A 122500-nucleotide genomic window follows, 5' to 3' on the forward strand; every position below is an offset into this window, starting at 1 on the left:
CCCTATATCTTGATCAGGTAAACGGAGTTATACGTAGTCAAAATCAGTGCGTTAAGAACAGCCTAACAATCGGTATGGAACTCGACAGACAGCATTTGACCCAATGATATGTTGTATTGGCAAACAAGATTGTTATAACGACCAAAGAATTTGTGAGAGCCTTACTTTAAACGAGACTGTTAAAACACCTGCACCATCAACTTGTTTGTCAGTAGCCTGTCTCTATTTAAAAACTGATCATACGCAGAACAAGCTCTTGTTTATAAAATCAGTTGAGATATATAAATACAATATGCCATTGATAATGGAATAATGCTACATAAATATGGGAAGTTGACGATAGGAAGCTGAAATCATCCCCTTTGTCATAAAATTGAGTTGTTAGTTTGCCATTGATATTTATTTTCAACGAAATATCAAAGTATAAAGCAGAAGTGGACGACCCTGTGGTGTCTTTTATTTCGAGTTTATAGGGATATATCGAATCAAAGTATGAATGAAAATGATTGTGAATAGATAAAATGTCCACTGATGTATATTTCAAGACATTTGAACTACACCAGAATAGCGACATGTCTCTGTTCCCATGGGTCTACAAACTAATACAATGTGTTAACTTTCTATTTTTCCTCCATTCCTTGAATCCATTGATTCCCCATCACTCATGGGTACCGTACATTAGACAGAAATCAATTTCTACTTGGTAATTATAATGAATGGATTATTCCGGATATTTCAAGTTTTCAATTCGAATACCTGTATAGGTATGTTCAGTCATGCGGTTCAATAGAACCGGTTTTAATCGAGTAACGATGTAAAATCAGTTTAGGACGACACGTAGAGCAGACAACACGTTTAAATTTTATACTAATACTAATTTGTATTTACATTTATGTAATTATAGTACGTTGTATTGTTACAACATTAAAGCTGCTGCGTGTCGTTGCTAGTCAATTTAGTGTGTTATGTTGTTTTTATTACTGATCTTGTATTAGAAATGAATGGGTTTTAAAGGAGAATACAGATATCATTGCAATTTAACTGAATTGATGCGCGCATCCAATAGAACAAGTATTGCTCTCATCAATTGAATTTTAAAGTGCGCACATCAAATCAATTATATTGTTCTCTTCAATTGCGCGCAATAATTGACTTCATGATATTTTCAAATGATTAAAGATATCCTCAATTAAGTCATATATATGATCGAGTTTATATGTTAACCTATCTATCTATTCAAGTCCGATATTCCCTTTTAAAAAATGTTTGTGTTTGGTGTAATGTCCTTGTTACTTGATAAATAAAGTACCATCTATCTATCTATCTAAACCGCATAGTACACGCACTAGACGTTTTAATTATTATCTATAATAATAAAAAATCGTCTTCCTACAAACAAAATGAATATTATGTTTACAGGAAGACATTTTTTTATTATATATATTTAAAACGTCGAGTGCCTGTGCTGCATAGCTGTAGTTATCATATACATGTACTTTGCTCAAAATCTTTGGAGACCATCAATATCCGCAGACAATAATCTGTCATAAAACAATAAACTAACTAGCAGGGTTAGGTACATCCACAGCAAATGTAGGCCTACAACAACAGAAGGACAGTACATGCTGGACAATGATATTGAGACAAGTAAAATTGACTGCATGGGGCCAGAATTTGTATATATCATTGATTATAACTTTGAATCTATAGCTGAAGAGATTTACGTCTCTGATGCATTTGCTTTTCTTTTCGGAGGATGGAGGTTAATTGTTCACGGCTAAAATAACGGGGGGAAATTTGGGAAGATAATTCGAATGAGAGAGTTCCGGGTTGCTAGGCCACTGACTGACCAGCATAGTTTGTTTTTCACTTTTCTACTTACTTACTTAGGCCATCAACAAGTCAACAGTCCTTCAACGAACACGTGACGATTCTGGGCTGCTTTTGTTGCGTCGTGCCAGGTCATGTCCTGCAGCTGCGCCTACATTTCTGCCAGGCGCGTAGCCAGGCGTACGTTTGTATGCACAAACGTCCACATCATTTTTGCAACAACAAAGAGAGAGAGAGAGGGGGGGGGGGGGGTGATTGATTGATTGTATCTTGCTTAAGCTCGAGAATATTTCACTCATATGGAGACATCACCACGACCGGTGAAGGGCTTCAAATTTAGGCTTAGTATGCTCGGCGCTTATGGCCATTGAGCAGTGAGGGTTCTTTAGCGTGCCACACCTACTTTGACACGGGTCATCCGTTTTTAAGGTAATCTCCGAGAAACCGTGACATTCACACCTAATGCCGAGCGGTTGGCGATGGAACTGTCACTACCTGTTTTAACGACTTAGGTCTGTCGCGGCCGAGATTTGAACCCCGGCCTTCCGCATGCGGGGCGAACGCTCTAACCTCTCGACCACCGCGGTAGAAATATCAAAACGTGGTGAAGGGCAATATTTATGACAATTATATTTGTTCTAAAATTCTTGAGATTTGGCAAGTGTTTGTCCGCATTTCGTACAAAAACAGAGCAGACTCTCGAATATGGCTGCGTAACAAATTTTATCAAGTGTACGAAAAATGGGTTCAGGAGGGTCGAATGTGTGGAACGCCAAATTAACATAAACTCAAATAATTGAAGATATCATCAATTCTTTTGATGCGCGCAACAATTTAATTAAAGATCGCTTCAAGTAATTAATGTTATCTTCAATTCTGAATTATTGCGGGCATTAATTGAATTGATGATAGCATTAATTCGTCAGCTGAATTAATGCGCTTTCAGGGCCGTAAATTACATGGAGGCGGAGGAGGCAGCTGCCTCCTCCAACTTTTGAGCCAAAAAAAATTAAAATTTAAAGTTCCTTAGAATTTATGTTGTTTCCAATAACTAAGAACATGATACCTCCCTTAAAAAGCATTCCAAATCTTTCTTTTAGAATGAGTTAGTCAAGTAACATCTTAGAAGGCCCTAGAATCAAGGATTTTGCACGAAACGTGTTCAGTGTGCACAAAATGTGTTCAGCGTCTGGGGGCCTGGGCGGCCCCCAAACCCCCGCCTAATTTCCTGCCTCCTCCAAATTGAAGGTTAATTTACGGCCCTGCGCTTTAATTCAATTAATGATCTCTTCAAATGAATTAATGATATCGACAATTGAATTGATGCACGCTACAATTCAATTGAAGAGAGCAATAACTGATATAATGCGCGCATTAAATCAATGGATGAGAGCAATAATTGAATTGATGCGCGCATTAATTCATTTGATGAGAGCAATAATTGATTTAATGCGCGCATTAATTCAATTAATGCTCTCTTCAATTGAATTAATGATATCTTTAATTCCATTGAAGAGAGCAATCATTCTTTTAGAGAGAGCAACTATATAATTAAAGATATCTTCAATTCCACATATCCACAATTGAATTAATGATCTCATTAATTCCTTTTACAAAAGCATTGTAAATAATTAAGGATATCTTTAATTGAATTAAAGAGATCATCAAATTATTTATACCGAGCTCTAACTTAATTATTGCGAGCAATATTTCTACGGAATTGATGCTCTCATCAATTGAATTAAAGATAGCAATAATTGAATTAATGCGCGCATCAAATTTATTATTGCTCTCATTAATTCAATTGATGCGCGCATCAATTGAATTGAAGAGAGCAATAATTGAATTAATGCGCGCATTCATTTAAAGAGAACAATAATTGAATTGATGATATCTTCAAATAATTGAAGATATCTTCAATTATTTTTGTTTATGTTAATTTGGCACTCCATACAAATATACACATAGAAATCATCTACAATTTACCAGCTTCCGGGGTTTCTCCCCCTGGGCCCCATTGGGGGTTTGAAGCGGCCCCCAAAGCCCCTGCCTACTCGGGCGTCCACGTCAAAAGTACCCTGGCTACACCCCTGTCTGCCTCCGTGTCACGCCTCCAAGTGTTTCTTGGACTTTTCAGTTTGACATTAGGCTTAATTTTATCATTTCAATATATTAAAAAAAACACCCCCAAAACATAAGGATATAGCGCATTAAATCCGGAAATATGAGATTTGAACTGAATCGTTTGTTCTTTTATGAACTGTTTCGTGTTTCCGGTCGATTCATAACGTGAAAACTCGTAGTGCTGTGTTACTCAACTGCTTTTGAAATTGTTCTACTTAAAGTTTTGGGGATTAAAAATGCCTTTGCGGTTAAGTTTCGCAAAAGAAAAACTCAGATATTACAAAGATCTCCCTAAGAGCATATTGATACAACAGAATGCTGAAATTAGAGTACCCGAAAGGCCAGTGAAAGCAATTTTTGCAGGAACGGTCATGAAAAGAAGTGTTGGGGCACCAGAAACATTAAAAGTCAGAGTTTTAAAGATGAAGCTTGATAAATATATTACAAAGGTAAGCAATGAAGGGAGTGAAAAACGAAGACATGAGTTTGTGTGTTATCACAGAAAAAGAAAATGAGAGAGAAGTGCACGCAGTCCGAATTTGCTTCAATATTGCAATCACAAGTTGTAGAGCTCTACGTTGTAAAGTTTACATAATTAGGTATTGTATGGTCTAATAATCAGGAGTACATATATTATAAGGAATAAATTTACAGGTGAAATATCTTTAATTACACCTGACATTAAAATTTCGGTGATTCTATGTACCGACCTTAGCAGTGTAAATTACAATATTAGGAGTGATTTTCTGTTGGCCTCTTCATTTATTCAGTCACCAAATAATGTATGTTAATGTTTGATTTAATGCATTTTATTTGTTTTATATTTTAGTATTATTATAAAAGGATGGACTATTGGGTGTTAGAAAAGGATTTGAATGCCAAGATAGGAGACCTAGTTCTTATTCGTCTAATGGATGAACCTTACACACCACGTGTAAAGTTTGAAATTTACAAGCACTTGCATCAGCTGGGTGAAATGATTTGTCCAGTAACTGGACGTGGAGTGAGAGGACTTGAATATGTTGATCCAACTAGAACTGACCACATTGGTAATTTCCCAGAGAAGTGGCAAAATAATGTAATGCACAATACCATGGTACAACAGATGAGATTGACGGAGCTTGGGCAAGAGTTAGATGAAGACACAGACCAAATAGAGGATTTTGATGGAGAAACAGAAGTTTAGTAATATGTTAATTAAATATATATAAACACAAAATAGTTGCTTTATTTTTTAAGCACACATTTGGAAAGGAAACAATGTTTTATGTACAAAAACTACACATATGTATTTTAAAGAAATAAAATGACATAATCTGGTCATAAACTACTCTTTGCTTAAGGAGTGATTAAAAAAACTCAGATAATTGAAGAAATCTTTTAATTATTTGAAGAAATCATCAATTCACTTGATGCATGCAACAATTCAAAGATATTATTGTGTGCATTAATTGAATTGTTGATAGCATTAATTATTTTGCTGAATTGATGAGCGCTTTAATTGAATTATTGCTCTCTTCAAATAAATTGATGATATCAACAATTTAATTGAAGAGAGCAACAATTCAATGTGCACATCTCAATGTGTGAATCAATTCATTTGATGCATGCAATAATTGAATAATTGCTTTAGTTATTGAATTGTAGCATACTTCAATTCAAAAAAAGTTTGCAATAATTGAATTATTGCTCTCTTCAATCAAATTATTGCATTCTTCAATTGAATTGCAATAGTTGCTTACTAAGAGAGAGCACCTTGGGAAGTAGAAATATCACAATAGAATTAATGATTGTTGCTTTTTTTTTTATTGTTCAAGAGAATTGATGCGCATATTAATTCCTTATACAAAGGCGTTGTAGGAGATCTTCAATATCATTTATACTGAGCTCCAAATTAAATTTTGCAAGTTATTTTACCACAATTGATGTGCACATCAAATCGGTTATTGCTCTCATCGAATGAATCAATATGCACATATCAATTACTGCTCTCGCATCGGATCGATTACTGCACACATCAGTTCAATTGATTAACTGAATGCATTAATTAATACAATTACTGTATTGTGAGAAATAATTGAATTGATGATATCTTCGAATAGTTAAAGATATCTTCAATTATTCGAGTAAATATCAATTTGGTGCTCCATATTTGCTAAGCATGAACTTCATGATTTGCCAATATAAAGTCAGTCTGGGTTTGAAAAAAATTATTACAGTAATGGCCTGGACATAATATCCCATTTTTCCCACTTGAATTTCTTTTGCAATGTTATGAACCAGAGATATGTGGGATGGGTTGGCAGAAAAGCAGACATTGTAATTCCTATAAACCACCAAATTTGTTTGAAGATCTATAAATTTGTATGTTAGATGTTCAGAAGAGTTTCAAAGATGTTAATTCAGTATTAGTATATGAACCATATAGCCCCTCTTTGGCTTGAATCCCACCTAGGAATAACTATTGATGGAGTAATTCATACTAACTGTGCCCTCCCAATCTGACTACCTAATAATTTACAAGCAAGGTGCAATTTTATATTGAATTTTATTTTGTAATCAAAACATTTAAACAATAAATAATTCAACAAATTAAATGTGTCATAAACATTCATATTAAGACTTAAGGCATATAAAACTATGTTAAGCCTGAATAATACATGTATATAACATGCTATGGGATACATGATCACATGACAAAGAATAATTCAGTATTCACCCAGACTCTGACAAAGACATTTGGTTTTTATTAGAATCTGACATAGATATTTGACAAAAAAGAAGTTTTAATTCTGACAGTTAATAAACAGATATCTGCAGCTAAAAATAATAGTTGAGAGCAGGTATAAACTTGGTATACAATTCTGCAATCCAAAAATATTTATGGTATCAATGTGTTGGTAATAACAAACTTTTAATGATTCAATGTTCATTATTCTCTATATAAACTGACTCACTAATGATCATCAATTTAATATACCTGATATCTATACAGTAACAGTTCAATTACAAACTATAAATATATAGAATAAACGTCTAGTTTGTATTGGGGGGATATGGAAATATTAGGTAATTTCTACATAACGGTAATCAGTTTTGCTGATTATAAAAATTAACCTACGATCCCTTTAACTTCATATCCCCGTAATAAACACAATCTAGATATTTACTCCTTAAATAGCACACACATGTAACACAGTTTTCAGACATTTTCAGTTTTTCTGCTAAACTTGCTATCCTGCATGTTATGAAGTGTTTCATCAGCTCCCACTATCTGTGCCTATACACACAGCCAGAATTTAAATACCAGGTACAGATACTCATAGTCGAGGTCAGGATACATACGAAATAAGACAACAACAGCTTTAGAAAACTCACCAATAAGATACTGATCAATCTTGAGGTGAAAATGTATCTATATTACCAGTTTCATTCACTAATGGTCAAAGCACTTATTCCTACCGATGTCCCAGCACTCCTAATTTGTATGCACTTTGTGTAGCAAAGAATTCGTCCCAAACAATAAAATCCTTAACATGCTGCTGATATATACCGAACTGGAGGGAGACGTGATCAATGTCGGAGGGCTTGTAACCTGCAATGTAAAGAGAATTTTCAGATTTTCATTTATCGAGAAATGATTCAAATTTACCACATCAACATTAGATCATGTAAATTTATGAGAATTATCATGGAGAGGGATAGTTCTACCGGTTAAAAAGATTGTTGTAAACTTTTTGACGCATGTATGGTTTTGTTTTGTAATATCGCATTTAAATCCTTTTCCACGCTTTACTTTGTATGTCAGGAAAAACTTCATGTAAATGTAAACTTTTCTGGCCCAGTGATTCTTGAGAAGACGATTTTTAAAGATTTCCCCCTATATATTTGTATGTAAAACTTTGATCCTCTACTGTGGTCCCATCCTACCCCCCGGGGGTCATGATTTTTTCCCAGCCCAGTGGTTCTTGAGATGAGAAGAAGATTTTACCTAAATATTTGCATGTAAAACTTTGATCCCCTATTGTGGCCCCATCCTACCCCGGGGCCATGATTTAAACAAACTTGAATCTGCACTGTGTTTCATGTAAATTTGTACTTTCCTAGCCCAGTGGTTCTTGAGAAGAAGATTTTTAAAGATTTTCCCTATTTATTCCCATGTGAAACTTTGAACCCCTATTGTGGCCCCAACCTACCCCCAGGGCCCATGATTTGAACAAACTTGAAACTGTACTATGTCAGGAAGCTTTCATGTAAATCCCAGCTCTTCTTGAGAAGAAGATTTTTAAATGACCCCCACCCTATTTTTGCATTTTTGTGATTATCTCCCCTTTGAAGGGGGCATGGCCCTTCATTTGAACAAACTTGAAAGCCTTTTACCCAAGGATGCCTTCAGCCAAGTTTGGTTCGAATTGGCCAAGTAGTTCTGGAGAAGAATTCGAAAATGTGAAAAGTTTACAGATGGATGGACAGACAGACAGACAACAGGGGATCAGAAAAGCTCACTTGAGTTTTCAGCTCAGGTGAGCTAAAAAGTGCACAGATTTGAAAGTCTCGCTACTTTTAAAGTTAACCATGCTGTGATTGGCTGAATCACTCCCATTATTAATTGATTTGAACAATATCTTATTAGGTGTCAAACATAAATGGATTGAACAGCAGACATTGCTTCATCGTCGGAAACCACGTTCAGTCGCTCTACGATTACCTAGGTAAACCGTGGGTTTCCGATGATGACATTGCTTATGCAAGTCCTCTCCATAATCTAATAATAGTCTCATGATTATGCATTTTATTGGGTCATCAGAATGTGATATAATTAAATGTTAAAGTAGCAGGTGGATCTACCATCTAATTCTGACTGAATTGATATTACATGAAGAATGTCTCTGAAAAAATCGTAAGTATACCTCCTGGAAAGATCATCCTCTTTCTTCTTTTCTCCATCCTCTCGTATAGAGGCTGTGGTGGGGTTAAGTTCCTTGAGTTGATCGGTGATGTCAAGGTCATTTTCTGACGCTATCTGTTGCATCAGAGACTCGACCTCACTCTGAGGGGTGGACAGTGTGGTGGCGGAACTCATGGAATTCTCCAATGTCTGAGGTTAAAATGACGAGTTTTAGAACATGTAACACAATTTGTATACCCAATAATTGTATTGTTGTTTTATTAGAAAGTGACCAAATTACCCCATTATCTAATTTCTCGTGGCTGACTTATTTCAAATATGCAAAACTGTAAACCAGTAATAATACTTACTGATGTCCTCACATCCATGTCTTCAAACTGCTTCTCGAACTTCCCCATTATTTGTTCAACCTGTTAGAAGACAATTACATTGTTACCAGATCAAATAAACATGACTGAAAAATGTCAAATCAGTTTTTAATTATACAAGATCACTGCAAAGCTCTGCTCAAACATTAAAATTACTATTATTACTAAATGTGATTGTACATGTATGTACGACATCTAACAACTGCAAACCTTTTCTAAATCCATAGATGACATAGCTTTGTCTAATGCTTTTGTTACTCCTTCCATTTGCTTTGCAATCTGAAAATATTCAAATGAAACAGTATATAAAACTCTACAGATTGAAACATTTCAGAATTATGAACTTTTCCCCTTGTTGAATCTTGGGTTTGAGTGACATTCATCAGAAATGAATCCCACAAAGATGTGTGATTGAAACACAAATGCCCCCGATAATGGCCAAATGTCACAAGGACAAATATCTTGGTACCAGTAGAAAGATCTTGTCACAAGAGATGCTCATGTACAATATGAAAGCTCTATTATTTACCATTTAGAAGTTATGACCAATGTAAAAAAAAAATTTAAGTACCCACGGAAAGGTCTTGTCACAAGGAATACTCGTGTGAAAAATCAAAGCTCTTGCACTTACTGTTCAAAAGTTATTAGCAAGGTTAAAGTTTCAGACAGAATGACAGACAGGTCAAAACCAATATGCCCCCCATCTTCGATCTCGCATTTTATCCAAGGGTTATTATTATCTTTACATATATAATCCACTGTCTAGTAAAAGTATTCATTTAGGATTTAATATTCATATGTACAATATATCCATTCACTTTCACACAAAACATTACACTAATTTATGAACAGTATAAAATCCCTAGCAATTTTACGGCTTGTGTCCAAATATCACGAGCAGATATTTCTTGCCATATACATGTATAAACTTATGAACATGATAAAGATTAAGCCAAAGCTGTGAAGTTTCTTTGTAGTCTCAAATCTGCTACTCAGGCTACACCATGAAAGAAGACTTTGTTTTCAAAATTCATAACTGAAACATGCTTTTTACATGAGGTTTTAGATCAAAACTTCTGTTCGGTGCAGACAGTTAAATACACGTGTACGAAAAAGAACAGTGATCATTTCTAAAGTTTCTAATTTTCAGGGGAATAAGCATCTTCGCAAGCCAAGTGTCCGATTCGCTTACTCTCATCTAGATGAGAGTAAGGGAATCAGACACTTGGCTTGCGAAGATGGGGAATAAGTTATTAACATTAATTCACCTTTTACTGTTTGTGAAGGATTTTAAATTGACTGGTATGTCCATTTGGGCATCGGCAATTGATGCATTCACTCCTCATATATCGTGCAGTGCTTGGGTTGTGTAATGTATAGTACATACAATCCAAACGTTTTGTGATATTAGGGGCAGACACATGTATCAAGTGCCCATGTAACTACCCATATCATGAACACATCAAACATTAGACCCTCATGTAAACAAAGCTTTTTTTTCAGGCTCTTAGCTGTTACAACCCATTTCATATTTAAGGACAATTTTGTAATACATCTACGTGTATAATTTTGTACTTGTAGCTTTGTACATGCTTAATTGATAACCACTAAATCTCTGTCCATCAAGCACACATCTTCTGAAAAGGATTATAAAATGACATTATGATACATACTCCTTTCATTGCTACTGCTGTCTGGACTCGTGCTGATACTCCATCCACTCTAGCTGCAAATCGCAAATAGTTCAGACCTTCATTCTTTTTCCTAATGGCATTTTCTGCATAGATCCTTGCTCCTTCAATGTTTTTTTGAGCAATAGCCTAAAGAGATATGACATGATATATATAATTATATATATATATACATGTACATTTTTGTAAAGCTTCTGAAGATGTAATGAAAACGCTTTCTGTGTTTTCTTTTCATATTTTTAAAATATTGTTATCCGATTACTGAGACTCTATTTAAATTTTGGATATACATATATATATATATATATATATCTGTTAAAACTTGCGCTGAAATAAATGTAATAACTTAAACAAATAAACTGTAAAAATAAAACTTTGATATTCAGATACTGATTGTAAAATGTCTGATATGTATGTACCCCATTGATTGATTTAAATAATTGAAAATCTCGTTTTCACAATATTCAGTTTAGAAAAAATGTGGTAAAAAGACATGCTTCAAAAACAGTAGAAAATCACAAATTTGTTTAGCAGTAAACTGTCAACAGAACAATGAATGAATACAAAAGAAAATACGTAGAGTGTTGAATCTGATACATCTGTCTCTATGGCCAAGACTAGCCCTACATTTTTCAATGCATCAATGACAATTTCCTAGAGGATAACTTCAAAATTAATTTCTATTCTGTTTGCTTACATTGCATTTCACTATATATATCACAAACCCATAGCAGGTGGCTTAAGGCAGCCTCAAAACCCCTTGCCTTAATTTTTTGGGTGCACATTAATTATCCCCTAGCTATGTCCCTGTTACTCAATACAAGTAATCAGCAACTGTCAGTAGAGGGTGATATAAATATTGCACCACTGACTGTGTTAATCCCTAATTGCTTAAATTCTATAACTTAAAATTTCCCAAAATTTAAACAAGTGAAAAAAATGCCAGGGTTTTATCCAGCATTCAGATGTTACTACCCATTTTATATTTAAGGGGAATTTTTGAGAATGCAGTCATGAGCTTCCCGGGAATGGTAGTGGGGGACATCCATGGAATATATATTGATTGATTACTCATTTTATCTATATTGCAAGTCTGACATTATAGAAAATGACTTAGAATATATTAATATGATTTTGTTGAAAATTCTCATACAATTTTTGTAAAGTTTCTACAAATGAAGGAGATTTTTCATCTGTGGAAGGGGAAATATCCATTTGTTGCCAAAGGGGAAAGGTACCTTTTACTGGTAGTAAAAACCACCTAGATAAATCCCTGAATGCATACAAAGATTATGACCTAGCTGACTAAATACCTTTCTCACTTTGGCCTCTTCTTTTCTCTGTTCTTTTTCAGATTTCTTAGCTAGCCTTTCAAGTTGTTTCGTTGTGAACTAAAAAAAAAAAGAAGCCATATATATTTCATGTGAAAAAATCTCAACTGCAATAATTAACTGCATAAAAGAACATATGAATAATATAAGATAAAAACTTAGGTAAAGCAGAATACAGTATTTTATCACATAATTATGCAAGATAATTATCAAACTTTTTTTTTAATAAACTGGATCTACTTACTCTTAACTGAAAAAGTGTATCTGAAAAAAGAAAACAGTGAGAATTATCGCCTCCATCAATGTATTGCAACTATAGCAGTTTTTAAATCCATTCTTAAAATTTCTAACAATTTGCACTTAATTCTAAATCCCTGCACCCTGAAGAATTTGTTCACAAAGGGAATATTCATATAAATTTGCATAATTTTATACAAAAAGCTGAGGAATGCCCACTTATCAATTTTTAAATATATATTTCATTCTCAAAGAAGCCAATGACAAAAACGAAAGTAATAGTTTTAACTGATTCCTCATTTCAACAACTGGCAAATCACATCTTTGATATTACACTGAATGTAAGTTCATTAAATACAGGGAGGAGAACTAGTACAGTACAGCACCAATCTAAAATATTCCAAAGGGGAAAGTCCCTGTAAACACTGGTGAAACATTAACAACATTGATTTTCAAGTAGAAAATGTCCTGTATATATTTGAAGACCTTTAGCATGACTCATTGACCGTATACATCATAATTAAAAAGGACCCTCTATTTGTCTGGAATAATTACTGTGATCTGTACAAAGTTACTACATACACAAATAAAATCGTTCTAGTTTAAAGAATGGCCCTATAATTGTTTTCATTTTCAATTTAAATAGGACATATGGTCCAAGGTTCCAAATGGAGTCATTTGAGCAACATGTCGAATCTAATATAACGTTTTAAAATGTTTATTTTAAGCCTTTGTTTCGAAAGCACAGGCAATTCGGAATGTCAACATGATAAATAATCGCAAAAAACAATAGGACGTGGAAATTTCAGCATAAGATGTTTCCAAACGAAGCCTTACCATCCATGTTGATAGGTGCTACCTTAAAACTTCACTCTACTGTATATTTCAAAATATTTTGGTCAGGAAGTTATGAGCAATCAAAACCGGAAGTGACGCTTTTTTATAAGCAGTAAATTGTTTCCCCTTCTTTCATTGGCCTTGATTTGACGTTTTGTTTACACTAGATACTATTTATAGATCGACACATGTCGGAACAAAGGGCTCTAGCGCCGGACGGGATAATAAAAATTATGGCATATTTGAGATAATTTAATCCACAAGCCGCTGGTGTTGTCAGTGTTTGACGACATGGCTATATATTCAACGTGATCGAACAGTGTGTATTTTACTATTTATCGACTCTGGATTAGCCCACGTCTACAATAATTTAGATCAATGTAACTGTAAGTACCCATATTATATACACAAGTTGGCTCAGATTGTGTCAGAACCCTGTGTTCCAAATTAATGAAAAAGTAAAAGCGAGTGTTTTTTTTTTCTTTTTCTTTTCTTCTTCTTCCCGTGATAAAACAATTCTGTTAGTAATGCAGATTGCAGGTGGGGGTGAAAATAAGATTGCCGGGCGCGACGGTTTAAACAATGAAATGCGAAATCAAGTCATTGGTATGCTTCTACAAGCAGGCGTTAATTAACGGGAGTTAGCAAGACAGTTTCAAAAAAAAATAATTCCTGTACAATAAGCCAGTTGTTGCGACGGTATGGTCAGATAGAATCTCTAAATGATCGCCCACGACCTGATCGACAGCTTGTGACAACACCACGTCAATAAGCGAAAGTACGGTAACGTCGCCTGTGGAATAGACTGCGAGGCAAACGATTCCAAGGATGTCATGGAAGGTCCATTCATCCTAGAGCAGTATCCTTACAAAGGATATAACAACTTAAGCCGCAATACCGACGTTACAGAGTGCCGTGGGTCTATTCTCTTTAACCTACATCCACGTAGGTTTTACCTGTCCACTTCTCTTAAGAGTGGGCCAGGCTGAATCAACGCCAACACTGAACACGGGTGTTGTTCCCCGACGAGTCCAGATTTAAAATCAAAGTTACAGTAGTAATGTAAACGGCAGAGTTTACCAGTCGTGTACATATATGGACGTGTCAATGAAGAACGATCACCGATTCGAAGGAGGTGCCTACGGAGAGCCAAATTAACATAGAATCAAATAATTGAAGATATCTTGAATTATTTGAAGATATTTATCAATTCAATTATTGTGCTCATCAACTGAACAAATGCGTGCATTATATCAATTATTGCTTTCATCAATTGCATGAATGTAGAGGAAATATTGCTCGCAAACATTAATTTAGAGCTCGGTATAAATTATTTGATGATCTCTTTAATTCAATTGAAGATATCTTTAATTATTTACGTTTTTGTATAAGGAATTAATGCGTGCATCAATGCTGTTAAAGAGATTAACAGTTCAATTAAAGAGATCATTAATTTCAATAATTTGTGGATATGTTGAATTGAAGATATCTTTAATGACATAGTTGCTCTCTCTAAAAGAATTATTACTCTGAATGCTCTCTTCAAATGAATAAATTATATCATTTGAAGAGAGCAATATTTCAATTATTAATAACATCAACTCATTTAGTGAGAGCAATAATTGAATTATAGCGCGCATCAATTCAATTAATGCGCGCAATAATTCAGAATTATGTATCATTAGTTGTTTTCTTTAATGAAATTGTTGCGACAACAACAACAACAAAATTATTTATTCTCAAATAAATACAACATGTGTATTGTAGAGAAATAATTCGTAACATATAATACAATATTGTACATAGCATGCAGTTAACATGGAGGACATGCCCTCTCCCTTATAACCATTAAAAATTTGCATAATCTTTTAAGTACAATAACATTTTTACAATTAAGAAGCTGTTTAAATTTATATCTATCTGGTCTATTTGTATAATATCTATCTAAGTTTTCCAATCTTGATTTCTTAATAGTTTCATCAGTACATATAAATAAATAATGGAACTCATCAGCCAAATCATTATTATTACATAAAGTGCATACTCTTTCATTTCTTGGAATGTTTAACCATCGTCCTGTCTCTACAGGTAATCTAAAATTTGATGCTCTAAATCTACAGAGTATTTCTCTTTTATTTTTAGGAAGTTCATCTAAATAGAATTCAAAATTTGGTTCATTTTTGTACGCCCGTCGTATGGTATGGTATGGCGTCTGTCCGTCTGGACCTTGTAGGCAGGATACAGACTGAACCATAAGCCCTAGGACTTTACAACTTGGTACATTTGATCACCATGATGAGAAGAAGATGCCTATTGTTTTTCAAGGTCAGAGGTCAAAGGTCAAGGTCGTAGTATCACTTATTAGGAAAACCTTGTGGGCAGGATACAAACCGAACCGTAAGCTCCAGGATATTATAACTTGGTATATTTAATCATCATGATGAGAGGAAGGTGCCTATTGTTTTTCAAGGTCAGAGGTCAAGGTCGTAGTATCACTTATTAGGAAAACCTTGTGGGCAGGATACAAACCGAACCGTTAGCATATTTATGAAGTAGCGCATTCTAAGGTTATCCCTCTTTATATCTTGATATCCATTTCTACAAGCATAATAATGAATTAGCTCACAGAGGAAAGTGCTAACTTCACTAAAATATGAATCCCACTAAAATATGTTTTCCTTGAGCAAAATCTACGGGCGTATTATGCCACGTTGGCGTTGCTCTTGTTAAAGATGAAATAATTAATTGCTTTTGACGAATTACATAAAAGTTCATTCCATTTCTGTATACTCTGATCCTTCAGTGTTTGTAATACCTTTGCATTTAACCAGTCTGTGTTTAAAAAAGCTTCATTTTCCCATACATATGACAATCCACACTCATTTAAAATGTTTCTAATGCATTTTATCCAAGGGTTCAATCTGATTAAAATCAGATCCTCGATCCGCTCCTCTTTTTTTTTTCTTGTCGCTACACGAGGCCCTCGTGTAGCGACAAGAAAAAAAAAAGAGGAGCGGATCGAGGATCTGATTTTAATCAGATTGTCCAAGGGTTATTATTATCTTTACATTACATAATTTTTGTAATTTTTCTATTGTCTGATAAAATAATTTTTGACCAAAATTTGATTATTCTTGTTTTAATATTTATAGACAAAGGATATCTTCCAAGTTCTCCATAAATAAAATAATTAAGTTAATGATATTTTCAATTTATTTGAGTGTATGTTAATATGGCGCTCCATAGGTAGTGTCATGGTCTGTAATGCAATCAGCACAAATTGTCACTCCGTTACTGTCGGTCGTTTTGAATGGAATCTTAATTGTCAGACGGTATATAGGTGGCAGGGGACAGTTTCTTTGGTTCTGAAACATGTGGACAGAGGGTATACATCAAAGTCAGATTATGACAGACTAATGAAAAATCATATTTCCCTTTTATGTCAATACTTGTATTTCATATTAGTGTAGTTAATAAATTATGATCCTAAATTACATGTAATCTATAAATACTGGTGCTGGTGCACAAAACATGCTCTGAGCAGGTTCCCCCTTTTTGCTTCGATTTTCTCTCATTTGGGCTAATCCGCACCACTCCCACACCATCACAGTACCAAACATGGGGATTTAGACACTGTGCACAATCAATAACCCTATCTGCCCTTCTCAAAAATCTACCTTTCATATGGGGTCATCCACCTTCCCTCTCAGCTACAGACCTTTTGCTGGAACATGCATGTTTTCGTATTTGCACCCATCTATATGCTAGGAATTATGACACCTACATGACGTTGTATGTCAACATTTTTATTAAGCACTCAGCTACATTTGAAATGCATCCTAAAGTTATTGTATACATTTTAACACATGTAATATCACTTCAAATATGGGGTATTTCCATTTATTTTTTTAAGTTGTCTTCTGCTACCATAGATGACATTTTGCAGCATGTGTTAATGCAGCAGCTTTAGCAGGACAATGCGCGCGCACACATGGCAAGATTGGCCCACGAGAACTTAAAAGGGCATTGTTGGAAGGATGGCAAAACATTCCACCAAAGGACCATTCAGGGTGTCTGTCGATCAATGATAATAATGCGGAAATAGGGAGGGATCTTTATCGTGACACACCTGCTGTAACACGGGACCTCGGTTTTTGCGGTCTCCTCCGAAGGATGACAAGCAAGGGGTACTGAGGAGTCTCAGGACCAATACTAACCTGCATCCCCACGGGACTAAAAATCAATGGATATTGGGGCCTTTTGTCATTAAAGACTATATACCACAAATATTTGTTTATTCAATTAATTATTTATAATAAATAACAGAAAATTATCCAGCATTGCGTTTTAAGTCCCTCAGTATATATGTAGACTATGCATTTCATGCAGTCATTTGCAACTTTTGAATAAAAATCAAATGATCACTGAATGGCAATAAAGACATTATATATATATGCGACTCCACATAATTGTATAAGAGCAGTGTATTAATGAATTTTGATGGTAATGATAGTTGGATATGATATGAAGATCAATAATTCATATTATAAAAACCACAGGCACTTATATTGCTTGGGTTTGAATTTACTAATTCAGTTGCCTGTGATAAAAACTACATGTACTAATTAATGACAAAAGTCGCATTTAACTATTTTTCAGGGACGGATTTAGAACATTTTCAAGAGTGGGGTGCAACGCAGGTTGGTACCTTTTCCGCCCAGAAAGGTATTAGGGGAAACCCGAAATCCGCCACTGAAAGTTTCAAAATTTAATTTGGTTTTTCTTTACAAATAAAAACTTTCATTAGATTTACAAGTAAAATCGATTTTAATTTAGTTAGCAGTTGGTTGATAAACATTTGTCATATACGGTTTCAATAAATTCAATGTTACATATGTAATATTGCGAATGTGTTCATGATATTTTTTCCTTTCAATTTGTCATCATACTAGAGTGTCTCACTAAAAACATCTTCTACCAGGAAGTTGCGAAGACAATATAATCATTTGGTATAAAATTTGATGATATAAAGTTTGTTTTTCATTTCTTAAGCAACAGATTTAAAATCAGCATTCTAGCAATAAAACGTTTTTTCAACTGTATAAAAATTGAAAGGGGAAACTCTCTCTCTCTCTCTCTCAAAACAAATTCAAAGTGTTTGGGTCATGATAGTATCACAAGATAATTGCATCTTTAACTGTTTGTAAGGACAATAAATTAACATAGTCGTACTTCGTGTGTACAAATAAGACTCTCGTGACCCGCACCATTTACAATCCATATAAATAACATTAATGGCTTAATTTAAATTCGCGTAACAACCCCTTACAAAATTAAAGAGGCTCCATCTTCCACCGCAGAGTAACCTGTAATTTGTCCATCGCCACAATCGTTTCAACTCGAACAAAACCAGGTCATTTTAGCAGAACTTTTGATTGTTAGATTGTATCAGTTTTATAATGTGAGTATCACCGAAGGCGGTTATCGGGGTAAATCTGGTGGAAAAATATGAAATTAACATTCTGTCCACTAGTGGTACTTCAAAACAGTATATCAAAGGGTATTCACTTACAGTACTCTACGTGACTGAGATGTGTTCTTACATACATGAAGAAAACATGCACCTATCGTTTCCGTGAATAATTTTATCAAAAAGTTATAATTTAAAATATTTTCTTTACATGTATTGATAACACTTCCTTCTAATCAACATGATTTGAAACCAAAAATTGACTAATTATATAATCCTTAATTTATGTGTCCAAAAAACCACGTGTTCCTCTTGCGACATTTGTGTTAGCATAGTCCAAAACACTTCTATAGTACATCATATCGGAGATGATATCATTTAATGAAACTGACACTTTGCAAACATTTAATCGTTTAAGATCGTATGGCATTAGATCAGTTATGTAATGCTGTTTTTCATACAAATTTATTGATTTACAGATCATGCAATTAAGAAACGTTGAACCGGACAAATAATTGAATTCTCATGATGTAACATGATGATACATTGAACTTGTGCATGACCACAACATCCGGAATGACCACCTGACTGCATCACGGGAAATCACTCAGGCGTGCGAGTCCCTTTAAAATTAACCCCTAGTGGGCCTCCATCATTAGTGCTGGTTTCCGCAGCTAGGAGTAAAGATGAGTCTGTCCTTAAAAAACCTGTCACTTCTATGACGGATGAAGATCTATATAAGAGCTATTTTCCTGGCAGAACAGCGGTAAGATTGTATTTTTAACATCCTAAAAACAATTTCCTTTATATATTTTTTGATGAATATTTTATAATTCGTTATTTATATATTCCTGGATATTCTCGTGTCGCATACTGCACCCGAGTATATACATGTTCAGTTTGTCATTAGCTACAAAGCTTTAACTCTCGTGGGGAAAATTGGGGATATACCAGAGGTCATATCGGTATTTCAGTTTTTGTTTAGAGAGAGAGATATAGTGTGTCACCCACTACGTTCCATTCATTTTCATTCCAGATTTAAAAAGTTACTCAAATTCTTCCTAAAATTTCAAAACATATATCGATAGCGGTACTAGGAGAGATATACTTAGCAATACATGCATCCATTGTGAATCCAGCACACGTAATGTTCAGGTGTTAGAAGATGTGTTATCTCAATCTGTTACTTGTGAACATCATTTTACATGCATTTGTACTTATTACATATGTCACGAACAATTAACACTCTGCGTCGAACAGTGCTATATCCATGTACAAGTTCTTGCCATTTACCTACAAGATGTGTGCGGGGCTTTCCTGAACAAATGTCGCTAACACGACTTTCATTTACGCCCTCACGTTGTTTCTGTTCTTTAATCAAACGTTGCAGATTTAAAAAAAAAAAAAAAAAAAAAAAAACCAACCCGCTCAATCTGTTCGTTTTGCCATTGATTCCAAACAGAACAGCTGTACAACGTCTAATTTTGACCAGAAACGGTAGTTACACACATCGAACAACACGTGTACATACATACTGATGTTCAATCATCTTGCAAATAACCACAAAGGAAATTAAGTGTAATGACATTAGATTATATTATAGAAACCTTTAACCAGACATAATTTTGACCGTTTGACCTTCAATGTTACTGATAAAAATAAATATTTTTATCAGCAATCGCTACCGATACACGCGCAATTCTGCTACACAGGAGCTTCCTATATGATATTTGTGTTTATGTTTGGCACGCATCCGACGTCTGCTCGCAGGAGCAAGATCAGAAACTGAATGGAACGAGATGGCATCAGATAGGGCCGCTTAACTACTTATGTTTTTTGGCAATCAAACTCATACTATAATTTCCTCACAACAAACTTTTACATGCGCATGAGCAAATTTTGTCTTGTGTATTTTTGTGCTTATGGTCCTGAGGGAAACAAAGAGGGAAGAGGGTAAGTGAAAAGTACAATGGTGGAATAGCCATGAGAGAGGCAAGTTTTTACAATGATAAAGTACATGATGTAAGAGTGTGTATGTAACACAAATGCGTGAATCAGAAATTGGTTTAAGTGTTGTTTGCGTTGTATTCTGAGGCCTTTAATTTGTTGTTTCTGATCTGCAGGAGTAGATACTGCGAATGGGAACGAAGTCATCAGGAAATTTGTGCAAGACTCCTCTCCCAGAAGTAGACCAAGGAACGATCGACTATTGTCCATTCTCGAATGAAAGATCGAGACATTTTATATGAATATAATGCCCAACAAGATCATTATGGAAGATGACTATTTTCTGCTGGAGTCCGTTAAATCCGGTAAAGAAAAACAGGTTCGGTCCATTTTATCCAGTGGGAATTATAGGAATGAGGCCTTCGTTGATGGGTTTGGCCGTACGGCGCTCCACTGGGCAGCCGAGTACGGCTACACAAATATTGTGTACTTACTGGTGGAAAACAAGTGGGATTATAACGCCACAGACAACAAATCACAGTCCCCGTTACACATAGCTTGTAACCACTACGGCAGTGACATTGCGTCATACCTGATCACGTGTGGATGTGACGTCAACGTTTTGGACAATGTCGGAAACAGCCCATTACAAAGGGCAATTCACACAAATTTGGAAGACGTCGTTTATCTTATATGTGAACGTGGGGCTAATATAAACTCCAAAACCAAAAATGACTGGACAGCTCTTCATGAAGCAATACGGGTTGGAAATGAGAATATCGTGCGTCGATTGATCAAAGGTGGCGCTGATGTCAACGCCGTCACCCAGTACAAAGCAACACCGTTTTCTACAGCGATTTTCTACTACCGTATATCTCAGAGACATGCATACAGCTGTCTGGACTCCATTGCTAAAATGTTGGTGGACAACGGTAGTCGACTAAGCCAATGTGACGGTCAGTGGTCTCCGTTAATGTCTTCTATATCTCTTGGAAACAGTTACATCGCGGGATTACTGTTATATAATGGCTGCCAGATTCCTGACCAGGATCAGTACGGACGATCTCCCCTCGTCGACGCTTTCACAAGGTGTGACCCAACTGTTGTTAAGTTGATGGTCTTATGTGGGTACCAGTTAACCATTGATGAAGTGGAACAGTGCAATAGACGTATTCCTACATTCTCGAGGTCTTTCAGACGTTTAGCTTTCTCAGGGATAGATACCTCAACAAATGGCGTCCAGATGATGACATGGCTAAGGAACCGTGCCCACAACCCAACCCCACTTTCAGATATCTGTAGATTCAGTATTCGACAATCGCTCAACAAAGGTTCAAGAGACAGCTCGATTTTAAAGAATATCAGAAAGCTTATCCTTCCAACTTGTTTGAAAGAGTATATTGCCTTAGATGAATTCAGTCATGTCTGTTAAATGTTTGATAGGACCAAGTGGAGTGAACGTGACGCGGACTGTAAGGAAACCATGTACGTTTTAGTACATGAGTGTGTATACAATGGTGCTGCTTACAGGTCAGTGTAACGAATATTTACAGGCATCGTGCGAGTTTTGTGTTGATGTTCAGTATATGTGTATTTAGTTGTAAGTTTGCTCACCATTTCGTGTTCCACTCAGATTTTACAATCTCTAAAATAAGGGATCTCATCGCAACTCATGGAAATCCAGCGTTCAATCAAACTTTCAAGACTTACACCCGTTGTACGTGGTGTCGATGTCCATGCTTTTATAGATTAGCAGCATTTATTTATTTAGTCATTTATTTTTCAGAATAAAGTGAAGGAAAGTTATTTCCCTCTGATAGATTTATTGCGAAATAACGAAAGCATCCAAGAACATTGAGCTTGGAAGCATGCAGCGATTTGGTTACACCATAGTTTTATGTTAGATCACTTCATTACTGCTTAAAAGTCAGTTACGATTGCCGTTAGCATGACAGGAAACAGCAATTAATGCTAACTGCTGAACATGACAACAATAGAGGGATCAAAGAATGCTTTTACTAAATTCATACTGAGATCAGTGCAAGAATACAGGCAAAACAAATGAACGCGGTAGTAGTATGATGCAGGGGCGGATCCAGAAAAAAGCTGCTGACTGATTTGCTATTATATTTATATATATATATATATATATATATATATATATATATATATATATACACATACACACTCTTCTGCTAAAGAATTCTTAAGCTGATCATTCAGCTAAATCAGAGTCGTACGAAGTAATATCCATGTCTTATCCAATATATCAAACATCGTATCTCAATGACAATATTGTGGATGTGGGCCATGACAAACCAGTCTTTGTACTAAGTATGGGCTTGTAATGTCTCTCCATTATGAGCACCGTATGACCCAGGCAGAATTTCGAATTTTCTTAATCAGTGACCGTGACTATGTCTAAATGACCATGGTTTTGGGTTTTAACACATTGTATGGTCGTAGACAAAACTTCATACCAAATAAGAGCTTCTAATTCTCTTTGATCACTATCATATAAAGTAATAAAACACAAATATTTCATAAAGTGGGACGAACAGAAAGGCAATGGCATGGACAGAAGTGGAGCGGACGGAAAGGCAATGATACTGATAACATTTTCGATGAGATCCTCGTGTTCGGGAATGGGAGTTACGAACTACGAAATAATATAATACATATTCATACAGATTACAAATGCATACTTTGTAACTCAATCTGAAGACCCAATGAGTGATATGATCGATACTACTAGGCTGGCTATATGACTCACAGTTCTGTTCGTTTTTAATTTCGAATAAAACAGAATCGCGTGTCTTTTATAGGGATATTTTGCTCGTTTTTAAACGGAGACTGACGTCAAACCTGGAGAAACAGTGCAGTATAGCTACAATATGGATCAAATATAATACAGATGTAGTCACAGCCAGACTTGATTCACTGACATGATTCAAATACTTCATTTCAGCAGTTTCCGATCATGATGAGCTAGTTGTGTAATATTACCCACACAACAGTGAACTGTCCTTATTTTCATCGCTATATAATCACAAGAGCCGGTATGTGCTATATAGCGAGACTTTCCCTCGGAAGTCTGGCTATATAGTGAGACCCCCCCCCCCCCCGGAAGACTGGCTATATAGCGAGACTTCTCCCCGGAAGACTGGCTATATAGTGAGACTTGGACCCCCAGAAGTATGGCTATATAGCGAGACTTGGACCCCCAGAAGACTGGCTATATACTGAGACTTCCCCCTGGAAGAGTGGCTATATAGCGAGACTTTCCCCCGGAAGAGTGGCTATATAGCGAGACTTCCCCCGAAAGACTGGCTATATAGCAAGACTTCCCCCGGAAAACTGACTATATAGCGAGATTCCCCCCGGAAGAGTGGCTATATAGCGAGACTTCCCCCGGAAGACTGGCTATATAGCGAGACTTCTCCCGGGGGAGTCTCACTATATAGCCAGATTTCGGAGGGGGGTCTCACTGTATAGCCAGTCTTCCCCTTTATAGTGAGGCTTCCCCCTTTATTTGAGTATCCGGAATAGTCCTTTCTGCTATAATTTACACGTGTTTATTGAAATAAAAGCAGTTTCTTTTATGAACTTTTTAAATTCAGTTAACCAAAACATATAATGTCCAGAAATTAGGTACCTTTAAAAATGACAGATTTTTATAAATCAGTCGTCGGATATCATGGCTTCTCGACTGTGCACGAGGTTGCATTAACGATGAATATTTTCATATTTAACTTGTCAATGGCTCTTTTGATATCAGAAAGACAACATCGATTTGAAGTGTCACAATATAACCAATCTATATGATCATGAATTAATTAAAGGAATCAGCATATGTTCTCTCATGGCGCGCAATCATGTGATGCAAGAAGGATGGAGCGGGAGGGAGTATGGACTAATCCTCAGAAGCAATGGGTCTGAAGAGTCGGGTGGCAGAAACAAAACTTAAGATAAAAACATAATTTGGTTTATTTGATTTGATACATTAAGATATCAGTAATTGATTTAAGGATATCATACATTCAATTACATGTAAAGTTTTACAAGTCCAAAATAACCACCTTTAAAAAAAATACCCTCACTGGTTATTTATAACAGAATAACTGCTATATAATAGCCAGTGAGAGTATTTTGGACTTAGGGGTATGCAAGACATTGTTGTCTTGACATTCATTAGAGAGATTTTCAACAACAACAAAAAATAATTAAATCAGCTCATGTACGTTATTCAGGGGGGGGGGTGGGGGGGGGTGGGGGGGGGGGTGGGGTGGGGTGGGGGGTCTTGGACTTAAGTACCTATGGGTCCCGGGGTGGATTGTAAAAGAGAGAGAGATAATTCAAAATTGCTATAGTTATCGAAACTAATACCAAGAATAATAACAGAAATATTACAGCTGATCATGTTCATGTCTCTCGCCTGAGCAGCCACATCTTACCATCTGTTTCAGTTTCTTTACAGGTTCAAACACACATGAATATAGCATACCAAAACAAAACAAAAAAAAATCTACCACAGTGCATTGCTTCCCTAGGTTCGACAACTCTGTCATATTGCGACTACTTTGTAATCTCACGTTGAAAACACCTCTTTTGACATTGCTGTATTTCTTTATAAACCAACGTCGAAGTTAATTGACTATAAAATGGACATTTTAAAACAAAATGATATCCATCAAGAACAAATATTCACAACCTTATTCTGTCTTCTATATTCAATTGATCACTGGATAATCTAATTTTGTTAATTGTTTTAAATACTTATCATCTATTGGTTTTATCAGATACATTTGTATAAATCGAAATTATTTACAAAGTATTTATAAAGTTGATTTTTCGGTGAATTGGAAATAAACGAGAATATACATTCTCCGTGAACATGAATCATTCTTTGTTCATGAACATTTGTCTTCAACATTTTAGAATTCTATAAAAATGTAAACCAAGTCTTGCCGATTCCTCGTTTATACATGCAATCCAATCCCCAGTATGCAGAGTCATGTTCTTGAGCCTTCAAAATACAATTACATGTATTATACTTTCTTACTTTAAACCAGAATTTAAACATATGCGTTCTTAATCTCATTTCCACAATTACTGGGAGTCTATCCAATTCAAAACAAACAAAATTATTGGCAGTTTTCTGACCTACAATTTTCTTACAGAACTTTATATGCATTGTACACTTCTAAGAGAAAACAGCGGTACGTGGCGACAATATTTCTCCCCTATCAAACTCACGTCATTGTAAATGCTCACTTGTATTTAGTACATTTGTTATAATGACAATGATTTGATAATTATATACATTTTCCTTGTATACCCCCAAAAATTAATGTTATCAAATAGCTTACAACAATGCAGCTTAGACGGTGTTACACCTAATAAAAATCTCGTCAATATTAGTCATCAGTGCAGCTTTTATTACACTGTAGTTTACGGATCGCATCCTCAAATAACACTCATCTAAGTCCATTCTTTTAAACATACTGGAATTTCTTATTATGAAACTGTGTTGCTTCTGTGCTAGACGATTGCAGTGAAGTTTAGGGATTTTGGTTCATACCTAAAAATAAATAAATAAATAGCGATATATCTCAAAGTTGGTCATTTCATTTCCTTTCAAAAATATAATTGTCTAATATATCTTTTCTCCAATGTCATTGAATATGAAATCTTCCTACCGGTTTGTATTATATTATAAAACTTAAATAAAAAGCCGCCCTATTTGTTGACAAACTGGATTTGATAATAAATATGCTGCAAGATTAGTGATCCAGTAAATCTTCAAGCTTTCGACTCAGGTGAGCTAAACGTCCGCCGTTGTCTACCATCTACCGAGCAACATTTATACACCGCTACACACGAGTACTTTACCGCTGTAATTCTTTGCATGGCACTGCATGATCTGCCCTTACACGTTATATACTAGAATATTTAATTTACAATATCATCATTTTCCTTCTTTTTACCACCATTACAGTGGCGGATTTAGAGGGGGGCGCAGCCCCCCTCCCCCCTAAAATCGCGGTATCTTGTTTCGGAAAATATACTAAACGATAAAAGAAGCAATAATTTCTTCCACTCCCGGAGAAATAAATGACAAAATCTTTTGATTTCTTGAATTACTTTATTGGGAGAACTTAATTTTTTCTAAAACAAACCCTTAAAATTTGGGTAATTTTATTAATTTCACCTTATTAAAATGATAGGAAAAAGTACAAATGACTAAATAGGAGAAATATTTCAAGCCCCATAAAATCTGTAAAACCCAGGAGCTTCTGGGGGTGAAGCCCCCTGGACCCCCACTAGGGGCTTCACCCTGGGCTCACTGCCTCATAAAGTGGCGCCACCCGTAACCGCAATTCCTGGATCTCCCCCTGCATTACATAGATATATTATAATAAACACTCTCACTATTCTGAAATTAAAATCATGACTTTTCTTCTGATTAATTTCAAATAAAATTTAAATATTTATTTGACATATTTACATATCCTTCACCATTTCGTGGTACGTTGATTTTCTGGATTCTAAAGTAGTTTTTTAATCAGGTCATTTTTCATTTCATCATGTCAACACACCATTCAATAATAATACAGGAAAAATTCCATACAGCTATCACCCAACTTTGAACAGTCACTTATCTAACACGGTCAGTGTCATCTGTTTAGACTCCAGGTCACTGGAATAATCCAGAGAGAGAGAGAGAGAGAGAGAAAGAGAGAAAGAGAAAGAGAGAGCTTAATGTAAAACTCTCAGTCTGAGTGAAATCCGTGCAACTTTTGTGCACTTCTCTCAGACGATTCGATATTTTCTCAGGAAAATAAACACTTGTATCTGTAATGAAGTTTCAAAGAAACATATCAAAGCAATATTACACACATAAATCTTGCAGGATTGCGCCGTTTACACGTGGTTTACTAGCCTCCAATTACACACATAAATCTTGCAGGATTGCGCCGTTTACACGTGGTTTACTAGCCTCCAAGTTGCACGTGGTCGTTTGGTTAACCATTAACTATGTTAATATCCTTTCTGAATTAAAATAACAATCCAACTATTCTCTTGAAACAAAGTTAAACTCCTCTAACCTCAATTAACTGTATTTTACGAAAATCGGAATGAAATGGTTGAGTGTGTCGGTGTTCTGTATGCCTGGTCACGTTGAACATCTCCAGACAGGTAAATACGTCTTCAAAGTGTCCATGTCAAATTAAACTCATGTTCCATTTCTTTAACAGCTGTTTAATGATGGTATCTATTTTGTCGGTGGAGAGAGAGAGAGAGAGAGAGAGAGAGAGAGAGAGAGAGAGAGAGAGAGAGAAGGGGATAAAACGTGTATAGCGAGAACAATTTTTAACCATTTGACAAAAGTTGTGAGGACAGAAAGTACACTACGAGGAAAAATTCTGTCTTCAAAAACGTGATCCACAGCATGTGAAAGATGTAGATACAAAATATTAGATTAGTGAGGACAAGTGATGTGGGGATATGTTCTCTCTCAAAACCCTTTTTTTCACAATTCGAAAGAGAGCATTAGATAAACTTTTATAGATGTCCCTATAGCTATACCTAACACAATACATTTTTTGCCTTTACAATAACATATCCGTATTTTCTCTTCTAAACATTGTGAGGACGTCCTCACTAACCCAATCTAATTAAAATCAGATCCTAGGATACGCTCACATCTCAGAGTATACGGCGCGGATCTAAGAAGTCTGGTTTTAATTAGATTGTCACTAACCAGGTTTCATTGTCCACACACACACAGAGAGAGAGAGAGAGAGGGGTAGGGATATTGTAGACCTCAAAATTTCTTTTTCTGATGCAATACAAACCAATAATTTTATGTTCTATTCTATAATACCAGAATATTAAAGTCACAATAATTACTACTATTTTTACAGCGTTAAGAAAAACATGTCACATTGCATTTGGCAAATATTTAAATATATAAACAATAGAACTTGATTGTCAAAACGTTCACTCGGATCCATTCCTAGGTTCGAATCCTACGTCTGCGCACTGGTAAAATGTTTTGGGCGCCTGGGCGTTGTTAGGTTCGTAAGTAACCTGCAGGTAATGCATGGTGTTAGGTGGTTCCATTGGGGCGCGAACTTTCACCGTGTAGATATGGAGAGAGGGTTCACCTCCGTCAGGAACAGTGGCCAAGACTTTTGGAGTGGTACCTTCACGCTCACTAAGAGAAATCACGAACTTTCCAGGACTTGTTTTGTTGTAATGGTCCAAGTTCTTCATGAATGTAACGGTGATGTTTTCGCCGCGTCCGTAGAAGGTAGCGTCACGCGTTGGCTGGCGTCCTCCGCACGGGGCTGTGGTCAGGATACAGTCCTTAGCCCCGGGAGAATTAATCCCCGTCATGGTACCTCTCTGGGGAGGACTAAGGAGACAGATGTGGCAATACCCTACTGCAAAAAGCGACACAAGCACAAAAATCTTCATCTTCTGTTGTATGAAGGAATGTACTTAGAAATGGGAATATGATCTGCTTTTATAATTCTTTGATCAAATCATTTATTAGTGATTGGTCAGTTTCTGGGCCAGTACATACCTACTGAGACATATATATCTCTGATATATACCATCAAGGCCTCCCTTATCAACTGTAACAAGACAATATGGACCTATTCACATACTAAAAGCGTAGGTCATGTGATGACTCTTCACATTCTCCCTGACCCAAGGTGTTTCTTGCAACAATTCAAACCCCTGATGAAAACCTTTTCCCTGCTATTAAAATAATGTGTGACAGGGGGAGAGTCTATGCACCCACAATGTTCCTAGTATGCACAAAGAACATAATAAAGTTTTAAAACATTTTATTTACATCATCAATTTTAACATTTTGTAAATGGAAATACAAATGCCTTTGGAGGGAAAAATCAAGCACTGGTGAAAGCAGAACAATGTCTCGGCTTAGAGAAAATGAATTTCTAGGTGCAGGAAGCTGATAGACCTGAAAAATAATGTATGAGTGTTGCCCTACTAACGTTCAACACAAATCAGTAATACAGATGTACTGCAAGGATTTATGGCCAAACAATGTCAAAAAGCGTGTAGTCCATTAAAATTCATGCCATTGCTTACACAGATAATACTGCTATGTATGTAGTGTGTTTCAAAAATCTAAAGTTTTGTAACAAGCACAATATCTTTGATATAAAATTTTGAGTGAACTTTTTGGATGCATCGCCTAGTAATTAAACTTGTGTCACTCCCCGTTTCTTTAGCAATTCAGTATTGCACAATCCATTCATATTAACTTCTTTGTCATGTTATAAATCCCAAGATATAGAATCTTCAATTAACATAATATAAATTGTAAAAAAAGAAGGTTGTGTAATATTTCATTGATATGCATGAAGCAGGAATGTAAACAACCTTTTAACTAAATAAATCACACTGTCACAGTTTGTTATCATCTTTACAGCATCAACTGCGAACATCATGTAAAATAAAAAATCCAGTACAATTCTAACATGTTCACTTTCACAAAAAGATATAATTTGAATAGATATATAAATATGGGGGGAAATTTACTCCTTTACCTGTGTGGCATTAAAATTATATTCTGATAATAAATATAAAGACAGAGAAAACAAACCACTTAAAAATTGAAACAGTTCATGTAAATATTTGAGGGGTGTCTGGTCAACCTTATAGATGTGGAAAATCATTGGCAGTGCCTGAAATGTACAAGCTAGCATCATCTTTGTACTTGTTCACCACAGAAATCTGCATAAGGGGAAGTAATCCTGTGCGAGTAGCTCTGTTTTTGTTATATCACATTGTAATCACAGATTGTTTTCCGGTTTATATTCGACTCCAAAGCAACGTAGAATCTTAACATGGACAAGTCATCCCCCAGATAAAGCAATGGAAAGATGCTTCTGAGTCAGTAGAAAGTAGTCACACACATTTAGTTGTGCTCAGTCAATGCTTGCCATTAAAATTTGAATTTCACGGAGCAGTTGTCCAACTTTACCAGGTGCTCCCATCCTCTTAGCTACTTTTGATCGGATGACTGACAGATTTTCATAACACTGTCTACATTTCCTATATCTACAAATACACAAGAGGTTTAGATGTCTATTCACCATTTCATACATTTTTATGCAACAAACAACATCATACATATGTCTCATCTATTCCTATTCTTTTCTTTTAATGTACTGCATTCTGACGAATATTACCTTTCCTCCCTGGATATATCGACTCCTTGACTAGGAGGAGCAGTCAGATTTGACTTTATCACAGGTCCAAAGTTCCTCAGCATGATCTTCAAGGCCTCACACGCTGCAGTCACGTAACTGAAATTATGTATTTAAGGAATGAAGTAATTTTTAATCTTTTTATACCATGTTCCTTAGGATGGGATAGTTTATGCTTAATAAAACTTTGCAAACTAGGTATATCAGAGCTACACAAATGTTCCTGCTGACAACAAAATTTAAATCCCAAATTTCAATTAAGAATGTCCATGGAAACTATGAATAATTTAATATTTAAAGTCCAAGTGGCTTTACTCTTTCAAAAATTGTTTGACCAGAACCAAATACAAACTTGAACTGTATTCTCGTGTTTGTGTACCGAATGTCCATGCATGATTGGGATAATGAAGAGAAACTATGAATTGTTTGAAATGTCAAAGTGTACATTGTATGAATTGTCTAAATTCAAGAGGCACAACTCTGTAAAAAATTATTCAAAACGTCCAAGATTTTGTCCTGGATATTATCAAGATGTGTCTATATACCAAGTTTCAGTTGATATGCACATCTGTAGAAGAGATAATGAAAGGAAGAAGAGAATGATGAAAAAGGGAAACATTATATGCACCATCCATTTCAGGGTAGGAGTATAAAGATAACCAAAATGTGTTTGTGAAACATTGATGCCGTCATATGTGTTGATGCATTGCGACATCAGTTTCAGAAAGTGGTGATATGGTATCAGAAAACTACAGTGTAGTGACCTGAAAAGTTGGGTCACACCTCTGTGAAATCAACAGTAGTGACAAGCGGGGAAATGATGCATATATGATCAAGGAAATTACCTAGATACTACAGGCATTTTCCATTAAACCTCAATAAGAGTGCTTATAGCATGCATTCCTTGCAGTTGGGTAAAAAAAAATTTACCTGTCATATTTGCTGTCCATTAAGTCTTGTACTTGAGGCAGCAAACAAGAACACAGATCCAAACTCCATAACCCTCTAGAAATTGAGATCCAAAAATACAGTAAATATATGTATTTGAGTGATGATTTATTTTAGTGCTTTTTGCTTTAGCTTTTCTCCATAAATCTTTCAACACACACATATATATATATATATATATACACAGTGGAACCCCGTTATTACGTTTTCCAATTTGTCACGATAAAATAACGTAATACCGGGGTCAACGTAATAAACGTTCCCAGTGAAATCCATTAAAAATATCATTTGGAAACTGTATATCTTCCGTTGATACTCCGTGAAGGTGTGTGTGTGAACATATCTCTACTGTCTTTGTTTTAAAGACTATGACACTTGATTTATTTACATCTTATCTTAAATGTCCGTAATTCTTCATGTTTTCATCCATTTTCTTTATTTCTTGTGTAGGATAAATAAGGATGCTTTGATAAGCATTGCAGATCTGCTTTCGTTTCTGCCATTTTGTTCAACTTTAACATAATGCATTCATATAAATTTCTCTCAATAACTCGTTCCGGTTCGTATTCAACACTCGTACATAAAATAACAAAACATCGTTTTTCTTAAGGTATTCAATATATAATGACCATATTTCATATCTAATAAATGGATGGTGGAATTTTTGTAATTATGGTATCATTTTGAAAGGTTCATCAAATAAAAATAATCCACCATAGGAATTTTCAAAATTTTGTTTACTGCTTGATTTATTTCACCTAGAATTTAGATTTTGAGAATCACTATTGAATAATTAGGGGTTTATTACGTTTTTGTCAGAATTTTTACAACGTAATACCGAGTCCCGGCATCTTGGGACAACGTAATAACGAGGTCTATTTTATATAGGTTTGTTAAGAAATGGTTTTGTGCTTTGAAATTCCAACGTAATATGCGGACTAACATAATAAAGGGGGAACGTAATAACGGGGTTCCACTGTATACAGTATATATATTTGTACACTGTACGTTTATCAATGCAAACAGAAAAAAGATTCTGGTTTTTTTTGGGGTGTGAATTCTATACTATTACATCAGATTAAAGGACAGAAATGTAACGGCATCTTTATCACAGTCTCACTTTTTTAAATTTTGGAGGCAAAGAAAATTATAGCCCTGTATCATATCATTATCACTTTAACTCTACATGTCAACATAATCAATTACACAATTACCCTACATGCATTTTAAAAACTATTTCCTGTTTATATACTTATGATTTTAAGTTTAATACATTGAGAAGAACAACTTATTTCCCATTCTACTTACGATTTTAAGTTTAATACATTGAGAAGATCAACTATCACAGAAGGATCTTTCATACTAATGGCTGAATCAACTGCAGTCTGAAAATCAAAGATTGTGTAGGTGTTTGAATGAGGATACAAGACTAATGAAAACAAACTATTTATGTTAAGAAAACAGGACAATGTACACTGAGAGATCAGGAATCTTACCTTGGTGTTTCCAGAAGTCCACATGGCTCGAACTATTTGTAGATTCTTGCTTCGATGTGCTAAAACTTTTGCCATGGCATCATGTCCACTAGACAATGTTGAAAAAGCCTCATTTTCTGATGGCACTTTGCCAGTCTGACTGTATCCTATCTCCACTCCGCCCTTCTGCACAACAATATCAAAATACTTAAATATATATCAATAAAATAAACCCATTAACAACCCTCCCACTCTTACAAAACCTTATCTTCACTATTTTGTTTTATGAACTGGAGATGCTAGTAGTCTTTCTTATTTCTCTTCTCACTTTTCATGGTACCCTTCTTACACTAATTTCCGCTAATCGTTAATATACAGTATGTAAGTGACTAATTTCCGCTAATATACAGTATTTATGTGACTAATTTCCGCTAATATACAGTATGTACAGTATGCGACTAATTTCCGTTAATATACAGTATGTATGTGACTACTATGAGGTATATTTGTCTACAGGAACATTGATACACTACTGTGAGGTATATTTGTCTACAGGAACATTGATATACTGCTCTGAGGTATATTTGTCTACAGGAACATTTACATGTATATACTGCTCTGAGGTATTTTTGTCTACAGGAACATTGATAAACTAAAAGGCATACTGGTAAGAAGTCCTCAGGTGAGATGCCGGACTTGTCTTCCTCTGGTTGTCTAGGAGACGGTTTACTGACTGGTTTGACAACCGGTTTGCTGTTCGGTTTTGTTGTGGCTTTGTTGGTTCTGGTCGGTGCTGGCTGCCTGACAGGCTCCATGTCACCTGGTAAAATTACAAATGACACCAGGCTAATGCTTAATGAAAAAGTTTCAATTTACATGACATAAGCACCAACAAGACTTAACAAACCAATGTCCACGTGTACATGTGCATGCATGTTTATGTACGGGTTCAAATAAAATTAATTTCACACTGAAAATTATCATGTATATTTTTCTCTTACATACAGAATGTACACGTTTAAAACATATTTCAGGTACTACGCCAAATTAAAGGTACATACATACTAGTTTTAATCATGGTCAATGTATCATAACGGTGATATAATACCTTATGCAACAAACTATTTCATTAGGTCTATATGTTAAGGTAAATTCATTATGCTAGATCATGTGTAAACACTAAAGGGTAGTTAGATTCCAAAAATTGCTGGAAAAAAAGCACAAAGTATGCAGATAAGAGTCATGTGGTCAGCAACTCTGCTCATTTCAGAGACAAATTGTGTAAAATGACAGAATGAATTTTGAAACTATTTTCATTTATATTTCTACAACCATAGTCTTTTGAATGCACATTCAAGGACATACATGTATGTGACATTTCTGACATTTTATCTAAAATTATTTTTTTATCTCCTCAATATAAAGTTCTTGTGTGATTTCTGAAATAGGTCTAAATCTTATATTGTGGTAATATTACCATACTTCGTCTATTGGCCCGAGTAGTTCAGTGGTAATATCACCTTACTAGTAATGCAAGGGTCCCGGTTTCAATTCCTGATTATGACAAAGATTTCTCTCCTTTCTTTGCTACAATAACTTTGCAATGTCCATATATATACACAACCTTCTGTAATATACAAGAGCTGACTTTACATGTTTACTTGCAACTATCAAAATATGCTAACTCTAAAACAGACGTGGTAATATACCCTAAGAATTTTTTTAGTAGAAACATAATTGATATCTTTATTCATATCTAACATAAAAATCAGAGCATATGTATCTTTTAATCAAAACTTGAGAATAAAAACAGATTGCATCGAGACTATTTTAAACAAAATATACTTAAATTTGAAATTAATCAATAATGGTTAAATAGTGGGTAAATATTGACCTTATATATTTAGTCCTTTACATGTGTATTATATTTCCTGTCACATCCTCAGCTTGTCAAAAGTTATTCTATTAAGAAAAATTTAATTTTTGAAAATCACGATGGTACAAACTGCAAGGCTTCACTCCAGCATACATGTACTTCGTGCAGCATGTTAGTGCAGCATGAAAAGTAAGCCGGTGTGAAGCGTTGCAGTTCATACCCTCATGTATTTACAAAAATGAAATTCGTCACTTATATTTACATTCTACTTTCATTTTTGTCAGAATTCCCAGCAGTTAAAATAAATGTACTACATTTATTAAGTAGTTCTGTATTCATATTTACATGTGCAGCTCATTCATGAGGAAATGCCTTTCATTACAATATTAACATATCAAAGGCATTGGAAATGTGAATAGTGTGTAATGCCTGTGGTATACATAGAGTCTATACACATTTCGATGTGTTGATGAAAATGTCCATTACCTTTATGAAAATTTCTTTTACATCTAATTACAACTATCAATCCACATATAACTTGTTCACATCTACATTAGATATACATAGAGAGTTAAAGAGTAAATGAATACATGTATAACACGGTAAATATTGATTAGATGGCTTAATGCAGTCTACTTCCTACAGTTTTCTCTGATTCTCCATCGTCCTGCAATACTATCATGCCTTTGATTGTAGGTGTACAATTATACATGTATAATGACTTCTACTGTTGTAAAAAAAAATCAGAGAAATATTCTTACACAAGTAGATTCTACATATAACATGAATTAATGAGTATATGAGCAACCTGTAATTGTTTAATGCAAGCCAAGGTAAGCAATTAGAGAGGGGAGGGGACAAAAGATTCCTACACCACCCAGGACACCTCTTGCAGCTAGTCAGCATGCAGCATACGTATTGTACATTACATAGGGCCTACCATCGTCCGACACTGACTTGGATGACTGACTTTTGCGTAAAGGGGTAGATTTACGCTCCGTTGAGCATTTCCGTTCGGAGGAGAGTTGTCGGTTGATATTACGAGGAGAAGAGACATTTCGTTTTGTTTGGAACATACCATCGTCTGGGGGAGGTTGAAATGGTTCAACTGGCCTTGATGGGGAATGTGTGAGTCGAGATTTGGGACGGAAAATTTCCCTGTAATCTTCTGGATTTGCGATTTCAAAGGAATCATTATCTTGTTCTTCTTTATCTTGTGTTGGTTCTTCAAAATCTTCTTTAGGTACACTAAATACAGAAAAGTCCACAAAATCACAAAAATAAATCGTATTTACCCATGTATTTTTTGTCAAAATGAAATTTGCAAGTAAAATAAACTTAATGGAATATTAATTTCTTGAATTGTGCACATGAAATCTGCAATTCTTACATCAAAATCTAATACACTAGTGGAGCAAATCAAATTCCCGGGCATGCAGTAATATAATACACGTGTTAGAGAATGAGAGCAATATGAGGAGAGTTTAATTCGAGTCCTACCTGGCTTGCCTTGAGGACTGCGTGGGTGGTCTCTCTGTGATGAATTTATTTCGACTGCTGGGGGATGAAAAACAGACACAAAACTTAAAGCAAGCTGAAGCATGCATTGAGATGGGGAAACTGTTAAGATTTTATAAAATCACAAATTGTAATAATGCTTCAGAAGGTATTTTATCCCAGTTTATTTACCAGCATTCAAACTTTACCTCATGCATGTCTAGTTATAAATCAACATACATGTATATTGCAATACGCTTTCTTACATGTTAATGAAAATGACAAAAGCATGATTTTCTGATGAGTGATTAATGAATATAGTCAACACATGGACAACACATTGATCGTTGATCAGGGAAATTCTGTTCATAATCAAGCTACACTATAATCGGTTTAAAATATCAAGAAAATGCAAGTAAAATACTGAATAAAGGATTAAAGTAAGATATGGAAGAAATATGTATGCATATCACATAATATAACCTCAATAGCCTTTCATGAAAAAAATCAAAGCCCTGTATAGTGTATACTGTACATGTCTGTGCATGACTAATTATCAAACTCAGTAAATAAAACAGAATAAAAATCAGAATCAATTTCTACATGCAAAGTGTAAGTCGGAATCTATTGTCAAATGCATTTTGCTTGCTTTTCATCATTGGTAAATTTTTACTTTTAAAACCGGTTTAAGTTTACACCGGATTACCCACAATTCATTTCAAAAGAACCGGGTTCACGTATAGTTTAATTTGGCCCTAATTTTTGCCAAATTTGATAGACAACAGAGATGATTGTATGAGTAGACAGGATGTGCAAAAACAATCATCCTTTTGGTAAGGAATGCACGGTGCATTAATATGTACTATGTCACGAATTCATGCATTTCCTATTGATATCTTTCCAATGTAAAATGAAAATCACGTTATTCTATACTGTTTGGTTTCAAAAAGTAATGGGAGCATGTATAAACCATGATAAAATTCAGATAGTGTGACAGAAATATTAAAACGATTTTGGTTGATGCAGACGACCCATTATTTCCACTTTGCTCGAAAAGTAGACATTTTGGAATTTTTTTTAAAGAAAATGTAATAAATCACCAACTATGTGATGTCATAATTGAAAAAAAGTTCCAGGAGAAGTAGTTTTTCAATTTTGTTTCAGTTTTCCAACATGGAAATCATTGACCTTAAGAGAAATTATGTTTAAAATTCAGAGCTGCGATTCTGTACCTGGTCGTTTCATCTTTCTTTTAAATATGAAAAATTACAAACCAAACAAATTTTCCGACAAAATATGCTAGCATTATCTTTCAGTTACAAATAAAAACCATTTGTAGTTAGAAATCCTTATCTCCAGAGATTCAATCAATACACACCAGACACCAACCCTACACTAACATGCAGTTTATGAATAAAGCATACATACTTTTTAAGGCCCTCTGATACAGAGGAATTAGATATACTTAGGTCTGTGAAAACCTCATCTATATTTTTACTGAAAATGAGACAATGAAGACTGTGATGCACATGGATTGCAATGACATGTTTATCATAAACACAGGAGAAAAATGTAGTGAAAATAATAATCAGTTAGGGGCATAATGCAAACACATTTTTAGAAAAATAAGGCACACAGTTTTGTCACAATGAATTAATTGCCTGTCCCTCCTTTCTTAATAACCCAAACAGGATATTTTTATTTAACTTGTTTACATTATTTTGTTTTAACCCCCCTCATTTCACACCATATATACTCCAGATTTTCACTAGTGCGTCAAGACAAAAACAAATATTTGTTTTATTAAAAGCTTGCATATCTGAGTAAAGTATTCAAAATCTACAGAAAAATGCGGAAAATGTGTTACTTGTAAAAAAAAATATGTGTGTGTGTGAAACATTTACACTGTATGTGTGTGATTTTCAATAGTGTGTTTGCATTTAGTCTCTTGACTGATTTCTATGATAAAGAACTTAAGAAGTAAATTTTAAGGGTAAATGTATAAGTTATTCACCTGGAAAAATTTGATCCAACCTCTTGATGTGGAATACCTCCAAATGGTTGTACCCGCTATATATAAAAAAAACAACAACAACAAAAAACAACATACGCATACATTACATACAAATAAAAACAAACAGTTAACATTAAGTTTTCCATTTACCAGTAAATGACAACTGCAAAAATCCTTGTGAGTATTTAAGTAGAGAAATTACCTTCAGATCTACTACAAATGTGGAAACATTGGTCTGTGAAAAAGATGATCCTATCTGCAATAGAAAAACAAAACAATGATTAATAAAATCTTGAGAGTAGGATTAATAATTATATGCCTATTGGCATGTTCCCCAATCTCCATTACAAACACAGGTACATGTATATCATAAAATGTTTGGGATCATGAAATAAATATTGTTTGAAGTAATTAATCTCAGAATTCTCCTTGAAATTTTTAACTTCAACTATTCATCAAACTATTGTATGTAAGTGATCAGTGGTTTTTAACACACATTTTTCTGTTTAATCATTATGTGAATATTGTAAATATTTGCGTTATTGATACTACAATGCGTCACAACCTAACACATCATATAAGAAACGCCACAATCTGCTTCAAATAACAATACAGAAAAATTTTGGTCCGCAGGTAACTCCATTTTCGCATTATCATCTGATAAAAGTATAGAAAGTGTATACATTTCCATTTACTTGAGTTAAAACTAATGAATTATCAAAAGATGGGAGACATACATGTAAATAACAGAATCATGTATCAATTTTCCTTAAAACAGCATTAGGGCTGTTCCAGAAATGATCAAATGGGGGGGTCGGGCGGCAAACGATATTTTTTTGTGTGGGTGGTCGTATTTTTTCAGATTTTATTTGGTCCGTGGTTGGACTGTTAAATTTTTTTTTATTATGGGTAGTGGGTAGTTTCTATTTTTTAAAAAATAATTTTGTGACACATGGGTGTTGAGTTTTCAGAATATTTTTAATGTCGCTCATGTTGTGTTGGTTACAAAACGTCGGAGGGAAAATTGAAAACGTGCTTTCAAAATCGGAAGTAACATAGAACTATTCGAGTTGTCGCTCTTTGTAGCGCATAACTTTCTATTTCCATTACGGCACTCTTCAAATTAGAGGCGCGTTTAGTAGGGTCCCTTGGGACGTGATGGCGGCGAACTCTGTAGATTATCATAGTTTACAGTGCATCGATCTTGGGAATATTTTGAAATCAATAGGTATTCCGTTTTCTAATAAAAATAGGCACATTGGTTGATATATGCGAGGGTACCGATGCGTTATATTTATCAGTCAGTGTGATGGTGATATAGAGGCTTCCATTAGAAGACGAACGATTCGTGGAAAAACATATCCATACCCATTTCATGATAATAGCATCGTTTGGACTCCCAATCTTTCCAACATTCCCGCCATAGATGCCTTTGATTGTTGATGTGACATCGTTTCTTCAGAACTACTGTGATACAATGTCGCACAGGCATTACCTCGTCATTGACTACTAGAATGTTTGTCCTGAAAACCTCGCGAAATTTGTACCGTTTTCATTTTTAAAAATATTTTTGTGGTGGGTCTGGTTAGATTTTTTTTTAATTAGATGGGTCATTGTAAAATGAGTTTATCAATTTGATGGGTCATGGGGTAATTTTTTTTATTTTTTTAATGGGTGCTTGGTATATACAAAAGGTGCCTCCCCCCCCCCCCCCCCCCCATATATGTATTTATTTCTGGAATAGCCCTTATCAAATTCTCACAAAAACTGGTTATAATGATATAATAATATTCATAACAATTTCATGAAAGTTTCTTTACAAAAATATGAAAAATAAAAGAAATCTATTACATAATGGACTTGATAAAGAAATCAATGAAAACAGAGTTTTTGCCCTTGGAGTCAATATTTCATGACATACCATTGATTAATCATAGTAACTTCATAGACTTTTAAAATACCTTATGTTTAACAAGATTGTTTACAATAACAAAATTCATGTTCCTATTATCTTATGACGTCACATGAGGGTGGAATTACTTTAAGCCATTATCTTTTGTAAAACTGGCCTGATGTGATAACAGTATTTGTACAGCCCTTCCTTACCAGCTGATTCTGCCCGATGGCTATGTCTGCCACCTCCCCCCAATTCACTGGGATAGAGTCGCAGCATCTAGAGGGCTCCCAGGAATAAACCTTTAGTAAATCTTTTGTGCCACTGAATAAACACGTCCCATCTGGATGGAACAATATATTTCTGAAAATAATGAATGTAAAATATGTAGCACATACTTGGCTACCATCAAATTACAGAAATATTGGAAAGATATGAAATTAAGTATTAAAACAATCATAAAGTAAATTTCAAACATATTTCTATTGGAAATTTTGATCAAGAAATAATTTCAAACCACCTTTCCATTAAACACAAAACATCTACATGTAATTTGTAATCATTTATCACTCACGAATATTCATACCTGACTGGGGTTGAGTCTCCATCAGTTGTAGACACCATATTGAAATTTTCTAAATCCCAGAATTTCACCGTTCTGAAATTTTTTATATTGATACTCATTTACCGATGAATTGGTCAGATTAATAACTATCAGATTACTAACCATGTTATCTAGAATCTTTGAAATAGTTGTAATAGTTTTTATCTCACCTATCTGAGCTCCCTGAGGCTAGTAAGAGTTCATTAGGATGAAATTCTACAATATTGACTGGTCCCTGGTGATAGGTTAAATCTGTCAGGATTTTGCCTGCTGTGATATCCCAGATCTACAAAGTGGACTATACCCTTTTTTATTGTGTACAGAAAAGCAGGGCTAATAATACATGGCAGTAATGATTATGAACCCTATTTTTTTCCTATTTTCTCCAATAACTTTAATTTTTCTTTTAATTGGTTATCGAATTTCCACCTCATCCATCATGATATCTAACCTTAACTACGCTGTCTTCTCCCGCGGAAGCTATCCACTTTCCATCAGGACTGAACCTCACACAATTCACTCCATTCTTATGGCCCTGTTGGAATATCAAAATCATTCTTATTTAGTCCTAGATCTACAGCATGTGTAGTTGTGTACTTCACTGGTGATTTTTTTTTTTAAAAACAAGATGGTTAACTCAGTATTTTCAAACTTTCTGTGGGAGTATGCACTAAGAAAGACTTTTTCTACAAGGCATTTCAATATCTTTGACTTACCCTGTAAGTGTATATGCATCCTTTCTTTCTGATATCCCACAGCTGGAAAACACACCAAAAGAAATCATAAACACACATATTCTTACATCAATTATTAGGGCTATGCGGTGCACCGAAAATTTCGGTGCATCGCGATTCATACCATTCGATTCGATGCACTGATTACAAATTCCGGTTCGGTTCGGTTTAGATTTTACTTACACCAAAACAACAAATATGACGTCCGAGTGATGTTGAAAACATGTGGGTTTTTTTATGCAACGGAGATTTAAATCACTACTGTGTTAAGAGTTAGCATTTTCACCACTCAGATACCAACAGAATATGGTCCGTAAGATCATTGCAGTTTATCTTTACATGACATATAGCATTTCTGTCAGTGGTGGAGTGAAATCAACATCGTAGGTAATGACACAGATTTGACAGTTAACATGAGAGAAGTAAATCAATAAAGGAGAGATTTTCAAAGACTCTCAATTGATAGAATTATTGAATTTTTGCATATCAATGAAAACAATATTATATACATTTTAGATTCACTATAGATTTGTTTAATAATCCAAAACTTATGCAGCACATTAATATAACAAATTTTGATAGACTGTCAGTGTTTTCTTTTTTCTATCAAAGTTATAAAATGCCATTATGAATAGATATGATGTTTACAAATGACAACATATAGTTATATAACTTGAATTAAATCAAATCAAATATGCTACTCATTAAAATTGTTAATTTTTGTGGTGTCATTAGATAAATTGGACCTAACATGAACCGAATCGAAAATAACCGAACCGTGCTGTTCTGAATCGAAACCGAACCGAATCGAGCTAACCCTGAATCGTCCCAGCCCTATCAATTATATCATATCACTTGTTTAGCACAATCAAAATTGAAACATAAACATGACAGCACCATCATGTATCAGCAGATTTTGGAATCGATGTACATCATTGCAGATAGAATATGCAGTTATACATCAACATATGGTGTACATAAATTATTGGAGCACTATTTGTGTGAAAGTACTACAATAGGAAGATTACCACTAAGATAACAAAATTTCCTTAGTAACATCTCAAATAAAGGGCCATTCTTGCCCATTCATCTGACACAACCAATAACTATCTTTTTAAACAGGGTTGACTGCACATTTACAGCATAAAACATGACACAGAGTGCGGGACCTGCATCTGGAATGGTCCCTGTATATATAATGAACTGTTTGATTGTTACCTTGACATTGCAGTCCAGAGATCCGGAAGTGCAGTAGTCACCATAGGGATGGAAGTCCAGACTTTTAATACTGGAAGTGTGTCCGGTTAGTGTTCGCATTACTACAACAAAAACCAGCAAAATTCTAAACATTCATCAAAATCTGTCTCCAAGAAAAACACACTGCTAAAATATTTCAAAGCAGCTTAAAATTACTAAAGTTACGTACATGTATATATTCTTTTGTATGAAACAAATTTTAAAATTAATTCTTATAAAGATTAAGGTCTAACATACATGTATTTTGGTTTATTACAATTGCAAAGTTGATCAAAAGTACTAGTATTGAGTGAGCTTGTAATTGTCCTTACTTTTGGCCTGTTCCAGGTCCCAAACCTTCAGAGCCCCAGACATGGAGCCAGCTACCACCATCTCCTCCTCGTGTCCGAATCGGACAGATTCCACCGGTGTGGTGTGTCCACAGAGACTCTGCAATAAGATTACAATTGATTTCTCCGGATGATCTGAGTTCCTGATTGACCCAAGAGACCAGTAAAGGTTGATCGTTCTGATCAAAGTAAAGCAATCTTCATGAAAGGCACAGTTTCTTCTAAAGTTTTAAATATTTAATCAAGTGGAATATACCAATTCAACCAGACTCTTAATTCAATAATTTTTAATACCTCACTCACATTTTGTGCATTTCTGAGATCAAAATATCAATATTTTGTCCAGGTAGTCTATCTGGATTGCTGAACATATAAAGCAGTTGTCTAACACTGTTAGACTAAATTTAGAGAATATGTTTGCTTTCATACAACACAATTACTTTCATCATGCATTTGTAAGGAGTTTACAAATGCTTGAGGATCAACAAGAGTTAGCCAATTTTGCCATTTGTTTCTAACATCAACTCAGTCAAATATAAAAAAAAAAATTGTCATTAATATGAATTTTCTCATACAATGTATATCTAATATTAGTTACATTGTCATAGAAACAGATGTTCATGTCTAAAAAGGTACAATTTCCCCTACAATAGAAGCCCGTTGTTTCCAATGAACATAACGAAAATAATTAAGTCATACAGTTGCTTAATCTATCATACTATATGACAAATTCAATTTCCAGTCATTGAATGAATGTAACCTTTCTCTTGTAAATCAACTAAAATAGCTATGAAATTAACTAACACAAAAAATCACCAAATTCTTATAAAATATCCCTACTTTTGATTCACAACTTTCAGGTCCTGGCCCATCCCAAAAATTGATATTATTTTCAAACTGTAACATGAATAAGACGTACAATTTGGCAGGTTTACTTACCATTAAACAGTTCGGTTTGCCAACAATCCATAAGTTGACCTTTCTGTCCTCTCCTCCTGTTACAATCACTCGACCCGATTTTTTGCTTAGAGCAACACAGTTGACATTGTTGCCATGTGCAACAAACTCCTCTGAAAATTGACAAAAATTCATGAAATTGTAAAGAAAAAATTCTGTTAATATAGTTCAGTTCAGAAAAACTAAGTGTGGGTGAAATTATCAAGCAAACTTGTCAATGCACTCAATAGGTTCAGGCTATAATGTCTACAGTCTATAAGCAGAATTGTCCTTTAAATTGGGTCAAATCATTTCAAAACTTCAAGAGTACATATCATCTTAGCTGAATTGTCATTGTATAAATTATTCTTGGAACAAGTTGTCAATGGGCTAAACTGTTTGACATTTCTGAAACCTATCAGTTCAAAGGTTTTAACCACCAACAATTCCTTAACACTGGTAAACTTCCTTAAATGAACGGTATAAAAAAACTATTTTCAAATTTTTGCCAAAGGCTCTTGACAGTTTTGTCGCTCCAATGATTATACATTTGAGTCACATGATTAGCTCTTCATCAGCTGAAAAGTGATGAGGAATACCCATAGTGCTCTGGAAAAATGAACTGTCACTACCGTATACTTCATTGACAACCCCGTAGATAAAATAAAGTTTTTGGAATTTACCATGATTCTTAAAATTCCAGAGAAGATTTCTTTACCTTCATGTTTTGTTGTTGTTGAGAATTACTTGGTTTAAAAGAAAAAAAAACAACATTGTAGATAATATGACTTCACAATGCACTGTTTACATTGACTGCGTTATGTTTCCTTCGCAAAATGAAAAGGTGGATTAAATTTCTGTAATCTTGTTGCAAGATGTTAAAGGTCTTCGCTCATCGCAACGGTTATGCCACCGCCAGAAAATATATTATCCTAATTGATGCACTTATTATTATCTAATGATAAATGTAATAAAACTTTGAAATTAGAATTAGTAAATTGGTAATATAATTACGAGCGCAGCAAGCCAACACAGAGTGCTGGCTCATACTGCGAGCTTCAATGACTAAAGTGCATGAAATAATTCGAGCTAAATATTATAGTTGTTCAGCACTGAATGACTCGAAGTTCAAAAGGTGCAAAACGATTGGACAATATAGTTACTTTTGCTGTGGATCTTCACCAGAAATTCAAAGTTTCAATATGGTTGACTCGTTTGAACTCTGAGGCTAATAGCTGGTGAAAACGAATCTGATCTGCCAAAACGGACAATCAACATTCAGTCAAATATTGCGAGAATGACCACAAGTAGCTATATTTTAAACGGTAATTCTAAGTTGGACTGCAACGGATCATTGATGCACAAAATCCAATATAATGAAGGAAAATTGCAAGGAGAAAATGAAGTAGGGTTAACGATTGCGATCTATTTCTCGGAAGTTGGATTTATTTTTTCAAAGTTTCTGTGAAGTCAGGTAAACGATTTATGTATTACAAAACAGAACAATATTCTGGCTTTCAACTGGGAAAACCTTTAACAGGTTGGGAACACTTCCCCTATTGCGAGATCTCTTTGTGTTTCATGTGAAAAGAAAAATGCTAAACTGTCTGATACTTCTGCAAATATATTAATCAAAACAAAAACACTCAGGATGTGCATTGGATTTCAGCCTCCTTCCCTCTTACGCAGCATCATTGATATGTTTCTTGACTGCGTTGTAAATTTTATAGAAACAATTTGTGTCATGCTAAGTGTGTGTTGCACTTATTGAGTATTGTACGGAATTTGCCATATTTTCAATACACCGAAAACACCTGTTTATTTCTCGCTAAAGAGGGATAATCGCGTTTTAGCGAGAATATCTCGCTATAGGAGAAGCGTTCCCAACCTGTTTTATGCATGATCACGATTAATACCAAAGTTTGGAGAGTTTGAAGCGAGCAACCGAGAATTTAAGTCTGCTTTGTTAGCTCCCTTCTCACTATATAATATAAATGTACCAGTTTGCTCAGATTATGTCAAAACCTAATCTCAGCGAGAATTGTCGAGGCTGGATATTTGGACTGACGCCTCTTCCGAATCTCAGACCAGTGTCACATAAAGTGATTCGGGAAATCTTGCCTGAACTTCGGCCGCTTGTTGCAATTAAAATGGGTTAAATTGAATTTCTTGCCCGCTTCAACTTTTCGCCTCAGACATCCTATTAACTCCCTATCACAATGAAACATGCATTTCTTACCTTTACAAGGTGTAAATCCCACAGTAATTCAAGTTGGCTATTTTCGAAGCCATTGCAAACGGCCACCATTTCATATTTTACCTTCTCAACGCTGAAGAGTTCCGATAGTTTAGGACGCCTTCTAATAGATTGATTAAATATTACACAGTTTTCTTTTTATTGCTTTTAATTTTTATGCTTAAATGCTTTGTACATAGTAATTGTCAACCAGTAACTTCTGTATTTTCAATCATAGTACAAATTGTCATGAAGTAGTATATCGGAACTCTTCAGCGTTGAGAAGGTAAAATATGAAATGGTGGCCGTTTGCAATGGCTTCGAAAATAGCCAACTTGAATTACTGTGGAATTTACACCTTGTAAAGGTAAGAAATGCATATTTCATTGTGATAGGGAGTTAATAGGATGTCTGGGGCGAAAAGTTGAAGCGGGCAAGAAATTCAATTTAACCCATTTTAATCGCAACAAGCGGCCGAAGTTCAGGCAAGATTTCCCGAATCACTTTATGTGACACTGGTCTGAGATTCGGAAGAGGCGTCAGTCCAATTATCCAGCCTCGACGAATCTCGCTGAGATTAGTCAAAACCCTGTGTTCGAATGACCGATAGAAATAATTTTATTTTTTGAAACTGCACAATAGTATCAAATTTTATACTCCAAATGCAAACATATTTCAGATCAATTATGATGTTACCTGTAAATTTGTTTGGGTAGTCTATAGAAAATAAGGAACATAGAGAAAAGTAATGAAATACACATGAACACTATGTCTTGTATCACAGAATACGTACGAAGTTTCCATGCTCGCTTAGTTTGGCTCATTTTTGTTCAATTGTTAAATTGAAAATAAAGTAAAGAGTCTATCCTTTTCTAAATCTCCAGATTCAAATCATTCAATTTCATTCTGATAATAAAATCAATGAAACATTCTTTAACTTTGTCATCTTCGAGACCATCCAAACCTCGGCTATGAAATATGGCTGATTAACAGGCCTTTCATGTTACACAAGCTGCGATTCGTTGTTTTGGGTACCGGTAGTATATTATAGCCCAATGGCCTTTGCCGTTACAAAGAAACCAGTCAGTTTCTACGCATGCTTAACAATATAATGACTTCCGATGTAAACAGGGGAAATGTTTCCAACTGCATTCAATCTGGTTTATCGATGGAGTTCGAATGTCAGAACAAAAGCACGTGTGATTCGATGCCTTCACTACATACAGGGACAAGAACCAGAACCTAAGATACGAGAATACTTTTACTTTATCGACCATCAGGGCCAGGTATTTATGATGCTTCTAGCTCGAATTTCCTCAAAGTTACGAAACTGACAATTTCTCCGTTAATTTACGTCTCTGTTTCAGTTATTTCTTGATGATGCCCGGATAAAGAATTTTACATCTTGTTTCAAGGGTAAGATTTCACATATTCATTATATACATGACACTTTTAGCGACATGTGACATTGTCAGACTGACGTGACCATAACCGTACGGCGATTTTCTGCTCCTCAGCATACTATTAAACCTCAAAATAATATGTCGACGGAGCTACCGTTAGAGCGAGTGCAGCTACATATACATATACGTTCCCCAAAAAATATAGGTACTATCCCATCCATTTTTAAAGGGTCCTATTGAAACTATTGACTAACATGTAATATTGTAATACTGAAAATGCATACAAATGGGCAAATATATTTATTTTGCTTTTTACCTAGCTCATAGGTCTGGACCCTAATCTTCCCTATATTAGTTGCAGAACTGTAACTTACTGAAAAAATATTGTGACAGAACAGAGAGCTACAGATCCACCTGATAAAAACCTTAGATTTATGGCGCACAAAAAGCTGCATACTGTTGAGGCCCCATACCGTTGTATTCTTGTGTTGCTGTCTCATAAATTTGATATCAAAAAATTCTTAACATATTTTCCTACTATACTTGTGTCCAAACATACCTTCAAATATTCCTTAAAGCTGCACATGACCTGAAAACTCACAGCTTTTGATGAGTTCGTTCATTGACATAGCCATGTTAGGTAGCCAGCCAATTCGAATCCCGGTTCATTTCCATACTTGCACAATAATGTCTAAATGTGAACTAATACCCCCACAAATATTTTATCTAAATATTTTAAATAATATATCATCCCAGTTCCTTTTTAAAAATGATAATTATTCAAATAGCTAAAGTCACGGCAATACAGCTTTCATTAGTCTGGTCCAGTCTCCATCCTTGCCACATGAATGTTAAGGACCATAATGGGCTTTTGTTAGTTTTGTAGCATTTCCATTAATCAAGAGCTTATTTTACCTTTAAAAAACTATATTTTTTTTTAATTTCTATTAATTATCCTTGTTGATAATAAATGAAGAGAGAATACATAACTTATAACGAATTTTATGTATAGATACCAATAGCAACAGGGTTCAAATTGATCTGCTACCTAACATGGTTACATCAACAAACGAAATCATTTGAAGCTGCGACTTTTCTGGTCGTATGGTTCTTTAATGGATATTTGAAGGTATATTTGGACACAAGTATAGTAGGAAAATATGTTTGGAATTTTTTGATATGAGGTTCATGAGACAGCAGCACAAGAATATAACGATATCAGGCCTCAACCGTGCGCAGCTTTTTGTGCGCTGTAAATCGAAGGTTTTTATAAGGGGTGGATTGTAGCTCTCTGTTCCATCACAATACTTTTTCAGAGAGCTACAGTTCTGCAGCTATCCCTATATATGCTTGTCTGACATATCCTCCACTAATGGAATTAAGATATTTGGTTTAACAAAAAACGGGGAAAATCTGTAGTCTACTGACAATCTCACATTAGGTTGAGACGAAGAGAATTTTTGTGATAGTATATCAACCTTCATTTTTTATTTTAACTAATTCTCTCTTATACATGTGTTGCCATTATAGCTCACTGAAATTAAGCAACCGGTATTATATCTTTCAAAAACAAGAACATGTGTTAAACATGGTGGTTTGCATGTCTTTTTTCAAAGTACATTTATTAAGATGTTTTGGAGATAGCATATTATACCAAAACATTTATCTGAAGGCAAAAGAGGGGCAAGCTATATGTGATGCCCTATCTTCTGGAGGGCATGATTTTAAACGAAATCAGGGTGTTAACATCTGTCAACATGTTTCATTTGAAAGAAGTTTCAATTTATTTTTATTTTGTTACCACCCAATTGACATTTTGGTTTCATTGAAAAAATCCATAAACCTAATTAAGATGAAATAAGTTTTGGCTAATGTACAATTTCATTGTTAACAAATTATTAACCTAACTTTGCAAGTGCAAATGGTTGTATACATTTAAATTGCCTCAATTCATAACGAATAACCAAAATTAAACATGAAAGTTTTCTTTGTCTTTGATGATTAGTATCATTTACTATAAAACATGCAATATATTTTTTATCCCTTTTTTCTTTCAGAGAAGGATTTCTTGATATTCTTTTTTAAAAGACTGAGATTAAATGAAGGTGATAGATATTCAAATGAATTTCCCTATCTGTCACCGTGCGGGAGAGAAAGGAATTACATTCGATGTGATGATAAACCAGTAGTGTATACTCACCTGATGGACTCTGATTCTGGAAAGGCACTTTTATCCTACAGTGGTGCAGGAAATGCTTTAACTACTGAATTTTTGCCAACAAGGATATGCATGTTACCCAATACTGGGAGAGTTTATCATCCAGCCCCAGCTAAACTGGGGGGAATTGGGCTGATTAAGTCAAGTCTTGCTATAGAACTTAGCAAGTATTTTGAATTTGAAAATGGTGAAGACAATCCACCAACTCATTTTATCTGGAAGGAGAAGAGAATTACTTTGACCAATGATTTAATTGACTTGATGGATAAAACTCCGTTTCAAATTAGAGAAATGTTAAGCAAAAATAATTGAAAATTTCAAATAATATGTGTTTTGAAGAATATCTTATGACAATATATTCAGACTATTAATGATATGTAGAACAAGTTGAAATCATATAAGATAATTTGATTGAACAGTAATATTGTAATGAATTCTTATACTCGTACAATAGGTAGATAGTTCAGTGCTTCTTTTAGCACCTTGTAGGGCAGATAAAAACAATATTTGCAAGGCTAGGATCATTAAACTTGATACACATGTTCCCCATGATTAGAGGAAGAAGCCTATTGTTTTTTTTACAGGTCAAAGGTTGATCCAGATGAAACTTATGCACAAAACTAGAAGCAGTATTAATTGATGAGACCAGGATAATCAAACTTGAATAACATATATTCAACCATCACAGTATGATAGATATAGTGCAGTGTTTCTGTGTCTATATGGTGTCTGTCTGTTCTTCTATCAGTAACTTGTGGAAAGGATAAAAAGAGTACTAATGATCAAACCTGTTATGTTAACCATGGTGAGGGGGAGATGCCTCTTACTTCTCAAGGTCAAAGTCATACTGTCATTGGCAATCATGAAGGGAAAACTAGGTTAAGATCAACAAACTTGGTGTACATGTTCCCCATTGTGTTGGTACCAAGTATATTTTGAAAAGAATTTGTTTTACTTCCCAAATTATACTCTATTAGATTAAAATCTTACTACAGTTTGATATTTAGCAAAAGATCTGTAGAACTAACATTGTACCATATAGCATTTTTTTCCGGGGGTCTAAAATTTGGTGATTTGCTGGGTCAAAGGTATGCTTATGATTTTAATGGAATAAATTTTGGAGGACATGCAGGGAAGAGTTATCTCTCTTGCAAATACTGAAGTCGTGCAAATTTGACAAGTGAAATTTTGGCGGAAAGCTATATAACCGCTAAAATAAACCAAATTTATCACCCCACGGAAAACCCGTTATATGGTATTACATGTAGTAAGGCAAATTCAACTTAATTAGTAGATTATCATCCGGGGTCACAAAAAATATGGGGTGGGTGGGAGGATTTAATTTTTTTATTTTTATTTCCCCGAGAGAAAAAAAATAATGACAAAAGGCATCACACAAAGTCTTAATCAAGTGAACATTCAAAGAATCCTTGGTAGAAGATATAAAACCAACATTTTGTGACTTTAATCATTCACTCATGTCACAGGGAAGCAAGTTTGTTTGAAATTGTAATTTTTGTGAAAATAAAGAAAAATCGGGGCAGGTCCTTTTTTAGAGGGCGGGCGGGGATGATAATCTATCAATTGATTTTAATTGGCTTAATTTTCAATATTTAAAAAAAAGTGTTGAAAGAAAAAAACTCATGGAAGTAATTAAACAAATACAGATTCATTAGAGAAAATTGTAAATTTTCATTCTGCATGATAGCAGTTAAATAAGTACAGATCCATAGGAGCAGATACATTTAATGCGGCTGTATTAGTTGTGATCCTCTCTGTGGTGGTAGCACTAGTCATTGCTACTGTAGCTATAGTAAACCATCTTATGTATCCTCAGACCAAAGGATTGTTTCCTGTCTTTGATTACTACTGCATTACTGAATATATTGAATGAGCATATTTTGCACTGTGATAATTGCTTATGTTAATTTATTAAATAAAGATGTGTACTGTTTTCTGGTGTATTTTGTTCTATCTAAACTTCACAAAGATTGGTGATTTTATAAGTTTTGCTCTTGAAGTCCTTTTTGGAATAATTTTTTTTGTATGATACATAAAGATATTAAAATATTTAGAAGGGGATTTGATTTATTGTTGTAAAATATGATATTCAAACTATCCTTCATACATACTAACAATGTCAAATTTTGTTACAGTAAATCATATCCAAACAAGAGGCCCATGAACCACACACTTGCCTGATTCACCTTAGTCAAACAGAGATTAACAACTCATTTAAGACAGTGTGTAAATGTACACTTTGAATCCTGATTGTGATTTAAAATATTTACATGTACAAGACCTTGATGTGCTTTAGCCTTTTGGTGATGAATTTTTTTAATGCAATGTAGCTTGCATTATCGCAAAACAATAATCTGTGGTTTGTGACAGTGTGTCCCTTGAGACTTCACTGAGTATTCTGTTTGACTATCTTCTTCCTGGAAGTTCATCAAAGCATGATGCTTACAAGTTTCATTTTTATGCACCCTTCAAAGAAGAGGGGCATATTGCTTTGCACCTGTCTGTCAGTTGGTTGACCACATGTCCACTCAATATGATGAGAACCATTCACTTGATTGTGATGATATTTCATATATTGGTTGGTTATGAGTAGAAGATGACCCCTATTGATTTTGAGGTCACTTGGTCAAGGGTCAAACTGGTCATAGGAAGATACTGTCCACTCAATATCTTTAGAACCCTTTGTTTATTAGACATCAAACTTGGTACACTGGTACATCCTAAGGAGTAGATGACCCCTATTGATTTTGAGGTCACATGGTCAAAGGTTAAGGGCCAATACACTTTGGACATAGAAAGATATTGTTCACACAATATCTTGAGAACCCTTGTGGGTTCACATGGTCAAAGGTCAAACTGGATATAGTATTATATTGTCTCCTATATTTTAAGAATCAATTGCTTGATTGACACTAAACTTGGTACACTGGTACATCCTAAGGAGTAGATGACCTCTATTGATTTTGAGGTCACATGGTCAAAGGTTAAGGGCCAATACACTTTGGACATAGAAAGATATTGTTCACACAATATCTTGAGAACCCTTGTGGGTTCACATGGTCAAAGGTCAAACTGGATATAGTATTATATTGTCTCCTATATTTTAAGAATCAATTGTTTGATTGACACTAAACTTGGTACACTGGTACATCCTAAGGAGTAGATGACCTCTATTGATTTTGAGGTCACATGGTCAAGGGTCAATCTACTCTGGTCATTGGAAGATATTGTTTGCTCAATATCTTGAATTGTTTTGGCACTACTATCATTTAAATGATACATGTGTATAACCCTTTTAAATTCTGCACCAAGGAGGGCTTATATGTTTTACAAACATTTCCTATTTTTAGCTCTTCTGAGCCGAAGGCTCAAAGAGCTAATCATATGTCTGGCGTGTGGTGTGTGTCAACTTTTTGGGAAAAGGGCTATATCTCAAGAACCCCTTGACCAATTTTTGTCAAATTTGTCACAGGGTATCCTTGGCCCAAGGGCTTTCATTTGTACTAAAACTAGGGTTGTGACCCTTTAACAAGGGGAGATAATTAGGAAAATGCAAACAAAAGTAGTGGTTGCTAAAAAATCTTCTCAAGAACCACTGGGCAAATTACCACCAAACTTATGCATAAGGATGAGAATAGGTTGTAAATGAAAAATTGTTCAAGGCATCATCTTGGGGCAAAGGGTGTGGTCTCAAGGTCACTTCAAAGTTGACCTAAATTTTGTTTTGATAAAACTTTGATATTTTGCTTAGTATACTGACTAGGATCATCAAATTTTGTCAGTTGATGCATCTTAGGACCTAATATCATGTTGTCTCAAAAGTAGGTCATCGTGACCTACTTTTTGAATTTCGCAGGTAATTATTATTAAATGGATTTTGATGCATATTTTGGACACTTTTGAGCCTATGATCATCAAAAGTTGTCAGTTGATGGATCATGGGACCTTGAAGTGCGTCATGTGAAAAGTATGTCACCATGACCTACTTTCTGAATTTCATGTCTAATCATTTATGATTACATTTTAGGTTGTTATTTCAGATACCGAGAGGTTTAGAATCATCAAACCTTGTATGTGTCTAGAGGCCTTGAAACATATTTATAAAAAAAAGTAGGTTACAGTGACCTACTTTTTGAACTTTGCAGACATTCAAATTTCACATTTTCAATTTTAGATGCATATTTTGGACACTATGAAAGCTAGGATCATCAAACTCTGTCAGTTGATGCATCTTCAGTCTTCATAGTTTGTTGACCAAAAAGTAGGTCACCATGACCTACTTTGGAATTTGACGGCTATATCTTAATATTTCAGATACTATTTGACTTACAATTATCAAACTTTGTCAGTTGATGCATGTTGAGTCTTCAGAGTGTGTTGACTAAAAAGTAGGTCACTGTGACCTATTTTTGGATTTTGATGGCTATATTTGAATATTTCAGATACTATTTGACTTACAACCATCAAACTTTGTCAGTTGATGGATCTTGAGTCTTCAGAATGTGTCGACCAAAAGGTAGGTCGCTGTGACCTACTTTTGGAATTTGACGTTTATATCTGAATATTTCAGATACTATTTGACTTCAATTAGCAAACTTTGTCAGTTAATGCATCTCGAGTCTTTGGAGTGTGTCGACCAAAAAGTAGGTCACTAAGGCCTTCTTTTGGAATTTGACGGCTATATTTGAATACTATTTGACTTGTCAGTTGATGCATCTTGAGTCTTCAATGTGTCGACCAAAAGTAGGTCACCGTGACCTACTTTTGGACAGTTACATTTAAATTTTCAGGTACTATTTGACTTAACATCATCAAACTTTGTTAATTGATGAATCTTGGTTAGTGAGAATTTTTGCCTGTTCTACAATGTTTCAGAAGAGCGATTCTAGGCCCATGGGCCTCTTGTTATTTTAATGTACTACTGTACTTTGGAAATGTTGTCTATCATCTATCTCATATTGCTTCTTACTTAATCAGAATGCCACATCATTCAAAACTTCATTATGCATTACAGATGCAGAATTAATGCACAAATACATCTGATGTTATGAAGAATTTGACAGGTGTGCATTTATTACAACAGAGTGAACATAGGATGGGTAACTTTGAAGAAACAATCTCTCTATTTTATTTTATTGATATGCTGTTTTAATATGATGGATCATATTGAAAAAAAAAACTACATCTGGTCAGACAAGTACATTAACAAGATATGATTATATGATCTACCGATTATAAAGTCTCCCAAACGAAGTTGTGGCTTTTTCTGAGTACTAATATTTTTCTCCCTTGACAAAATCAATGCCAATTTTTACTTCATTAAAAAAAATCTTGATCACGAAGGCTTTGATTTGAAATTTTTCAAAAAATCTCCATTGTATCTTCAGTAAAACTGGTGTTGCTAGACTTTGATCCTAGTTTGTAGGTCCCTACATTCTCTTATTATTTTTGATGATCCCTTGTCCCTATCTGTCCTGGTTCTAAAGTTATACAAGTTTTTATAATCAAGGTCAATTTTGTAGGTCAATACACCCTTTTATCATTTCTGAAGATTCCATGTCTCTATCAGTCCCAGTTCTAAAGTTATACCATACTTGTGTTTAGGGTCAGAGGTCAAGGTCACTTCACCTTGATACCAATTTGTAGATCCCATCATCCTTTTAGTATTTCTAACAATTCCATCTCTTTACAGATCTAGTTCTTAAAGTAATGCCAAATTTATTATCGAAGTCATTTGACCTTGATACTGATTTGTAGATCTCATCATTCTTTCATCATTTCTGAGAAGAAGTGGAAAAATAATAAGAACCGAGCAAAAACAATAAGTCTTCAAACTTGTTGGGGAGACTTAATTACCTTGTCCGTCAAAGAGCATGTAATTATGTCCTCACCTTATACCGGTAAATGTCCGCGACATTTAAATTGACCTCAAAAGTTATCGTTGACATATTTTTAAAAAAAAAATTAAAATAAACATTACTTGATACACTGTATAAATGTATAAAATAAAATTATAATATTTATATTCAGGCAGCATCATGACCATCACATTTAAATGATATCATTTCTACAACAATCTTAATCTAGATGTGTCTCCTTCAATTGAAGTTGTAAATTGACACTAGCGATAAAAGACACCAAAAATAAATTGTAAGCTGAAGATGAACAGTAAAATTAAACTAAATGCAAATCAACAGTGTGTTTCTTTTAATCTCTATAATAAGTTTGTACATGCATATAGATTCATCTGCATTTTAAACAAAAACAAAGCAACATAGGAAGCAATTTATATATACTGATCCAAAATGCAGTATCAGTTATTAACAGTTATTAACAGCACTAAACAAATAAACAAAATCTATAAAGTCTTGCAACAGAGGTCTAAAATTACTACCTGTCAGCTTTTGCAAGTACAAGTATAAATTAATTATTCATAAATACTTTTTTCAGAAAAAATTGAAATATCTTTAAATCATTTACAATGCTTTTGTATATGGAATTAATGCGCGCATCAATTCTTTTAAAGAGAACAACAATTCAATTAAAGATATCATCAATTCAATTGTGGATATGTTGAATTGAAGATATCTTTAACTATTTAGTTGCTCTAGCTCTCTAAAAGAATTATTGCTCTCTTCAAATGAATTAAAGATATCAATAATTCAATTGAAGAGAGCAATAATTGAATTAATGTGCGCATTAAATCAATTATTGCTCTCATCAAATGAATTAATGCGCGCATCAATTCAATTATTGCTCTCATCAATTGATTTAATGCGCGCATTATATCAATTATTGCTCTCTTCCACTGATTGAATTGTAGTGCGCATCAATTCAATTGTTGATATCATTAATTCATTTGAAGAGATCATTAATTCAATTAAAGCGCGCATAAATTCAGCTGAAGAATTAATGCCATCATCAATTCAATTAATTCGCGCAATAATTCAGAATTGAAGATACCATTAATTATTTGAAGAGATCTTTAATTCATTTGTTGCGCGCATCAAATTAATTGATGATATCTTCAAATAATTGAAGATATCTTCAATTATTTGAGTTTATGTTAATTTGGCGCTCCATAAATGATTGTAACATAAATAAACAACGGAAACAATATGATAAAGATGCATGAGCATTTCCATTGATGTCTCTTTACAGGTATCTGAATTTTAATCAATAAATACATGTAACTTAGATATAAATACACACAAAAAAAAAGAAAAAAAAAAAAAGAACTCTATCTATATGTATAAAAGAGTTTTTTTTCCTATTTATTTATTGATTAAAATTAATTCAGATACCTGTGGTCTCTTGTTGACTGGCAACCTATACAATATCATCACTTCTGGCTTATCGATAAGAGTATTTCTTAATTGTACGTGTTGCTTTGGCAAGTAGAATTAGGAAGCCCCACCCCTCCCACCCTTTTCGACAATTATCATAAATTTTTCCAACGGAAATAAAGGTATTGTAACGTGCCGGGCGTCTACCGTGTGTCTAGCCTCGTGCCCGGTTCACCCGAGTTTTATTGAACAATGATAAGCCCTATCTGGAGTACAACTAGTTGCAATATATACATATATTATTGACACCTGTCTGGTGCTTAACGAAATACAACAAGTTAAACAATTTACAAAATATACATATATTCTATACACCTGTCTGGTGTCCTGAACCCCTGGTTATTCAACTGGTCTTTAATTTAAACAACTTGTCTTGTAAGTCACTGGCCTAACCACTTGCATATGCCAACTGTCTATAGCCACTTGCATGGGCCAGTTGCATATGACACTTGCCAATTGCCACTTGCATCAGCCAGTTGCAATGCCACTTGATATATAGCCACTTGCCGTATTATGCCAGTTGCATATCAAAAACCCACAGTGCTAATGATTCTAACACTGGAAATGAGATACGTTTTAACTATAGCTATGTATCTCTTACTCACAAGAGCACCAATGTGATACTGTCAATAACTATCGGCTACTTCTATCATTTAGACAACGAACGAACCCTGGATCCAAGTGGCTGCTCACTATATATGTGTTCCAGCATTCACATATTAACAGGCTACAAGACTCTACATACCACAATCTAATTAGGGGGTTTAAAAAGTCTACCTGACTATCTACATATGCATAACTATTTTTGTTTGTTTTATTCTTTTATGATATTAATTCTTGTTAACTCTTTTTAATCAACAGACACATTAATTACAATATTTACAATTATTTTTGATTATACAGTCAAAGGGAGATAATTCACTGTCTGTTTCACTTCCCTCCCCTTAAGAACATGCGTCCCGCATGATCTAAGTTACACTACAACTACATGCTCAAACAAATCAACACCATGAAAAAGAGTATTTACAGTCACAACATCTTCTCTCTTTTCACTGTCACAATCTTGCGACCATGTTCCTTTACAATAGTTGTCGTCTTAATTGATTTAGTGTACAACACAGGGTCGGTTTGAACACCCTTATCTACAGTCTGAACTGGAACTGCAACATCACCTATCACATTCTCAAGCCTTGGGGTCTTTGTCCTGCTGGGAGTATAAACAGGCAGTGGCTGTGTTCGTTTTCTTGTGGTTGCATCCACTACCAGTCGATCGTCTTGATCCTGAGGGCGTTGAGCAGATGAACATTCATCGGCGTTTTTGCTTTCAGTACTTTCTGGCTCCTCTTCAATGGCTATGTCAGGTTCCTGTGACAACCACTCCTCTTCGTCCGATGATTCTGGTTCATTGGGTTCTTTAGATGAACTTGTCCCACAACTGTCTGAGCATCTACCAGTTTGCTGGGCACTGCTCTGGTTCCCATCAGGCTGCTCTGCGTGGTTCCTCTTTAGGCGTCGCAAGTAGTTTACTTTCTTGTCTGTTGAATAGTCGCATTTTTTACAAAAGTATCTTTTCTCATAACATTCCGCCATGTGGTCCTTCCACTCAGAATGAAGTCCCGTCTTGAACGTACAAAATGGACACTTCCTCAGTGGCTCACCACCAGTTGTTTTGGTTTTCGCCATTTCCCTACAAAGAGAAAGAAATTGTGTTACACACTGTTTACCACTGAACAAAATCACTCAACCATTTAGGCTGTCTTCTAATTCTTGTACTGCTTGTACAAGTGTCAGTTTCACTTAACACAATGTCATTGTCAACTTGCTGTATCTCAGCTTCCTCACTACCCAAAATATCATCATTTAATATCAATTTATCAGAGGGGTCTGCGTCAACCTGGACCTCCTTACTGTTCACTAATTCGCCCCTTAAGACCTGTTTGTGCTTTAGTCTTAACCTGTCAACATGTACAACTTGGGGTTTGCCCCGAAGTCCACAGTTAACCTTGTAGGTTAGATCTGTTAACTTGCTGATAATTTTGTAAGGGCCTTGCCAGTAACTCGTGAACTTTGGTGAACGTCCCACTTTCCGCAGAGGAAAGTAGACATATACGTCATCTCCTGGCTTAAACACTTGCCATGAGAGCTTCTGATCATGATATCGCTTTTGTCTCAACATGGCTGTATTTATGTTCTCTCGAACAAACCGATGAGCTTCTTCCAGTGTCTCTTTCAATTGCCAAGCCCACTTGTTATGTGGAATGAACTTGACAGACTGCGGCATTTCATACATTAGATCGAGTGGGGTCGAGACCTCTCTGCCAAGCATCATATAATTTGGAGTAAACCCTGTGGTTTCGTGAACTGATGCTCTATACGCCATCATAACATAGGGCAAGTAGTTGTCCCAGTCTGAGTGATGCTCGTTGACATAGGCACTTAACATCGCGACCAGAGTCTTATTAAAACGTTCTACCATCCCGTCACTCTGAGGGTGGAAGGGCGTGGTGCGTGTTTTCTTTATATGCAAGACACGACACATCTCAGTGAAGAGTTCACTCTCGTATTGGCATCCTTGGTCAGAGTGGATACTAGAGGGGACGCCAAATCTGGCAACAACTTCTTCAACAATTATCCTGGCTACTGTTGCAGCTTCCATGTTGGGCATAGGGAAACTTTCTGTCCACTTGGTGAAGTAGTCAGAAACCACCAAAATATACCGGTTGCCCTTTTCTGTCATTAGAAGTTCCCCAAGGATGTCAGTTGCAATCCTGTCCATTGTTATGCCACTCTTGACCAATTTCATAGGCGCCCTCTTCTTCATCTGCGGACCTTTCCTTTTGGCACATTTTTCACAACCAGCAATATAAGTTCTTGTGTCAGCCTGCAGACCTGGCCAGTAGTATTTCTGTCGAACGCGTGCCAAAGTCTTAGTTACCCCCAAATGTCCTGCCGTTTCAACATCATGACAATACTGTAACACTGTTCGGCGTTCACTACACGGCACAACTGCCTGTAGCTGGGAGGATTTACCGGTACCAAGATCAAACTTTCGATATAAGATACCATCATCTATAACAAGACTATCCCATTGTGACCAAAGAGACCTTATTACATACCCAAGCCCACTAATGTCATCATATGCAGGTCTCTGTTTGCTATCCAGCCAACCTTTTACTTGTCTTAAGTCATGATCATCATTTTGTACATCTTTTATCTTGAGACACAGGTCGTCTTTCTCAGTTCCTAATTTGTTCACATTGACAGAGGTCACTGAATCCACCTTGTGTTTGTCTTGTGCATCTCTTTCCGGCCCCTGGCTTTCCAACACAGGGTCAACCCACATTGTCTACATGGTATACGGCTTAACGCATCTGCATTTCTATGCTGCGTGCCTGGCCTATGTTGTATTTGAAACTTATAGGCACTCAGGGTTTCTAACCATCTGGCTAGCTGGCCCTCAGGGTTTTTAAACTTAAACAACCACCTGAGTGAACCGTGGTCACTGCGAATCAAAAACTCTTTTCCATATAAGTAGTGCTTGAAATATTTTACAAAATGGACCACCGCCAAAAGCTCTTTCCGGGTAACACAGTACCTACGTTCACATTTGGTTAACGTCCTACTAGCATAGGCAATGACAGATTCTTTGCCACCAACATTCTGCGACAATACAGCTCCAATTGCTTGGTCACTTGCGTCTGTGTCCAGTATAAACGGTAATGTAAAATCTGGATGGGCAAGTATTGGGGAGTTAATCAAGTGGCATTTCAACCGTTCAAATGCCTCTTGACATTCTGAAGTCCAAGCAAATGGCTTTCCCTTTTCAGTAAGACGATGTAGACATTTTGCTACTGCAGAAAAGTCTTTGATAAATCTACGGTAGTATCCGCACAAACCAAGAAATGACCTTAGTTCAGTCACATTGGAGGGTTCTGGCCACTCCTTTACCGCTGCTATTTTGCTTGGATCTGTAGCTAATCCTTTCTCAGACACAACATGCCCCAGATAGACAACTTGCTTTGCAAACAGGCAACACTTTTTGGCCTTCAGCTTCAAGTTTGCATTCTTCAACCGCTCAAACACTCTCTTTAAGTTTTCTAACATTTGATCAAATGACTTGCCAGTGACAATAATGTCATCCAAGTACACAAGACATATGTCCCATTGCAATCCAGCAAGGACACTTTCCATCAGGCGTTCGAAAGTGGCTGGGGCGCAACTTAAGCCAAACGGCATGACATTGAATTCAAATAAGCCGCGCCTTGTTGCAAAGGCTGTCTTTGGTTTGTCGTTAGAGTCCATCTCTACTTGCCAGTAGCCTGAGCAAAGGTCTAGCGTTGAAAACCATGCAGATCCCAACAACTGGTCAAGTGACTCATCAATCCTCGGAAGAGGATATGCATCCTGTATAGTGCAGCTATTGAGATGCCTATAGTCTACACAGAAGCGGTATGAGCCGTCCTTCTTTTTAACCATGACTATTGGCGACGACCATGGGCTGTTTGAGGGTTTGATGACGCCTTTTTCCAACATTTCATCTATGTTTTTGTCAACTTCTTCCGTTAGATGTGCTGGTACCCTTCTTGGCTGCTGCTTGATTGGTCGATTGTCCCCTGTATCAATGCGGTGCTTGACAACACCTGTTCGGCCTAAGTCCAAGTTGCTCTCGGCAAACAAAGATGCATACTTCAAGAGGAAATCTCTTGCCTTTTCTTTCTGCACCAATGTTAGGTTTTTCTCAGTCTTCTGCAACAGTTCAGCTAAATCTGCCCGAAGCTCATTTGAGCACGGAGGCTGTTCCTCTGGCGATGAGGCTTCTACATGATCAATCTCTGACAGTTGTCCTATGACAGTTCCTGAATGCACAACTTTGGCATCTTCCTCTGTATTCATCAATCTTACTGGAACAGTTTCTCTAGGGCTAACAACTGTTCTTGCTGTCAGTGCACATTCGTCTCTACTTTTACTGTACATTGGTTCAACAATACTTTCATGCAAGGGTAAGGTAGAACCTTCTGGCACACACACCTTGCCAGGTACAATTATTTCGCTTCTTGGTGGTATGCTTACTGTTTTGACAGCTGTGATTCGGTAGCATCCAAGGAAGCCTTCTATGGAGAGTCTTTTCTCCCATCCATTAACAACAAGTACCTCATTGTTAACATCAACCATACAGTGGTGTGCCTTCATAAAATCGAGGCCCAAGATACCATCTATCTTCAGTTTTGCAACAATTGCCTCACTGTAACATGTCATCTGGTCAATGCAAACGTTAAACTCAGCCTTTCCATGTACCGTCAGTGCAGTACTATTGGCTGTCATTATGGTCTGTGTTACCCCATGTAAGTTAGGTCTTACAGACATTGGTAACCTCTTGTATAAGCCTTCTGACACTAGAGTAACAGTAGCTCCTGTGTCTACCAGAAATCTTGCTGATTCTCCTTGGATCTTTACATCAACATACAATCCACATTCCTCGACTGATGATCCAAGTCCAACCGACACACTTGGCCCGGTTGTAGAGTTCTGATCCCTACTAAACTTGTTTGCACTGTTTTTACCAGTTGGTCTTTCCTCGTTCTGCCTGTTGTTTAGCAGAGGGCAATATCGTTTGATATGACCTGGCTTCCTGCATTCAAAGCACACTTTCTCCTGTCTGTTGCTACCTCTTTTGTCCTTATACCATCTGTCACTAGTCACCCTCTGTCTGGATGTTTTTAGCTGCTTCAGCTCCTCTGTAATACATTTCATGCCTTCCTCTACTGATTTCATCCACGTTCCTAGTTTGTGGTCATTACTTGTGTCAGTTGTCGTGTGTAGCTCTTCAGCTGTGGCTGTTCGCAAATGTCCTCTGAGCTCTCTGTCGCGCTTTTCAACTCTGTTGTAAGCCTCAAGTTCCACTGCAAGACTAATGGCTTCGTTCAAATTGGCAGGTCTGGACTGCTTGATACGAATGCGTATGTCTGAATCGATTAACGCGTCAATAAACTGATCCTTAGCTAAGGTCTCACGAACTTCTCCAGGTGCTGTTGGGTAGGCCAAGTTAGTCAACCGTCTTATGGCCTGGCCTAACTCTGATAGTGTTTCCAAAGGTCTCTGTCTTCACTCCTTAAGCTGTACTCTGTATAGGTCAGTCTGGTTAGGAGGTGAAAACCTTTCCTGTAAGGACCTTACAAGCGTCTGGTAGTGTTGCCCTCTGTCAGTAGGCAAGTCACCTAGTACTGATTGAGCTTGGCCTCGCAGGGATAGAGCCAAAAACAAGCCCTTTGTCTCTTCATTCCAGCCATTGACACTTGCGCAAGCTTCAAAATGACACTTATAGTCAAGCCATGAACTAGACCCGTCATATGTAGCTGGTTTGATAGTCACCTTGTTGTTTCTTTCTTCTCTACTTGTCTCAAAGGGTGCTCTCCTTGCATCAATTTCAACAGGATGCTGATGAACTATTGAACTAGACGACAAATAATCTAAAGGCAAGCCGTGATATTCACCCTCTTTGTGATTACTGGCAAATCTAACCTTTTGCCTTGCTCCGCCATGTGACGAGAACATTTCAGTGGTTCTGTTATCGCGGTCATGTTGACGACTTTGTTCTCTGTCAGTATGCAATGGGTCACAGTGGCCTGTTATGGTGACACCCTCGTCATAGTCAAAAGTGTAATCTGAAGGACGTGTGGCATGTCCACTGTCTGGTGAGGGCACTTTACCATAATGACCACTGGTTGGGGTAGACTGGTCAATGCGGTACTTCTTCAACTTGCTCTCCATCTTATCTAATGTTTCCTTCAGACTGGCATCTACGTACTTCTTGTCTCGGTCACTCATCATGTCCAATAAAATCCCACCGCTGCCACCAAAATCTTGTAACGTGCCGGGCGTCTACCGTGTGTCTAGGCCCTATCTGGAGTACAACTAGTTGCAATATATACATATATTATTGACACCTGTCTGGTGCTTAACGAAATACAACAAGTTAAACAATTTACAAAATATACATATATTCTATACACCTGTCTGGTGTCCTGAACCCCTGGTTATTCAACTGGTCTTTAATTTAAACAACTTGTCTTGTAAGTCACTGGCCTAACCACTTGCATATGCCAACTGTCTATAGCCACTTGCATGGGCCAGTTGCATTTGACACTTGCCAATTGCCACTTGCATCAGCCAGTTGCAATGCCACTTGATATATAGCCACTTGCCGTATTATGCCAGTTGCATATCAAAAACCCACAGTGCTATTGATTCTAACACTGGAAATGAGATACGTTTTAACTATAGCTATGAATCTCTTACTCACAAGAGCACCAATGTGATACTGTCAATAACTATCGGCTACTTCTATCATTTAGACAACGAACGAACCCTAGATCCAAGTGGCTGCTCACTATATATGTGTTCCAGCATTCACATATTAACAGGCTACAAGACTCTACATACCACAATCTAATTAGGGGGTTTAAAAAGTCTACCTGACTATCTACATATGCATAACTATTTTTGTTTGTTTTATTCTTTTATGATATTAATTCTTGTTAACTCTTTTTAATCAACAGACACATTAATTACAATATTTACAATTATTTTTGATTATACAGTCAAAGGGAGATAATTCACTGTCTGTTTCAGTATATTGCGTGACTGCCTCCCCCCCCCCCCCCCCCAAAAAAAACCCCCAAACATTTAGCGAAATGAAATACAAGCTCTACCTCCTCAGATTTAAGACAATGAATTCAAGGGGGTGGGTGTTGTTGATGTAGTTACAAATTACCCGAAGACTATTTAGGATTTTGAAGATCGGGTTAACTCCCTCTTTTTTATTGCTTGTCAATTTTTTTTTTTTTTACCAACTAACCCCAATATCTCTTCCGATTGCCCCCATCCCTGAAATACGATACGATATGCCCGTTGGTGTGTCTTTTACTTTGACCTCAAGTATGTTAAACAGATTTATGTTATGTCGCCAATGAGACCATGATTGTATTCTATATTCATAATATGATTTAACAGATGCGTTTTTAAATGAGATATTGGACGTGTTATCAATAAAATCTCTCTGATTTAATGTGTATATATGAATTAGAAATATAAAAAATGAATAGTAGAATACTAAATCGAATCAATGTCGCCTGACTCATGCATCAAGTTCTTATCTTCGTAATTCCTTATACAGTAGAAATAGGTTATGGTATTAAAGTATATATGTCATATCATTGGATGTATAGAGTATTACTGTAATCAATATTTTTTAATCTTATACTTCGTTGAATTAAAATTTTAACACAATGAATATATGAATCAGTGAATTTCTTTTTTAAAAACTTTAAAATATTCAATTATTTATTGATTCACCAAGCTGATAAATTCTCGTCCGTTCCAGCCGTTTGAAAAAGAAAATTGAGTGTATGCATATTTATTGGGGGTGTTACATGCGTTGCAAACTTCCTTTGTTTGAACACTTAAACAGAAATGCTAATTTGGGCTCTTCACACCCACCCCTTGGATGGAAAAACCAAGGTGCACACTTAGTCCACAACTGCTCTCTGAAAATTGGATCCGCCACTGTACTCTAATCCCGAAACCGACTTCCCCATAATTCAGTTGACGTCACAAAGGAAAAGAAAAACCTAAACAATTATGACGTCACAAATGGTTTGTTTTGTTTAGATCTACTACCAATACGCCGAACATTACAAGGTAAATATTTTCTAATCTTATATACATGCATATCGTAAAATCTGCTCATGGAATTCGTTTGTTTACAAGAGTCACTTTCCTAAGTCCCATAGTCCTCTATACCGGTCATCCAAGTATTAGTTAAAAGTATCGATTGATTGTACGATATAATGTTTAACCTCCCTTTCGAGAATTTTTCACTCATATGAAGACATTACCATCGCCGGTGAAGGGCTGCAAAATTTAGGCCTATACTCGGCGTTACGACCTCTGAACAGGGAGGGATCTTTATCGTGCCACACCTGCTGTGACACGGGGCCTGTTTTTTTTTTAAATTGCGGTCTCATCCGAAGGGCCGATCACTAGACCCAACAGCTACGAAATCTGCAATAATTTTCCCGTTTTACATATCTAAGCTAAATTATAATACCGGGTAATTAGTAGCAGTATAAAACAAGATATGTTCTAAAACAAAAATGCCCCCAAAGTGTTGATAATGATAAAAGACTTAAAACACGTTATATTAACTATATGACTATTTTGGACCCACCCTATAGTCTGGGTAGTGAAATTTACAAGTTTGGTATATCCCTTTCTGCTTTCCCCAAATATGCAATTAGTTTTTATAAAGTATAAGACAAATTAAAGAAATCTTTCAAATGATAATTACAATTATTACTGTGATAATTTTGTCCCCACCTGGGATTATGAAATTTACAAGTTTAGAATCAATAGCATTAAAGATGTTTTACACAGGAACATTTCAGAACAAGTTTGTTTCCGCCCAGGAGTCTGGATTTTTTTTTTTTAATCTCTACCCTGGAGATCATGAAATTTACAATTTGGTAGAGGCCTTCCTGCTCTACATGACTATGCATTCAGTTTTTCTTACAAATGTATAGATGGAGATTTTTAAAAATTGGTCAATTTTTGCCCCAACCCTATGTAAGACCCTGGGGATGCAGGAGTCCTGAAGTCTATAGGATACTTCATAACAAATTTGGAAAGAATTTAATCAATGGTATGCATGCAGACCAATGGCAATAGATCACCCAAATGACTTAAACTCAACTCAAGAATTATTACACCAAATGTTTTAAGCGGATTGTATCGATTAAATAAAAATTCAAACTATAGAAGCATTGCAACTTAACTGCTATGTGCTAAGTAGCAAACTATACACTATCCATAAAAAGTATTTCCATAGATATCATACTGATGTATTCTACCAAAATAAATTCTAAGTTGCAAGACCAATACACCACAGGGAATATTTGAAATATCATATAGCTGAAAATCCAAGACACATATTATTAAATTCTTTTGACCTTGATTTTTCTAAATATCCATGGTGTAAAAAGGAGGAAATACAAACCTACACTGTACATATTTGGTCACCAGCTTAATTTTACACTTATACCTAGAGGAAACCGATTAATTGTCCCTTTTTATAACATATGGATAGATTAAAAGACAGACATGGTGATTCAAAGACATCCTCAAAAGTTGTATGTGGACAGAATTTACAGAAATGTCATGAAGAATAACTACAGATGGTCAGAACTATTTTTTCACAATTACCGTTAAACATATCAATCTGAAAATACTAAGTGTATAGGTTTACATAGTGCAGCAGTAAGATGGGTTTGTTCGCTGGTGGCCAGACAGCTCAGTTGGTAGAGCACCTGACTGAAGATTCAGGGGGCCCCGGGTTCGAATCTCAGTCTGGTATGCTGCATTTTCTCCATTCCTGTTACAATAGTATCAACATCTCCACAAAATTTAGCAAAATGCATTTCGGGTTCGATAGTGGGAGTGAAACCAATATACCCCTATCCTTCAAACTTTGTGGGGGTATCAAAAGTAATTAATCACCATTGTGTACTAAGTCAACATCCAGCACCCTCTGTTATCTCCTTTAAAAAAGGACCTCTACATTTTGCTGACATGTAAATGCATCACTCATATACATTTAGATAACAACACCATACAATTATATTAAGAAAACTTTAATGAAATTGACATTTTAATGACCGTATGAAATGATGCTCTGTTTACATCACAGAAACAGAAGATATGAAGCAGTATTAAATGGCCAACACATCTTGTTGGATTTCATGACTGAGTTGAGTCTGTAAGTCACTGAGTTTCTTTTTGAGAACAGCTAGTGCCGAGAACATAATATTTTCAGGCTTCAGGGATCCACAAGATTCTACATTGATGTAGTATTTGTTTGGATGTCCAACTCCATCAAAAGGTGCTTCATCTGTAAAATAAATATATATTCCTTTATCTCACCAACAAATTTTTTACAGGCCCACCTTCAATTCAAAATAAATTGACATATGAATTCTTCCATAATGTGAATCTACTTACGCGTGTCTTCATCGAGTTCTGAATATTCACTTTTAGGCCTGCAATGAAGAAATGCAAAATTTGTAACCTACAGATAAATAAATAGATGTTTATTCATACATGTATTCAAAGCTGGGGACATGTACCATTTTAACAATATGATCCATTTAATACATGTCGTTTTCATAATGGTCTGAAAATTGAATCATGGAAATACTGAAGTTTTACAATACTACCGAAGATGTATTAAATATGAAAATAAATAACACGGTATAATTTAGTATAAAGAGGCAACTTAAAAACAAGGGATGGTACTTGTACATAGTCAATCAGACTGGTGGTCTTTTGTTCTATCAAGTAGTTATGACAAACTTTTCATATGTAGATGTATATATTAAGTAGTTAACGTATAGCGGGTTTATTCCACGAGGTGATAAATTCGGCTTATCTTAGCGGTTAGATAGCTTTACACAAAAAATTTCACTTGCCAAATATGCACCCAATTGTGACTTCAGTATTTGCAAGAGAGATAAATCTTCCTTGTCTGCCAAAATTTATTCCGCTAAAATTATTTGCATACCTTTGAGCCAGCAAATCACCAAATTTTAGACCCGCTGAAAAAACCTACTATACGGTATGACAAACTATTCATTTGTAGATGAATATATAGAAAAGAGACGGGGAACAAACTGTATATAGAAAGGAATAAATCAACTTTCAAGATCAATCTTTAGTATATTCAAAATTCCTTACAAATAGATGATACTGGTTATCATTCTTATCACATGAATTGACCATGTACATGTGAATTCTTGACCATGTACATGTGAATTCTTGATCATGTACATCTGAATTCTTGACCATGTACACCTGAATTCCTTCACACTAACAACTCACCATTCTTCTGGTTTGGGATATAGGGTGTGTCTCAGTGAATTATCTGGGTCATACTCAAAGGCTACACCGCACGTGGGGTTCCATTTGGCATGCTCTTTTGCGAAACCCTTCCTGGCAAAAGCTCTTACTTTAAGTTCCTGACCTTTTCTTAATTTCACAATCAAAATATCTGGAAAAAAGATTAACATTAATTGAACACAAATCTTACAGATTTCTTTCATTACTGTTGTATATTCACTCTGACCTTTGATGGTATACTAATTTAGATAATGTATGGAAAAAATAAATCCACAATACCGGAATACTTTGCCACCATTTTTTTCTCAAATTAATGTGAATTATTTTTCTTGCAAACCGTGTGTCTTTTGTGAACAAAAAAAAAAAACCAACCCCAATTAGAGGGGAAAAAAGTTACTTGTCAGTGTTCTGAAATTAATATATCAATGGTTGTTTCCAGGGCAGTGAATGACCTACACCAGACAGATATGACATTGTCTACATTGAGCTTTAAGATCTTCATTTTGATGTTATAGTATATAAGATGAATGACAAGTATGCACTTCAAATGGTGCGATCTACTGCACTTGACTTAACAGTAGCACCATCAAAATATTTGAGACTGTGTACCAAAAAAAAACAAGGGTACCGCAAACAGTACATAATACACCTGAGAAAATGCTTACATAGAGTGTTTTTCCTCATTTGAAAATAGTGGGAGGAGTTTGCCGGACAAATTATATACCCTCCATATAACAATAATTTTCAAATAAAGGGGCAAATCTCCTGCAAGAGAGGTCGAAATGGATGAAAATTGCAACATGATCAAGAGTGATCCACAAAGAAGCTTTATAGCAAGTTTCAGCTTGATATGTGACAAAGAAATGAAATTAGAAACAGAAAACCCCGAATGGACATCACTGTACCATAATAAGTCCTGTCTAAAGACGGGCATATAAAAATGAGAATAATGTGCATTGGAACCAAATTACCATCTGTGTCTTCATATTCACTTGTTTCTTCTTTATTTCTGGACGTCACCTGTTGAAAGAAAAATCTTTTGTATTACAGTCATCTTTTTCTAGTAATCTTGTTACATCTTCCTAATACGTAACAAACAAGAGCTCCACAAAGTGGGGCATCTCCTCGCAATGTAAGCAATCTTTTCTATGAAGTCCTGTTGTGACCTACACCTTTTAACTCCAAAATCAATAGATTTCTTCCTCTCTTGATAACTAAGTATCAAATCAATCAAGCAAACAAGAGGCCTATGGGCCACATCGCTCACCTGAGTCACCTTGGCTCATATTTAAAGATTTTTAATATATATTCGCATGTAAAACTTTGATCCCTATTGTGGCCCTAACCTACTCCCGGAGGCCATTTTTTTTTCAAAATTGAATCTGGACTATGTCAGGAAGCTTTCATGTGAATGTAAACTTTTCTGGCCTGGTGATTTTTCAGAAGAAGATTAATAATGATTTTCCCTATATATTTGTATGTAAAACTTTGATCCCCTATTGTTGCTTCATCCTACCCCCGGGGCCATGATTTTAACAAACTTCAATCTGCACTATGTCAGGAAGCTTTCATGTAAATTTCAGCTTCTCTGGCCCAGTGGTTTTTGAGAAGATTTTTAAAGATTTTCCCTATATATTTCTATGTAAAACTTTGATCCCCCTTGTGGCCCCATCCTACCTCCGGGGGCCATGATTTTTAAAAACTTGAATCTGGACTTGTCAGGAAGCTTTCATATAAATCTCAACTTTTCTGGCTCAGTTGTTCTTGAGAAGAAGATTTTTAAAGATTTTCCCCAATATATTTGTATGCAAAACTTTGATCCCCTATTGTGGCCCCATCCAGCCCCCGGGGCCATGATTTTTACAAAATTGAATCTCCACTATTTCAGGAAGCTTTCCTGTAAATCTCAGCTTTTCTGGCCCAGTGGTTCTTTAGAAGAAGATTTTTAAATGACCCCACCATATTTTTGCATTTTTATGATTATCTCCTGTTTGAAAGGGACATGGCCCTTCATTTGAACAAACTTGAAGGCCCTTTACCCAAGGATGCTTTTAGCTAAGTTTGGTTGAAATTGGCCCAGTGGTTCTGGAGAAGAAGTCGAAAATGTAAAAAGTTTACTGACAAACGACGGACAACAGGCGATCAGAAAAGCTCACTTGAGCTTTCAGCTCAGGTGAGCTAAAAATGTTACCTGTAGAGTGCCTAAAAGATTTTTCTATAAAGTGTTGTAGTGATCTTGACCTTTGACCCCAAAACCAATAGGGTTCTTCCTCTCTTTTCAACAAACCTACATGTGAAGTATCGAATCAATTGAGCAAAAAATGTGACCTGTAGAGTGCCTAAAGATGTTTCTATAAAGTGCTGTAGTGACCTTGACCTTTGATCTCAAAACCAATAGGGTTCTTCCTCTTCTTTTAACAAACCTACATGTGAAGCATCAAATCAATTGAGCAAAAAATGTGGCTTGAACAGTGCTTACAAGATGAGTGTTACACACGATCACCCACACACGAACGGCCCTGTTACTATATCCCCTCTCACAATGAATTGCGAGGGAATAAAAAGATTTAACTTGCATGCAAAGCTTAAATATCCATATTTCAACCTTTAGTGTGCATCAATTACCGATTATTTTTCTTTTTATATAGAATTTTTCATGTTGTGTGCAATGGGTTGATAATTATGTTACGACTCTATGATCCGATATCCAAGACTGCGTACGAGCAAGAAGAAACGAGAGATCCGACATCCTTGCAGAGTCAAAGCAGAAAGGCCATAGTGCAGAATCTAACACTCCGATGTATAGAGAGGGTATGTTTATCTTCATGTCTTAAACATGACACACAATTCTTATACAAACCACTTACAGACCATGTCAAAAACAAATGTCGAATGAAAATACAACCGTAAATACAATTGTAAATATATGGATGATCATTTATACTAAATTTTTAAATGTCGGGGAAACTCTGAAATCCCATTCTTTCCCCCTTTTTATTTGAAGGTGAAGGATCTGCCTCTACCAGATACATTGAAGCACAGAGTTACAACACTGAGCATGAAAGATTTCCTTATAGATGTGGAGAGATTGAGACCTGTCAATCACACCCGGCAGTGCTACCCAGCATACTGTTGTCTCAATAATGAGGATGTCATCATTAAAATTTTCCCGAAATGTAAGATCTTCAACATTATAATAACACATTCATGGAAACTTTAATAGGTTTATTTCATTTCTTAGTTCTACATAAAATTTGCACTTCAATTTGTAAAGCTGTTGTCTTTAGACTCTTTTTCAGATTAAACAAGTATCCAGCTCCCCAATTGTGAATATTTTTCTCAAAAAAAGGGACATAACTTTATAAAAGTTGGTCAATCATACTTGTTTTATGTTGGTGGTTGTTTATGTTTATCAGGTACCACTTGCACAAAATTTTAAATTTTTACAGACACTTGACTTCTAGTTAACACTATTTAATGATTAAGTTTTAAGCCCAAAATTTGTAGTTCAATCATGCAAAGTCAAAATTAATCTATATTTGTTTATTAGAAATCTACAAAGCAATTTTTTTTATCCTTATATTGATGCATAACGGAGAATGCAGAAAACATTTTATGCAAAGGGCTATAATTTTTGAAAACTACTGTTTTTGAAAGCTATAAAGTAAGTTTCTTATCAATATCTGAAAGAATAATGTAAAAAAAAATGTGCAGAAATGAAATAAGACATTCTCAGTGATGGACAGACAGACACATAGAAAGGAAACCAATAAACTTCAGTATCACAAGGGTGGGGGGTGGTAGAAATTCTCAAATGGATAAGAGGATTCTTTTAAATAAAAATTATGGTACATATACATATGTATCTTTTATACCTCTTTATATGTATTTATTATTTTGGTATTTTTAGATGCTAGTGTTAGTCTTTCAGACTACAACCCCTCTCTGATAGCATCATTTGCAGAAGACGACCACCTGTGTTGTGTTTTTATCCCAACCCAATCCCTAGCTGAGAAGATTGACAAGGCAAACGAAACTGGGTGCACTTTAGACCACAGCATAATATGGCAAACACTTTCAAGCATTATGAATGTTTTCCAGTCCAAAAACATCTCCCCTATTGCCAGAATATCATCCACCAGCATTCAATTCCACACGTCTGGTCATATCACAGTAAACTGCACACACGACGAGAGTGAACAAATCACAACATTTGAGGCCAAAATAAACATGCCAGTTTATGAGGCACCCGAGGTCATTGGTCGCCAGAAACCCGACACCAAAGCCCACTCTTGGAACATAGGCTGTCTGTTGTATGAAATGCTGGCTCTTGAACCTGCTTTTTATGACAGGAGTGGGACAAACCCATTTTCAGTTTTCATGGATATCATGCAGGGAAACATGCCATCAGTTCCGAGTTCTGCCAATAACTCTTTGACAGATTTAGTCTCTCACTGCCTTGTTAGCAGTCCTGCTGATCGCTACAGTCTACAGGATATCACTGATGCTATTATTCTACATAATGCTAAAACCCTGTAGAACACCTGTCTTACTCATTCCTATACCAGAAATTTCTAATATTATGTTTTATTGCATTCATTTTAAAAGCTGTATTTACCAATTTCAAAAAATCTAATAGTGCAGAAATTTTCTTTTTTAATATTTTTACTTCCACACTTTTACTGGTCATACAATATGCATTATTGATAAAGAATGTTCATTTGATTTACTTGCCTGTTTATATCATCCAATGTTGCTTATATCAAATGTCTTGTTTATTACAAAAATAAAATTTTTACCAATGGACTACCAAGTGTTTTGTCTATACCCGGTATGTAAAATTTTGATGGAAGTCACTAAAATAATTTCCCAGCTGTATTATGTTCAGAGACTGCAGGCCTCTGTATCTAGACTGTTTTAATACTAAACTACAAAGAAATTCAATGGCCTAAAACAAACACATTATTTTTTTTCAGTTTAGAAAAAACTTTCGTATAAGTAATATTTTTACAAGCCCAAATCTAATTTTCTGGATTTGGTCTTCAGACCAGTGGCTAATTTCACTATCTAATTAATCTCATTTGTGTAGCTAGTATGTGAGCGACTCTAGCATTTAATTTTAATTAGATTGCTAATTTCAGAGACTGATGCTGTTGGTGATTTTTTGTATTTTTAAAAATATATTCTGTAGACAGTGTTCGATATTAACCATAGACCGAGTCTATGTCAAATGACACTGGTCTATGCCAATTATAATTGAGATAGACCAAATTGTCTATGCCAATTTCTAGATTTAAAGCAATAAATTTATTCCAAAGGACCTCTACATGGTCAGTCGACGTCTGATAAATGTTATGAGGAAATGAGGATACCGTTATGGAAATGGAAAGAAAATATGCTTTCTAAGTACATTAGAAGTAAATGAAAATGTTTGTTTTTTGGGTGATATTTTTTTTCAGTGTTGCGGTCTATGCCAATTCAATGAGGCCTATGTCGTCATGTTTTGGCATAGACTCGTGGTCTACCAAGTTTTAAACCAATTTCGAACACTGTGGATAAATGTATACATACTGGCACAACTTTTGGGTTGGACGACATAAGGTCAGCACTGGTCACATGTTTGGTCTGGTCCTCTGAACATTTCACATCCAGAGTAAACTCCACGGAACACTCAGGACAGAACTCCTCACAAGTGCAGTCCTAGGAAAATCAATCAAATTCACCATTTTTTTCCTCCTTCATAATGTTGGTCCAGGAATAAAATAAAATATTGCAATTTGAGTATTTTTCCTATCATCAATAAATACCACATACTAGCAATACGTTTTAATATTCTTTGATACTTGAACAATTTATAGTATGTAAAACAATATTTCATTGAATATACCCTTGAGAACTGCATACGGTCTACCACTTCATCACTTGTCAAGGGAATCAGGCCAATTCTATGAGAAATAAACTCGTCGAACAGGACTGTCGAATTGGACTCAATCTGAACCCAGTCAATAGCTACAAATCAAAGTACAGAATTAGACTCAATCTGAACCCAGTCAATTGCTACAAATAAATTTATAAGTAAAATGAACAAGAGGCCCATGGGCCACATCGCTCACCTGAGTCACCTTGGCCCATATCTGAAGACTTTCCATATATATTTGCATGTAAAACCTTGGTCCCTATTATGGCCCAAACTACCCTTTGCAAACTTGAATCTACACTATGTCAGAAAGCTTTCATGTAAATGTCAACTTCTTTGGCCCAATGGTTCTTTTGAAGCTTTTTTCTATATTTGTATGTAAAATTTTTTGACCCCCACCCCCCCACTTGTGGCCCCATCCTACCCCCCGGTGGCCATGATTTGAACAAACTTGAATCTGCACTGTGTCAGAGAGTTTTCTTGTAAATATCAGCTTTTCTGACTCAGTGGTTATTGAGAAAAAGATTTTAACTATATATTTGTATGTAAAACTTTGATCCCCCTTGTGGCCCCATCCTACCCCCGGAGCCCATGATTTGAACAAACTTGAATCTGCACTACGTCAGAAAGTTTTCATGTAAAAATCAGCTTTTCTGGTTCAGTGGTTCTTGAGAAGAAGATTTTTCCCACATATTTGTATGTAAAACTTTGATCCCCTATTGTGGCCCCATCCAACCCCCGGAGCCCATGATTTGAACAAACTTGAATCTGCATTATGTCAGGAAGCTTTCATGTAAATCTCAGCTTTTCTGGCTTAGTGGTTCTTGAGAAGAAGATTTTTAAAGTTTTTCCCTATATATTTGTGTGTAAAACTTTGATCCACCCCTTGGGGCCCCATCTTATCCCCGGGGGCCATGATTTGAACAAACTTGAATCTGCACTATGTCAGAAAGTTTTCATGTAAAAATCAGCCTTTCTGGCTTAGTGGTTCTTGAGAAGATTTTTAAAGATTTTTCCTATATATTTGTATGTAAAACTTTGATCCCCTATTGTGGCCCCATCCAACCCCCGGGGCCCATGATTTGAACAAACTTGAATCTGCATTATGTCAGGAAGCTTTCATGTAAATCTCAGCTTTTCTGGCTTAGTGGTTCTTGAGAAGAAGATTTTTAAAGTTTTTCCCTATATATTTGTATGTAAAACTTTGATCCCCCCTTGTGGCCCCATCCGACCACCACGGGCCATGATTTGAACAAACTTGAATCTGCAATATGTCAGGAAGCTTTCAGGTAAATTTCAGCTCTTCTGGCCCAGTGGTTCTTGAGAAGAAGATTTTTAAATGACCCCACCCTATTTTTGCATTTTTGTGATTATCTCCCCTTTGAAAGGGACATGGCCCTTCATTTGAACAAACTTGAAAGCCCTTCACCCAAGGATGCTTTTGGCCAAGTTAGGTTGAAATTGGCCCAGTGGTTCTGGAGAAGAAGTCGAAAATGTGAAAAGTTTACAGACAGACAGACAGACAGACGGACGCCAGACAAAATGTGATCAGAATAGCTCACTTGAACCTTCGGTTCAGGTGAGCTAAAAAGATTACAGAATTATGTCGATTTACTTATCACTCCCACAATAACGTAGAAAGGCAACAGTATGAATCAACCCGATCTAATTAAAATTCAATGTTAGATCCACTCAGTGAAGTGACTATATGAGTGGATCTAATAAGATTGGAACCTACATAGATTGCTGTAATACATGAATGTCTATGCAAATCTTCATGAGTGTACATAGACACCTTTCTAGATCTGTTCTTTTGCCTGAGGTATCTTTGAAAGCCAAAAAAATTTTTGGCTTGTAAGTTTATGAACACATGAAAATAAAGTTCCATAGAAGAAGGAATTCAAAATAAAATATCAAAAAGCTTGTTTTCTGTACAGTATTTACTGATAATTTTCTTAAAATCTTCCCTTATCCATTGTCTCTGATTTTTGATTCCCCAATGATTATCATTTTCATTTATTATTATTTTATTAATTTATAAAGCACAAAAATTACATATAGTTTCTATGTGCAGATCTATTCTGTTCACTATATGACCATGTTTAGATCAGAAATTAAGTTGTTCTCTATGTGTGGAACCCCCCCCCCCCCTTAAAAACCCATAAAACCAACCAACATCTCCAACAAATGAAGCATTTGTTCTGAATCAAGCAATAATTATAAATTATGCAGAATGTTTATACAAGAATTACTACTGGTGGTTGATTTATGAAATATAGATATTAAGCCTTTAAATTTCTCTTTGACCCCCCCCCCCCCATCACATTTATTTCATAAAGATTATAATGACACATGGTTTTCAAAGTAAGAATAAACACTGCAGTAACACTATCTTTGTATATGTTTTTTAAAAGATTATTCATATAAATCAATGGAAAAGCAGAGATATAACCAAAATAGCTTCAGTGCAAGGGCATAAACGAAAAGATTCAAAATGAAAACTGAAATGCTAAGAAGCAGAATTGATGATGATATATCTGTCTATTGTGTAAGTAATGATTCATAGATATCATGCATAACACTCAACAAAATTCACAGACCAGTATTGAAAATTCAACATAATGATAAAATAAGGTCATACACAGGCCTATCATTCCAACTGAACTTCTGCCATAAAACCACCGTACCCAACATTAACTTACATTTTTGATAAGTAATAACCATGAGACTTACCTATTGTTGGTACTTCTGCAATGCATACTCTTCTTATTGCATTGGCCACACTGAAAAACAGCATACAGAGTGCTACATACAATTACCCGAGTTATCTGTTCTGTTTGTGGTTAGAGCAATATTTACTGTAACTAGCACAGGTAACTTTGGATAAATAGATAGCTACTGATCCTACCCTTATAAATAGCAGATTTTATAAGGGGTAGATCCATAACTCTCTGGTCTTTATAAGGGGTGGATCTGTAGCTCTTTGGTCTGGGCTGGATTTCTCTGAAGAAACTAGAGTTGAAACTTTGACTTAAGTCTGAGATTTTGCTCAAATTTAAAGAAAACTCAAACTTAAGTTTGAGATTTTTTCCTCGAGAAATCCAAGCCTGTCCCGATTTTGCTCGAATTTTCACTGATCAAATAAAAGAAAACCTCAGACTGATCAAATAAAAAAGAAAACTCAAACTTAAATTTGAATTATTTTTTTTGGAGAAATCCAAGCCTGTCCGAACATTTCCCCCTGAGAGTTACATGTCTGCAAGTAGTCTTATATCTCTGTACATTTAAATAGCCACCCACGAAATTTAGTATGAAAAATTACAAACATTTCCCCTCTTCATATGTGACAGACCTTCAATTATTAAATTGAATTGAAAACTCAGTTTCAATAAAGTTCAAATTTTTTACATAGCCACGTAAGGTTGCTGGTCAATTCAATTTCACAAAGCCCATTGGATTTATATATGATCATGATGATATGTTTCAATACATTGCTGTCTTCACAAACAACTCGGTCAATGTTAACTATCTTTAAGCAAATAATAATCTGTTTATTATTTTGGATGAAAGCATTCAAGTTTGGTTAAAAAAAAATTGTTTTTAAAAATAAGTCTGGATACTGAATTGAATTTACTTCTTCCCCATACAAAACTTGAAATATGGGTAATAACTGATTTTTTATTTGCTACTATGAATGCTGAGTTTTACCCGCGATGGTAAAACAAATATTTGCAACTGTAAAATCAGCATTAATGGTCGCAAATAACAAATACGAAGGCAGTTATCCCCATTTAAATGCAATTTTTGCAAGTTACTTGATGTTTACCGCATGTCTTATTTTGTTGAGTTTTGCTTTTTCAAAATAAATGTGAAATACAGCACAAAATATAGTGCATCAGACAACCAAAAGACAAATTTCAAAACAAAATCGCATTAGAATCAAGAAATGCTCAACCATAGGTATATAAATTTTAATTAATTTCAACAGGAAGGGAGAAAATGCAACGGACCAGACCTGGATTCAAACCCTAGTAGCAGGGCACCCTGAATCTCTAGCCAGGTGCTCTACCACCTGAGCTAACTGGCCATCGGCAATCGAACCCATTAGACCGTCACATTCCTCCCTCCTTAAATGTCTTCACACCTTGATGACACCAAATCAGGATCTTTATCCCCTTACAGGAATTTTCTTCTCCGTCCTGTCAGTTCCAGGGGTGGTCTACGGCACAAAATGAAACAGGAACGGAGAAAATGCATACGATTCTAAAAGACTTCAGGAGAACTCATACCCAGGAGAATCTGTACCCAGAAATTTGGGTACAAGTTCTCCTGACACCCTCCAGACTGGGATTCAAACCTGGGCCCCTTGAATGCTCTACCAACTTATTATCTGGCTGGTGATCAAACCTGTCTGATCGCGACACAATAAATAGATATAAATAAATAACAAAATACTCTATCTATTTATATAAACATGGCTGCAATAATTTAGCCCTCTTCCGTTTCTCTTTCTTTCTTTTTTGGGAGAGGGCTACAACTCCTTAGGATCTCCATAATGGTGCAAATCCGGGAGTGATTCACTCCCGCAACATTTTCCATCATTCTAAACATTTGCTGACTTTCTTTACGCAAATATAATGATATTCTATGTTTCTTTATAGTCAATATATAAATTTACAACCTGCAACTTACGATTTGTGAGGCTCTATTCTACCATTTTCAGCAATTTCGATATATTCCAATTTCTCATTTCATATTTGTGCACCATGTTTGATGTACTGAAGTTTCAACTTCCGATTGTCAAGTTATTTGCATATGCCATTTAAGGTAGTATTTACACCAATGGACAAGTACGGAGGAGAAAGCTATTTCGTTGGTATTAAAAAGGTTTAGATTTAATATCAAGTTAAAAAACGAACAGTAGAGTGTAAATTCTTTTTGCAACCATATGATTTTCCTTTCTTTGTCGCAGTGGTTTGAGTAACTACATTTTCGCGCAGACTGTCAAAGTTTAGGTTTTTAAGTAGATTCATCTATGAGATCTCGCGATAACAAGCATGGCGGAGCAGACGAAGAATTTTGCATGCTGTACATGATGTTAAATGTTTAATGAAAAACACCTTTATTGGACAAAGTTGGTACTCCTTTTGGTGTAAACAACATTTGGGACTAATACACTGAGTTTATTATCGGTTGTTCATAAGATTATTTTGCACCATTACAAAGATCCTATGGAATTGTAGCCCTATCCCGAAAACGTCAGAATAAAAAAATCAGATAGGGATACATTATTGCAGCCAATATAAACAGATTGGGAACACTTCCCCTATGGCGAGATCTTCTTACTAAAATGCGATTATCCCTCTTTTGTGAGACCATGCGTGTTCCCCTATAAACATTACCATAAATAGGTGTTTTGGTGTCTTGATTAAAAATAATGACAAATCTTGTGTAATGCTGAATAAGTGTGACACACACTCAACATTAGGGCTGCAACGGGTACCCAAAATAACCGAAAACCGCGGGTTGTGTTGTTTGGGTCGGGTTCGGTTCCATTTTTCCGTTTTTCGGTTCGGGTCTGGTTTTTAAAATAGAATCATTATTAGAAATCCGTTTAAACGAAATGTTGTCCAAATCCTCAAAGGTGGCTGTATTTTGATCAATTATTAAATGATGGCATTGTGGACAAAACTGTAAATAATGACAGTATGTAAGATATGTCAGACGCATTGAAAATACGCCACAGGATCAACATCGTCAATGACAAAACATTGAAAGCATGGATGGAAACGAGTAGAAGTGACAACGCTGTTTCTGGTACCATGGATGTCGAATCTAAACCTCAGTCCACGTCCCCAAGTAATTATTGTGACAAAATACAATAAAGGTTTTTGATTTTAACTAGATCAGATTTTTGAAATATACTATACCCGAACCGAAATACCCAAACCCGAAGTAAAAAAAATTAGAACCGACCCGAAATTTTTTGGAACCGTAACAGCCCTACTTAACATCATTACATGACACGCATGGTCTGTGTAAAATTGACAACAGAGTCAAGAAATTTCATATCAACGCTACTGCATCCGAGGGAAGGAGGCTGAAATCCAATGCAAATCGTGAGTGTTTTTGTTTTGATTTATACATTTGCAGAAGTATCGGACATTGCAGCATTTTAGAGATGTACTCCTCAGATGTTTTTCTCGGTTGTACGGGATATAATTACTCTCACTAAAGATGGATAATCGCATTTTCGCGAGAATATATTGCTATAGGGCAAGTGTTCCCAACTTGATAAATACAGTTTATATATAATTATATATAGAAAGTTTTTTCTTCTTCCATATATCCATTGATTGATATAACCAAACCAAAAATTATTATTTAAATTTTTTTTTCCGGATACCCGTGATTCAACAGTGGTATTGGAAATATGAATGCAATAATCAACAGATTTCCGACTGACCGGCAACCTGGCATTGCTACGTAAACAAACTTTATTGAAGGTGTGAGCAGTTTTGCTTTTTGTATTTTGACTATCTGAAGGGAGGCAATATCCAATGATGTATAAAGCCTAATCTGATGTCTAACGATTTACCTAAGATCTGTATCTTCTAGAATATACTTTATATTCTCTTCTGAGAGCTGTGTAATTTGAACGGTTGGTTGGTTCGCATACGGCATTGTCAATCTTTACTAAGCTCTACAGTCTACTTTTCCTTCCATTCACATCTCAACATGCAACATCCGGTCAAACAGCGCCCCCTCTATTTACAGGATGAAACCATATATCAAGGGGCACAGCATCATATAAAATTAAGCAAGACTTTAGAATGGAACACAAATTCAAATTGGTTGATGATAATAAATGTCATTCATTTTCACGTCATATTTATCAAATAAATATCCATTGTGGGACTGAAGGGCGATTTTAAAAAGCCTTTTCGATCATTATGGCCCTTATATCCCCTTCGAAAGCAATGGAAAATTCTTTCTCACTTCCGCTAAGGAAGACAACTTTTGTTTTGGTTTTAGAGAGGCAGGTGGTGTGAAGAGGAAAATGTCCTCTTTTTCCGATAGCAACTTTGTTAAGAAACTCGGAGAGTTAAATAATACACAGCAAAGCATACAGACACTCTCACTTTGGTTGATTCATCATCGCAAACATTCCAAAACCATCGTTCAAGTATGGCTCAGAGAGATGCAAAGAGGTAGGTCGAAATTAGTTTGTCAACATTTCTGTTGTTGTTTACAGCATATGGAATGCTAACATAAATATACCTAAGTTTGATAACAGTTTTCAGTTTGTCTTCAGAAAAGATGCGTTTTATTTGGTGAATTATTCGCAAGGAAATTAATAAAGAACCTAGGTTTTGAAGGTTTGACAGGTGTGTGAAATGCACTTGTAACTCTTATCAACATCGTCAAAGTGCGGCATGTCGTTTTACCATTATTTATGTACCATCATTATGACAATAATATCTCAATGAGGGTTTATTAATGTAAATGCAAGCAAGTGATATATATATTTAAAATAATTCAAAGTTTGGTAGACTTTTATAAGGTACTTTGTGACAAATGTGGATGTGAATATTTCAAACTCTGACTTCAGTATATCTGTAGTATATACTGCAGTATATGTTGATGGATCAGATTTACTTTAAATGCCTCTAATATTTTTCAAAATCGATATATTTGAAAGCATAGAATGCCCAGACTTTTCCTATCTAATGCTCAATTGGTAATTTAAAACATTGGCTTTGAAATGTTAAATTGAAACTTTGCCTCAGTATCGTAGACATACTTTTTTCTGCGTGGGATATTTAAAATTTGCGCTTTGCACTGATGTTCGTCCCAGCATACTTAATGTATATCTAAGACATACAATGGCAATCCAAGAAATCCATGTAATTTTTTTACTCGCGGATTGAACAGAAATCTTTATTTCACACAGAATTATGATTCCGTGGAAAAAAGTAGTACATGTAATATGTTTATAATATTTAAAGTTATGAATGTAATGTAAAGTATGTATATATTTTCTTTTAGTTAACATGTTTTAGTTTAATATAAGTTATAGTTCACATGTTTTGTTTATTAAGATATATAAAATCAAAGCTGATTTTTTTTTTTTTTTTTTTTTTTGGTTAGCTCCCAAAACATTGAACCATGAATATTGTTTTTTTTTTTTTAGAAAAGCAGAATGATTTCTATATTGAACTAGGAAGTTGGATACAAAGTGACTTATGTTCAATGTATCCTAAGGGTATACTGATATCAATGTAGAATATGTAAGATTGTACTGTAAATATGTAATGTTGATCTTGGGTTTATTTCAGTGCGTGCCACTCATAGATTGACCTTTATGTACCTGGCAAATGATGTCATACAAAACAGTAAAAAGAAGGGTCCAGAGTTTACAAAAGACTTCGCAACAGTTCTACCTGATGCCTACAAAATATCTACAAAGTATGGGATATTACAGATTCAAATAGATCTAAGTTTCGTTGCAGCATGCACAATGTATATTACAATACTGTCACAGAACTTGTTTTGTTAGCAAAGAGCTGTACATGATAGGGTCTAATTTGGTCTTTTAGAAATTGGAAAACTTGCATGTCAGAAATTGAGATTTGCATACATTTTTTTTTTCCAAACTTCAGTTCTTGAATTATAAAGCCATGATAATATATACAACTTACCAGGGTAATATATACAACCAGTTTCACTCCATTTCTTGTAAATTTGTACTATGGTAATAGAATACGACTCAGAAGAATTTTTAGCCGAGTTGCAACGAAGTTGAACTCGGCTATTGGTTTGGTGATGCGGGCAGGCGGTTGGGCGTCAACAATTGGTTTCCGGATGATAACTCGAAAAGTTTACAATCTAATCAAATGAAACTTTGATATATTATTGGGTACCAGGTAAGGAAGACCCCAATTGATTCAGGAGAATAATGGTCAAAGGGTAAGGTCACAGTGACCGAAAATAGAATGAAAATTTCAGAAAAATTTGGTTTCCGGATGATAACTCAGAAAGTTTAAATCTGAATCAAATGAAACTTTAATATATTGTTGGGTACCAGGTAAGGAAGACCCCTATTGATTTTGGAGAAAAAAGGTCAAAGATCAAGGTCACAGTGACTGAATATAGAATGAAAATTTCAGAAATATTTGGTTTCCGGATGATAACTCAGAAAGTTTAAATCCGAATTAAGTAATACTTGAAAATATTGTTATGTACCAGGTAAGGAAGACCCCTATTGATTTTGGAGAAAAAAAGGTCAAGGTCACAGTGACCGAAAATAGATTTAAAATTCCAAAAGATTTTGGTTTCCGGAGGATAACTCGAAAATTTTTAATTTGAATCAAATGAAACTTGGATATATTGTTGGATACCAGCAAAACAAGGCCTCTATTGATTTTGGATAAAAAAGGTCAGAGGTCAAGGTCACAGTCAGTGACCGAAAATAGATTGAAAACTTCAGACAAATATGGTTTCTGGACAGTAACTCGAAAAGTTTAAAACTGAAATTAGTTCTTCACAATTATAAATATGCCACATCATTCCTGACTTTACAATGTATCCCATGCAACTCGGCTCATGCACCCCTGGGTGCATATATTGATTTTATCTTGTGTCATCATTTTCATTGCTGAAAACATTGGCATTAGTGCTTGTTTTTGTTTTTTTATTTAAATTAAAGAACATAGGAGAACATGATTTAAATTTCTACCATAGGCTTACCTTTGAGACTCAATGTTTGCAGAAAGGAAAATGGTACAAAAATATGCACTTTTTCACGAAATCAGAATAAAGATAAACTTTGAATTAAACAAGCTGTGTTTGTAAAACACAATGCCTCCATTGGCAAGAAAGAAACAATTGAAAGGTCTGGTCACAAGGAATCTACAGACAAAATATAGAAGCCCTACATTGATTTAAATAGTTCAGGAGAAATTGCCTGGGTTCATTTTTCTTAAAAGTAGGTCAAACTCCAAGCTAGGTCAAAGTTATAATGAATGTCAATAACTTTGGTACCAAAAAAAGGTCTTATCACAAGGAATGCACATGTATACGAAATATGAGAATCCTATCATTCACCATTCGAAAGATATAAGTAAGGTTAAAGTTTTAGACAGATGGACAAACAGATAGGTTAAAACATTATGCCCCTTAATATTTATGCCCCCCCCCCCCCCTTCAAAGAAGAGGGGCATATTGGTTTGCACCTGTCGGTTGGTCGGTAGACCACATGTTGTCCGCTCAATATCTTGAGAACCATTCACTTGATCATAATGATATTTCATTAGTGGGTTGGTTATGAAAAGAAGAGGACCCCTATTGTTTTTTGAGGTTAAAGGTCAAGGGTCAATCTACTTTGGACATAGGAATATACTGTCCGCTCAATGTCTTGAGAACCCTTTGCTTGACAGACATCAAACTTGGTACACTGGTACATCTTAAGGAGTAGATGACCCCATTTGATTTTTGAGGTCACATGGTCAAAGGTCAAGGGTCAAACTGGACATAGGAATATATTGACCACTCAATGTCTTGAGAATCCTTTGCTTGACAGACATCAAACTTGGTACGCTGGTATATCTTTAGAAGAAGATGATCCCTGTTGATTTTGAGGTCACATGGTCAAAGGTCAGGGTCAAACTGGACATTGGAATATACTGTCCGCTCAATATCTTGAGAACCCTTTACTTGACAGACATCAAACTTGGTACACTGGTACATCTTCAGGAGAAGACGACCCCTATTGATTTTCAGATCACATGGTCAAAGGTCAATGGTCAAACTGGACATTGGAATATACTGTCCGCTCAATATCTTAAGAAACCTTTGCTTGACAGACATCAAACTTGGTACAATGGTACATCTTCAGGAGAAGACGACCCCTGTTGATTTTTAGATCACATGATCAAGGATCAAACTGGACATTGGAATATACTGTCTGCTCAATATCTTGAGAACCCTTTGCTTGACAGACATTAAACTTGGTACACTGGTACATCTTCAGGAGAAGATGACTCCTATTGATTTTGAGGTCACATGGTCAAGGGTCAAACTGGACATAGGAATATACTGTCCGTTCAATATCTTGAGAACCCTTTGCTTAACAGACATTAAACTTGGTACATTGGTACATCTTCAGGAGTTGATGACCCCTATTGATTTTTAGGTCACATGGTCAATCCAATCTTGACATAGGAAGATATTGTCTGCTCAATATTTTGAATTGATGATACTACTCTCAATTAAATGATGTGTGTGTATAACCCTTTTCAATTTTGCACCATTGGGGGGGGGGGGGGGCATACATGTTTTACAAACATCTCTTGTTGATTATTGTGACCTTGACCTTTTAGTTTGACCTACTTTTGAAAAACTTTAACTTTGGTCATAACTTTTGAATGTTTAGAACTGGGGTTTTCATTTCACATATGTATTGTTTGTGACAAGAACTTTCTTTTGGTACCAAATGTTTTTATTTTACCACATGACCTTAACCTTGGAGTTTGATCTACTTTTAAAAATCTTTACCTAAGCCTAACTTCTGAATGGTTAGTGATATGGCTTTCATATTTCACATGTGTATTCCTTGTGACAAAGCCTTTCTTTGGACACCAGAATTACTTTGCTTGTCTTAAGTTATAATTTATTGATGAGAACGAGTGAATTGGTACAAATTAACCTACAGAGATGGAGATAGAACTGAAGCATAATCAACATGTGGGTTTCTGTGTGTGTGTATTTTTTATCTGTTCATCCATCAGCACATTGTGGGAAGCCTTAAAAGAGTTAGGATTATCAAACCTGGTAGACATGTTCTTCTTGGTGAGATGAAAATGCCTGTTTATTCACAAGGTCAAAGGTCAAGATCATACTTTCATATGTAATCATGAAGGAAAAACGGTCCTAATAAAGCTAGGATCATCAAATGTGGTGTAAATGTTCCCTGTGATTGTAGTGCCAAGTATATATTGAAAAGTGATAATTTTGCTTCTAAAGTTATACTTTTAATTATTAAAGTTAGCTGCACTATAGCTGACTATTTTTATTGTTGGAGAGGGTTACATTATTTCAGCTATATTAAAGTGGATTCGTTCTTCAGTTTATGAAAGTCATCTTAGAACTTACAGTACATTTTATTGATACTTTAAAATATTGGAGAAAGTGTTGAATGATCACTGTTAGAGCCATATTTTTTATTCTTCAAAGATTTATTTGGATATTTATCCTCTCTGTGATTGCATTACTGAATATGTTGGTCGGGTGTATTTAGCAGAGTGAGAGTTGCTCTTGTTTAAAGCGATTTTACCATAATGACCCGTTTTCTTAAACAGAGATGCAGACGACAAAGTTAAAAAATCTGTGGATAGAATCTTGGGTATATGGGAAGAAAGAGGTGTTTACAGCAAGAATTTCATCGATCAAATGCGTCAGAGCAAACCTGGAGGTACAGTAAACAATTTACTGCTATGTTTATTTTTGGCAGACCAATACACAGATCAATTTATGCTATGAATTAATGATAATATGTAACTGATATTGATATGATTATTTTTATGAGCTTTATAAATCTACTAAGATCACTGCATGGGTATATAGAGTAGGGGTGTCACAATACTGATATGGGAGATACATGTTTCGTTACGAGAACCCGAACTGATATCTAATTACAATTCTTATATCCTTTGTTTTGATCTCCTTGTTTGGAAATGAATGTATAAATACGCCTATATATTATGAAGTTAACAAAATGGCAAAAAAAGTCGTACAACTCAAATGTTTTAAAATAAAAAGTGAAGAAGTTACATTGAACTAATTTCATTTTTATTGTATGGGGGAAAGTCTGAAAAAACATGTAAGCTAGTATAACATTGCAGTACACATGGTTATAATTTCATGTTTTTTATAGTATATTTCAGAACTTCTTACTGTATTTTGACACCTCTATTATAAAGGAGTATGTTTTCTTTAGTATATTGCATGCCTGGCAACTGGCTATGTTTTGTATTTGTGGGTTTTTTCTTAAAGATTTGTATGTGTTTTAGTCATATCACTGAGAAACAATTGGAATAGACTGTTTGTTCGACTTATTAAAAAAAAGTTGTACATCTCAGTAACTTCCTGTTCTTCCACTATTTCCACATTTTTTCCAATAGCTTTCTTGCATTTTTCTGTGTTCATTGCTAGTAATTTTGTTATCATCTGCCCTGATAAAGCTAGGACAAAATTCCGAAAGTTGTACTCTAGAATTTCATAGCAGTTTGTTTTAGCGGTCCTCACAGTGTGTGCATTTGAGTGGAGCTGCTGATCACCATGACAACACAGTGTTGATCAGACCAAACACTTAACCATTGCATTGTGGGAAAATTTTGGTACAGTGGGCTTTTGATTTGTCTTTGTAGCGCCTTCTGTCTCAGACTCTGACTTGAAATCCCAACGCAAGAAAAAGGTGGAGGAATATGTAGTGACACTCAAGAAGAAGGGGTTCAAAGGTGCTGATGAAAAACACTGTGCTTTATTTTTCTTTGCAGCATTTAGATTTTCATCCAGATTGTTTTTGATATCAAGTATAACGTATTCATGAAAAGCAATGGCAGAATTAAATTTGAAATGATATATCAAAGCTCTCCAAATTATGTGCATCTTACATCAGTGGTGGGAAGTTTACTACATTGATTAATACACAGTATAGTTCCACTAGTTATATTGTAAGTGTAGACACTTTGATTTTGAATCGATTCAAATATTTTTGCATGTCTTGAGGGATTGAATTTCAGATCACATATAGATCTACTCATGGAAAGGTTTCTGAATATTTTCTTGATTACATTTTACATTGACAATCTGAATTTTTTTTTCTTCCTGTAAAGTGTTTTGAGTGCTGTTGAAAGAGATGTCAAAATGTGAGACAGAAATGTGATCTACACATAAAATGTGAGACAGAAATTTGCTTTACACATAAAATGTGAGACAGAAATTTCACAGTCTGTTCATCCTTGTCATAGATTTAAATGAGAACATTGAAACCTTATAAAGTCTAACCCTGTTATCTCGAACTTGATGGGACAGAGAAAAATTTGAGATAAAAATGTGACAGATGAAATGATGATCTGAGAATCCTGACAACAGTCATTTGGATAAAGGTTGAGGGTTATTGGGGTGAAATTCTTGTGTGAGTTGTATACTTCCCAGTGCAGAAACATCACTTATGTAATGTTAGCATATGACTAGAGTGTGCTTTGTGACTTTTATTGATTAATAAGAAGTTGTTCAATCACAAAAAAAGGAAAAGACAGAGAAAAAAAAGACAGAAAATTTGACATTTATCACAGATCAGGTAAAATACATTAATTACAAAAGTCCATTATTCACCAAAATACTGTATTAGACCTGTATTTGTTACACTGACTGTTGACCATTTAAACAAGTTCAAGATATAAGAATTTGCATTTTCATTTATCAGCAGTGTTTCATTGAAATGATGCTATTGGTCCTTTCAGAACAGTTCTTTAGTCAGTTGCTTTTGCCATCTGCCACTTACAGAGGTTAAATAAATTAAAAAGACAGTGCCGTTTTCACACACGTGTGTCAAAGTGTTATAAACATTGATTATAGGTCTTATTGACAAACACTTAATAAGTTGTATTTTTTTTCAGTACAAAACAATGAAAAAACCACTCCCCCTGCAAAGAGGAAGAAGATGGATGAAATGCCTTCTCTTCGGGAGGAAATAGAAGCAATGCCTAAAGATGAAAATCCAGTAGTTCCAGATGTAGGTTTTTTTTTCCATATTCAAATGAAATAAAATGTCGGTTATCGTTCTGTTCAAGTAGAAACTCAATGCTTCAACTGATTTTTCTGATTAGTGATACAGAAAAAAGGTTTACACAAAATCTTGCAACACTGCCAGTTTGATTTGATACTGAACTGTACAAAAAATTAAGAAGAAAAGTTAAAAAAAAAAAATGTCATATGTCTTGAAGTTCATGTTTCTCTGTCGAGATCTGGACCCAGTTACATGAGGGTTAGATAACTTAATATGAAAGTCAAATTGCCAGTAATGCTTGCATTCTTATAGCATTGACTGACATACACATGTATGTATTAAGGTAGATCTATACTCAGCCTTAAATGGACTCAATCATGGAAAAATTGCCTTTACAAGATAGATATATATTCCAGAAATAGATAGACATTGAAAAATATATATGTTGTCATACTATTTTCATTGTTATTGCTTCTCAAAAGTAAGCACCCCATCAACATGAAGGAAAATGCACTCCTCCTTCTTTATTTTTCTTAATAATTATTATTTTCCCAAACAAATGGGCTGTAATAAGCAACCTAGACTATATACCCTTTATTTAATGATATATAATCATTTATTCTAATAAATTGGAATGAATATTTTCACAATGTATACTTTGTGAGCCCAAATATGTTAAAAGAAATACTGTAGGAAATACCATTTGATGTCACTATTGGTCTTTTCCCTAATTTTTATGGAATTAAAAATTGAATTAATTGTTTTTAATTTACAGATTATTATCTTAGAATAAGGATTTGAGTAAGAAAATCATACGTTGACGTATTATTTTAGAAGCTATCAGCTCTACAAGTACACCCCATACTTAAAATCTTGAAAAATTATACATTATCATATCTTCGTAAGACATGTGAAGTTTGAGCATATTTACAACCTTGGATAATAATTTGAACTATGCTAAACTATAACTATTATAAGATACATGTGGTTTACAATTAAATTTTACATTTTAATATCTGGGGGGGGGGATTCTAGAGAAGGCTTTGCACAATGTAACTGTAAAACCAAAGTAACAAACTGAATTTTGATGATTTTGCTTATATGATTAATGCATACGTGTAATGTGTGATATATCTTATATCCTGAGACAAAGTTTTATATGAATCTCTACAGGTCATGAAATCATTTACATGTACATGAATTGGATGTATGTACATGTACACGTACAACACTTACGCCGGTCTAAGTAGATGCAATCTCAATAAGGAACTAATAGATGCCGCCCCAATAATTTTGAAAAAGGAGAGAGGATGAGGAAAGAATGACAAATTCATGACGGTCGGTGAAATAACACAAATTATTTGCAGCTGATCTTTGAAGCTTGCGTCAATATCTGTAACATTGTAACAGCGAACACAACTACGATATTTGTGGTCACTGGAGAAACGAAATGTGAACTTTTCTTTTTTACACGAGAGTACCATGTTTTTGTTGATGATAATTTGGAACCTATTCTAACCCGGATCCTCACAAAAGAAATATTATCATGATGCTTGTGGAAATCTGAATTGGTCTGACCTCCCCCCTTTCCCATCTGTCTCCCCCACTTTCTGATGCCCCGCAATTCCATATGTTGAACATTTGGATCATAGTAAAACTTTTACATACATGAATAGCCAATGTGCACTGAATGCCTCACGGACATGTACAATGTAATTGACACAACCGCATCCACCAAATTGTTGTTTGTTCTCCAACCAATTTTTTCTAAAGCTATAATCATCTCTATCTCCCCCTATAAAAAAAACCACACACCACAAAATCTCAACTTAAAATATGACTGATAAGAAGATAAGAACACCCAAGAAGGAATTGTTATCGGATATTCATATCTCGTATCGTCATGTAAAAATTGAATGGATATTGTTAAAATATCACATTTCGGAAAACGGAAGCGTGGTTCCGCATTTACATCTGATTGTGACGTAGGCCGAGTATAGGTCTACTTTAATAAACATAACAAACTTTTGTGCAATTAAGGCCCCTGTGCAGAATGATGAAATGTGAAGCTCGGAGAAAGCTAGTGCACACATTTTGATTAAGATTGTGTTTTATCTTGTGTATATAAAGTTATAAGTTGTGCCTTTAGGCGGAAGAGCTAGTGAAGAGACTATCTGACTTGGAACATTCAGCATCTAGTGATGCGGCTGTGAGAGAGAAGATAGCAGCCCTACCACCAGAGGTCTCTGATGTCAACCACTTGACCAAAATCACGGGTCAGTCTTTTCTTCCATGTGAAATGCCTGTAGATTCCTTATTTTACACAAGCATTTGATGAAAGGTGAAGATAACGAACAGTGATATAGTTGAAGGACACATCTCGTGTTTTCAAAGTATACAGAATAATATGTATTTTGTCTTCCTTATGCTTATAGAAATTAATTGTAATAGTTCGTTCGCTGAAGTATTGCGATAATTAGCCACAATACGGACTTAAATCTAAGCCCTGATTTCAAAAAGCCTAGTTAATTAGATAGGTAGTCACGTGGTACAGTGATGTCATATGTGACCTTCGTCAATCAACTTGTTGTAAAAGTAGTGTTAGATATGTTTAAAAACTCGGGTTTTAGGGGCCTAATTTATTTATCATGGATAACATTTATTTCGATGTTGACAAATTTCCTGAGTCTTATATCTTTTAGCCACCAGTACATACAAATAACGACCCAAATGTAGCGAGGGAAGCGGGTATGAAATCTGCATTTTGCGAGTAAATGATGTTTACATGGGATCACTGTCTAAACACTATTTGGTAATATCATTTCTGTAAACAACTGTAATTAGAGTTGTTGCTTTTCTGAAATAAACAGTGCAATTATTATTAAATTTATTTTTGGAGAAGTTAGATAGGCCTAAATTATGATACAATTACGTATCATTGGCAACTAGCTAGGACTACTGTCACGGGTACATTTTGGAAAAAAATAATAAAAATGATCAAACTTATTGTGAAAATCACAATACTTTTAAATTATTTATTCAAGCAATTTTATTAATCATTATTATTTTTTATCTACACGAAGTGGGAGCGCGGCATGCTGTTGTAAACACGTACACACGTTCCTTTAAAAAATGAAAGCATAATAATTCAATTCAAAGTTGGGAAATATCATATTTTATTATTTATAATTGAAAGTTCAATTATCTTTTATATTTAAATTTCTTTTTTTAAACTACCAGTTGGTAGACACTGCTAGCAAAGTTCTGCCTATATGTTGTTACAAGGTGAAGATCAGTTGGTGCGAGTGTGTATTGAATTCGAGAGCAGAACGGAAAGCATATGCCATAGGCCTATATGTAACAGTGCGTAGCTTCGATAGAACAATTTTCTCGCAGTTTATCTACGTCTTTGTCCAAGTGCTTGTTTGAAAAAGTACAGGGACCAATTCTACTGGGTTTTTTAATGGCAAAGTTGTGCCGACAAAAAATATTCACGTCTTGTCACTCATACCTTCCTTCGAAAATTGAAGAAAACACAGTCCAAATCCTCTCTACTGACAGCAAGTACACCCTTAAACGGCACAAAACACCCTAATGCAGTGTTATTTACAAGCCGTTAATGTGATAATTGTTTGTTTGTCAATTAAATCTAATCTGTTTATGAAATGGCTAACAACTGTTTTCAAATCATCTCGCTCAAGGTCGCATATGACGTCACAGATAATGGCGCGTAAAATATCGAAGAAAATATGCATATCGCAAGATTTGAATTTCATCGCTTTCAAACTCGAAAACTACGCAAACTGTTTCATTTAAAACACACGTAAAGTAGTTTTAGGCATGAAATGAATTAATTTTGCTGAAAAAAATAAAAAGTTTAAAAACATGCGATGTGTCCTTTAAATGACTCGATTACGTCAAATCGTGTGCACATGAATTCACATGTGGTCTGTTGATCCAGAGTTATTACATGTAACAGAAAAATAAAAGCGAATAATTTTATGCGATAATGAATTCATTACATATATTTAGAAATCTACAGTAATTGTGAATTATTGTGAAGCATTTCTGAATTTCAAATTTGACCCATAATTTATCTGTAAGCAGTTGCAAATATAATTGAGTCAAAAAATTTCAGATTAAAGAAGAAATTTCTCAAATTGTTTTACAAATGTATCCTAAAATCAGACATAATAAGCACATTCTTGATTATTGAAAATCTTTTCTTGATTTCTTTGTAGATAAGGAAACAGCTGTGAAATTGTTCCGTCAGGTGGAAGATGCCTGTATTTTGTTGTCGGAATACAACTTCCGTCTGAATGCCGAACTAGAGGAGAGGAAACAAGTGGGGAAAATGTTGCGTGATTTTCTAATGTGCCAAAAAGAACATGTTGTGAAAGGAGAAGAAAAACTACAGGTATTACAACAGGTGTATTCCTTGTACAGGTATTACAACAGGTGTATTTCTTGTACAGATATTACAACAGGTGTATTCCTGTAAGACATTGTATCTTTTACATCGACATTAATTGTTTGTATATGTGTAAGACTCTTAAGTGCGATGGTCGTTCCAAAGTACGATGGTCACGCCAAAGTGCAATGGTCAGTTTCCTATATTTGCGCCACGCCAAAGTGTGATGGTCTGTCATTTCTAGGCGCATCACGCCAAGTACGATGGTCTGACATGCCAAAATCTGATGATGCCTGTGTTCGGTGACGTTATTATGATGTCATTCCTAACGTCTTTCAAAATGAAATCGAAGAAATGTAACGTCAGTTGCCCCCAACAAAGGTTATTTTTTATATCTGTTCGGGATACTGGAGAAAGGGATGGGTGATTAAGCTTGACATGGACAGTCTAGCAAAGACAGCAATGTATATTTGTTGTCGAGAAAGACTTTCTTCACCAGCATATGCTTTAATTCGTGACTTGTGATGTACACATAATAAATTCCTGATGATCCCAGGGGTAGGGGTTTTGGTATCAGGGTGGGGCCAAAATGGTCAATTATTAAATGTGTGAACAATAGACATTTTTAACTTCTTCTTGATAATTATCATTCCAATTCTTTTCAAATTTGTCATAAAGCATCTTTGGGACAGGGGGGGCATAAATTGTAAATTTCAGGATTCCTGCACCCCTGGGGCCTTAGGGGTGGGGCAAAAACTGCCCAAAATTGACAAATTTTCAAAAATCTTCTCAAGAACCACACAAGTGTAAGAAAAATGAAATGCATAGTGATGTAGAGCAGGAAGGCCTCTACCAAAATTGTAAATTTCATGATCCCCAGGATAGGGGTTCTGACCCCAGGACGGGGCTTAACTTACTATATAGTGTTTATGTGTAAAGTACTTAAATAACATCTTCTTTAGTGTTATTGATACTAAATTGAAACTAAAAAGATATTTAGAAAGAGCAGGTAGTCCTTTACCAAAATTGTAAATTCGATGATCCCCGGGGTAGAGTTTCTGACCCCAGGGTGGGGCCAACTTAGTATACAATATTTATGTGTAAGTTTGCTGATACTGTATAAAATCTAAATGCATACTTAGGAATAGCAGAAATGGATGTACAAACAATGGTAACTTTACAACCCAGGGTTTTGACTCTAGGATGGGTCCAAATTAGTCATATCTTTTAATGTTAATACACCTATTATATTATTTAAAGCCTTCATCAGTGTATGCTTTTTTTGAGGGCAGTGAAGTTTTAAGAACACATCTTGTTTTATACTTTTTCTAAACATTAGAATTTAGCTTAGATATTCAAAACAGGAATTCTTTTTTCTAGATTTCATCGCCCGTGGGAGTATTGATACTTTTCCACTAGTACTCAGGTGACCGATAAGGCCTGTGGGCCTCTTGTTTACAATGTTTTGGCAATATTTCATCCATATATTGAATAGAGGAACATTGACATTTAAATGTTGCTGAAGCAAAAGTGGTTTCCCGCTAGATTCTTTAATACCAACGATGTAGATGTACATGAACTGTAATATTTTGTATTAACATGTACAGATATATATACCATATGTCTCTAAGATACAAAAATGTATGCAATCTGTTATGCAAATGCATATGAACTGTGCCAATGCTATTTTTCTATGAATTTTTGTTTTCTCTGTTTAAGGAGTCCAAACAGCGACTTGAAAAAGTGGGTGTGGTCAGACAAGAGCTGATGTCTCATATAAGGAATCTCCCAGATCTGTCCAAACTTCCAGACCTAGGCGGGGGCTTGGCACCCCTCCCTTCAGCTGGGGATCTATTTTCACAATGGTATGTATGTGAGAATGAAACGCGTCTTTTCCTGATGTTACATATATATGATATGATATCATAATTTCATCTCAATGTGATCAGACATTTACATAGCTTTTCAAATTTGGTATGAATCATCTTTGGGACATGGGGGACATGAATTGTAAATTTCAGGATTACTGTGCCCATAGGGTCTTGGGGTAGGACAAAAACTGTGAAAAATTGACAAATTTTCAGAAAAATTTTCTACAACAGCACATCTGAAGGAAAAAAACTAAATGCATAGTCATGTATAAAAGCAGGAAGTCCTCAACCAGAATTATGAATTTCATGATCCCCAGGGATAGAGGTTCGGACTCCTGGGTGGGACATAACTTGGCATGTAGTGTTTATGTGGAAAACATATAGATGACATCTTTAATGCTATTGATACTAAATTGAAACAAAACAGATATTTAGAAGGAGCAGGTAACCCTTTACCAAAATTGTAGATTTCATGATCCCAGGAATAGGGGTTTGGTACCAGGGTGGAGTCAAAATGGTCATAGTGATTAAATGTCTATCGATTGAAAGTTTGATGATGCTACATAAAAACCTCAAAAAAAAGCAGAAAATGTTGTACCAAAACTGTGAAATTCACAACCCCAGTGTTCTGACTTTAGGTCGGGTCCAAAATAGTCACATGGTGTTAATGTAACATATATTATGTCAAGTCTTACATCAGTATGGGCGCTTTCGGGGGCATTTGTGTATTAAGAACACGTCTTACTATATATTGATTCTGAACATTACAACTTAGCTTAGATATGCAGAACAGGAAAATCATTATATCCTTGGGGCTAGTGATACTTGTAGCTAATTACTCGGTGACCTGACCGATAAGGCCTGTGGGCATCTTGTTTTGTAATATAACCCGTTGTTATGTAAACATTTCCCATTGCCAGGAACTATAACTCTGGAGGATGTTGCTTTAATTCCCATGTTTTTCCAACAACAACAAAAATTCGGACCAGTCAGAATTTACAATTTACAATGATATTTAAGCATTTTACTTGAAAGTATGATAAATGCATTTTAGCACATTTCTATCTTAAACCTTGATTTGGAGTTTAAGAATTTTCATATGATTCACTGCTACCTCATAGTTCTTCTAGAAGCATGCTAAATCCATTTTCCTTGTAACTCAAAACAATATATTGTTAAAAATCAAACTCCTGAATAAAATATTCTAAATTACATGCTTTGTACAGTTGGATGTTGTTAAAATGAAGATAGAGAATATTGTTTTACACAGATACGCACACATACTGTTTTACACAGACACACACACATACTGTTTTATACAGATACACATACATACTGTTTTACACAGACACACACACATACTGTTTTACACAGATACACACACATACTGTTTTATACAGATACATACACATACTGTTTTATACAGACACACACATACTGTTTTACACAGATACACACACATACTGTTTTACACAGATACACACACATACTATTTTACACAGATACACACACATACTGTTTTATACAGATACACACACATACTGTTTTACACAGATACACATACATACTGTTTTACACAGATACACATACATACTGTTTTACACAGACACACACACATACTGTTTTACACAGATACACATACATACTGTTTTATACAGATACACATACATACTGTTTTACACAGATACACACACATACTGTTTTACACAGATACACATACATACTGTTTTACACAGACACACACACATACTGTTTTACACAGACACACACACATACTGTTTTACACAGATACACATACATACTGTTTTATACAGATACACATACATACTGTTTTACACAGATACACACACATACTGTTTTATACAGATACACATACATACTGTTTTACACAGATACACACACATACTGTTTTATACAGATACACATACATACTGTTTTACACAGATACATACACATACTGTTTTACACAGACACACACACATACTGTTTTACACAGATACATACATACTGTTTTACACAGACACACACACATACTGTTTTACACAGACACACACACACATATTGTTTTACACAGACACACACACATACTGTTTTATATAGATACACATACATACTGTTTTACACAGACACACACACATACTGTTTTACACAGACACACACACATACTGTTTTATACATATACACATACATACTGTTTTACACAGACATACACACATACTGTTTGACAAACACACATACTGTTTTACACAGATACACATACATACTGTTTTATACAGACACACACACATACTGTTTTACACAGACACACACACATACTGTTTTACACAGACACACATACATACTGTTTTATACAGACACACACACATACTGTTTTACACAGATACACATACATACTGTTTTACACAGACACACATACATACTGTTTTACACAGATACACATACATACTGTTTTATACAGACACACACACATACTGTTTTACACAGATACACATACATACTGTTTTACACAGACACACATACATACTGTTTTACACAGATACACATACATACTGTTTTACACAGACATACACACATACTGTTTTACACAGATACACACACATACTGTTTTACACAGACACACACACATACTGTTTTACACAGATACACACACATACTGTTTTACACAGACACACACACACATACTGTTTTACACAGGCACACATACATACTGTTTTATACAGATACACACACATACTGTTTTACACAGATACACATACATACTGTTTTACACAGATACACACACATATGTTTTACACAGATACACACACATACTGTTTTATACAGATACACACATACATACTGTTTTATACAGATACATACACATACTGTTTTACACAGACACACACACATACTGTTTTATACAGATACACACACATACTGTTTTACACAGACACACACACATACTGTTTTACACAGATACACACACATACTGTTTTATACAGATACACATACATACTGTTTTACACAGACACACACATACTGTTTTACACAGATACACATACATACTGTTTTACACAGGCACACATACATACTGTTTTACACAGATACACATACATACTGTTTGATACAGATACACACACATACTGTTTTACACAGATACACACACATACTGTTTTACACAGATACACACACATAATGTTTTACACAGACACACATACATACTGTTTTACACAGATACACATACATACTGTTTTACACAGACACACACATACTGTTTTACACAGATACACATACATACTGTTTTACACAGATACACATACATACTGTTTTACACAGACACACACACATACTGTTTTATACAGATACACATACATACTGTTTTACACAGACACACACACATACTGTTTTATACAGATACACATACATACTGTTTTACACAGACACACACACATATTGTTTTACACAGACACACACACATACTGTTTTATACAGATACACATACATACTGTTTTACACAGACACATACACATACTGTTTTACACAGATACACATACATACTGTTTTATACAGACACACACATACTGTTTTACACAGACACACACACATACTGTTTTATACAGATACACATACATACTGTTTTACACAGACACACACACATACTGTTTTACACAGACACACACACATACTGTTTTATACAGATATACATGCATACTGTTTTACACAGACACATACACATACTGTTTTACACAGACACACACACATACTGTTTTATACAGATACACATACATACTGTTTTACACAGACACATACACATACTGTTTTACACAGACACACACACATACTGTTTTATACAGATACACACACATACTGTTTTATACAGACACACACATACTGTTTTACACAGATACACACACATACTGTTTTACACAGACACACACACATACTGTTTTATACAGATACACACACATACTGTTTTACACAGATACACACACATACTGTTTTACACAGACACATACACATACTGTTTTACACAGACACACACACATACTGTTTTATACAGATACACACACATACTGTTTTATACAGACACACACATACTGTTTTACACAGATACACACACATACTGTTTTACACAGACACACACACATACTGTTTTATACAGATACACACACATACTGTTTTACACAGATACACACACATACTGTTTTACACAGACACACACACATACTGTTTTATACAGATACACACACATACTGTTTTACACAGATACACACACATACTGTTTTACACAGACACATACACATACTGTTTTACACAGACACACACACATACTGTTTTATACAGATACACACACATACTGTTTTATACAGACACACACATACTGTTTTACACAGATACACACACATACTGTTTTACACAGACACACACACATACTGTTTTATACAGATACACACACATACTGTTTTACACAGATACACACACATACTGTTTTACACAGACACACACACATACTGTTTTACACAGATACACATACATACTGTTTTACACAGACACACACACATACTGTTTTACACAGATACACACTCATACATGTGAATTTATACTGTAATGACAGAACTGTAATGTGAATACTATTTGTAACAAGGTTACTGATTAAATGTCAGGAAACATGCCTGCCCGAGATCATTATGCAGTAAAGCAGACCAAGCTTGTGAATTCTGCGTTCACACAAAGACTGAGGGCGGGTATATTTCCTGATATTCACTCAATAACCTGGTTATTACAATCATACTTTTCACTTCTTATTCTAGAAACACATGTTCTGTAGCAAACAGTGTTTACATCCCTTTAGTATTATTTGTAAATAGATCACAATCATCAATGTATATAAGTAGGTATAATGTCACCATGTAGTCCCCAGGCATTTACAGTGTAAACATTATGGCTCAGTAAAATCCCAGATACTCTCTTTAGAATGTATAGAAAAAAAATAAACAGATATAGAATATTACAGTTTAATAATACTATATATTGACCTTTAAATTTGTTTTTGTCAGATGGTGCAACTTTTACATTTGTGCATAAGAGAATGGTGTAAATGATGGAAGTGATTGAAGATGATGGTAAAGAGAAGTGGAACAAGTTCCTATGTCAGTATGATGAAACCCTAAACTGTGATCATGCCATTTGTTACCGATTCCGTGGTGTCATGTCGACGGCATTCACTCTGAAGTGTGTTGCACAGTTCTATTATGATTGACATAATCTGATGTGCATGTTGATGAGAATTGTATAAATGTACATGATGTTTGTGTTTTTTGTTGACAATTTTTTGTTGTCATGATTTTGTTATTCCCCGCAGTGGCTGATGGACTAAGTGCTTACCGTGTGCAGATCTGTAAAGCAATTATTTTAGATGTGTTTCAATGTGTCAACAATGATGTGTGCAAGTTATGCAGATTTTCGTTTGAAATTTTATGTTTTTTTTATAAGAAATATTGCTTGCATTGGATGATATATTTCTTCCCATAGAAATGTATGAAGAGAAATATACGTTGCCAATAATCATGTTTAAATTGTACTGAGAAAACGATCAACCTGATTAAAACCAGATCTTTGATCTGCTCCAATATTTTGATGTTACATTATATCAGCCACATCAGAATATCGGAGTGGATCAAAGATCTGTTATTAATGAGATTGGAAGACGATATTCACACTGAGAGGATGGCAAACATGCATATTTTCATTGGAATAAGTACTATGACATGCAAAATAAATATATAGTTACATTATTAAGATAAGATTTTTGCAAGTGTTCGATACACAGCATGGGCCAGTGATAAGTATTTTAAAAGGCAGTAAGCTGTTAAAATCAATTATTGAAGTACGGTGTGTGTGATTTTTAAACACACATCTGTTGTAAAATGCTATATGAATTTACTCCTCTACAAAATGTGCCCTGTATTAAGTTTTATGGGACAAATCTAAATGTAAGACTGTTCTCTGAGACAGTGCAGGGTACTGTAGAGGTACTATAAGAAACATATGTACCTGTCACTGTGATCTTATCAATGATAAAAAATTTATAGATACTTCAGAACAGGATTGTAAATTTGATAAAAACTGATAACACGTCGATCTTTAAAGCATTGGATCATTTAATCTTTTCCTTTTTGTTCTAAAGAAAAATCAATATTTAGATCATGAAATATTTAAAATGCTGTGGTTATCAAACTTTTTGGTTTCATGTGATACAATAGTGAGTTGTGTCCAACTTTAGCATGTACTTTCAAGAGAAGTATTTGCTTCTGTTTGTTTGTTACAAGTTCTGCTTCAAGAGGAACAATAGATTAATTCTGAGTAATGCATTAAATACTATTTACATGTACATGACATTTGTCTCTTTTTATGTGAACATCATGAGTGCATTACAAAGTTTGGATCATATTTATATATACATTTCCAATCTTTTTTACAAATTGTAATGATAGACATTTCTTTATGAAGGCACTGCAGTTGTGAACATTGTGTGTATGAAAACAGAAGGACTTGATAAACATAGTACTTCTATTTTAAGTGCTGGGAATTCCCACAGAAATGAAAGTAGACTGTAAAGACATAAGGGCATGAACTGTAATGCTTCATGAAGTATGCTTGTGTAAAGCATCACAGTTACTGGTATTTTCAAAAATGAAATTTATTTCTTGAAAGACTTTACAAATCTATTCAGTAAGGATACCATGCAGGTCCCACCAAATGTTTGATTGCCAGACATGGTTGCCACAGTCCTCTACCTCTATTTTCCAATATTCTTAAGACATCCATTTTGGGTAGACATATTTGTATGGGACTCAATAAAATGTTATGGGGGCATTAACAATTTAAATGCATCTGTGGCAAAGAATGCTAATTTTTAGGATCCCACTTGAAATGTGGAAACCCTAGATATAGGCATCACGCCCGTCAATGTTGTGATGCAATAGCTAAAGCCTTTTCACCAAAATTAAAAAAATATTTTTTACAGAAATACATGTACTTTACAATATTGAAGAGAGCCACCTATAAATTCTGGGGTTTTGAAGTCCACATGTTTGTCATGACATTAATCATAACTCCAGCAGTTTTCATTATATGCAGAAGGAGATGACCATAAAAGAGATGCCTGTTAATGAGGGTCCTGCATTGAAGATGTAAAAGTCTTTGGACTTGCATTTTCTGTTCCGTTTTGTCTGTCCATGTGACATGATATCTAAAATGAATAAATTTCAACATAAAGTATTCAATACAAAGGTAATTGACTATTAAAGGAAGACGCCATATAGATTTTGGGGTCATGAGGTTAAGGTCACAAGTCATTCAATTTGTAACTTTACTGTACTTTCATAATAACACAGTAAGTTGGAAAAAAAATTCCACATGGACCTTCCCTAGGTTATACAAAGTTAGTTGATTATTAAAGAACAACGTTTTGCCTGTCTATGATGACTTTCATTATGAAATGATATTGTGAAAATATTTCAACATGAAGAATGTGTATTACAAAGGTAGTTGGCCATTTATATATAGAATCATAAGGTCAAAGTCAAAACAGACCTTCAATCCAAGTGTAATATATTTTCATTGTGACACAATATCTTGAAAAGTTTTCACCTAACCTCTTTCATACTCTAAATGGGGGTGATTGTTTATTATAGGAAGATATCTGTAGATTTTGGACATCTTCATGCACGTAGCATCATTTTTCAAGAGGAAAGGGGGCAACTGGAGAAGTTCGCTTGTCCAGCAAAAACATTAAAAATGGGTTTTTGTGCGATCTTTAAAATCCCTCAGTTGGAGGGAGGAACACTCGTCTTTCGATATATTGGTTTATTACATAACTTTCAAGCTTTCATTCTTCTCATTCACCACTACTATCAAAAATTAGGGGAGGGAGGACAGTTGCCCACTATGTCCTTATTTGTATAGGAAAATAACAGATAATGTGGGTTCCACGTACTGGAACATAATTGGAACATGTCGTAACTTGTATAATGAATCTTAAACTCTCCAAATCTGAAAAATAGATCTATATAATTTCTGTGTAGAAAGCAAACATTTTCAGGCCAAATATATTTCATGACCTTGTCTATGCATATATTTCATTTTCTTGAATGCAGTTTTAGAAATATAAGTAATAATTGCACAGATCTTAAAGAAAAACTCAATCTTCAATGATATTTCATAGATTAATCGACTTGTAATAAAAAAAAAAGAGAGTAAAATTTAAGTTCTCGTGGAATCTTTTCGTGTTTGATTTGACATTTCGTTTTATTCATAAGAAGATGCACATTTCAGCGGTCATTGTAATTTAATGAAATGCTATGTTTTTCGTCCTTGGCTTTATTCATATCTATGATTGTGTAATACTTCCCGTCAATGTGTGTGTCCGGATTCTGATTACGAGGACTTTCTTGGTATAGAGCAAACACTACGGGCTCTACAGTGGCTTGGTTGGAGATTCTCCGGCCCATTTCTCAAGAAGAAATGAAATAATGTGTTAATCAAAATGATAAATAAAGATAGACTTGGCCAGTTGTGCTTTGTATTTTAGTACAAATCTCTTGATGTAGTTTAAGTGATCACCCTACTGACCTCATCGTCGCAAACCACGGTTTCGAGTCCACACACGCTCCCTGATGGAGAGAATCGATTAGAAGCACCCGTGGGTAACCTACGATGTATTGACTTGATTCCATCGTACAAATTTTATGCTACTTTGTTGGGTTTTTTTTTTTAACTGAGAAGGACCTCTCCGAAGTGACAATCTATAGCACAAAATATGTACGATTGTTCAGATGTTACATCTGAACAATGAAATATGTTCAAACCAATCCAAATCAAATGTGAAAGCTATAACCTATGGCCTAACTTACAAGGGTTACTATGAGAATTCTGTGGGCTTTTGCTAAATATTGCAGCCAATTGCTTTCTAGAAACAGTCTGACAGATTTTTCAGGTTCTTTACTCTAAGGTTACTGAAAATGCATATTTCGCGATTTAACGCCAGGGTTACAAGTTTATTCGCGAACGTTTCGGTAATGCGAAAATCACGCGTTTATTCGCAAAATTTTCGCGTTGTAACTCTATAAAAATTATTTTACTTTAGCTAAAAATGAATGATCATTGAATCCAGATAGCTTAGAAATACAACAAAAAATGCACATATTTAAGCAAAAACGCAGCCTTAAATCAGTTAATTATTTCACCTGTGGAAAAAATATAATTTGCATGCACATTTATTATGAATATCATTTATTCGTTGGGAAATGCACATTTCAGCGGTAAATGGAATTGAATTCTTTTTTTCTATATATATAAATTTTATGTCCGTAGCTTTTTGTCTCGTTACATGAGCGTAATTTTATGGTTGCTTAATCCTTCCTGTCTACCTGAGGCAGCATGCAGCCATAAGTCCACAGAAGCTAACAGCCACTAGGGAAAATAATCAAAGTACTGAGAGTACTCTGATGGAATATCCAAAATTAGCAAATACTCGATGAAAATTGATAATTTTCAAATAAATCAATGAAGTGATTGTTAATTGTGATTGTTAATAGCTAATTGAACATTATAACTCATCTGAACAGTAAATGTATAACGGGTACATCACAATTCAGCATCTTAGCGTGTAGACAAAGGTTGATAACTTCTTTCAAAAGCTTTAAAGAGTCCTCGAAAAGAGTATCGAGGCAAGGTCTTGGACAATCATTTCCCGCCCACAGTTTTGAGCTATATGGGTTACCACCTGGGGGTGCCCAAAGGTGGGGCCACTTTTTAGATCTCTATAATTATTAGATATAGGATGATCGAATGAAACAAAGCCGATTAAGAGATAGTTGAAGATATAGATGAAACCCCTGAAATACTATAAAGGGATCAGGTTGGCACTATTAGGGCAACTACGCTTACCTGGGTGTTTTAAACTTTATATCCCATATGGTCATGATGAAGGTTAATAACGACTTAATCTTTCAAAAGGTCCACAAAAACTAGTATGCAGGCAAGTTTAATTAAGGGATCCCTTGGCCTATCGTTTACCGCCCTCAGGCTGTAGGAGGGCCTCCCGAGGGTGGGGTCATTTTCCAGATCTCTATAACCATTAGATATAGGGTAATCGAATGAAACTGAGTTGATCAAGAGATAGATATGTTGTGTAATAAATTGCACTTGATTGACACTGGTGATTTAGACAATGCAAGATTCGAGACGTTTTATTTTTAGAACAATGTAAAGGTTTTGTAACCCTGTTTATTCGAGTCGTTAAAACGATGCACCTGGAAGCTTCCTTTTAGTATAAATAAGACTGTAAATTTGGTGGTATTAAGCATTCGCTCGGACTCATTAAGCGTTCTATAAGCATACGGAATTACATTGTACATCTAGGGATTGGTTGGACTTACAAGCCGACTTGTGACAGTTCTTATTCTCGTATGGGAATTCAGTTGGGCGTTAAACTAACATCGGACGTTGCTTTTGTGAACTTTGTACCTATTGTAAGTAGTATTTTATTCTTTAATATATTTTTCTTTCAATAATTGTAAATAAATTGTTAAATCTTTGAATGTGTTGTAACTGATTTTTGCTGAGTTTATTTAGGGTTTATTCTGACCCACAACAGATACCAATGTAGACAGCATACAAAACCTTGAAAAGGATCAGGTGAGCCTAGGTGGGCAACTGTGCTCACATGAAAGCTCCTAATTTTACATCTTATAAAGTCATTATCTTTGAAGAGTCCACTAAAAGAGTTTCGAGTCAAGGTAGGAGGCCCCTTGGACTATCATTTTCCACCCTCGGGGGGGGGGGGGGGGCTGTAGGGGTACTATCTGAGGTCTCTGAGAGGGTGTGATCACCCCTTTATTAACTATATGGCGTGATCGAATGAAATTGAATTCATCAAGTGATAGATACCAATGTACACACTCCATAAAACTTTACAAATGGTCAGGTGGGTAGGTACAGTATATCTGTCTCCTTTAAAGGTTTTTATGCGGTAGTGTACATTATTATCTATCTCGTGATCAGTTTAGAACTAATCGATCATGCCATATTGAATAATCATAAAGATATGAAAAGATAGAGACCCTAGGTGATACCCCCCACAGCTTCAAAGTGAGGGCAGAAAATGATAGCCCAAGGGGTTCCCTTCCATGTCTCGATACTCGTTTAGTGGGCTCTTCAAAGGTTAATTTGGTATTAACCTTTATCATGTCCCTATGAGATGTAAGATTATGAAATTCCAGATATTGCCCCATAGCTTCCCTGACCCCTTTTAAGGGTCCTATATGATAGTCTGCATTATTTTCTATCATTTGATCATTTTTGTTTAATTCGATTTCCCAATATCCAATAATTGTACTTATCTTAAAACTGATCCCACCCTCGGGACGCCCCAGCTACAACCCCAAACTGAAGGCGGGAAATAACAGTCTAAGAGGTCCCATATCTTGCCCTAATGCTCTTTTCGCGGACTATCTTCAAATATTAAGTAATCATCCTACATTATGACCATATAAGATGTAGACTTAAGACCATCTATGATTTAAGTGAGCGCTATTGTCCTCATAGGTCGACCTGATTCCCTTTTTAAAAGGGTTTCATGGGTTTGTTTAAAATTTATCTATCTTTTTTTTGTTGTTGTTTCATTCGATTATTCCATATTCAATAATTACTGATCCCGTGGGTATCCGGGTTAGATTAGGTCCTCAGTACCCCCTTGCTTGTTGTAAGAGGCGACTAAATGGGGCGGTCTTTCGGATGAGACCGCAAAAACCGAGGTCCTGCGTCACAGCAGGTGTGGAACGATAAAGATCCCTCGCTGCTCAATGGCCATAAGTGCCGAGCATAGGCCTAAATTTTGCAGCCCTTCACCGGCAGTAGTGACGTCTCCATATGAGTGAAATATTCTCGAGTGGGACGTTAAACAATATTCAATCAATTATTACAAGGATCTGAAAAGTGACCCCATCCTTGGGTACGAGAAAGTACCCCATCAGCTGAAAACTGGGGGCGGGAAATTATTGTCCAAGACTTCCCCTACCTTGCCTCAATCAATCAATTCAATTATTTATTCATTCAAAACTAGATCACTGGTACATGTGGTACAAACAGTTATATACATATATAAACTAAGTTTACAGGTAAGGGTAACAAAATATACAGGTATGTATTGAAAAATGAATAAATATAATTATAGTTAGTTGGAAGTACATTAGTTCAGAAAGAGCTGGCAGCACTAAAAAAAATTCTTAACAAACTTTGCCAAATATTTTATTAATACCACATTGTTTGTATTCATTAACTCATTAAACTCAATAATGTTGGGGTTTTACAAAATCGTTTGTTAAGATATATATTTTTTGTCTTTCAATCTTATTCCATGTACGAGTTTCTATAGGAAGACGATGGTTACATGTTCGCAGTTGAGTTAAAGTGTTCTTGAATCTCTAGACAAGTCCAACAGATAATTTTCTAGATCAAAATTTGTTTCGAAAATTCTATAATTATTACATTTATGTGTGTCATTAATAACACTATTCAATTATTGTACAGATTGGTTTTTAGCGCCTTTCTAACAGTAGGTTATGGAATGTTTGATTTATCCATATACATGACAATCCACAAGTATCAGGTATATCTTGTGCCTATATATTTTATGTATGACCACCCATTCATAAAACACTTGTAAAATAGCAATAGCATACATTTATAAGTTTAACCTCATGGGCTGTTATCAGTTTGGCCCAATATATATAACCCATTTTAACATTAATTGACAATGGATATCTACAACTTTCTCCATACACCATACAATTCGGGGTATTTGACTTCAGATTCGGGATACATTAAAAACATTTAAGGTGTACTTTTTCAATAAATTTCCAGACTCCCATAGCTCCAATTTCACATGAAAAAAAGAAGTAAAATTGGGTTGATGGCTTCATCAAACAAGTCTAGCTGACGATTAATTGGTAAATTGAAATAACAAATCTTACGTAATACATCACAACAAGCTTTCGATACTTGTTTTGTTAAATGTTTCTTTGTATTATTCAACTTTCCACTTTTGACAGGAATATACCCAAATAACAAAAACCCTTTCACATTTTCAATAGTGATACCATTGTACAAAAACTTATGTTTTTGCCATAGGACCTTTTGAAAATATTTTAAAATACCTTTGTTTTGATTATCTTCACAGTGACTTTCCATAAATTGCAATATTCGGCAAAGTTGTAAATCAAACGCAGTTTCGGACATTAATTAAAGCAGTGCCATCAGCATAAAAAAGAATACAAAGTTTTAAGGGGGAATGAGCCATCGTTATAATGGAGGTTATTGCATACTAGGTCATTTAAATGAAAGGTGAAGATAACGAACAGTGATCAATCTCATAACTCCTATAAGGAACACAAAATGAAGAATTGGGAAAACACAGACCCTTAGACATACCAGAGGTGGGTCAGGTGCCTAGGAGGAGTAATAATCCTCTGTTGACCGGTCACACCCACCGTGAGCCCCATATCTTGATCAGGCAAACGAAGTAATCCGTAGTCAAAATCAGTGTGCCAAGAACGGCCTAACAATTGGTATGAAACACGTCAGACAGCATTTGACCCAAGGATAGGTTGTATTGGCAAACTAGAGCATTATACGACCACATAATTTGCGAAATGCTGACTTTAAACGAGACTGCTGAAATCCCGGTAACATCAACTTGTTTGTCAGTAGCCTGCCTCGATTTAAAAACTGATCACACGCAGGACAAGCTCTTGCGTATCAAATCAGTTGAGAGATATAAATATCATATGCAGGTGATAATGAGATATTGCTACATAAATATGGAAAGTTGAGGTTGGAGAAGCTGAAATCATCCCATTTGTCATAAAGTTGAGTTGTAAGTTTGCCGTTGATATCTACTTTCAATAAAATATCTAAGTATGAAGCAGAAGTGGACGACTCTGTGGTGTCTTTTATTTCGAGCTCGCAGGGCCATATCGAGTCGACATATAAATGAAAGTTATTATTGTCAATAGATAAAACGTCGTCGATATATCTAAATGTCGAATTGAAAGCCACAGCAAGAGATTTTTTCTTCTCACGTAGAAGTTTCTTAATAAAGTCTGCTTCATATGAATATAAAAACAGATCAGCTAACAAAGGAGCACAATTCGTGCCCATGGGAATTTCGACAGACTATTGGAAGACCTGTTTACCAAATACTACGAAGATATTGTCGATGAGGAACTCTAACATATTTTTTATTTCAACTCCAGAATACTTGCGCGTGAAATCAGAGTGATGTTTAACAACGTAATTTTTTAGGATGACTGATCACTAGATATGAATATTTCGTTATCGTCACCTTTCATTTAGAAGGACATATTGAAGTATGGTATGGTTCTTTGGAAAAAATTCCAACCCTTCAACTATATAACAAATTTATTCACAAAAAATTAGTTCTAGACATTTTTAAATAGATCTCTCATTGTTACAGATGAAACAATTTTAAAGCAACATAACCCTTTGGACAAGATCAACTTGTGTCAATAAAAAAATGTACCAAGAAAGTATTAATTTTGGTTGCAATGAATGGCTTGAAGGAGGATATTAAAACACATATATAGTACTTAACACAAAATCTAAAAAACAAACAAAAAAACCCCAAAAAACAACAACAACAACACCAATGGAATGCAACTAAGACGAATTGTGGTTTGGGGCAGAAAATTCTCAACCAAATCACTCATCCACATTGGAGACATGTAATAGAAATAAAAATATAGAAGATAAAATAGACAAAGCGAGCGAATTCACAAAATTATGATTCAAGTGCACATTTTATCCCACGACCGGTCGTTTTTTCTTTGATCTTTAGGAAGGTGTACAGTTTATGTCACGATTTGTTTTAAATAAAATCACAATTTCCATAACGTTGAGTAATTCACATGTTATAAATTAAATCTTTTTATTAGTGGATGCAATTTTTTTTTTTTACCAAACATGGGTCCGGGGTCAGTTACAAGGTCAGGGGATAAATTAGTTACATGATTGATAGCTCGATGATGTATACAGAATATCGTTTCTTCATTGCACATCCGCATAGTAGCTCCGGTATGGCGTGTAAAACGTTACAATATTATACGAATCTTAATTTATATGCAAAAATCTTGATTTTTATTCGATAATCTTGTTATCAAGATTAATATTCGATTATCTTTTTATTTATATGCAAAAATCTTGATTTATTTTGTTATCTATATCCGAAAATTTTGATTTATGTTTGATAAATTTTGAATTATTTTAACTAATTCTTGTTTTATATTCAATAAATCTTGATGTATGTTCAACAAATCTGGATATTTATTCAATTAAACTTGATGTATATTTGATAAATCTTGATGTATGTTTGACAAATCTGGATATTTATTGATTAATATTTATGCATATTCGATAAATCTTGATGTATATTCGATAAATGCTGATGTATCTTCGATATTCTTGTTATCTATATGGTAAAATATTGATGTATATTCGAAAATCTTGTTATCTACATGCCAAAATCTTGATTTATATTCGAACATTTTCTCATTCATATGCCAAAATTTTGATGCATGTTCGAAAAGTCGTGATCTATATTCGATAAATCTTATTTATATTCATCTATATGCTATAAATCTTGATGCATATTCAATAAGTTTCGATGTACAATGTAGGCCTACAAATGTATATTCGATAATAAAAATAACAAGATATATTGAATTTACATCGAACATTATTGAAATATACATAAAAATATATTAAACATAAATCAAGATTCGTTTAATATACGTGTACATCAAGATTTATTGAGCATACATAAGGAATTATCGCATATAATTCAAAATTTATCGAATCTTGGAAAAGACTACAATATAATTTTGCACCTGTTTCTTGAAAATAATTCCCTGCAGGTCAGGTGTACGATAGTTTGATAATTAACAAAAACAAGTTTTGAACAAAAGAAAATTCTAATTTTGATTAAATAAAATTTTGGAGGCAGGATACAAAGAGAATCTACTGACGCTTTTAAAAAACTGTCAAAGAAAAATGTTCTATTCCAGTTTTTGTACAATTCACAGTTCAATTCCTTCTTAGACACAGGATCAACTGTTGACCATTAATTCCGAAACTAAAAAGCTGAATAAAATACAAACCCATAAAACTAAAATGACAACTTCGGAAATTTTATTTATCACCGACGCTGGGGGAACTGCATGTCCACTCAAGGGAAAATCACATTCCAAATCAAAATAGAGGCGGGGGGGGGGGGGTGAACCTGAATCAACATTTGTATGTCATTGAAGAATTATGTCATCCATGGGATTTTTTTTTTTTTTTTTATACATTAAACACTATGTACAACTTGCAACAGGCACTCAACGTTTTAAATATACAGTATATAATAAAACAAAGTTTCCCTATAAACAAACTATGTGAATATTTTGTTTACAGGAAGACCTTGTTTTTAAAATTATATATTTAAAACGTCGAGTGCCTGTGATAACTCTATAGATTGGAGAACTTGAACGTTGTATTTACAAGAATTTGATACGCTGTTAAATACAGGTTGAGCAAGGATTTCAAAACTAATAGATGCTCAACCGTAAGCTCTTGTAAACATTCCGTGAACAAAGAAACACAAAACAGTGTGACTGGAGTCAATTGTTAATAAACAAAAACATCTGGCAGCGACTAAATAAACCAAAGTATATGCAACTCCTGAATGCGTCTAAAGATAGTTAAAAAACAAACAAACAATGAATATAGATTTGCCTTTGATTATAGAAAATTGTAAAGGTTGTAACTCCAATACAAACCCGTTTAGATGATGTTTTTGATGCAATGGGACAAAACAAAGTTCAAATATTTGGCATTGGGATATTGACAAATATTGCATCAGATGGAGAAAAAAATTGTTCCGTTGTCCTGTCTTTTTCGTCCGGGGTGTAGGTTTCATTTTGAAATACAAAGCAATAAAAACAGCCTAAACAAGCCAAGCTATTGAGATATTTTTTGGAACGGATATAGTTCTTGAGACTATAATGCGTCTTACCACTTTTCGGATTTATAACACCAGGGACCTATATAATAACTACACTTAGTATATAGGTCCCTGATAACACTATGACTAATACGCTTTTGGAGTTGTGGGCCTTTAGACCATAGACACACGTCTCCTTATAACCCGCCACCCCTAGGCCTTTCTTTTAAGGAAAATTTCCTGTAAATTCGTATACCCTAGGTCCATTTATCTATCTTTCAATCCCTAATGCCACGGTTCTATGATTCTGCCTACCAATACCCCGCTTTCCTTGTTAATCACGTGACATTGAGAAAGTTGGCAAAAATTGAAAAAAGGCACGAGCAATGTGAACATGTCCAAGTGCTTAGGAGTTCCTAAGTCACGTTGTAGACGATAATGATCAGGATAATGAATTCCAAACCCCCTTGACATTCCAGTATAGTACACACCACGACCAATTAGGAGTGAGTAGACGAATACCGCGGTATCTATGGCTCCCTATGATAAAGAAGAGGATCGAGTTTTGGTCAGATACCGTTGCCAGGAAACGCTTTTTTCTTGCACTTCCCATTTCTAGTGTTTGTAAATAATGAAAGATAGCCATCCCAGTCAGTGTCACCGTAGCTGCAATAATATAGCCCTATCCCATTTTTTTTTATTCTGACGTTTTCGGGATAGGCTCTCCAAAAAAAAAATAATAATAATCGGAGAGGGCTACATTATTGCAGCTAGTGTCGCCGATTTAACATTGTTTTGATTAAGGATTTTTAGAATACTAATTGCCACCTGTAGATATCTTCCCAGGGCAAAGGTTTCTGACCTGTATGCTCTCTCCACATAAGGAGCGGATCACAAACCCTTGAGTTTGGGAAGATTCCCCAGGGGAAGTTTTGAGATAAAAGAACAAGAAGCCCACAAGCCTTATCGGTCACCTGAGTACTAGTGAAAAGCATCACCACTCTCAAGGGCTATGAAATTTAGAAAACAAATTCCTGTTCTGAATATCTAAGCTAAATTCTAATGTTCAGCAACAGTATAAAACAAGATGTGTTCTTAAAACTTCAATGCCCTCAAAAGTGCATACACTGATAAAAGGCTTTACATAATACAATGTGTATTAACATTAAAAGATATGACTAATCTGAATCCATCCTAGAGTCAAAACCCTGGGTTGTGAAATTCACCATTTTTTGTACATCCTTTTCTGCTTTTTCTAAGTATACATTTAGATTTTATACAGTATCAGGAAACTTAAACAAGTCCTTCAAATCATTAATATAATTTTGACATCACCCTGAAACCAAAACCCTTACCCCTAGGATCATGCAATTTACAATTGTGGTATTACCTGAGGGCCGAGATCAAAAGGTCGATGTCGGATAAAAATCTAAATTCAAATAGTAAGGGGAAGGGGGGGGGGATAAAATCTCCCGTAAGTTTCTGTCATCCGACATCAATTTTTAGTGGAAAAAGACAAAAGACCAGCGATTGTTAAAAACCACATGATACATGTAATATTACATCTTAATGGATATTTGATATTTCATTTGTGAATGAACAGTAGAAAGATATATATACATTATACAGAGTGTTATTTATATACGTACATGTATGTTTTTGCTTGTTAATCGATTAGTTTCAACATTCATCATATTTAGTTTTTAAAGGTTGGGGGAGTGTCTTGTTGAAAACTATGTGAATTTAGTTTTTTGTCAGACATTAAACTTTTGATATCACCCACTCCTTCTATATATCCATTTAGTTTCAATTTAGTATCAACAACACTAAAGAAGATGTTAATGTAAATGTTTTACACATTTAACACTATATACTAAGTTTGGTCCCGTGGGGATCCGGGTTAGATTAGGTCCTCAAGTACCCTTTGCTTGTCGTAGGCGACTAAATGGGTCGGTCCTTCAGATGAGATCGCAAAAACCGAAGTCCCGTGTCACAGCAGGTGTGACCCGATAAAGATCCCTCTCTGCACAATGGCCATAAGCGCCGAGGACAAGGTCTAAATTTTGCAGCCCTTCACCGGCAACGGTGACGTCTCCACATGAAAGGAAAATTCTCGAGAGGAACGTTAAACAATATACAATCAATCAATCAAAACCCCTAACCCGAGGATCATGAAATTTACAATTTTGGTAGAGGCCTTTCTGCTCTACATCACTATGCAGGAATCCTGAAATTTACAATTCATGTCCCCCGTGTTCCAAAGATCCTTCATACCAAATTTGAAAGGAATTGGAACGGTAGTAATGAATAAAAAGTTTTAAAAATCATTGTTCAAACATTTAATAACTGACCATTTTGGCCCCACCCTAATACCAAAACCCCTACCCCCGGGATCATCAAATTTACAATTTTGGTAGAGGCCTTCTTGCTCTACATCACTATGCATTTAGTTTTTCTTACACGTGCGGTTCTAGAGAAGAAGATTTTTGAAAATTGGTCAATTTTGGGCAGTTTTTGCCCTAGCTGCAGAACTGTCAACAAACGAAATTATTTGAAGCTGGGAGTTTTCGGGTCGTATGGGGCTTTAATGAATATTTGAAGGTATGTTTGGACACAACTATAGTAGGAAAATATGTTAAGAATATTTTTAATATTAAATTTATGAGACAGCAACACAAGACTACAACGATATCAAGTCTCAACCGTGCGCAGCTTTTTGTGCGCCGTAAATCGAAGGTTTTTATTAGGGATGGAACTGTAGCTCTCTGTTCCGTCAAAATATTTTTTCAGAGAGCTACAGTTCTGCAGCTATTTTTGCCCCACCCTAGAGCCCCTGGGGTGCAGGAGTCCTGAAATCTACAATATATGTCCCCCTTGTCCCAAAGATGATTCATACCAAATTTGAAAAGAATTGGAATAGTGGTTATCAAGAGGAAGTTAAAAATGTTCAATTGGTAACGGACGACAACCAATTGCAATAGGTCTTTTGAGTTTAGTGACCTAATAAGATATGATCTGAAGTACAATAAATCGCGTCTATCTGATCTGTTTGAAGCATATTGCATATTATACCACAGCACGTTGGATAGGCGGTTTGTTTGTTTCCTGGAGGTTTATATACATTGTTTTGGTATTCCAATTAAAAACTTCTAATCTAAACGCCAAACGATTAGTTTGTTTGTGTGTTGTCTTGCGTCACATTCAAGGAATATTCGTTTATGGATACACATCACCAGCTACAAATTTTGACCTATATATGGCGTTTACGGTCATTGCAGTAAAGGCTCTTTATCCGATTATCGTCGTGTCATAGAGCCTTGGTATCAGAGGAGAGGTATCCCAAGGACCAGTAAATCTCCCCTCTAATCCGGTCCTGGACTGTGTTTAAGATCACAGCGGCTATGTAGAGCTAGATAGTGCTATAAAAATTGAATGAACATCTAGACTAGCCTTAGCCTATGTAGGGATAACAAGCGTTAATTCATGCAGTGCGTTCAATAGCAGCTAGGATAGCCGCTACGATCTTAAACGTAACCCTGAGATCAATGACGTTTAGGTCAGATGACCTATTGCAATTGGTCTGCGTCCAGCGTTGTGCGTCGTTCGTTAAAACTTTAACATGTTTATCTTCTTGATAACTACCATTCTACTTCTTTTATAATTTGGTAGGAAGTATCTTTAGGACAAGGGGGCATAAATCGTAAATTGCAGGACCCCATACACCGCTGGGGCCTTAGGGACAGCGTAAAGTCTGTCTTTAAAATGTTAATTTTCAAAATTCTTCTCTACAACCGTTTCTGTAAGAAAAAAACTTAGTCATGTAGAGTAGGAAGGCCTCTACCAAAATTGTTAATTTTTTGGTCCCCATGGTAGAAGTTTTGACTCCTAGGCGGGACCAAATTTGACATCTAGTGTTTCTGTGTTAACATTTTAAAATAACGCCCACTTTTATGTCATTCATACTTAATTGAATGTAAATTGATATTTAGAAGGAACAGGTAGTCCTTTACCAAAATTGATAGGCCAAAAATGGCATATTGTGGGTCAAGTTCTTTCTCGATATCAGGGATAGGGGTTTTGGTTCCAAAGTGGGGTCAAAATTATCATAGTGATAATTGTCTTTATCATTTGAAAGACTTCTTTCATTTTGCTGATACTGTATAAAAATACATATTTAGGAAAAGCAGAAAAGAATGTATCAAACTCGTGAAGTTCGCAAACCTAGGTTCTTATTTTAGCGGGAGGGGTCAAAATAGTCACATAGTGTTAATATAGCATGTATTATACTTGTAAAATCGTTCATCAGTATAGACACTTTCAGGAGCGTTTACCTTAAAAGAACACATTTCGTTTTATACTGCTGCTAAATGTTAGACTTTAGTTTAGGTATGCAGAATGGGGAAATTAACCCAGATTTCATAGGCTAGTAATACTTTCAACTAATACTCAGGTGACCAATAAGGCCCATGAGCCTCTTCTGAATTCCAACAGAATTTAAAGTTGAATGTATATATAAGAAATCAATTTCATATTTAAAACGCGCTTTCAAAAATAAAATTTATGTCTTCGATATACATGTACATGTAAATGAACATTCTTCTTGATAAAAGCACAGTGACTCACAGGTGATCTTTTAATATGAAACAAAACTCCTTCCGTATTTAAAAATATATATATCAAAGCTGGTTCACAAATATGAATATAAGGAATGAATATAAGGTGGGGTATATATAAACCAATGGAATATGCGATGTCGATTTTGCGTCCTTGCAACATTGGATAGGGAAGACATCGGTCCGCGTTTCTAACATGCATATGACAAATCCATATATGTATCCAGTTTACCGTGATCGAACAAAGATCGAGTTTAGTATACGATAATAGTGCAGACAACATGTTAGAAAATGGAACATGTTTGTTTAAGAGAACAGTAATAAAGCACGATAGGCTGATAAACCAACTAAATACTAATCTGTTACTGAAGTTTATTTAAAACATATATGTTGCAGAATTGCTCAAAATATGATGTTCATTTATAGTGAATTCATAGGCGACCCAGACATGTTATGTCGTAAATACTTTATATATCTAGATAAGCTACGTATTTTCTTTTTAAGAAAACAATACAGAATTTAACATGCTAGGTAACGCTGGAATGTCTGATAAGTTATAACTGTTTCGGTCATCAATTTTTGATATAGATGGTTCTCAGAATAAGTTGAGGTCATGCTAGAGCGTTTCACCATTTTAACTTCCTTGTTTTGCCCTAGTTCTAAGATAGGATATTGCTTGGTTATTGGTCATCGCTTTCTAGAACAGGAAAGTTGTTGCCCCCTGTCCTACTCTAAATATTTATGGCACTAAGGTTTGGTTAAAACCTACAATCTGTTGTCAACAAAACTGTTGCAGTGCATGAAAGGTCGGCTGCCAACTACGGAAGACCATTTCCTCTAGCATTGTAGCATTGGAACATGGAAAAACTGGCGTTGTTATCAATGCTTATTAATACATGTGTATTATCTCGTCCACAAGGCTTCCGAATACACTTCGAAGTTGCAGAAATGTCTAGCTTTGCTGGGTTGTCCCGACACCAATTTTTTTCCATAAAAGGTCAAAATAATGAACAGTGATCAATCTCTGATCAACAAACGCTTCGGCCCCCAAGACCCCCACTCCACCCACCCCTACCTCAGTAATATACACATAGTACATATAATTACGTTTACAACTTTTGTAACAGTTAAGCACTTGGGGATGTCTCACCATGTATAGCTAATTTGAGAGACATGCTTTCATTATTGACAGGTGTTTGGGTTATTTCATTGTGGAGATGGTTTTTAAACAAAGCTTTGGTCCAAGCAGAAATGATTCTAGATCCCCATTCGTTGCCTAGACATTACTGTGACAAGATCTCCACTTGCAAAGTTTATTTTATAGCGTATGTCAACACCACACTAGGCCAATGCCTTTATTAACTTTAAAACAGAAACCTGATTTTGACAAAGTAAATAGCATCCTCGTTTGGTGTTTATGTTCAAAATAACACGCTTTAGATGTTTTACACTCAAAGACCTTATACAGTGTATCTGTACCTATGTGTGACGTAATAGAGGTAGTATAAATTTTGGAAATAAATAGTGGAAACAAACAATTCCCGCCTATTCTTGTCTGTAAACGAGATGACATCTGAAGTCACGTGACTCGCCAAAACCAGGCTTCTTTAAGAATACAAGGCCAAGCTAAACGTACTTCAGAATTGTGAAGAAGGCGAGGGGTTTATCGGTATTATTTTCATACAGGTAGGTCTTCCATTTTATGACAGGTATCCGTGCGCTGCATTATGAAAAAAATATATGTATATAAACTGTATGCTTATGTTGTCCTGTTTCATTTGAGCGACATTTTAATAAATAATGAAAAAGAAAAAAAACAACCAAAAACCCGAACTATTTCATTTACACGTACTGCATATTTGTAAATTAATATGAAAATATAATAATATCACAAAAGAAATAAAGCGAAAATACATTTATATGGGATAGCATAATGGTCTGTTGGTATCGTGTTGCTAGCCAGGGGCTATTTCTACCTGTCAAAAGAGGCGATAATGTTGTCGGTGTACATCTGACATTTTTAATTCATCTTTATTTATTCATTATAAAGAAAGTCGGTGTCGAGCACATCATGGCCATGCAATCTATTCATGCGTACACTGAAGTAAACAATTTTAAAGACCGCAAGTCCTGTATACATGTATATCGTAAGCATTGTATAGAAGAAAAGGTGTTATTCACATCAAAATTTTGTCCAGAAAAAGAAATGTTAGTATCAATGTGCTGGAATGCATAATTTAAATCATCAACGGTAATATAGCAATACATTTATCGTTGTTTGAGAGTGTATGTATGCGTAAAATATACAAATTAAATTGTCCAAATTGTCAGAAAGGTGTGGATAAAATGGATTGTTTTAAACGAATAGTCTGATAGTGCAGAGGCGGGTGAGTGTTTGACTAAAGTAGCATTTGTTTGTTATCGTCAACTGAACGTCAGAAGTGACATTAGTCATCTCAACAATCCTCGTGTTTAGCCAGAAAAAAACGACAATGGATAAAATATGATTTATCACAATTTATTTGTGCGTAATCTAAATCTTGCATAATGAAACGAGATTTTATGAATATTTTGATGTGTAATTTTTCTGATCGCGTTGTTTTGTAAAAGTGTACCTAGCAGGCACATTGTCATTTTTTTTTTTTTTTGCATCGTTTAAAAATACATTTGAAAGTACACAATTGCAGGGGAAATAATTAATCCTATTAGAGTAAGTTACCGTTGAAAGTTATCTTGATTTAGACTGGGTCTGCCAAATTCTGCGAGATAGGGTATCCAATTTCGAGATATACCTAGTTTAAATCCACGTCGAAAAAATATCCCAAAATTACGTCCGGAATATAGAATAAATAAAGATATCGTGTTACCAAATTCTGCTTGAAGACATTTTAAACTGTGCTGGAGTGGGGGTGTCTCGAATTTTCATACATGTACTTCTTTCATTTACCAAATATTCATTTTTTTTTATTCAATCAAACTGTAAACTTCTTCTCTTTTCCGAAAATTGTCTCACGATCTGCAACAAACGATTTAAAAACCTATCTCAATGTACGTTTTACATACAATACCCGAAATTGTTGACAAGATAGTGAACCATCGAACGAACATGTTTTAGTTACATAGCTAGAATGTGTCATATTCTGCATACTCTTGATAAGTGGTATTTATAGAACTGAAAGTGAAAGACCGACTTAGCAGAAAAATAATACTTTGTAATCATCATATCATCAAATAATCCCGACTTTCCGATTGGCTGAGATTCAATAAGGCATATTAGATTTTCATATTCACCTCTACGTGTCTTGGAGGTCCCATTTATTCGCCTCTTACGACAAGCAAGGGGTACTGAGGATCTATTTTTACCCGGATCCCCGCGGGATCATTGTAAACCTCTTTGCCGGTGAAGAGATGCAAAATCTAGGCCTTTGCTCGGCGCTTATGGCCTTTGAGCACAAATGGTACTGAAGACCTATTCTAACCCGGATCCCCGCGGTAATAAATCGTTCATCTTGCGTTCACTGTTCGCGTTCGTTCACCAAATAATGCGTTATGCGTTCATACACAGTTCACTCTCTACGTGTGTTCACCGTTAAAGTGAAAGAGTAGAACATTTCAGGGACTGTAGCAGCAATTGGCAAAATGTCAATAAAATACCTTCATCAACAGGAAACTCTGGGTTGGCCTCAACCTAACATGTCTTTGTTAGAAAAAAGCTTTACAGCATCAGTGAAATTTTAATGGATTTGTTTTTAAGTGTACGTATATAATGATCGCTTAACTGGTTGAGTCATTGCTACCCGTATAGTGACGAGAATAACAAAATAAAATTTTCTTTACGCATTGCATAACTTGTCCTGATTGTAGGCGAGTTCTTTGTATATAAAGCAGCAAAACAAGCACACCGTCGTCGTTTTCAACCCATATGTGCGAGTACTCATTCACAATTGAAAATATCTAATCTAGTAATACGACGGTGATTTTCATCAACTGGACGGATGAAATAACCCAAAACAAGGTCTGAACTACAGGCACCTGACGTGTGGAGAACTAGCATAACCCCCACCCCACCCACCCCCCCACACACACACCACATCCAGAATGAAATTATTTTATAGAGAACCA

General features: G+C 35.2%; 11 protein-coding genes across 19 annotated transcripts in view; 6 read left to right on the plus strand and 5 right to left on the minus strand.

Annotated features, from left to right (window-relative positions):
• The first annotated feature begins 4085 nt into the window (after positions 1-4085).
• Positions 4086-5173, plus strand: LOC125682049 (28S ribosomal protein S17, mitochondrial-like). The gene is made up of 2 exons (XM_048922432.2): positions 4086-4403; positions 4784-5173. Exons 1-2 carry the CDS (start codon positions 4191-4193, stop codon positions 5138-5140), a joined length of 570 nt encoding a protein of 189 aa, XP_048778389.1. The 5' UTR covers positions 4086-4190; the 3' UTR covers positions 5141-5173.
• Positions 5174-6483: 1310 nt separating this feature from the next.
• LOC125682043 (charged multivesicular body protein 1a-like) lies at positions 6484-13441 on the minus strand. The gene is made up of 8 exons (XM_048922417.2): positions 13328-13441; positions 12498-12517; positions 12236-12313; positions 10905-11051; positions 9442-9510; positions 9214-9273; positions 8865-9052; positions 6484-7549 (listed from the first exon to the last, which is right to left on the minus strand). Exons 1-8 carry the CDS (start codon positions 13332-13334, stop codon positions 7528-7530), a joined length of 591 nt encoding a protein of 196 aa, XP_048778374.1. The 5' UTR covers positions 13335-13441; the 3' UTR covers positions 6484-7527.
• Positions 13442-19259: 5818 nt separating this feature from the next.
• On the plus strand, positions 19260-22550 carry LOC125682001 (poly [ADP-ribose] polymerase tankyrase-2-like). 3 transcript variants are annotated; one of them, XM_048922380.2, is made up of 2 exons: positions 19260-19563; positions 20921-22550. In XM_048922380.2, exon 2 carries the CDS (start codon positions 21043-21045, stop codon positions 22174-22176), a length of 1134 nt encoding a protein of 377 aa, XP_048778337.1. In that variant the 5' UTR covers positions 19260-19563; positions 20921-21042; the 3' UTR covers positions 22177-22550. The 3 variants fall into 3 exon arrangements, with proteins under 3 accessions (XP_048778337.1, XP_048778329.1, XP_048778345.1); XM_048922372.2 differs by lacking the exon at positions 19260-19563 and adding an exon at positions 19570-20789; XM_048922388.2 differs by lacking the exon at positions 19260-19563 and adding an exon at positions 19570-20750.
• Positions 22551-28609: 6059 nt separating this feature from the next.
• Positions 28610-29258, minus strand: LOC125682059 (uncharacterized). The gene has a single exon (XM_048922443.2). The coding sequence runs from the start codon at positions 29226-29228 to the stop codon at positions 28749-28751; it is 480 nt and encodes a 159-aa protein (XP_048778400.1). The 5' UTR covers positions 29229-29258; the 3' UTR covers positions 28610-28748.
• Positions 29259-29588: 330 nt separating this feature from the next.
• On the minus strand, positions 29589-47796 carry LOC125681972 (katanin p80 WD40 repeat-containing subunit B1-like). 4 transcript variants are annotated; one of them, XM_048922293.2, is made up of 20 exons: positions 47591-47796; positions 44565-44695; positions 43608-43725; positions 43258-43358; positions 42022-42063; positions 41757-41840; positions 41476-41591; positions 41288-41359; positions 40914-41064; positions 39010-39063; positions 38808-38863; positions 38222-38290; positions 36797-36853; positions 36237-36544; positions 34086-34240; positions 33442-33606; positions 33254-33330; positions 31928-32002; positions 30980-31096; positions 29589-30848 (listed from the first exon to the last, which is right to left on the minus strand). In XM_048922293.2, exons 1-20 carry the CDS (start codon positions 47619-47621, stop codon positions 30716-30718), a joined length of 2112 nt encoding a protein of 703 aa, XP_048778250.2. In that variant the 5' UTR covers positions 47622-47796; the 3' UTR covers positions 29589-30715. The 4 variants fall into 4 exon arrangements, with proteins under 4 accessions (XP_048778250.2, XP_048778272.2, XP_048778261.2 ...); XM_048922315.2 differs by having other exon boundaries at positions 36375-36544; positions 47591-47794; XM_048922304.2 differs by lacking the exon at positions 38222-38290 and having other exon boundaries at positions 47591-47795.
• Positions 47797-47873: 77 nt separating this feature from the next.
• Positions 47874-52372, plus strand: LOC125682032 (UPF0598 protein CG30010-like). The gene is made up of 3 exons (XM_048922407.2): positions 47874-48083; positions 48165-48213; positions 50258-52372. The coding sequence occupies exons 1-3, from the start codon at positions 47934-47936 to the stop codon at positions 50728-50730; spliced, it is 672 nt and encodes a 223-aa protein (XP_048778364.2). The 5' UTR covers positions 47874-47933; the 3' UTR covers positions 50731-52372.
• Positions 52373-56670: 4298 nt separating this feature from the next.
• LOC125664854 (uncharacterized) lies at positions 56671-59848 on the minus strand. Its single transcript, XM_048897661.2, has one exon. The coding sequence runs from the start codon at positions 59466-59468 to the stop codon at positions 58815-58817; it is 654 nt and encodes a 217-aa protein (XP_048753618.2). The 5' UTR covers positions 59469-59848; the 3' UTR covers positions 56671-58814.
• A 6386-nt stretch (positions 59849-66234) lies between these two features.
• LOC125681902 (serine/threonine-protein kinase Nek6-like) lies at positions 66235-74537 on the plus strand. Of its 2 annotated transcripts, XM_056160390.1 has the most exons (5): positions 66315-66482; positions 67927-68017; positions 72380-72542; positions 72736-72907; positions 73642-74537. In XM_056160390.1, exons 3-5 carry the CDS (start codon positions 72414-72416, stop codon positions 74268-74270), a joined length of 930 nt encoding a protein of 309 aa, XP_056016365.1. In that variant the 5' UTR covers positions 66315-66482; positions 67927-68017; positions 72380-72413; the 3' UTR covers positions 74271-74537. The 2 variants fall into 2 exon arrangements, with proteins under 2 accessions (XP_048778118.2, XP_056016365.1); XM_048922161.2 differs by lacking the exon at positions 67927-68017 and having other exon boundaries at positions 66235-66482.
• On the minus strand, positions 68455-82616 carry LOC125681908 (DNA-directed RNA polymerase II subunit RPB3-like). The gene is made up of 8 exons (XM_048922174.2): positions 82247-82616; positions 78382-78431; positions 75619-75740; positions 75303-75431; positions 70703-70751; positions 69714-69882; positions 68838-68875; positions 68455-68727 (listed from the first exon to the last, which is right to left on the minus strand). The coding sequence occupies exons 1-8, from the start codon at positions 82330-82332 to the stop codon at positions 68549-68551; spliced, it is 822 nt and encodes a 273-aa protein (XP_048778131.1). The 5' UTR covers positions 82333-82616; the 3' UTR covers positions 68455-68548.
• A 28-nt stretch (positions 82617-82644) lies between these two features.
• Positions 82645-103091, plus strand: LOC125681886 (regulation of nuclear pre-mRNA domain-containing protein 1B-like). 2 transcript variants are annotated; one of them, XM_048922150.2, is made up of 9 exons: positions 82648-82859; positions 83988-84117; positions 88008-88120; positions 89076-89165; positions 90330-90445; positions 92589-92715; positions 94681-94856; positions 96570-96715; positions 101758-103091. In XM_048922150.2, coding segments are annotated over exons 1-9 (1050 nt in total). In that variant the 5' UTR covers positions 82648-82708; the 3' UTR covers positions 101759-103091. The 2 variants fall into 2 exon arrangements, with proteins under 2 accessions (XP_048778100.1, XP_048778107.1); XM_048922143.2 differs by lacking the exon at positions 89076-89165 and having other exon boundaries at positions 82645-82859.
• A 16761-nt stretch (positions 103092-119852) lies between these two features.
• The window catches only part of LOC125683021 (protein unc-93 homolog A-like), an 11818-nt gene continuing 9170 nt past the window's right edge, over positions 119853-122500 (plus strand). Inside the window, exon 1 of one of the 2 annotated variants that reach the window (XM_056160401.1) lies at positions 119853-120064. The gene's annotated coding sequence lies outside the window, so the exon portion shown is untranslated. The other variant, XM_056160398.1, reaches the window with a different exon arrangement.

Source organism: Ostrea edulis, chromosome 1 (assembly GCF_947568905.1).
Source record: "Ostrea edulis chromosome 1, xbOstEdul1.1, whole genome shotgun sequence".
Classification (NCBI taxonomy): Eukaryota; Metazoa; Mollusca; class Bivalvia; order Ostreida; family Ostreidae; genus Ostrea; species Ostrea edulis.

Coding starts and splice junctions, on each gene's coding strand:
- LOC125682049 (XM_048922432.2), top strand. CDS start 4,191: ATGCCTTTGCGGTTAAGTTTCGCAAAAGAAAAACTCAGATATTACAAA. Junction 4,404..4,783: donor TTGATAAATATATTACAAAG/GTAAGCAATGAA, acceptor TTTATATTTTAG/TATTATTATAAAAGGATGGA.
- LOC125682043 (XM_048922417.2), bottom strand. Junction 9,274..9,441: donor CATCTATGGATTTAGAAAAG/GTTTGCAGTTGT, acceptor GTCTTCTAACAG/GTTGAACAAATAATGGGGAA. Junction 7,550..8,864: donor GAGGATGATCTTTCCAGGAG/GTATACTTACGA, acceptor TTTACATTGCAG/GTTACAAGCCCTCCGACATT.
- LOC125682001 (XM_048922380.2), top strand. CDS start 21,043: ATGAATATAATGCCCAACAAGATCATTATGGAAGATGACTATTTTCTG.
- LOC125682059 (XM_048922443.2), bottom strand. CDS start 29,228: ATGAAGATTTTTGTGCTTGTGTCGCTTTTTGCAGTAGGGTATTGCCAC.
- LOC125681972 (XM_048922293.2), bottom strand. CDS start 47,621: ATGAGCCAAACTAAGCGAGCATGGAAACTTC. Junction 43,726..44,564: donor GCAAACCGAACTGTTTAATG/GTAAGTAAACCT, acceptor ATCTTATTGCAG/AGTCTCTGTGGACACACCAC. Junction 41,065..41,287: donor GGAGACTCAACCCCAGTCAG/GTATGAATATTC, acceptor CATTATTTTCAG/AAATATATTGTTCCATCCAG.
- LOC125682032 (XM_048922407.2), top strand. CDS start 47,934: ATGTTTCCAACTGCATTCAATCTGGTTTATCGATGGAGTTCGAATGTC. Junction 48,084..48,164: donor TTATCGACCATCAGGGCCAG/GTATTTATGATG, acceptor TCTCTGTTTCAG/TTATTTCTTGATGATGCCCG. Junction 48,214..50,257: donor TTTTACATCTTGTTTCAAGG/GTAAGATTTCAC, acceptor TTTTTCTTTCAG/AGAAGGATTTCTTGATATTC.
- LOC125664854 (XM_048897661.2), bottom strand. CDS start 59,468: ATGGCGAAAACCAAAACAACTGGTGGTGAGCCACTGAGGAAGTGTCCA.
- LOC125681902 (XM_048922161.2), top strand. CDS start 72,414: ATGTTACGACTCTATGATCCGATATCCAAGACTGCGTACGAGCAAGAA. Junction 72,543..72,735: donor CACTCCGATGTATAGAGAGG/GTATGTTTATCT, acceptor TTTTATTTGAAG/GTGAAGGATCTGCCTCTACC. Junction 72,908..73,641: donor CATTAAAATTTTCCCGAAAT/GTAAGATCTTCA, acceptor TGGTATTTTTAG/ATGCTAGTGTTAGTCTTTCA.
- LOC125681908 (XM_048922174.2), bottom strand. CDS start 82,332: ATGCCGTATGCGAACCAACCAACCGTTCAAATTACACAGCTCTCAGAA. Junction 75,741..78,381: donor TGCAGAAGTACCAACAATAG/GTAAGTCTCATG, acceptor TTTGATTTGTAG/CTATTGACTGGGTTCAGATT. Junction 68,728..68,837: donor AGAACTCGATGAAGACACGC/GTAAGTAGATTC, acceptor TTTATTTTACAG/ATGAAGCACCTTTTGATGGA.
- LOC125681886 (XM_048922150.2), top strand. CDS start 82,709: ATGTCCTCTTTTTCCGATAGCAACTTTGTTAAGAAACTCGGAGAGTTA. Junction 88,121..89,075: donor GCGTCAGAGCAAACCTGGAG/GTACAGTAAACA, acceptor TTGTCTTTGTAG/CGCCTTCTGTCTCAGACTCT. Junction 94,857..96,569: donor AAGGAGAAGAAAAACTACAG/GTATTACAACAG, acceptor TCTCTGTTTAAG/GAGTCCAAACAGCGACTTGA.